Source organism: Argopecten irradians, chromosome 15 (genome assembly GCF_041381155.1).
Source record: "Argopecten irradians isolate NY chromosome 15, Ai_NY, whole genome shotgun sequence".
NCBI lineage: Eukaryota > Metazoa > Mollusca > Bivalvia > Pectinida > Pectinidae > Argopecten > Argopecten irradians.
Window position 1 is genome coordinate 11,343,401 of NC_091148.1, and position 144,179 is coordinate 11,487,579.

Sequence of the window (144,179 nt, forward strand, 5' to 3'; positions counted from 1 at the left end):
GTGATTTTTTTACTACGTTTTTACTACAAAAAATAGATGCAGATATATATCCCGAGTTTGGAGCTAAAACCGCGTCCCGGGAAGATTTTTAGCCCAAAGATTGAATCTGGCCATTAAGACCGTAACAAAAATTCGTTGTGTCTTTATATAAGTATATCGAGGGATGTAAATATTTATGTATATATATGGACAGGGCAAGCTAACATTTCCAAATGGGTATTGTGTAGCTGTACTGTGACCTTTATGGCTTTTAAATTACGGAACTGGTAGTTTTCGTGATTCGCAAGAAAATGAAATCTTGAAAAAAATCATTGTAATATAGTATAGTACGGTATGTACCACATGGTCTTGGTACGAATCCTAATCCACAAAGCACACACACAGCTTTTAAACGAATTTTCAACCCACGATTATATATATTAATAAATGATTATGGCCAAGAGGATGGAAATTCGTTGTACAAAACAGAGTCCTTTTTGCACTCTAACTTCCTCAGCTCGGACTGACAGCTACATTGTACATGTACAATGTGTACGTACACGCAGGCTACAGCTGCATGGCCGGGATGTGCAGAATCCCAATTTTTAATTTTGAAATCAAATAGATAAAAACTTTTCTGAATTAACAAAATCAACGTCGAACTCTGCTGTATGGTGCCTTGCTGCATATACATAGTGCCCTATGAAAGGGTGGCCTTTGATTTCCACTTTCAAGACCAGATGTCGACATCTTTTAGTTTAGATGTCAACATCAATAACTGACAAGTCGGTGTCACACCCGAGCATAAACACGATTAATCGCCGAGTTACCAACTTTCTACATAATTATCTTGGAATTATTATGTGGGCAGGTTCATGTGGTAAGTCGACATATTCTTCTGTTTATGTCGACATCTTCCGATATGATGTCGAATTAATGCCTTAATTATGTCGACATTATTAAGTCGTAAGTCGGCAAATCGATGGCAGAAATATGCCACCATACTATGGATATCTTTTCCGCTACAACAGTATATGCAGGACGTCCCTATTGTGCTCTATGCAGCTGCATCTCACCAGGCCCACAGACAAAACATCTCCTCCTGGCTCCCGTTGGATGAAAAGTGTCCTCAGAAATGTCTCGTTGACAGGCGCTGAAGGTTGTCTCCCTTCTTCCTGCATTTAGATTCTGATCTGTCATATCAGCCCACAGGTTTACGACGCGCGCGCGCGCAAAAAAAAAAAAAAAAAAAAAAAAATATTAGTATTTTTTTTTTGCGCTCGTCGTAAACCTGTGATCAGCCTCCATTAAAAGATGGCAGATAATTTCTATTCTGAAATTGTAAAATTAATAGATTATGACAGAAACATATATATACATATATGTATATATGTTTCTGATTATGAGAATGTTAATTTTCATGATTTTACACAAAAAACTTTCAAAAGTCGGCAGAAATATGCCACCATATTATTATTTTCCAACTATCTTCTGTGTGTGTTTTTTTTAAACAGATGATCATGCTCGGCTAATGTGTTTCTTGGCTCACAATATAAAATCCGGATACGCGTGTTTCCGTCGTTCCGTTATAATGTTAGATGACGACATAGCACTTCCGCTAAGAAAAAAAATCGATGATCTGACAGGTATTTAGCAGACGATCAGACCATTATCTTGTTTTTATGTGTCAGTTGGTCGCTTGGAACTTCAATACAGGTGCCAAATTTTATTTACTTTCAACATTATCATGAAAAATATATTTTTGTAACATTATTCCCGTCCTTTCCGTATGAAATCCCCATACTGCATTGTTCAAGTTAAATTTCTTGTCTGTCAACCATTTGTATTCAACTGTTCAAGCTTTTCTGTTCATGACATAAGCCCCTTTATGACAATCCCCTTGGATTTTTGGTATAGATGGCAGTGTATCTCTACTCTGGGTTCTATATATATCGTTCATGTGTCGTTATGATTGGAGAAAAGTTAAAAAAAACAACAACAAAAAAACCAACGATAACCGAAAAGCTTAATGCATTCGCCATATGGCTTATCAAACTTTGCATTGAGGTTTATGCGTATACTGTACTGTAAACCTAGATGATTATATTTTGCATATGAATAAATTTCTACTCTGGTGCATTTGAACAAAACTAACTTGATATATTGTTAGTATGCGGCATATAAATTATATATCTTCATTGTACCCAAATTGATACCAATACACATACATTTCTCTTATATGACATTTGTTGCTGGGTGTGCTTCACTTTTTTTGTCTGTTTTGTTTTCAAAAAGAGCATACAAACTTTATTTTGATGCTTTGTTTTTGTTATTAAAGTGCTTATTTTTACTGTTAGAACAATTAATATCATGTGTCCAAATTTCTAGTTTTGTCACATGATGTGTACCCAAATTGATACCCAGCAAGAAAAAATGTATAAAATTAAGAAAAATCAATATACATAGATTTTTTGTGATTTTGCTTTATAAAGGAGATGTAGTTGCATTTATTATACTGAGTTATACTGAATACAGGTATACATTTTACTGTAAAAATTGTACAAGTGTTTTCACAACAGTACCTGCGCTAATTCAGTACCCTGTTACACCACGTAATGATTTGTGTGATATTTCAATGATTATATATTAAGTTTTCTGTGGCATTCACCTAAGCCTATATATTTCAAAATTAATGTTGTGTATATGTCAAAAGAACACTATGAATTATTTTCAATGATTGTAAAAAAATCAATATAAAAAAACTACAAACATAATTATGAATCAATCAAGTTACAAGATACTTGAATCTAGTAACAGTTTTAGTAAAAATCAAGATGGAGAAATAACCCTATACAAAAAGCAATTTGCAGGTGATTAAATAAGAAAAATGATATGTGGAAACTATATTTTTTCTATTTCTGTTATGTGTTTATATCTTAAAGGGACAATTCACTCACGCTAATTCTTTTACATAACCGAGAAGCAAAATATGGCATAAATGTATTGTTCTATATTTCTTATGAAACAAATAACGTTAAACATTGAAAAATTCCACGTCATTGTTTAGTATTTTAATTGATACCGTTGTAATTACAAATCGTTGATCAATACGATTAAGCAGGTACAATATGTACGCTGTACCAATATCTGAGCCAAAGTCACGCACGTTAAACAAATGAACTACATAACCACTGTGGAGGTGATATAATGATTTTTTAGGCAAGACAATTCACCTAATAAGGTAAACACACTACTGTCAGGGCGATTTGAGCTGTTCTAGACAAAAGTAGCATTACTCTACGAGCAAGGGACTGGGTTCCGCATACAAGATATTCGACCACAATGTGTAATGGCGGACAGCGAGTGAGTTTGAACATTTCACACGCATTTCACCACCATGGGATTTTCTGACATATCACAGTAAAACCGACTGATCTAATTTCCATTAGAACTGGGGGTTTTCCGATATATATACAAATTTTAATGTTCTCATAGAATGAATTGTCCCTTTAAATTTCATTATTTAATAAAATTTTCTTTGATGAGGCCTTACTCTTTGAAAAAAACATAATTATAGTACAAGTAGTAATTGTGGCACGGCCACATTTCTAGGGATTAACACGTTTCAGACATAGTTATCAATTTCAAAGTTATCTTTCAGAGAAAATAACAGAAATAGGTACATAAAACTGAGAAATGAGGTAAACTATCAATAAACGATGCATCTTTGGTATCACCACTGAGAAATGAGGTAAACTTTAACAAAACAAATGTTTTTAGTATTATTTTCAATTAGGGTATCAACTTACAATTGGGTAAGAATATCAACTTACAATTGGGTACAGTATCACTTTGGGTACAATGACGTTACCTTATAATTATTATTATCATACGATGAAATTTACTGACTTCATCACAACTTGCAATGTTGCATATCAAACTACTTAAATTGAGCTTACTAAATTTTGTAAAATATATCAATACGAAAAATAAAAGAATTTAACTTTAATTAGTCCAGAGTTGACATATAATTGTACGTTTAAGTTGAAGAATTGATAAACAGTTCACAATGGGATGGACTGACAGGAAGCACTTGACAATGAAGTGTCTGAGGGTGTTGTATACACTGGATTTATTGACAAGCACTTCAATTTAAGGATGGTCATTTTTGTAGCATTTATTGTAGCTATCAATTTGAAAGATTGGGGTTTACATTGAAAATTTGATATGATAATATAGCAGGGTCTGCATTTATGCTAATCCCCATATATCCTATTTCAGTATATAAATTGAAAAAAGACCCCACATTTTCTCTGAAATTATACTTCTAAATTACATATTATATAAGGAGACCACATTATATCTGAAGAGAGCCCCACTTGTGGAGCACCCAGTGCAAAACCTGTATTATATATATGTAGTTATGAGGCAGTACACCCTTATGTATTTTCAGCATGCTTTTTTAACAAATGAATAATACTTCTTTTAAAAAAATCATTTTTGATATAATCGTAGAGGGAAAAAAAACAACAACAAAAAATGCTCTATAGATTGTATGTAAATAATGTATTTGTGTAAAAAAAGAAAAGGAAAGGAAAACATTGTCTTGAATAGACATGTACATGTATACAGTATTACAGTAAATATATCAGAAAACAAATACATCATATAGTTTATAATATATATAATTATAGAAAAATAATAGATTGTTAAATTGCTGATGACTCAGGTAATTCAAAATTAATTCTCAAGCCTTAATTGTGTGTTATTTAAAATTGTTAGATTTCGATCCCTGTGTCTCACCCTCATGGAATTAAAGATTCAAGATTCAAGAAATTTTATTTTACATCGCATATTTGAAACAAATACAACATTAGCACTGTAGTGCTATTCTTGCGACATGGGAGTGAAAGATTTCCATTACTGGAAGGCTTTAATTTGTGGATACTTTGTTTTAATTTTCATAGTATGCTAATTACTTAATATTTCTTATCCTCTTCTGTTTCAGACCTTAAAGAAAATAGATATATAACAGCAGATATGACACTAAGGATTTTCAGCGCTACCTGTTCCTTGTTGTGAAAGTTTGCCACAGATTTGGTAGAGTTCTGTAATCTGATTCAATACAGGTAAGAATAGAATCTGAAATCTAATGTATTCAAACCAATAAATGGCCAGGATGGGTAAAAAATGAAAAAGAGGAAAGGGCATTTAATAGGAAAAAATTTCAGGGATAATGTTTCACAAAATGATTGCACCGACTGTAAGCCATTTATCAATTTACAAAAGAAATCAAAAAAGAGAAATCTCACTGTTTTTATAGTTTCAGTCTACATTTATGTGAAATTGAGGCCTTACTTATTGGGTTGAATACAGGGGGGGGGGGGGGATGGGGGGTGGGGTGGGGTTGGGGGGGGGGGGGGGTAATGGTAGCAATTATCCAGACCAGTGCAGATCATAATCTTTATCGGAACAAGATGCCTCAATCACCTTACATCTCTGGGTGATCACAAATCGAAGATGGCTGATGACTACAATGGCACTTTATCCAATTAATTTCCTATACGATTATTGCAAAGGTAGTCAGATTACTGTTAATTATAAGGCCCTTGGGCCTCTTGTTGGACATAGTGGCTCAGTGGTGAAGGTGTTTGACATTTGATCACCTCTAGATCACAGTTGTGAAATGGATCGAGGAGTCTGATTTACTATAGTGTCTAATAGTGCTGCAAAGATATGCTTCGATCCATACTTGTCTCACGATACGATACGTATCACAATATTTATTACATAATTAATCAGTCAAAAAGTACAAAAAATTCACTCTTTTACTGTCGATTTTTTTTTTAAATAATACAGAATACAAAATGCTTCCATATGTGTGACTTGAAAATTGAAGGAGGTTCTTTTAATTCTGTAGTGTCACCGGGTGTAAGCACTACCATACATGTGTGTTTGTTGGAAGATACTCATAACCGCTCAAAAATTCCAGATTTCGCACGATCCCGAAATTGGTGGGGCGTACCGTGATATAAGAAAAAAAAATACTGTGCAACGAACTGTGTAGTTAATATACCGTTGATATATCGTCCCAGGGTGTATTGTTGCAGCACTAGTCTCTGCTATCTCTTATCTTATCTGGGTCCTAAGATTAAAAGTTTTCATGTGATGCAGTTGAAAATAGTGGTACAGAGCTAAAAAATAAACGATCGATTGTGAAATTAGAAAAAATGATTTCCAGATTTACTTGTCTGGTTTTCAATTTTTATTTTGTCTTTCTAATAGTCCAAAATGGAGGTAGCAGAATTCCTATGGCCATTCAGAGCAGGGGCATTGAAATTCACAATTTGTCCCTTCTTTGTGATTTTTCTCCTTATATTATTGGGGTTGGTAAACGACCCCATTCCCAATGCCAACCCCCCTTATTTTTTCTCAATTACAAAGAAAAATTCCCAAATCAAATTGCTGAATAACAAATAAAACTCGGAAATCTCTCCCCTCGTTGTTTAATATAAAAAAACAAACTACTCTGAAACTGTTGTGATGGTCGTCACCTTTTGATAAATTGACACGCTTTACTGTTTTACAATATCTAATCACCAATAATACCATGTTCAGTTATGGGTTACTTTTTGCGATTAAAAATTGCCAATTTGTAAAAAAACTTTTTTTCCCAAAATGGCATTGAAATTCACAATTTGTCCCTTCTTTATGGTTATTAATTTAATAATCCTAAATGAAGTCCAACAATTAAGAAAAATATTTAACTTGACCAAAATTATTTGAAGATTGTTGTACCAGTTACCCAACAGGTACCCGTACGTAAAATGACATTGGGTATAGAATGGTTATAGCTAGATCTATATATCATTGGGAGTGATTGTTTATAATTAGCTTTTGAGATTAGAGATCAATGATATGGTTAATTAATTCTAATTTGAAAAAAAAAAAAAAATGGATATAGATATGTTTAGTAAGTGTACACACATTCAATTTTATAATTTCATCAAATGTAATATTTCCTTATTTGCTTCCCATTTAGTAAGAAACAGGAAAATATACTTAAATCAATTGGCAATAGGTTTAATTATCAAATGTTTAAGTATGTTTAGTGAATGCAATACTGATGTGTACTAATCAAATTTCCGTATTACTTACAAAATGATATAATTTTGTAGTACACATCTATCACTGAAGTGAAATTCTATGAAGCAGATCCATATAGTTTTAATCATTTTTGGAATATTGCTGGTAGATTTCATATATCTTGGGTATTTTTAATATTCGTGAATTGTGAGATTTTTGACCTCATATCTACAGTATTTTTAATATACCTGAATTGTGATCATGAGATTAATGATTAGAAAGAGCCAGTACTTTAGCTCAATTGAGAAGTTAATCTTGGGATATTTAACTTCTCAGCGGTGATCAGCTGATCTACATTTGTTGATAATTTGGATGAAATCCCATATTTATTGCGGAGTGACTTATATGGTTCATTGACAAAGTTAAATGAATACTTAATATCCGGGTATATTGTGTAAAGCAGAAGGCAATGACTTGTCACTTGCCTCGGTACATCGGATAAATCGGATGAAAAGGAGACATAGGTGATGTACAGAAGGAAAAGTCTTTAATGAAAAGCGTCTGGAAGACACTATCTGGCAGTGATTTATGGGACTCGTTTAGACGAGTCCTGGACTCATGATTTTTCTGTGGGACTCATCAAAATTTTGAGAACCTGGAATCATGGACTCACGCATGATTTTCCTTTTGGGACTCACCAAGTTTTGGAAACCTTAAATCCTAAACTCATGATTTTCTTGTGTGACTTGCCAAAATTTTAAGAACATTTGATATATTTCTTTGAATTGGGACTGACATCAAAATTTTAAGCTTAGTATTCTGGACTCGCCTTAGATTACATTGAAGACACGGAGATATATTGAATGACATATATTAGGTTCAGATTCATTTAAATTCAAAAGTGGATGTGGGATGACATTTCAGAAAATTGGATTTTGACCATATACTTAAAGTGGTGGTACATGTATTCATTTGCATATATATTGTAGGTGATTTTAGAATGTTTGATTATTTTGGCATTCTCTGCCTCTGAGCTAACATATTGATGAGGATAGGGAATTTTGTAAGCCAGTTTGAGATATATACATTACCTTTTGTAATTTGAATGATTTTATGGCAAGCATGTACCCGGTACAATTGACAAGATCAATATAGTGATGTGCATTTGAAGTGTCAGATCTTGTTAAAAATTCTCTGAAAGGAAAGCGATTTTAAAAAACTTGTTAGTTCAACATTTGAACTCTTTAGCAGCGAAATTGAAGATTCATTTTGTAATATACCTACAGGACAACTTTCTTCTGTATAATTATTGGAGGAATATATAACACTGTTTGATATCCTTGAATACATATATTCTGTTCACTTTGATATTAGGAAGCTATCAAAGGTGAATTTGAAGTTGAAGTTCATGTTTTTATGTACATGTATGTGAATGAATATCGACAGTTTTAGCAGATGTACATGTATGTGAATGAATATCGACAGTTTTAGCAGATTTAATTGGATGTATAAATGTTTACTGCAGTTAAATGTCAGATTTAATTTTGAGGTAAACATACTGTTACCTGTTTGTACCACATACATATAATTAGTGTGAGATCATATCTGCAAAAATCGTGAGCTAAACAAATTCTGGATTAAATATTATACAGTCGATTGATTTATACACAATTTGCTTTCGGAGACTAACACTGATACAGAAGTTGATTTTGATGATTACCCTGTAAAATGGACCAGATATATTGAACAATCATCGTCAGTATATAATGAGCTTGGGATATAATCAGCTGCAGTTGGCAATCCACAATGGGAGATTCCATCAACTCATACACCCCTGAAGACATGTTTGAACTCTACCAATTCTAAAGCTGGAAGAACACATTATAGAATTTCAGGGATGAATAAACCAGGATTAAAGAAAAATTCTGAATTGGAATTAAGTAAGATGTCAGAAAGGATACAGGAGACTGTTTCTGTGACAGAATAAAGCGTCACAAGTACGGAAAGACTTACCAAATTGGACTTAAGATTTTGAGGTGATTTGTGATTTTAAAATCATGTTTCCGCTGTTTGGGAGTAATTTAAAGAGGTCTGCTTCAGAGAACCTCATTAACAATAATAACGACAAGGTCCCAGGACTTAGTACGGACCACAGGAACATGCCCAATATCACGCAGAACATGCAGAAAATGGTCCTCAATACCAAAATTCTGGGGGCTTGTATTTTGATGGGGGATAAAAAGGTGAGTACTATCATGCTTGTCACTAACAATAGTAATACAATTGAATGTTATGTTAAATGCCCAGGATTTCATTCTCAGGCAGACATGATTGCATTGATGGGATACCATAATGTACCCAATTACCATTTGATGCTAGGATGAAGGGACTAAAAGTTTGTGCAAATGAATGACCTTGACCTTCATTTATGATCACAGGGATCAGATAGTCCTAAACCTTTTAATGACTGCTTGTCATTGATTAGTGAATGCAAATTGAAATAATGGAATATTAAAAATGTACCTGATCACAATTTGATGCCAGCTGTAGGATGACAGGATAAGCAGTTTATTCAAATGAATGACCTTGACCTTCATTCAGGATCAGAGGGGTCAAATAGACTTTGAATGAGTTCTTGTTGTTATAAATAATACACCCAACATGTTAAGTTTAAAGCATGTTCAGGAAGATTTACCGTTTTGTAAATGTTAAAATGAATGATGCTGACTTTTTTTCAAGTTCAAACTGGCGTCAAATTCCATTTTTGCATATGAGTTATCTGCCCTTTCAGGTATGTATTGATTCTGATGATATGTGTTTGTGAGTGTAATGTCATACGTAGTGAAAGCAACAAGAATTTCACTCATAAAATTATGATGTCATAACCGATACCTTCCTGCAAGGGAGATAACTCGATCAGTAATATGCAAATACGGAAAAGGCTAAAATCCAAAATGGACTCATTATTGTTCTGAATCAGTAAGAGACTCAAATATCCCTCCCCAATCACATGTCATTCACAAATATTTTTTTGCCAAAGTTTATAATATGAAACAATTTAATATGATATACATGTATAACATTTTTTTCTGGTATATTATGGCACTACGGTAGATGAACTTTATTCTTGAATAATTGACATTTAACAAAATTAGGTCACTGTGACCTATTTTTTGACACTAAGTTGTATTTTCTAAAATGTTTTATTTTAACATATAAATGCATTATAATTCATAAAAAAAATTTCAAAAATATAATTTGGTTCCAACAAAACTGGGCAAAACAGAAAATTGCCACTCCTGTTTAACCCCCCATAACTCACAAGGGACTCTGGCCTGACCTGAATCATATGTCATATCATGATGTCCTAACCCCCGGGTATCTGTAAAAAAAATTAATGCTTATCGGTTATGGCCACCAGAGGGCCCAAATTGGCACTCCTCCTTTACAAATAGATGCTCACATTAATGGAAAATTCATCTTTCAGGTAAATCAGCAAAATGTGTGCTTTTCCTAGAAATTTTCTGCTTTACATTGCTTATGTCAGATATTTATATAGGTATACTGAAACTGATTTTTACCGATTTCAACTCGGATAGTTCGAACGCACATTTTTTCTGAAGCTTATTTTTGGGGAAATGGGCATGGTTATAGAAATGCATCGACACATAAAAACAAGCCCTGCATTCCCAGAATAAATTAACCGCACTCGTTTGTATAGATGCACAGGTAACTAGTCCATCCACATTTAGAGGAAGTAATGCAGCTGTGCCTTTTGAAGTAATCCCACATCGACAGGAAATGACCCTGGATGTTAATAGGATGTAAAATAAAACAAACCAAACTTAGGGCTGCATTACAGTGGAATCAACTTAATTTGAAATTAGTTATTATTGAAATATGGAATTAATTATAATCCCCTTTCACAGATATCCATAGTTTTTGGTGATATTGAAATATGGATACCGTATTCGACCCAATAAGCGTCCAGGGCGTTTAAAAATTGAAAAGTGATATCAAGAAATTAATATTGCAAACGATTTATACAGTTTTTGGTCTTTATTTATTCATGCCTGGACAATTAAAATCAAGACCTAAAAAATGGGGAGGGGCGCTAATATAAGGGATATGGGCACCTATTCAATATTATGAATGATTTCTCTTTCCCAAAAGACTTCAATCTAAGAAAAAAATAAAAAACTTTTCTCTTCATCCTAGGCTTCATTGCAGTGAAAAACTGAAATAGACTTTATTCAATCTTTTATAAACCACGGATTTGATTCCCAGGAGATTAATTGGTGTCTTAAATTTACAGAATTTGTACCAAAAATCCAGATTTTGTGCAAAACCAAACAAAGTATAGGTTGTTATTAAATTAAGTTTTTGAGTAGGCATTGATTTTATAGGGTCGGTCATGATCAGGTTACTGGAAACATAAATATTTATTTGTATGGCCTAACTGGATTTCACTGTATATGTAACACTATTTAGCTAGAACATAATTTTCCAAATTTTTAGAGGTCTGCTAAAATAGGATCTAGAGTAAAATCTTCTTTATGTACAATGTAGTGAAGAATTACCGTTACAAACAAAGACACAAAGTCTACACAATAATGATACATGGCAGTAGTTGAACCTTAACCTTCGGTATTGAAGATTTTAAAGTTCTAAACAGTTTGGTACAGACATGTAAAGTTTTCTTTGTTAGCAATTTTGTTTAGCAGTACGTACGTACAGTTAATTGTCTAATAAGGAAGTTATAGTGTGTTAAAATGGCTACTGGTTATTTGTACACTATTCAGTGTGTATTAATTACTCACAACGTTACTCTGGTCTTATACAAAACTTAGGATCAAAGTGTGAATATGAAAATTGTGAGCTAAATGATATACATGTATATGCTCTGCAAAATTTTTCTGTTGAGAATTTATACACATTTTACATCGTGATGTGGTTTTGATAAGTGACCAGAATTGAATACTCAGTCTAAACAAAGATGGAATTCAATTTGGTGGTTTATATATATAGCCAGATTCTTGGATTACCTCTCCAAGGGAATATTGAATCATAATGTTCATCAAAGAGAACGGCATTGATTATAAGCTTAGAAATATTGATGATGGAGCAGAATTCATGAAAGGTGGCATGATTATATATAAACCTGGAGCTAGCTTTAAGTTAGTGATTTAATTTCTTACAGCATCAGTGAAACGGCTATATAGTGATTAAGATCTTACAGCATCAGTGAAACGGCTATATAGTGATAAAGATCTATCAGCATAATAAGATCTTTCAGCACCAGTGATATATGATATGAAGTGATTAAGATCTTACAGAATATTAAGATCTTTCAGCACCAGTGTTATGATATGAAGTGATTAAAATCTTACAGAATATTAAGATCTTACAAACGTCAGTGATATGATTTGAAGTGTAAACATGACTTATTTACCTCTGGTGCAGGTACATTTTGTTATCAAGAACTAATTGTGTTAATTAAAACTTCTCTCAGTGATATGTTATGAGGATACAGGAGAGCTTTTGTTGGCTGTGGTTGTATGTTGAAAGTCAAGATTGATAGTGTATAACCTCTATCAAGACTTGTTATATAATTAGTAACCATATACATGCACATATATAGTTGTTGAATTTTAATACGTCAAGATTCGGTTTCTTCCTCTGCTGGAGACTTGTTTTGCCCTTGTTCCTTTGATTTCTCATCACGGACTTGGGACCGGCTATATAGCTACCACAAAGTGAATGAGAAGAGCATTGTAGCTCGTCATTGATAAAGGGACATAACTCTTAATTAATTGATGACATCTCCATCTGTGTTGATTATTTGATGTTGTGAGGAAGTGGCTGTTATTTTGAAATATGAAATTCAAGTTGACCTATGTTATAATTCGTCAATGAGACTTGAATGATGCTAAAATAGATTTGGACTGGTGTAGTATCTGCCTATATATGACTGTCACTGATGATGGATGAAAATAAGGTCAGTACAGTACTTAAGTGCATATCAATATTACGATTTTTAATACCACATTTGTCGTATTTACTACACAGGGGTGCTCAAAAATTAAAACAATTATTATTCTGGGAATCAAAATATAAGTTGTGAAGGAAAAAAAAATCAAAAAAATCCCATAATCTATATTTAAACTATTTCTGAACTTGTGGCACATAAATTTGTCACGATAAGCATACATAAATATGCCTTCTTACATATTATTGCATTGTGATTCACTTGTGAGACTCACAAATTATGTAATATAGGCTACATAACTGCATGATATTATGATATAAATATAACACAGTTAAATCCATGCGTTGGTAGCGTTTATTTAACATGTTGACTCTTTTTTCTGAAGGGGGGAGGGGGGGGGGGGGGGGGTGCTTAGGGGGGAAGAGCACTAATTACTTTGAATGCGATATTATAAATGATCTTGTCACACAGTGGTTAAGTATATTGTTAAATCCATGAGATGGGGGTGTAACCATGTTTTGGTTGCATTCCCGATATTCAGGGGAAAAAGTTGCAACTTATACTCCAGAAAATACAGTATATAATTTTAACTCATTTACCCGTAGAGGGAAGGGGCGTAATTATATGGGGAGGTACGCTAAATTACAGGAAATACGGTATAACAGATTGTTATATGATTTGTAGACATTTTTTATGAATCATTAAAGTAGATTTATATTGTTATTGATATCATGAAAAAGCAATTGAAATCACTCAATGGTATTAATTATTTGTGTCAAAGTTTGATTTGATGGCATTGAACCTATCAATAATCTTTAATATCACTGTGACTTTAATTATAAACATACTCGGGCGGGGATGGGGGGTGGGGGGGTGGGGGGGGTGGGGGGGGGGTGGAATATACACATCATTCACAGGACTAGAATGTGGGGGTTTGGGGTGGGGAAGGAGGGCACTAGTACAGGGGGATCCTGGGGGGAGGGAGGTCATAGGATGATCTACACTATGGGAATTAATTTTTATTTTATCTCATATTTATACTGGTAATTAAAGTTATGGTGATAATTTAAGTATATGATTAACATTAAGCTACTAATTAACCTTTTTGAATCTACAAAACTATCAAACTTGTTCAAAACAATCGTTGAACTAATGGTGTTGTTCAATTTACAGTTGGACTGGCGTCATGCTATTAGGCTAAGATTAACTTCAATATTGACTCTTAATGATTACTTACCCTTATATAAAGACTATAAAAGGCCGTAAATAGGTCGTATTAAGGCGTTCTTCACATCATTTTTGACTAAAATATTCACACTGCCATTATAACATAATAAAAATTATCTCGATCATATTATTAATGGTTAAGATTTTTAATGTAATATTCAGAAATCCATGCAAGTATGGTACGTACTTTTCAGACATTAGTCTGTGTATCTGATAAAGCTAAATATACAATTCTGTAAAAGTCATTTTAAAATATATATTATATATACTAAATTTGACCTAAAAGGCGCCCACGACGTTAAAAAAAAAGTTGACATTATTGGAAACCCATACAGTTTTGGTCTTATGCCTTGGCATTAAAACAAGGCCTCAAAAGGGGTAGGGGCGCTTATAGGGACATGCATGCTAATTGGATAGAATACGATATACTGTTTACTGCAGTTGGACTGAGTTGTACTTGGGTTTTATTTCAGAATTTACGTTCAATGTATAATATCACATGGACTTATTACAAACATGTACTTGTTAACCGTGTTAATTGGTAAACAGCTACATATGTATAAAATTTTGAAATAGATTCTGTACATTGAATATCTATAAGTTCGGATTAAATAGTTATTTGAAGGTCGCTGGCAAGTCCTGTTACAGTACACAATGTATCAGTCTTGTTCTTGGGAATTCATTTTACAAAACTTAAAACAACTAGAGCCACTGTGTTTCTGAAAATGTATCCGCAATATTCCAGGGGTTACTATTGCTGACGTTCTGTCAGAATGATAAATACCAGCAAAGTATTTCTACTGTGATTTATTCATCAATAAGTTAACTGATTCACCCCTCAAAATTCATAATGAGCTAATCCATTATTTGAAATGGAATAGAGTGTAAATGCTTCTTCAGGGGTGAAAAAAATCAGTCATATTTTAACTTTGTCACAGTAAAAAACATGCATATAATTTATTGGCCTCCCTTCTATTAAAGTTGTATTTCTACTAATGTTCATCATCACAAACTCTCATAAAACATACAATGTGTGAATATGGATGGTTATATATGATTGTTCAGATCCACGAAAGCACCAATATGATATTGACAATGTCAATTAGCGGTAAATGTCACATGAAATATCACACGTTTTGAAAGAACTGCCACAGTCAACGCCGTGTTTCAAACTTTTGGATAATATTGGAAAACCGAGTTGCATCAAGTGATCGGCATAGGCGATAGCCGTATAGATCAGAACCTCCCGAGCCGTATCACGTGGTCATTTATTATCGGCAATACCTGTACAGATGACGGAATAGATCGGACCAGTTCGGATACTTCCGAGCTATTTTAAACGTGTATACTTTAAAAATCAATATTTTTATTTAATTGCATGTTCATAATTTTGTGAATACGAACTTTACAAAAGTCGGTAAATATCGAAAGTTTCAAACTTAGAGAAATATGAAGAACTCTTTAAATACCTTTTCTATGCCAAAAATACAACAGGTCACAGACCATACAACTTTAACCTGCTTATGTGAAAGATGTTATATCATGGATTTCCTCTAATATAAAATCCATTTTTATAATGCTGATGTAAAAAGCATCCCACAGTTGTAAAACATTGTTTAATCCATGGGATGGGAGACATTTACATTAAGTTTGTCTCATGACCAGAGAAGTGGGTGAGACGCTTATAGGGGGAGGGGTGCTTATAGGGGAGGAATGCTTATAGGGGGAGGGGCGCTTAAAGGAGAGGAATGCTTATAGCGGAGGAGAGGAGCACTCATATGTGAGGGACGCTTATGGGGGAGGGGTGAATATATGGAGGGGAGGGGCACTCATAGGGGAGGGACGCTTATGGGGGAGGGGTGCATATAGGGGGAGGAATGCTTATATAGGGAACTTGACACTTATAGGGGGAGGGGATCTGATATGGGGAGAGGCACTTATAGGGGGAGGGGCACTTGTAGGGTGAGGGACCTTTATTTTGGGAGGACTAGATTATAGGTGGAGGGGCTCTTACAGGGGGAGGCACTTAAAGGGTAAGGGGCACTCATTACAGCAAATATGGTAGTCATAGTTTGGTTGTGATCTTACATTAATATATGTCCACTGACATACATACATTTACATGTTGAGATTATTAATGCATTGAACATTCATTTGATTATTCAATGGAAATCTACGTTCGCAGGAATTTTAGGAAAGCTAAAACTTAACATATGACATCTATTGTGAGATGACAATATAATTTGACTCTGTACTGTATTAAAAAAATTAACTGTGGCTGTTCAATCTAAAGCTGGTAAGATTATTCAATGGAAATCTACATTCGCAGGAAAACTAAACTTAACATATGGCATCCATTGTGAGATGACAGTCTGTAATGTATTAGAAAATTGAACTTTGGCTGTTCAAGATAAGCTGGTAAGCCTTTTAAATTTAAGTCACTGAAGAATGAAAATTCTTTATTCTTATTGACAAAAGAAATTTGATTGACTTATTATCTACCTTGGGGCAATGTCAAGGTACAGGTATATGATTGGGTTACACCTGTTTTACCTGTATAGTGTTGTTTGTTGGCCAGTTACATCTATAATATATTTTACACCTGGACCTGATATTCATCTGGCCAGCCAAGTCTGAGGGGAATCCCACCTCAGGCTAAAAATAGGTCAAGAAATCAACGTCTACGCAGCTAAGGTAAGCGTAAACACTCCTTCAGGTACATAGAAGAAATGTTACGATAATGTATATCTGTGAAATGACATAACTCTTAGGACAAGCTTAAGCTTACACTGGTGACACACAGGTAAATATATCAAAGGTGTGGTGCTTTTTAAATGAAGATTATTGGTGGTGTAGGTTTTTAAAATGTTTGCCAGATTGACTTTCAAAATTTCTCTTTAAAGTGTAAGTGTGAAATTGAAAACTTTCTTTTGGCATTTTGGTATTCATACAAGGTATGTACAGCTGTGAGTAATTAATAGAGTTTTAAGGTTGACATTTGAAATATATAGGTGCATATATACATTGTCATGATGATAAATATACAGATCTATATATGTATGTACCATATTCCACATTATAAGCGCTCCTGTCCCTTTACGTGCTCCTCAATCCCCATTTTTGAGACTTCAATTTCACTTATGTTATCTTAAATACAGACTAAAACTACAGTATGAAAACAGTGTAGAAGGTTGGATTAAAATCTTAATTATTTAAGATATTTAAATATCTTAATTAATTAAGATACTGATTATGGCTTATTGTGTGCAATAATTTTGTTAAAAAGATTAGCCTATTTGGTTCTTATACGGTACTTTTGAATTTGATTGGCAGTGTAATAAGATCCATTGGTCACATTGAATACTTAAATATGTGTGTATAAGCACAATTATATTAAACATATTTCACTCCATGTTAATTGTATAAATTAATATTAGTAATTTACATTATAAATTAATCTTTGACTGCTAGCAAAATTTGCAAAACTTTTCAATCTTGTGACTGTCAGTCATGATACATATTATATTTGTAAATTTTCTTGGTATGACAGTTGTGTCCCCTTGACTCCCCTCAAGTTATGATAAATTACATGTACCAGGTATTTATCAGATTGGTTTGGTTACCAGCAGTGCAGTTAGTGTGGGTCTATACTGAACTCATATATCTCACAAATGGAAGGCTAATATGGTGATAAATTTAGGACCTTAGCTGTGTCATCTACTGCTTAAAAATGAGAATGCATGACAGATGCTAGTGGTAGAATATCAATCACGTTAAAGATGCTCCATCGCCGACAGACCTTAAATGATATTCATCATTTGAACAATAATTGGTGTGTAATTGTGTACATATCTGTCTAATTAACACAAAAACTAATACGAAATAATTTATTTTGCCTTTGGTGCATGCGCAACCAGTACTTCATTCCATATAGGATAAAGTGCCACGGAATTTTTTCGGGATGCAATTAATTATTTTTCATATTTTTCCTTGAAGTAAAATTAGAAGCTCAAACTTTTTAATGGTGGTAATGGTGTAAAGTAAGTAAGTTTTGTAGCTGAAGAAAAATACTAAATTGTCTTCTCCTGTTTTTGATAGTGAAAAAATATCATTTGTCAACGGTGGAGCATCTTTAAGGTATATACCAAGAATATATAGTGATTTGTTACTAAAGTACAGGTACAGCCCCGTACAGCAGTTGTTGAAATGGCTTGCTTGAAACATAAAATTTAACTTTAAACTAGACACAATTGAAGTTACAATAATTGTTATGTGCTGGTATACAGAATGGAAGTCGGAATCTAAAGATCATGAATGTTTTTATGAGAGTTCTGAAAGACGAGACTTAGTCATTCATGGTATTCTCATCAGCAACCTTGGGTAGAATCATTAACCTGAGAGTGAGATTACATTTTAACATTATGTTCAAATTGGTCCTCAAGGCTGACCGCCTGGGGTCGGAGGGGTGAGCTAGGCCAAAAGGAGTCAAAATTTCAAAAACCTTCAAGGTTTGTGAAAAATTGTGACTAGTACAATTTCTGATTATCGATGACCATGCAACCTCTGATGACTCGGATATCCTGTATTTCCTAAAACTGTATTGACCAGTGGTCAAGTTCAAGTTGCAGTTCAAGTAAAAGAGGTTTCACTTCACTGTAGCACCTTTAATTTAAACTTCCAGATCTTGAGTGTTCTGTGTATCTAAATACGGAATCGGTGTGTAGAATACAGAACTCTGATGAACTGGTGTAATAAGTATATAAAACCTTTATGTTGGAAATGGAACAACTGATCTGCATTGGTTTGCAAAGTTCTTTTGATTCAAAGTATATAATTATATATAACTGGTGATTGTGCAGGCCACATATAATGGTTAAATTTTAATTGATTGTTTTGCATTTATGTACTGATGATACAAATTTGATCAATTTATATTCAGTTTTTTTTTTTTTATTTACTTCTGCAGGATAATTTTTTGATGCTGTGAAACAGCATTCTTAGGTACACTCGGCGAGTTTGTACACATCAAAACAATGAAACTACTTCGCGATGAAAATTAAAAGTTGTTTTGTTCATTTCACGTAATACTTGATGGTTTGAAAAAATGAAACCCAAATATTCAAAACCACAGACATTGAATTTGTACACATACATGTATATACACCATCGATGGAGTGTTTTAAGTGTTAAATTTGGGACTTTGTGATTATATATGTATTACTCCGAGATCAGTAGTTTCCTGAAAATCATGAACAACGCCTTCTTCGCTGTCTTCCTCTGCGGCAGACTTTTGGTGGATTGTTAAGTTTATTTTAATTTTACGTAATTCTACTGATTGATCATTATAATCAAATGTTAGGAAGGTAACTGCAAAAGAAAGTTCTTATAACGCTTATAAATTTAAGTTTTTTGTGTTGGTTGTATTGACGAACTATATCTGATGATATTATTGCGCCGTAAAAGATAATAGCTTTGAGTATGTACTGTTTCCTCTCTTGTTCTGTCACTGGGAGTTGTGTCTTTTGTTTATTGACAACTGCGTTATATTGAAAGGGAAAAAGTACAAAATTTATCAACATAAACTTACAAAATATAATGATACGGTAGCCTAATGAAGACTTGCTAAAGTCTGTTGTATTGCATGAAGTTTTCTTGATGTTAGCGTTCTTATGAATTCAAAAAAAATTTGAGTGTTATACTTAACAAAATAATGTACCTTTTACTTGACAAAATATATGGCTATGTTTTATTATAAGTCAAAAGTCGGCAAAGCAAAACTCACGATAAAATGTTCTGCACGATAATATCTCGTCAACCAGTTACTGATAGGCTTCAAAGACTTGTTAAAGACCGATACATTACATGAAGTTTTCTTGATGTTAACGGCTAGCGTTCTTGTGAATTTAAAAGAAATCTGAGTAATATACGTAATGAAAGAGACATTGATGAAATTGATAATTTAGTAATTAATAAAGAATTATAAATATGCATATGATACTCAGATTCTGAACAGTTTCATTGGTGTTGAAATCATTATTTTAGAAATAATTTACGTAGATATAAAATTAATTAGTTATTTCAGGAAAATTATTAAAGTTATACAACTTATTGTTCTTGAAAAACTTTAAATATCATAAAATAAATACGGTATACCGTTTATATATTTTGTTAAACTCCGAAATTCAACATTGCACACTTACCGTAGTATACTAAATTCAATATTTAATGAAAAACCAATTTCTTTATTCCTTTGTATGAGTCCTTCATTCACAGCATCTATGAGTGGCCTTGGCACTTTGATTTTTTAGAATTCCTCTGAATCATGAGGCAAATTTAGTTTAACTTCTGCAGGATTTTTGATTTTTTTTTCTCCAAAATTCTTCTTAATCATATTAGAGCTTTAATGACCGAATCAAATGAATATTTTTCCTCTGCTTGCATTAAAGTAATGGGATGACTTGGGTTCACCTGTTGTCAAATAATGTGATCGGGTGGGGTGTGTTGCTTGGTGTCTTTGGCGGCATGCTTTTGTGATATAGCACTATTAAAAGGGCAAGAGTTCCACTATACAAGAAGACACAACAAAATTACAATACATTTTGTATACCACAGTCTCCTAACACACCTCATACTTCACACATGTAAGACACCATACACAAGAGAGGCCTTAAAATTGATCCTAGGCTGTTAACAAATGATTATAAATGAAGTGTAGATATGGCTCTTATAGTTTACATCAGTTTCTGTATTGTAAGTTGTAAACAATTACTGTACAGTCAAACCTTGATGTATCAAAGTTCAAGGGACCGTCAGAAAAACTTCAAAACATTGAGACTTCGAATTATTCGTGGTTGAAATTAGTTGTGTACATGTCGTCTCCGTTCCGTAAACTTTATAATCATTGTATTTACCACAAGCAAAACAAAATAAAAACGAAGTATGCAATTAATCACATGTATTGCTATCGTTAGCAATGAAAAAAGTTCGATACATCGAGAACTTCATAAAACTTCGATTCATACATGGGTTAATTAGTAATGAAGAAAATCGGGACCAGACAATAAATTCGATACAGCAAGAAATTCGAATCATCGAGGTTCGACTGTATTTTTACAATATTTTCCCTTGATGTTTATGGTAATGAAGCTGTGATTTCTTTAAATGAATTGTTTTTTCTGTCAACAGGAACAAATGGCGGCAGGCAGGAGTGATGTGTGTGATGGTATTGATTTGAAATGGATGTACGACTCGGATGATTCTGATGACAACGAATGGTAAGGATCATTTTCCTCTGATGCATTTATTCTATGAGTGTGATTAATTATGCTTTTCTGAGGATTGATCTTACAACACATTCCACCAATTAATTCAGAAAAGTGCAGCAAAAATTTATACATTGGTTGTAATTCCGAATTTGCATATTACAGATTTATCTACACATGCGGATAGGTATTGATTGTGACGTCATGTGTTTGCAAGCGTAACATCATACGTCTCAGAGAAAACGATGTGAACTCCGCTCACAAAATAATGACATAACAATCGATACCTACCCGCAAGGGAGCTAACTCTGTAATATGCAAAGACAGAATAGATATATATAAAAAAGATGATTATAACAAATCTCAAAGGACCAACGAAATCAATTCTTTATAAGCATAGTTTGTTATACAAATTTGGGATACATATTTTATAGGAACCTTGGGAGAATGAAAATTACATGTAAAAATGAATTCATTCTAAGCATGTTGGATGTAAACACGTTTAACTGTATGTACCGTATTCAACCCAATAAGCGCCCACTGCAGTTATAAAATACATAATGAAGGACCACTTATATAAGGAGCATATTTAGACTAACATTTCACAAAATTAATGCACAGAATAAGCCATTCATTAATTTACAAAAGAAAGCAAATAAAAAAACTATTCATAGATTCAGTCTGTATTCAAGTCAAAATTAAAATGAGACCAACCAAATAGGGTAATTATCTAAATATTGAATTTAGTACCTGGTATTTTATTAATCCAAAGAATTCTCAGATACTGTAATAAAAAAGAATAAAAGGATGATGTTAATTAATCTTAAAATAATTGATAATCATGGCCTGCTCCTTCAAAAATATTGGTGCAATGTGTATAATGGTTTCAAATTTCAAAATCAGTTGACCTTCAAAGAATCTCATCTACTTTTCTTCTTTAATTTGATAACAGAAACTTTCTGTCTATTGTGCTGCTTCTATCTGTAAAGCATGAGACTCACTTTCAGGAACCTAAAACGAAGAAACCGTCGAGTTCTCCGAACAGGCTCGATTGCTGTTGATTCTCCTGTTCATGGGTAAACATTAGCGTTTCTACCATTCTGTGTGATCTATAGTTTTAACTCTCGATTCTTGTACTAATTGACTAATTAGTGTGTCTCAAAATCTTTTTATCTATACTTTGTTGAAAATGTATATATTGATATCCAAGTGTAAATTAATTCCACCCCCAAAAATATTACTTTTGGGTCATGAAATTCCAACATTGTTGCATGTGATTTGTAAAAGTCATTAGTATGATTTTAATCCCAGTAAGATAATATAGATTTATAGGCAATGCAAGAATATTAATTATTATATAACAAGTTTAATTCTTCAACATAATTATGCTAGTCAGCAGGGTCACCTGCAGATCACATGGATTTTCTCTGGTGGACACTCTAGATTTCTCCCTCTTTTAAATTAGACCCCTCATGCTCTTTCATCCAACTCATTTAACTCAAGCTAGTATGAGTTATGACAGAAAATTAATTTCTGACTTGAATAAAACATTTTTCTGATGCAAATCAGATGTAAAATAGTCAATTTTTTTGGAAACCACAGATTGGAATGTACTTGTATTAACTTGTTTTGATTTTACGTAACAGTTTGGTTGAAGTATACTAACAACTGTACATATCCATATGATATATCCCAGATAATACATGTATATAAATTATGCATCCTATATTTTAAATTATGGCAATCCCACCAGCTAGGTCACAGTTGTGAAACATTCTTTAATCCATGCGATAGGGGATTTTTCATAACTTGACATCCTTCTCCAGAAGATATTCCGAATTTGCATATTATAGAGTTATCTGCACTTGCGGGTAGGTTTTGATTGTGACGTCATGCGTTTGGGAGCGTAACATCATACGTTTCGGAGAAAATGACGTGAATTATGCTCACAAAATAATAACGTAACAATCGAAACCTATCCGCAAGGGAGCTAACTCTGTAATATGCAAAGACAGAATAGGGGGAGGGGATGTGCTGATTACTGCAAATACACGGAATGTGTATATATCCTTAATGGTTGTTGTATGTTGCAAAGCTCTCCACATTAGGCAAATTTTGACTAAATTTGCTTTTTCAAGCCTAATGAACTCCTCCTGGCTGCTTTGCGGTCCATGGAGTTAAAAACAATTTATTTATATATATCACAAGAAAAGTTCTGTTATCGAGAAAGGTTGCTCTTTTATCTATAATATTTCTTTATTTTTTTTCTGTATTCTTCAGTAGATAATTATATTACTTTTCATTAGTAATAGTAACATACACATATTTCTTTGCACAACTTTTAATTCATAACTTTTGCTGTGCCTTTAAAAAGTTGAATCTTCAAGTGATGTCAACAGGGAAATAAAATAATTAAAAAAATAAGATAACAATTATAAATAAAAAAGTTTCTCTTGATGATAATTCCTGAAAAGAAGTTGTTTTAAAAGTAATAAATCAGACTTGTAGTACTGAATTACATAGAAAAATCCAAATACGGTCATGAACATGTTTTATTTTAGCAATAAATTATAGATATTTTCTTCAGTTGGAAAGTGAAATATTAATGCAGAATTTTCCTGTAATTCTTTATTTCATTCTTTTTTTTATTTTCTAGTCATATCCCATTATGTTAATAGTAGTTTTGTAATTTGTTTACAGATTAATTTTCATTTTTGAATTGCAGGTAGTTATGTCTCATCTTATTCTATTTACAAACTCAAAAAGAAAGTTTAGACTGTATTTCAGTACTTTCAGTACTTTGATATTTCTCTCTCATCTTTGCAGGTAGCTTTATATTTTCCTGTCTTTAGTCTAGTTAAAACATTTTACAAATACAAATGCTACGTTATATAAATGTTTCCTTTTTGACCCAATGAGCTCATTGCTCATGGTGCATATTTTTTTTTTTTATATATTAAGGGGACACTTAATAGAACTAAATTTGGATTTATCCATGTAGTCTCTAAAAATTATTGCACAAATTAAGCCATCAGTTTATCCCCTTTTTTGAAAAATCGTAAACATCAGAAAAGTATCATCTGTATAATAACTCATGTTTCATAATTTTCATTTTCAAAAAAAAAAAATCTTTAATGGGCCATATATGTAATACCTTATTGATTTTCCTGTAAAATTCATTTAAATTATGCAAATTTATTGTTCATGTAAATGAAGAACTTTTACAGTACTGTACTTTAATTTGGTTATTTCATTTTCAACCAATTTTATTGAATAAATCAATAGGATTGGGCAACAGGCTAGGCCTTTATTAGCCCTCTCCTAGCCAGAGATAATACAAATTAGATTATATACATGTATACAGAATGTAAATTTAATAACATATTAATCAAACAAACAAGGTAAGGATAAAAAAAGAATATTATTAATATGCTATGTATTATAAATGATGCTTCTATAGATATATAAATCTAAGAATAAATTTCGTATTGATATTTTTCTTTAAATAATTGTATAAGGGAGATAATTCATTACTTTACTTATGTCATTTTTATGTAAATTACAATAATATTAGACCAAAGAAAATATATGTCTGTTTAGGGTTACCCGAATGCGACTGACCCTAATTTTTTACCCCCAACCCTATTTTTTTCCTTCTTTTCTACAAAAAAAAATTTAAAAGTCAGGATTTCGATCTCAGACTCCGGTCTGGCCATTATTTTAGAGTGAAAGACACTAAAAAAAAAAAATCCTCCCTAATTTTTTAACCAATATAACCCTAAACAGACATATTTTTATGGCCTTAGTATTTATACACATGGAATGCTGTTTATGATAACACAGCCATTTGCAATAAAAAAACAAAAAAATATGTTCATGCATGTAGGTCTATCAAAATGTCATTAGATGAAGCTGAATGAAGCTATTGCAATGGAATGCTGTAAATATAAATTACATTGCTATTTGAAAAATTATTTAAAAAAAAGGATCTGTTGGTGCATGTGTTTGTCAAATATCAGTAGATGATTTAGAAGCTTATTGTAATTTTAAAGACATAATTTGAATGCTGTAAATGTAATTACATTGCCTTTTGAAAAATTAAAGAAATATATGTTCATGCATGAATAATGTTTATCAAATGTCAATAGATGAAGTTTAATGCATTAAGCCATACTTTGTACAAATTCAAATTGAACTGGGCCATTTAAACATTTTAAAAAATTACCATGCTATTCCATGCATCGTTAGGGGACATCAGTAGGTAAAATGTTTGCTAAACCATAAATAATTTTTTTTTCTGTTCAATATATTCAATTTTTAAATAAGTGTTTGTTTTCCAACTTTAAATCTTTAATAAAAGATAATAAATAAAAAGTTTAATACCTAATATTACAAAAAATAAGAGAAAAAATTCAATAACATAAATTGCACAAAAAATCTTCAATTAAGATGTTTCAAGCGTGTAATTAATTTGGTGTCTTGTCGTTAGTAGCATCATGATGTTAATTTAAAATTCTATTTTTGGAATTATATAAGTGGATTTAGAGAGTTTGTTCATTCGTGTGTGCGTGGCTTGAGGTGAAGGTTATGTTAGATAGAGACTGTTATTTAGAATACCGACACTGACGGTTGGATTCTACGGTGCTTGTTTTGACTTGTACAGTATAGAATATGAGGATGTTGGATAAACTGAAGACTAGCGTTAGATTCTAGTGGGTATTTTTGGAGAATATAAGTATGAATAATTTGGATTAATTTAGTCTGTGTGTGGTGGTAGATATATTGTTTTTGGCCCTGAGTCATGAACATTCTTTAACATAAAATTCTCCATAGGAAAGCATATATATTAAGTAACAGATTTTAAGAAAGGCTTCTTATTAACATAAAATAAATTTTATCAGTTTGATAATGGCTGACAGTTTGTATTTTCCCTGTATATTATACCCTTTGGATAAGGTTTGTGAGTTGCCACAGTAATGTTTTATATACTGTCATTATTGTCAAAACCTTATCTTTAATAAACATTCCTTGTTTGATGTTGTGTTTTAATTTTTGTGAAATCTATAATTAATGTATTTTAGCTCACCTGGCCCAAAGGGCCGTTGAGCTTATGTCATGGCGCGGCGTCCGTCGTCCGTCGTCCGTCCGTCCGTCGTCCGTCGTCCGTCGTCCGTCCGTCCGTCAACATTTCCTTTAAATCGCTACTAGTCATAGAGTTCTGCATGGATTGTAACCAAATTTGGCCACAAACATCCTTGGGGGAAGGGGAACAGAACTTGTATAAATTTTGGCTCTGACCCCCCCGGGGCAGGAGGGACGGGGCCCAATAGGGGAAATAGAGGTAAATCCTTTAAATCGCTACTAGTCATAGAGTTCTGAATGGAATGTAACCAAATTTGGCCACAAACATCCGTGGGGGAAGGGGAACAGAACTTGTATAAATTTTGGCTTTGACCCCCCCAGGGGGCAGGAGGGGTGGAGCCCAATAGGGGAAATAGAGGTAAATCCTATAAATTGCTACTTGTCCTAGAGTTCTGCATGGATTGTAACCAAAATTAGCCACAAACATCCTTGGGGGAAGGGGAATAGAACTTGTATAAATTTTGGCTCTGATCCCCCAGGGGGCAGGAGGGACGGTGCCCAATAGGGGTATTAGAGGTAAATCTTTTAAATCGCTACTAGTCATAGAGTTCTGAATGGAATGTAACCAAATTTGGCCACAAACATCCGTGGGGGAAGGGGAACAGAACTTGTATAAATTTTGGCTCTGATCCCCCAGGGGGCAGGAGGGACGGTGCCCAATAGGGGTATTAGAGGTAAATCTTTTAAATCGCTACTAGTCATAGAGTTCTGAATGGAATGTAACCAAATTTGGCCACAAACATCCTTGGGGGAAGGGGAACAGAACTTGTATAAATTTTGGCTCAGGTCCCCCACGGGCAGGAGGGGCGGGGCCCAATAGGGGAAATAGAGGTAAATCCTTTAAATCGCTACTAGTCAGAGTTCTGCCTGGAATGTAACCAAATTTGGCCACAAACATCCTTTGGAGAAGGGGAACAGAACTTGTATAAATTTTGGCTCTGACCCCCTGGGGGCGGGAGGGGCGGGGCCCAATAGGGGAAATAGAGGTAAATCCTTTAAATCGCTACTAGTCATAGAGTTCTACATGGATTGTAACCAAATTTGGCCACAAACATCCGTGGGGGAAGAGGAACAGAACTTGTATAAATTTTGGCTTTGACCCCCCAGGGGGCAGCAGGGGCGGGGCCCAATAGGGGAAATAGAGGTAAATCCTATAAATTGCTACTTGTCCTAGAGTTCTGCATGGATTGTAACCAAAATTAGCCACAAACATCCTTGGGGGAAGGGGAATAGAACTTGTATAAATTTTGGCTCTGATCCCCCAGGGGCAGGAGGGACGGTGCCCAATAGGGTATTAGAGGTAAATCTTTTAAATCGCTACTAGTCATAGAGTTCTGAATGGAATGTAACCAAATTTGGCCACAAACATCCTTGGGGGAAGGGGAACAGAACTTGTATAAATTTTGGCTAGGTCCCCCACGGGCAGGAGGGCGGGGCCCAATAGGGGAAATAGAGGTAAATCCTTTAAATCGCTACTAGTCAGAGTTCTGCCTGGAATGTAACCAAATTTGGCCACAAACATCCTTTGGAGAAGGGGAACAGAACTTGTATAAATTTTGGCTCTGACCCCCCGGGGGCGGGAGGGGCGGGGCCCAATAGGGGAAATAGAGGTAAATCCTTTAAATCGCTACTAGTCATAGAGTTCTACATGGATTGTAACCAAATTTGGCCACAAACATCCGTGGGGGAAGAGGAACAGAACTTGTATAAATTTTGGCTTTGACCCCCCAGGGGGCAGCAGGGGCGGGGCCCAATAGGGGAAATAGAGGTAAATCCTATAAATTGCTACTTGTCCTAGAGTTCTGCATGGATTGTAACCAAAATTAGCCACAAACATCCTTGGGGGAAGGGGAATAGAACTTGTATAAATTTTGGCTCTGATCCCCCAGGGGGCAGGAGGGACGGTGCCCAATAGGGGTATTAGAGGTAAATCTTTTAAATCGCTACTAGTCATAGAGTTCTGAATGGAATGTAACCAAATTTGGCCACAAACATCCTTGGGGGAAGGGGAACAGAACTTGTATAAATTTTGGCTCAGGTCCCCCACGGGCAGGAGGGGCGGGGCCCAATAGGGGAAATAGAGGTAAATCCTTTAAATCGCTACTAGTCAGAGTTCTACCTGGAATGTAACCAAATTTGGCCACAAACATCCTTTGGAGAAGGGGAACAGAACTTGTATAAATTTTGGCTCTGATCCCCCAGGGGGCAGGAGGGACGGTGCCCAATAGGGGTATTAGAGGTAAATCTTTTAAATCGCTACTAGTCATAGAGTTCTGAATGGAATGTAACCAAATTTGGCCACAAACATCCTTGGGGGAAGGGGAACAGAACTTGTATAAAGTTTGGCTCTGGCCCCCCAGGGGCAGCAGGGGCGGGGCCCAATAGGGGAAATAGAGGTAAATCCTATAAATCGCTACTTGTCATAGAGTTCTGCCTGAAATGTAACCAAAATTGGCCACAAACATCCTTGGGGGAAGGAGAACAGAACTTATTATAAATTTTGGCTCTGAACCCCTTGGGGCAGGAGGGTTGGGGCCCAATAGGGAATTTAGAGGTTAATATTAAAATTCCTTCAGAAAAGAAATTAAACAATGAACCTGTATTCAGAACATTACTTGGCATTACAAACCAGGTGAGCGATACAGGCCCTCTGGGCCTCTTGTTTTATTTAAAGTTTTTATTGAGTTTCAGTATGATAGCATTTATACCTTAATTTCACACAATTGTGTATTGTTGTTTTGAAGTGATTCATGGATTTCTTACCTTCTTATTCAGGTCATCAGCTTTTTCAGCAAGAATTTGTACCTTGTGCTTGTAATTTGATGAAAAAAATGCATTAAAAGTTTCTGTATTTCATGATTTTCAGCTCTGCTCCAGTCAAGGATCTCAGTCATGAAGCGTCTTTCCGAGGACGGTTACGAAAGCTCATCGTTCGGAATTCCAAGGCCAGTGAGTATCCAAATATCCAAATATAAATCTGAGAAAAACTTGATATTCCTCCGACACCCTGACATCTCCCAAAAATACTTTATCTATATTCCCTAGTGTAACCTATGTTTCACGTACAGATATGATAAAAAAATATATATTGTTATCAAACCTGTCTATAACAACCGCTAATGGGAAAACAGAAAAATGGTCATTATAGACATGCAGGTTGCCTTTATAGACAGATTGAGGCTAATTTGTGCTAGTCACCCATTAAATAAATGTAACAGAAATATTAATCCATGATGTATTCATTGATATATAATTGAATACTGTATTGTTATATTTATACATGCCCTTTTGTTTTGTAATTTTAATGACCAACCAATGTTAGTTAACAATGTCACACATATTATTAAAAACTTCTTGACTAATAATCAAAATTTTAAATAAATTGGTTTAGTTTTATTAGTTTATATTAATAAAGTCATATTAACAGCAAGGACCATTTAAGGATGTGCCAGGTTTGTTGATGGAGGAAAGCCAGAGTACCTAGAAAAAAAAACCACTGACCAGTGGTTAGTACCTGGGATCGAACCTGCAGAGGTAGAGGGCTTGTGGTAATATGTTAAGACAATCCTTGACCACTGAGACAGCCCATTGGTTATATATCACCATTTACTCATTTTGTTACATGATTTTGTATTTTAAATTTTGTTCCTATTTTCCTTACAGGGTTGATTGGAACTTTATTTGACATCACCACCAAGAGTGTCATGTGTATCTTATATATCCTCCGGGTCTACATGGACGACCACACAACATATCATTGGTATAATTAATATTCTTAATTAGTTACCCATTCACCCCTGAAGACACATTTAGACTCTTCTAAATCAGAGACTGGTCCAGTTCATTATGAAATGACAGGGGTGAATGTGTTATCATTCACCCCTGAAGACACATTTAGACTCTGCTAAATCTAAGACTAGACCAGTCCATTATGAAATGACAGGGGTGAATGTGTTATCATTCACCCTGAAGACACATTTAGACTCTGCTAAATCAAAGACTAGACCAGTCCATTATGAAATGACAGGGGTGAATGTGTTATCATTCACCCCTGAAGACACATTTAGACTCTGCTAAATCTAAGACTGGACCAGTCCATTATGAAATGACAGGGGTGAATGTGTTATCATTTACCCCTGAAGACACATTTAGACTCTGCTAAATCAAAGACTAGACCAGTCCATTATGAAATGACAGGGGTGAATGTGTTATCATTTACCCCTGAAGACACATTTAGACTCTGCTAAATCTAAGACTGGTCCAGTCCATTATGAAATGACAGGGGTGAATGTGTTATCATTCACCCCTGAAGACACATTTAGACTCTGCTAAATCAAAGACTTGACCAGTCCATTATGAAATGACAGGGGTGAATGTGTTATCATTTACCCCTGAAGACACATTTAGACTCTGCTAAATCAAAGACTAGACCAGTCCATTATGAAATGACAGGGGTGAATGTGTTATCATTCACCCCTGAAGACACATTTAGACTCTGCTAAATCAAAGACTAGACCAGTCCATTATGAAATGACAGGGGTGAATGTGTTATCATTAACCCCTGAAGACACATTAAATTTTAGACTCTGCTAAATCAAAGACTTGGCCAGTCCATTATGAAATGACAGGGGTGAATGTGTTATTCATTTACCCCTGAAGACACATTTAGACTCTGCTAAATCTAAGACTTGACCAGTCCATTATGAAATGACAGGGGTGAATGTGTTATCATTAACCCCTGAAGATACATTTAGACTCTGCTAAATCAAAGACTTGACCAGTCCATTATGAAATGACAGGGGTGAATGAGTTAAAGATTAGATCAATGGTCTGATAATCGGTAAGATACATAAAAAGAGGGATTTCAAGATACCAAAACGATGTGGGTAAAGTACGATTTACCATCAATTATTCCCACCTTCCTGGGATTGTCACAAAAACCAAGCTAAATATGCATGGCGTCACAAGCACCGGAAGACGGGACTAATCAACAGAAAATCGTAAATTTGTTTCGGTATCTTGAAATCGCATATTCCTCAAATAATTTTTTCAAAAGTAGACACTGTAAACAGAAGTTTAGATGTGAAGAAAGTTAGGAAACTAGGCAGTTTGGTCCTTAGAAATAAAAATATCAGACTTCATTCAGAGGACTTTATTTATGACTCAAATAATTTCAGTAAATATAAATCAAAGGAATGTTTTGTGTTGACAGTGGAGGAGAGGCCTGTGCGAACAATACTCTGCCCGAAGTTAATCCGACAAATGATGATGACGGAATGGTCCACTCCTCAGCTGCGATCAACTGGTATTGTATCGTAATTGTTCATTATAATCTGTAATTTGCTGGAAAATGAATTTACATGGCATTGTGTAATTAAAGTCAATGTAATGGAAATAATTCATGTACCACGTGATACCCGATAACGTTTGTGCAGGACTATTGTTTCTATACATGGGATGGAATGACTTCATAAGATGATATCCCACATACGCTAACGTCATTTCAGCGGGAAGATTACAAACTTTATCGGGTATCACATTGGTACATGAAATATTCCCATTAGCTGTCCCATTACTGTTAACCAACATTCTTTCATTGCTACTAAATTTTGCGATCTTCATTTCAAAACAAGTTCACGAAGACAAACGTTCCTTGAATAACTATCAATATAGATAATGAAGATGTTAATTTGCAGGGAAAAACTTTTATGAATCACGAATTGGATCACAAGATTCGCAAAAGTTAAGATTACACGCGAAAGAAAGTTAATAGCAGTTCTGCATGTCCTTTACTTATTTTGTGGATTTGAATTCTTTATGTAGTCTATGAATCATTATTTATATTTTTCTTGCTTTGAATTCATACTTATACAATTTTATTGCAACCATGAAAATAATAACATGTTGAGAAATGTTTGTTAAAATATTAACATTTAGTAACTCCATAGACCATTAGTTAATGATATCCTGACCCAGTCAGCATGGAAGTTGTAGTGTTTGCATGGAATAGTTTACTCTCTTTTCAAATATTATTTGATATTATTTGAAAAGTGATTTATAAGTGAAGCAATGCAGGCCTCTTTGGCCTCTTTATTTATTTGATATTGTGACTTTTGACAGAATTAGAGTTTTATGAGTGGAACAATATAGGCTATTTCGACCTCATTAATATTTAATTTTGTTTATGTTGTTTTATATTGACATCTATGTTTAAGTGTGTGGGGTGATGCAGGCCTTCTGTGCCTCTTTATTATTTTTCTATGATAATTTAGATATTGACAGTCATGTTTAAGCATTTGTTTTGGGTTATGCAGGCCTTTTGTGCCTTATTATTTATTTATTTGAATATTGACAGCCATGTTTGAGCATGTGTGGTGATGCAGGCCTTTTTGGCCTCTTTATTATTTTTTTGATGTTGTTTTAATATTGACAGCTATGTTTAAGCATTTGTGTAGAGTAATGCAGGCCTCTTGGGCCTCTTTCATGACCTTTTGTTGTAACCCTTACGTTAACAGGCATGTGTTACTGTGGGTGTATCGTCCGTTACCTCTGTGGATCGTACAAGTCGTACTATCTGCGGCCAGCTTCACCAAGGCTTTGTTATATATTGCTATTGCAAAGGTGAGACTTTACTCTGTCTTATTCTGTTTTCATATATTACAGAGTTATCTGCCCTTGTGGATAGGTACATGTATTGATTGTGACGTCATGTGTTTGCTAGGGTATCCTCATACTTTTTGGAGAAAATGATGTGAATTGCGCTAACAAAATAATGACGTAACAATTGATACCTTCACACAAGGGAGCTAAATCTGTAATATGCAAAGACAGAATACTGTAATTTTGTTTAATTTTCAGAGCAATTTTATTTTACATGTTTTAGGCTTGGTTTCTTTTTCAAACCAAATTGTGGTGCTGTAAACGAACTTTCCTTCTCAACTATTATATTTGCGATCTCCTTTAAATTTGAAAACAAGTTCACAAAGATTTAATTTTGCAGATTTAAGATACTGAATGGAAATATCTATCAATATAAACAAGATTTATTTATATTCGTAAAGATGACAATTGTGAATTTACTCTGATCGGGAAAATGAATTGTATGCATAAAAAAGTTTAATTGTACATTGAATTCCTGTTTTACATGTAATCACAAATGTAATCTGATGAAGCTGCAGTTATTGAATTTTTTTTTGCTGCAATAAATTTTTGAGTTTATCAAAATACCTAAAATTGTACTCGGAAATTACTGGTTAACAGTAACATTTTACTGAATTGTTAAGATAAATTATATATAGTTTTGGTATGATTGTGAGAGGTTTGTAGTACCTCAGTATATAGTATAGATATTTTATTTATTGTTTTATTTGATTTTAATCTTCTTTTTATACTTAAATCTCATTTTTAATTTGCTTGAGCATGGATGGTATCATGATCATTCTTAAAAATTACTAAAATTACAATTTTATAAAATGATAACAAATGTATTTAATTTACAATCTGATTAAAATACAGATCCTTATTATCACTATGTTGGATAAGAGGATCTGAGAACATCCCATTAGTGGTCACGTCAAGATGGCCTTTTGAAATGGCCAATCAAATTGACACTGCCAGAATCTTGACTGGGGACAAAATAGTTTGAAAAAGCAGTCAAAATTATTTTCGTGTATGTAGCCATCTCGCCAGAAGTGTACAACAAAGCTAATTGTATATGTATACTGGGGCGAAAAGACATTTTCAATTGATGTTGTTAGGTGTAGAAACTGCATTTGCTCTGAAGTACCAGTACACGTGGTATAAAGGTCATCTGGACGTGACCCCTTATGGGATATTGTCAGATCCTCTATTGAACGGAGTGGTTATAAGGATCTGTGTTTTAATCAGATTGTTTAATTTATGGTAAACTACAATGGCTGTGATCATATGATCATAGTAACAGAGTTAGCTACATGAAGGTGTGATTATTCCACTGGCAACAAAGTGAAAGCTAGGGCTATAAATCATATTCCGTCTTTGCATATTGAAAAGTTATCTTCCCTTATACATGTAAATGTAGGTATACTATTGATCATGTGGGCATAACATCATACTTTAAAAAAATGACGTAAATTCTGCTCACAAAATAGCCATGGTAATGATGGCACAATGGACCTACCTACAAGGGAGGTAACTCTGTAATATATGCAAAGACTGAATACTTCTAGATTCAGGTTGGCCATCTGTCTGTCTTCCTGCCTGGGGAGGGTTTGTGGCATTTGGGCAACAGTTTCGATTAGTTTTACATGTGTATGTCTATAAACTAACATTTCACTGTTACAGGGAAACCAGTCCAGATTTGACACGATGCTGCAGTCCTGGTTTATCCTAGAATTTTTCTGTTCAGCTCCCCTTATCTTCACGGTAAGTCAACAGCCTGGAGCATTCACAATATGATTATATACTACTAATAACTACATACTGTACTGAAAGCACTGACACCAATCATTGTCCAACAATTATCTAAGATATGTCTTGCCCAATGCCAAATCCTTTTGCTTCATTTGCAATTGTCTAACAATAACAATTAATATTGAGAGATTACAGATGTATGACATTGGGTTTAAAAGTTTTCAACTGATAATGTGTTTTTATCTGTTAATATTTCATTCTCAAACTGTTTCCTACAAATAAAGTATTGTAAGATGTTACTTAATGGATAATTATGTTAATTTGTTTGTTTTAAATGCTTACTTATGGACTATATAACTCAGGTTGTGATGTAAGTACTTGTTAAAGTAAATTTAGCACTAATTTGTTGATTCAATTTGATATTCACTGTAATTGGCGGATTACAATTTGCAAATCAATTAAGATTTAGAACTTTAATTCTTTTGAGATGGTTTTAGTTCGTCTTTGCATATTACAGAGTTATTTTCCTTCTAGGTAGATATCTGTTGTGATGTTATTATATTCTGACCAATTTAACTCTATTATATGCAAATACAGAATAGCAATTGATAGGAATTATATTGAATACCTAATAGATACTAAATCCTAGATGTCTAGAATGATAAACCTGAAATTATTAAAATAAGTGATATCAAATTTAAATAAAATTTTATTTTAATAGGAGTAAAAGGCTTTTTATGGAAACATTTTAATTTATTTTTTAAAACGGCAAAATGAATCTTCACTGTTAACATAGTTTACGCAGGAAATCTTGTATTTCTTTTGTGTTGTAGCCTCATCATACTGATCAGCGATATATATTTTCTTGCGCTATTAATGTTGTTAGAAAAATATTTAATTTTAGGAAAAAAAATTAATTTTTGTTTTGGGAATGATAGTAGGCCTTTAAAGATTAATTAATGATATTTCATATTGACAGGTGTTTTACCCTATGCTGTTCAGGAATATGTATGCTCCATCCTTCCTCAACTGTTGGCTGGCCAGATATGCCCTGGAAAAACTGTTTGTATGTTTGAACGGATTAGATGAAAAAGGAAGTGGGGGAGGGGATTAAATAATACACACAAAAAAAAAAGAAACAAAAAAACCCCAAAACAGTTGAATACTATATTCGACCCAGCATGCGCTGAAGGCACTAAACATAATTAAGCAAATAAGGAGTGCTTAATTGAAACAAATTCGAACTGGTCCAAGGGAAGTAACTGCTATTTTGAATGGCCAAATTTTCTTGTGTCTATTTTCTGACTTGCTGACTAGCAAGTAGGTCTAAGAAAATCAAAAGGATACAAATAAAAAAAAAAAAAAAACCACAACTGCGGACTTAACATTATAATTGAAAAATAATTTAGATAATATATAATGAAACTCATTCATCCCTGAAATTTCATAATGGACGGGCCTAGTCTTTGATTCAGAAGAGCCTTAATGTGTCTTCAGGGGTGGATGAGTTAAAACAAATTAAATATTATCTGAATGGTATGACGTTTTATTTCAGAACGATCTTCACATCACGAAACAAAGGTTCCAGGAGATTTCTGTCACATTGTCACAGCAACTATTCATCCTCGTTGTAACTCTCTTCTGCCTCATCTTCACCACGTAAGTAATCTTATCTCATTCACCACTGAAGACACCCCTGAAAACACATTTAGACTCTTCTTAATCAAAGACTAGACTAGTCCATTATGAAATTTCAGGGGTGAATGAGTTCAGGGATCAGATGTAACAACTATCAACTTTACATCCACTGCCTTGGACTAGCAGAAAATGAAATGCACGTTTTACTTGTGGTTCACAATCTTATTCCGTCTCGACACGTTATAGAGTTACCTCCCATGAGTGTAGGCATTCATTGTGACATCATTATTGTGTGAGCAGAATTCACGCCTTCTTCTCTGAAAAAAATATACAATTTTACACGTGTAATCACGTGATCTATCTACAGAGGAATCTGATAACTCAATAATAACTTATCATTATTACAGTTATCTGCCCTTGCAGATATGCAAAGGGGGTACTAATGGAATCATCCTGATCCTTGTTTTAGAGTTTGTGGAGTATAACACATTCAGATAAAAATACATGTTACGCTCGAAAACACATGATGTCACAATAAATATACGTACCTACCAGCTGCAAGGGCAGATAACTCTGTTATATACAAAGAAGGAATAAATTCATCCCGATAATTGTTGTGGAGGTTATGGAGTACAACACATATATTATAGAGAAAAAATATATGTTACGCGCGCAAACACATGATGTCATAATAGATATACCTACCAGCTGCAAGGGCAGATAACTCTGTCATATACAAAGAAGGAATAAATTCATCCTGATCCTTGTTGTAGAGTTTGTGGAGTACAACACATACAGAGAGCCAGTCTAGAGTCGCCTCTCACCATGTTTGAGTCGTTCTACTTTACGATCGTCACCTTTTCTACGGTTGGTTATGGCGACATCTCCCCCGATATCTGGCTTGGTCAAGTCTTTATGGTCCTCATGATATGTGTGGCCTTCGCGTTCATTCCTCGACAGGTAAGACTAATAGAATCTTAAATGGATCTCTAATATAAATAGGTATATGTCAACCAAGTTAAAAGATTTTGGCATGTCAACATGAGCCTTGCTGTGGGTCGACTGCCAAATCTTTCTCGATTCTTTTTGAGCCTCTTTTTCTTACATGCATTAACAGAAAAGGATGAAAATCCCGTTGTTAATTAAGAAACATTTCACTCGTTGTCACAATATGGACGTTGCAATACGTCAAAAATAATGACGTCATTGATCCAACTGTTCAGAAGGTGATGATAAGTGCAGCTAATAACTTTTGCGACTTTACAAATTTATCACTCTCGTATCAATGATGTAGATGTTTATTTGTGGAGATATATTTCATGAATTTATTTGGATCGTGAAATACTCATAGTTAAATTGCAAGCTAAAAAAAAAAAAAGATTTGCAGTAATGTTTTTGTCACAATTTAATATTCCTATTTAGGTGGAGGTGATCGGCTCAATATGGATGGAGAGGCAGAGAGCGGGAGGGGTATACAGTCGACGTGAGGCCGCTGGAAATAAACACGTCGTTGTTTGCTGTCAGCAGTTCTCATCTGAAGCCGTCATGGATTTCCTCACGGAATTTTACGCTCATCCTAAACTTGAAGTTAGTAAAATATGATTACATACTGTGAACCAACTGATTTTTGTGGTAATTGATTTCGCGTTTCCATGCGCAATGACCTTTTCATGGCAATTTCATGAATTTCGCAATTTAAAGTTAAAGCGCTCTATTGAACTTGTAGATGCATGAATCTAGCAATGTTTTATACTCCACAATTATTGATAAAATGTAATTATTCATACTGAGGGTTTTAAATCTAAGCTAAAATTAATTAGATATACACATATGCATACTGCTTGCCTTGTATTATTTCAGGACCACACGGTCATACTGCTGGGATCAAATGAACTTGGCAGTAGTATGCAGGTTATTATACGGGACCCTAAATGGGCCAACAGAGTCATCTATATTAGGGGATCTGCTCTTAAGGACATCGACCTTAAACGATGCAGGTAAAAATAGTACAGATATATAGGATCTTACATGAGTGGCTATGTGAAATGAATTTATCAAACGAGTTCAATAATTTTATATGCCACGAGCCTTTAGGACATTGGACGTAAACAATGGAGATAAAAATAGTACACAGATAAAACTATTAGATGATGTTCTCTTTCTGTATTTAATTTAGTAAGAATATAAACTTGGAGAATATTTTTATTTACAGTATACCGTTTAGCTTGGTTATTTTGGCGTATATATTTTTGTGTCATTCCTATGATCGCGAAAATTTGATCCGAGAAATATTTCAGAAAAATGGTTGAATCATATATTCCCATAAAGCTGTATCGCAAAAAAATTATAACAGTAAAAATTAGATTTTCTCGTCACGTGACCTACCTGCAAGGGCAGATAACTCTGTAATATGCAATACAGAATACTGTGATTGATATGTTGTTGTTGTAGAGTCAACAATGCAGAGGCCTGTTTTGTGTTACCTCCTGGTAATTGTACTAACAAAGATCAAGCTGTGAGTATACAGTCTTAATTAATTACTTAATTAACATTTCGTTAGCAGGTTATGTATTAGGCAGCTAATTTGAACTCTCCCAATTTATACATAATTCATCTCGAGAATTTTAAATGAAGAAATTCCTTGAAGTTCATGAATGTCAGTGAAACTGGACCCAGGTACTATTATATGCTGTCAAAAGTCAAAAATGATTGTTTTTACAACAGTTGTGTGTTACAATTTTTTTCACATTCTCTTTTTTCTCAATCTTTTTTAGGATAAACATACAATTCTACGTTCCTGGGCCGTGAAGGATTTTGCTCCCAAATGTCAACAGTACATACAGCTGTTTAGGGTGGAAAATAAGATGCATGTGAGGTTTGCTGGTAAGAAACTATATTTCATGAAGGGCATAATATTATGCACTGAACTTATACACCCCTGAAGTTTCATAATGGACTGGACTAGTCTTTGATCTTGAAGAGTCTAATATATCTTAAGGGGTGAAGATGTTACATGATAGGAATCTTATGTATGCAGTTGTACAAAATCATATTCAAAAACAATTCTATTCTATATATAAGAATGCTAACTTTCCATTAGCTAGGGTAGGATCGACATGTATTTTGCATGACTGTGCCGATCGATTCAGAAGATTATATTGACAGTAACTGCATGTACCAGTTATCTATAAACTGTAAAACAGTGAATTATTGAAATAATAACCTTTTTGTAAAAAAAAAAAAAAAAAAAAAAAAAAAAGAGAGAAAACAAAAAAAAACAAAAATGGAGTAACTTTTTTTTTTTTTTTTTTTTCTTTTTTTGGGTTTTTTCCTGTCTTTTTTTCGCTCTTTTTTCTTACAATAATATTTGCCTTTATATTACAGACTTTCCCTTATATATCTTTTTAAATGAGTTACTATTTATTTGACAGAACACGTTGTATGTGAAGATGAGTTTAAGTATGCCCTATTGGCCAACAACTGTCTGTACCCAGGGCTGTCTACACTGGTCTCACTACTGATGCACACCTCCACGGGATAGTAAGTCAAACAATTAATTGTAATGATTAATTAATTAATGATAGTCAAAAGATTAAGTCAAACAATTAATTGTAATGATTAATTAATTAATGATAGTCAAAAGATTTATCAAATGTTCATGATCATTACAGGAAAAACATTAGCCATAGGATGCCACCCTGAAGAATTCAATGTTTGGGCAATTAAATTCACAAAGGAATATTGACTCTGTGTTTTTAAAAATGGAAACATTTAGCGAAATTAAAAACCCTGAGAATATTAGCATATATAAACAGTACTAAGATTTATAAAATACAGTATATACAATTAGAGATCACTGTTGTCAGAAATGTAACATGAAAGTTTTCCATAACAGTGAGGGTTCGCTAGCATCAGAAACCTGGCAACAAATCTATGGACAACACTCAGGAAATGAGATCTACCACATCCAGCTGTGTAAAAGTATCTTCTTCAGTCAGTACGAGGGCAAGAAATTTACAGAGGCATCGGCTGACGCTCATAAAAGGTGAAAACATGAAGATTTTAGATTAATACAAATTAATTCATTTCCTATTTATAATGTGACTATACCCGATACTAAGTTTTGTTTGGAAAACAAGTTCGTGAGGATTAACTTGAAAAAGTAATTAAAATAAACATGTCTATCAATATAAATAATATTCATAAACATTTACAGAAATAAACTTTTACTAAATTAATTTACTGTTATCATGAAATTCACAAATTCAAAGCAAATCGTATCTTAAAGAATTCACCTAGTTTATAGAACTAGCATACACTGGGTACTTTGGTATTGTGTGGTCGTTGTTGCCCCGGTGTCCTTGAGAAATCGTTATATCGCTTACAGATATGGTGTGACCTTGCTTGGCATCCTTGATGTGGAGAGCGTTGCTGGGGAACCTCGTCTACAACTAAACCCAGGCATGCACTGCTGTCTAAAGAAATCAGACTTCTGTTTCTACATGAGCATTACGAAAGAAGAATATTCTAAAATCAAAACTCAGAATAATCAGAAAGAAAAAACTACCAGGGAAAAAAGTTATGGTACGTGGCTATATTAAGCATCATTCTCGAATGTTAATTAAATTCAAAAAAGGTCTTATGAGTGATCCATGCTTTCTTCATTGCTTTTACCTCATTCACCCCTGGAAATTCATATTGAACAATTCCAGTCATTGAATTGGAAGAGTCCAAATGTATCTTTAGGGGAGAAGGATATAGTTAATGGATGGGCCTGAGCAAGTAGGCTACAAAATATGTGAACTAAATAATCAAATTAAATTATCTTCATTTCATCTAAAGTGTATTGGAATCCAACCTTTTCGATAAATGAATGTCTTAAAATAATGTTTGGTATTTAAAAAAGTGATTCGGTTTGTCCGATTAAAAGTGAAATATTAATTCATTGACATTGAAACAGATTTTGAATAGAAATATATTTTAATTTTTAGCGTTGAAGGCTTCAGAGCTACAGAGGTTTATAGAGACCCACCACGAGGATGAGGAGTCAGATGGTGAGGAGAGCGTCTTTAACACCCTGAACTCCCAGGCCGGGATGGAGTTTAAAAAACAGCTGCTTCTAGATGTACCAGGCGAGCCAGCTCCAGAAATGCTCCTTGATCATAACGCTGACGTGACAGATGCGGCCGCCAATGCAAAACTCCAACAGATCATGGAGGAAATTGGACAAAATGAGTGAGATACAGAATTTTTTTTTTATGAAGATTTTAATATTTAACCTCCCCCTAATGGGGGGAGGGGTGTACTGGAATCAGCTTAAACTTATCTGTCTGTCTGTCCTTGGAAAAGTTTGTCTACTTAATTCCTCCTTAACTACTGGATCAATTTCTATGAAACTTGGCACTAATGTTTGGACCATGTGTAAATGTACTACCGTATTCGACCCAATAAGCGCCATGGGCGTTTAAAAAATTGAAAAACTGAAAAGGTGCTTAATAAGACGAATTGATTGCGAAATCTATACAGTTATGTGTAGTTTTGGTCTTTATTTATGCCCAGGCAATTGAAATTGAAGCCACAAAAAGATAGAGGTGCTTTTAGGGTCAAATACGGTAAATGTATCTTAGAGTTCCAGTACTGAATAGCTTTCAAACTTTTTTCGGCATCTTTAATTTGTTGATATAGATGCTGAAACTTTGCAGAAAAATATCATATTGCAATAACTTAAATGATTTTCTGTAAAACTATGACATCTATTCAGTATTCATATAAAAGACAAGATATAATGTAAAGATATGTTTGCATACTTTTCTGAGACAAATTCCTTTTGAATATCTTTGTTGATTGTGAAGCTAAACCTGCCCACAAAATTTAATATTTTGATTCCGTAGATACAATCTGTATTTTACCACTATACTAATCTCTACAGGTCTCTTGCTTACCTCCCTTTGTACCAATGTGAAGTAGTAACCTTTGTTTATCGTACTGACATTCTAGTTTCTGGAAATTTTTCAGTCTTGCTAATTTTATTGTTTTCACATCATTGTGACTTTATTTTGTAGGGTAATCACAGGTACCCCGCCCATAACGCTGTATGCTGGAACAAAAAACACACGGTGTTATCTCACCAAAACCGATCGGCCCACTCTGTTGTCTCCGCTGGGGAGAGGTATGTCTTAAGTATTATGTGATGATATATCGTAAATGTAGAAAAAAAAATTACGCAAGGGGGACATTCATGCTAATCACACAAATGTCACTAGATCACAAAAATACATTTTCTATTTTGTATATATTGCCCGACAAATACACTTTAAGTATTTTTCCATGCATATATAGCAAAATTAATCACTCGAGAAAACGATGTGAATTTTGCTCCCGAAATGATGATGTCTCAATGGATACTTACTCCCAAGGGAGATAAGTCTGTGATATAAAAAGCCGGAATATAACAAATTCTTTTTCTATTATAGGATTGTGAGCACTGTAGTTTTAAGAACTCTAACCAGCAGCGATGGCAGGGTCGTCTGATCATCCTGTCCACAGAGCGGCCACATTCCGGTATCTTCAACTTCATCATACCCCTCAGGTCGCAGTTCATCAAGACGGTCTCTTTGAGTCCTATCATCCTTCTACTGGAGGTCGAGTGAGTATTAATCAAACAAACTTGGCTAATGCATTAACTTTTAAGTAGGTTGGATTACGGTAAACTTTGTTCCTGTTTGGTGCTGTTGAATATATCACAACCAACAAATCACTCATCACTTCAAATGAAAAAAAAAAAAAAAAAAAAAATCAACAATTTTTTTTAAACATTAATTTGGCAGGATCTTTAAGTTTACTGTTACAAATCAACTTATATTCACAGCAACTGTTAGTTAAACTTTTTCTTGCCTACAATGGCTCTCTCAGAATGATTTAACAACTTAAAGGCCCATTACCTTTCCGGAGCAAAATATAAAGGTTTCTTAAAAAACATTAATAACACCAGAAAATGCATACCGATGATCTAAAATATAAAAAATAAGGTTACGACACCAAACATATGCAAGATTGCCTGCGTAATATATAACAGTGGAGAGTCAATTCGCTGTTTTGTCGTCTGGCGCAGTGATAGTCAACTACCGCGCGGTATTTAGGACGACGGCGGGAAACATAATACAACCCGCATTATGAAAATAAACATTTTATTTATTTTAATCAAATCGTTCAGAAGGTGATGATAAATGTAGTATTAACGGTAAGTTTATAATTTTTAGGACTCTACAAAATTATCGATCTTGTTTTACATTCCCATTTTAAAAAATAAAGCCGTTTCGGAAAGGTAGTGGGCCTTTAATCATGATTGTTTGAAGGGATATGTATTATTAGTTATAATTATTTGTATAGTCATTTTAAGATGTTTCACTGTTATTTTACAGGCCAGATAGCTTGTTCTTGGAGACTGTTGCCAAATTCCCCATGGTCTACTGGATGAAAGGCTCCTTAAAGTAAGGATCAATCACGGACTGTTGCTAATTTAATTCCATATAACTATTCGACCAATAAGCGCCCATGTCCCTATAGCGCCCCTCCCCTTTTTGAGGTCTCAGTTTCAATTGCCCATGCATAAATAAGGACCAAAATTACATAAAACGGTATAGATTTGCAATAATTTCGACTTATTAGCACCTTTTCATTTTTATCAATTTTTTAACTGCCCTGGGCACTTATTGGGTTGAATACGGTATACAGTATTCGACCAAATGAGTTCCCCATCCCTATAAGTGTTGGGCCCCTTCCCTTTTTTAGGCTTCTATTTCACTTACTTTGAATTTAATGCAGAATGAAAATATGAAAACTTTGTTGTTTTTTTTTGCTTTGTTCTTTTGATCTTTTGCAAATTGATTTAAGGCTTACTTTGTAGAATAATTTTATGAAAGGCAAGTCCAAATTTGTTTCTATTAATGGCCTCATGATTTGTTTCAATTTTCTAAGCACCCTGGGCGCTTGCTGAATACGGTTATTATGGACATATTTATACACAGATCAAATTGCTGAATCGTGACACCCAAAGAAAGTGATCTTAAGATAAAAATGAAATGATGAGAAAAACAAAGTTCTATGAGAATGATAAACAAATTGCTCACATTAGTTTAATTATTTTCTCTTATTATTATATAAATATCTTCATCAAAAAAAGAAATTATTAATAATTAAAAAGGAAAAAGAAAATTTAATTAGACTCAGTGTTTTTATATAGGAGTGAATTGTCACTATAATTAGAGTGAGTGTTTATGATGTTTCTGAATGAAAAGTCAATAAACTGATCAGAAAATGATAAATTGTGTCATCATTGGTCATTTTAGTGTTGATGACCTCTTGGTGGCCGGAATACAGAAGTCCAGTCACCTTGTGGTCACTAATCGGGAGAGTAAGGATTCCGTGGAAACTGAGAATGTCCTGGTCGACTCGGAGACCATCGTCGCTGTACAGACCGTCTCCAAGTAAGTGTTTCACTCAAAATTACAGAAATTTTAAGACTGTCTCCAAGTAAGTGTTTCACAGAAAAATACAGAAATTGTTCAAATCTCTCACTGAAAATCTTCAATTGGACGAATCCACGTACCGTGTGATACTGGATTTGGCTTGTGAGAGACTATTGTTTCTATTGGTGATGCAGTGACGATAAAAGATGATATCCGAGCTAACATCATTTTAGCAGGAAAATTATAAAGAGTTACATTCCATCACCTCTGGAGATACTAGTCCCGCACAAACGTTATCGGGTATCACATAGTACATGAATTAATCCTATTGTCAGATGGTATACAGGCAAACCTGTCTATAAAGACCAAGCAAGGGACAAGAAAAAAGTAGTATCCACAGTCAAGTGGTCTTTATACACAGGTCAAATTGTGTAAAAAAAAAAAAAAAATCACCATTTGGGACCTACCTAAGAAAATGGTCTTCATAAGCTAGTGGTCTTTATACAAAGGTGGTCGCTAAGGCAGGTTTCCCTGCATAAAGATTTTCTATTATTTAACTGGAAAATTATTTCATATTTTTATCTTTGTAAATTAATTTATATTAAATCTATATACATTTTGCACTAGGTAAATCAGCACCCAGTTGTTCAAAAGGTGGTTAGACTAATCACAGTTTAACATTGATTTTCAAATCAAGATTTCTTTTGAAACTATAACTTGACAAAATATTATTGATTTCTAAAGTTTTCCATTCTTTATCTACTCGCCAACTTTAGAGAAGATATATATAATCAGATATTTTGCAGCAAACAACAAATGAAAATTTCACTTATCATATGATTCAGCTAAGAACTGTTTGAACAACTGGGCCCTGGTTGCAAATTTGTAGCAATGCTTAATTTGCAAGTAGATTTAATTATCTGTCTAGTGATAACTTAGAATTTAAGTTTGTTCCCAATGAAATGTTTAAGGTTTGACCATATAACTTTGTGATGAGGACAAACCAACCTAATTATCTGTTTGTTGTAGACTTTTTCCGAATGCCAACATTATCACAGAACTTGACAAGGCGTCCAACATGAGGTTCATGCAGTTTCAGGCCCATGATCACTATGCACAGAAAATCTCAAAACTGGAGAAGGTAAATTAATATACCAATCCAATCAAATGAGACTTGTAATTCCGCTCTACTACAATGCTCTACGTTACGCTCCAATACAAGATCTAACAATGCCCCATTCTTGGTCACCTAAGCGAGTCAGCATGACCCGGGAAGCGCTCTGCCATAGAATTGGAAGCAAAATTATAAGTTTGATTTTAATTAGATTGATTAATATACCTAGGTATGACCTGGGTATGTTGATGTGTGATAAATTGAATTAAAAAAATTTTACTTGAATGCTTGACTTATAAAAAATAATATCATGTAACTAATTTTTTTGACTAGATGATTGGTTGAGATTTTAAACTTTGACCCAAACTTTTTTTCTTTATACTCTGATTGCTATTTGCAGTCAAATTAAAACGAAATGCTTAATGTTTGAAATATTTAAGAAACTCAAAGAACACATGAGGACAACACTGACCCATATTTTCCGTCTGCCGTTCGCCGCTGGTCGAGTCTTCAGTGGAAGTATGCTGGACACGCTTCTATATCAGGTATACATGTTACTATTATTATATATCAAAGAGACACAATTTAACAAAGAATGACAATTTATTGACTTGTGCCCTATCTGGGCCTCGAACTCACGACCTACGGCACCCAATTGCCTAACCAAACATATCTGCGCCTTCTACCACTGCGCCACATCCACATCCCCAATATAATAGTAACGCAAGGGAGGCAACTCTGAGAAAAACCAAAACCAAAAACTCTAGATTATATTCAAGATTATGGACATTTTGAGGCCGGAAACAGATTAAATTTTCTCTTTCATGGTCGTGAATTACTGTAATAGATATGGACATCATTTTAAGGAAGATAATGATGAATTTTTAGAATTTCAAGAGGACCAATGGGCCAAAATCACCAGATTAAGGTTTAGGTGTGGAAATGCTGTTATCTGTCACAACTGACCTTGATTTCTTCATTCATGTTATAAAAGGGTTACCGTATTCGACCCAATAAGCGTCCATGTCCCTATAACCTCCCCTCCCCCTTTTTGAGGCCTCAATTTCAATTGTTCACGCATAAATAAGGACCAAAATTACATAAAATGGTATAAATTTGTAATAATTTTGACTTATTAACACCTTTTCATTTTTATAAATCTTTTAAGCACCTTGGGCGCTTATTGGGTCAAATACGGTATATTAATGTTGTGATGCTGTTTGAACAATTTGATTTCAAAATTGATAATTATGATATTTTGTTTTTCAGACATTTGTCAAAGGATACTTGATCAAGTTTGTGCGACTCTTACTAGGAATTGATGCAGAACTGAACTCTGGCCATCTCTCTAGTGTAAGATAATAATTAATACATAAATCTGGAATAATGTCTCATTGCAGAATTCTGTTCATCTTTGAAAGTATCAATCATTTGATTCATTACTTATGATTATTAAATAATAAATTTATATTTGATTTAGTCAAATCTCATTAATTAAAAGTCTGCTGTATCTTTACTTTCACAAAGTTATTTATAACTAGCTTCAAATTAAAACGACATCGAGCGATAACCAACTACAAACATGAAATTTATGGAAGATGGAAATTTTTTACTAAGTACATAAAGGCCTTTTCACAATGAAAATTTCCACTCTGTATAAAGTTTTGTGGCTATGAAAAACTGTATTATCAAAATCCTAAAGTTTTATCTAACGGAAAAATAATTAACACTGTCACGCAAGATTTATACCTGCATATATATATTATGAAATTATTAAAAAGCACTTTCGAAATTATCCATGTTTACAGTAAACTTACTAGAGCCGTTTTTATGACTTTGCAATCTTGTTTATGATGCAGATTAAAATCAAGCGTCCCACCCTTGCCAAGTACAGGACTTACGGAGACTTGTATCAAGGTCTCTGTTCCATGACTGGGGAGGTTCCCATCGCTATTTATAGAACAGAGAAGAGAAAACCCACGGATGACCAAGTGGTATGAGATTTTTTACGTGTTAAGAATTCTCAGGATACCAATTGCAATTTTGTCATAGAATTTTTTTCGTTTTAATAATTAAAAGAACTGCCCTCTTTTTTCTTGAATTCATCTCAGATTTGGTGTAGTGCTTAGTTCTATAATGCAATCAGGAAATCAGGAGTGAACTAATTTTGTTCATTAACCAGCTCACCTACATCTATCTAAGAATGATTATCCAGTTTGAAGAGAATAACACTATATATTTACAATTTGCACTGACATGGACTCAATAACCATGCTTTCTAGTATTATCATTATCAGTGTATAATGTTAGCACAACATGCGCGGCGATTCTATTGTTACGTGAATAGTCGATGGCGTTGCAACGTGAGGTGATGACCCCACTTTTGACGGGAACACATGAATGACTCGATTCCAATCAGCTGTTCAATCGAATTCGTTGACGATGGCGAGAGAGAAAAAAAATATGGGTATTTTAATAAAAAATATGTAACTGCCGCAGGAAAAAATAATATTCATTTACTTAAAAAACTGTAAATATAAGGAATAGATATTTATTTTAATGAGGTTATGAGGGTATAATGATAATGAAGCCTGTGTAAATTTTATGTAACCCTGGTGAATTTACACGTGCTCCATTATCATTATACCCTCATAACCTCAACAAAATAAACATCTATTCCTTAAATAACTTATAGTATTCTCATATATTTTGCTAAAGATGCAACATGCCAGGTGAAGTGGTACAAGCCTTCTGGGCCTCTTCTTTCATGATCATCTGATGTAATAATGGGTCATTGTGTGGCCTTAACTATCCCTTAGAACAAACAAACTGAAAGTTCAATTGTTTCATTAAAGGATGATGCAATGGTTTCATTACAGGACGGCCCAGACAATAACAACAAGTCTGCTGATGAAGAGGGCCTCTCACGGAGATCTTCCACCAAAAAAATCTCCCTCAACATCAAACAGTTCTACGAGAAGTCAGAAAAAGACGACATCACAGATCTCATCAGAAATAGGATGAAATCTTTGGAGATGGATACTCTCAGTTATTGTATGATTTTTATCCACTTAATGTCATATTGGTTAATGTCACATTCCTCTTAATATCATATTTTTGTCTGACAGATCTCATCAGGAATAGGATGAAGTCTTTAGAGATTAATACACTTAGTTATTGTATGTTTAATGAAAGCCACTGGATGTCATGTTGGGTAATGTCATATCCCTTTTAATATCACATTTCGCCTGACAAATGGAACATGAGGGATATATATATGTATATATATATTATCTAGTTAATCCAGACACCTCTGCTTGTAGCATTAAGTGGCTGGATAAACAAAACAGTCAATTTATTTAAGCAGAATATCTCCCCTTGTAAATATTCTGAAAATTGATTGTTAAGTGGTTGTGTCACATTAGGGAGTTATCTGCCCTTGTGGGTGGGTATTAATTATTTCGTCATGTATTTTGTGTTCCTAACATCATACGTTTTGGAGAAAATGACATGAGTCTCAAAGTCGCTCAAAAAATAGAATGAGTTCAGAATGGACACATAACCACAAGGGAAGTAACTCTGTTATATGCAAAGATAAACTATATCAGGGGCCCCTCCATATAACTAATACATAACAGACAAATGATGTTTGAGATTAATTTTTCATAATTAAATGTTGTCAACAGGTGAGCATGACGACATGGGGACACCAGTATCGTATATAATACTAAACCCGCACCCACAGAGAAAGCTGAGGAAAGGCGACTTGGTGTAAGTGAAAAGCATTGCCAATATGTTCTACTCGCTGATCAATATTCAATATTTAATGAAACCCATTGCTTAATGTTAATTAATAGTTACTTTTATTTCCATGGTGAAGCAGATATTGGATCGGAAAATATCTACATAAAGTCATTTTTGCTTTGATAATCTTGTCAAAATTCTTTTAATTTAATTGTAGCAGCTAGGTTTTATTTGACAATGTAAATCGTATATATATAATTGTCAGTATAATAATTAATGATATATATTGTCGCCTTCTAGCTTGGCACCTAGGGTGAATTTCCCTTTAGCTCAGTCAGTAGAGAGGCAGATCTAGAGCAGTAAGTCTGAGGCTGCTTGAAGAACACTAATCTTGCCCTATTTCATTATTTAATTCAATGGACCAATAAGTCCGGTGTCAAGGTTCCCGCTAGTACCTGGTGATCATATCACTATGTACAGTATTTACAACTTACTTAAACCTGCTACAAAAGTTGTGAAATAATTAAGCCTAGATATTAGGTTGATCTCTAGTAATTTATGTTGAGATGTACATAGTATACTTGAATGTAATTTATAATGTTTTGATCTTTTTTCTGATAGATATGTGATACAACCAAGCTCCATGTTTGCTGTTCCCACCAAAATAAACAAGGGACGCAGGAGAGCTTGGTCTCACAAGATGCGAAGCAATGATGAATTTTCAAAGCATGCACGTTATCGACCACGCAGCCATTCTGTCGATGATGGACTCAATTGTGCTTCAGCCCTGGGATCAGAGTTAGTGGGCGGACTACGTAATAGTTTGGATGATCCGCTTATACTTAGGTCGGCGCCGATGTCATCCCCAGAGTCAGAAAATAAAACTGTCAGTCCTGTACCACAGATTGTTGTAACCAAAGCCAAAACTGGGAAAGTTTTCACAATGGAACGAACGTCAGAATTAGAACTACTCTAATTGGAGAAACTCTGTCATCTAAATCTTTGATATTGGAAATATTTATAGGTCAGAATTAATTTCCTGAACCCAGACGAATTGTATGTAGACTGATCATGAATTGCCATGGTTCTCATGGTACTGGGACAGCCCATATTCTGTATTTTTATATGGCTTTATAAAACACACATCAACCTGGGTTTGTTGCATAAGGCTGTATTACCGTATTTGACCCATTAAATGGCCAGGGTGTTTAAAAAATTGAAGCAAAAGAGGGGTTGTTTAATAGAAACAAATTTGGACTAGCCTTTCATAAAATTATTCTACAAAGTAAGCCATAAATCAATTTGCAAAAGAAATCAGTAAGGAAACCAACACAATTTTCATATTTTCAGTCTGCATTTTATTTGAAGTAAATAAAATTTAGCCTAAAAAAGGGGGAGGGGCACTTATATGAATGGGGGTACTTATTGCGTCGAATACAGTAGGTATAATTATTTGATGCATATACCTGGTAATGCAAAAATATGGGCAACAGGTTGAATTGTACAAAAAATATGTATGGAATATTAAATATGGACAGGTTGAATTACCGTTTTTGACCCAATAAGCATCCAGTGTGCTTTAAAAAATTGAGAGAGCACTTATTAGTTGGACCAAATTTGAACTGAACTGTCACATAATTTTTGCAAAGTAAGTCATTAATTTTCAAAAGAAATCAAATAGAAAAACAAAAGGTTGAAATAATAAGGTTGAATTATATTCAAAAGATGGACAATTACGGTTGAGATTTTCTGATATTTCCTGCAATATTTGATATTTGCTGTCACCCTTGATATGTAATTTATGTAATAATTCTAATAACTAAAGGTTGTTATTTAAATACCTCCATCAGGACACAAAACTAATTAAGATTCCTCCCATAAATCAATAATCATTCCAATTAAAACAGAATACATGTTTTGGGGAATATTGCTGTGATGTAAGAATTGAATTAGATTCAATTTCTGTATATTGATCTTAACTCATTCTCCCCTGAAGATACATTTAGACTCTTCTAAATCAAAGACTAGATCAGTCCATTATGGAATGTCAGGGGTGAATGAGTTAATATTGGATGTTGTGTGTGCCCTTGGTTATATAATTAATACCTGTTTGTGCTAAGAATACTCCTTTGTCTTATGTACTAGGAAAAGAGATTCCTAATACATGTTGATACAAATATTGCATTTATTTTGGTAAATCAATCAATTAGAATTTTGTTATGAATATTATGGAATACAAATGTATCATTTTTGCTATGAACAAAAATCCCATGATTTTCTATGTGTGAATAACATTGACATTTCAGGGATTGGGTTTCAACTTTTGTTTTATTTGCTGAAAGTGAGCAGAATGTTATGGATTTTCATATATATGTTTGATATGAATACAATTCCTATGGTCGCCAATATGGGAATAATACTATGGCAGGTATTGGATTAGACAACTTTTGTCTTGTGTGCTCAACATGAGCTGAAAATCATTGCTTTATATGTGATAAAAAAAATTGTTGGTATTTGATAATAATCATCAATGAAATATGCCAATCTGATATTAATCATGCTTGGTTGAACAAAATTTCCATATTGATTTTATGAATTTCCATACTGATGTATGTATTTGGTTGTTAACTATTCCAACAGACTTATAATAATTTACTAGCATTGGACATGAGACTAGCATAATCACTAAATATTATCATTATATAAATGCATTTCATGTAGTTAAAAAGTTTACCAAATTATGCAAATTTAAATTTAATTAGCTGGGTTTTTTTCTCCAGCAATTATCACACCCTGAATCTCTCCTCAATAGATCTTCCCATTGTTCCGAATTATTTTAGGTAATTTTGTCTTGCCAATTAACGAATCTCTATGTCTGTGATCAATTTGAAAATACAGTTGTATTAATTTCGAAAGTGCTTTAAAATAAATATTTATTGTTATTTTTGAATTAGTGATACCACGAAAAATACTCATTATTGTTTAAACTTTTAATAGAACATGGAGCAATTATAAACTGTCTTCCCAATATAAAATTGATTTTTGGTTGATAGGGTACTGCAAACCAACTTTCGTAGATAATATTCTTGCGGGAATATCGCTAACAGAATAAATTTCATGAAAGTTTATCTCTGTCTGCGAATGTATGTATATATCTTGCTTATATAGATAGATATTAGATATTTTCATTTAATTTTTTAATAATTAAATGCAGCGTTTGACACAACTTAAATACTCTGACAATACTTATGCTGCAGAATTTGGTATTATATTTACAACGTATGTATAAGATTATGGTAATGTAAACCTCATTTTGATTTCCAAAGTGTTAAAGTCATATATTCCAAGGTTGTCATTCCAAGTTGAAGTTACTTGTTAAATATTTTGGATGAAAATTTTCACGATTTTCTGTTCAGAACTTATTTATGAGGGTTTATTTTTGTGAATTATCTCTAGTTAGTTGTCTATTCATACGACAGGCTACATAATATGTTAAATCATGATTTTGATCAATTTAGCGAGTTATGAAATTTCATGGATTTAGCTAAATCAAAAAACGTGAATATTAGGAATTACAAAATGTATACAATTAGTTAATGCAGTGCTCCAGATAATTTTTTGAGGGACGGGTGATTGCACTCACACACATATGAAAGAGAGGGGTACAACTCTTACTTCTGTGCAAACCAAAAACATAATTTTGATATTTTGAAAAAAGTTACGAGAGTATAGTGTATTAATGTAATCAATGATATGCTAGCAATTGTGAATATATCTATCTGAATCAAGGGCACAGTTGATGCAGACTCTTAAAAATGACTGGAATTATAAATACGATTTTGCTAATTTCTTCTGATTTTATTTCTGGATGTAAGCGCTGGGTTGTTACCTGGGTTGAGTAATTGAATGATAATCCTTTTTAATAAGGAAAATAAAAATTAGGTTGCCGCTCACTCCTTCACCCCTGAAGATGCATTTGGAACCTTCTAAATCAAACACTAGACCAGTCCATTATGAAACTTCAGGGGTCCATGAGTTAATTTAAAATCTGTGGTTACAGATGTCAGGTTTGAACCTTCTAAATCAAACACTAGACCAGTCCATTATGAAACTTTAGGGGTCCATGAGTTAATTTAAAATCTGTGGTTAGAGATGTCAGGTTACAACCTAAAGAATCAGATTGTACAATGTAATTTGCTGTAACTGTTAGCAGCAGCCTTTTTATGAGATTATCATTGTCATTTCTTGTGTGATCATTAACTTGTTTATATACCGTTGGCTGTAGATCTGAATAATATAAGACATATATACTTGTATATTTTGATACATATGTATTATGAGATTTTAAATATTAAAACAATAAATTGAAGTATGCAAAAAATACTAAGTCATGACTTTATAAAGGGTCTAAAAAATGTCAACTGATTCATAGGTAAATATGTTTAAAATGCTTTCATTATGTTTAATTCATTTTGTTAATACATTTGTAAAATATTAGTACTTTCGCTATAATTTTCAGAAAGAAATAAAAAGAATATGCCATTTTTTAGTCTAAATCCGTTATTTATAAAAAAAATTTTTTTAGTTACGAAATTATTGAATTTCCGATACAGGATATATCTTTGATGCAATACTTATACAAGTATATACATGATTGTGTATATATGTATCATTGCAGCTGCAGTTGCTATGGTATCCATCCTAAACATGCATTTATTATGAAAATGTGGAAAATTTTGGCCATGGTGTATTATCTAGTACGAAACTTTAGAGCGCATCCTTGAACAAACTTTGATTTAAATTTAAAAGATGAATCTTAAGTACCTTTATATTCTCAGTAAATATTATAGTTCAAGATTGCAGTCTGTTGTTTTTATTAGGCAAAAACAATTAAAAAGATATTGGCAAAAATGACAAAATATTTTAAATTCACCTTTCAAATTTAAGCATAATTCTGGTGGTTACCAAGGATCTACTAATATTTCAAATACATGTACAACAACTTAGTTTAGATATAGATGGATTTGGGGCTCAAACCATTCATAGTCTTTTAAAAATCTTGAATTTCATGCATTTATGAATTGATACCATTTAATAGTTTGCATTCTAGCTCTTAATTATCCATTTTTTTTATATATATCGAAACTTATTTCATATAAAGAGCTTGACATGCGTACAATTCCCCATTTGACATTCCAAAAATGTTTACTGCATAATAGAGATTCTTTTATCATTTATTAAGATATTTAATTATAAAATATCTTTTTCCAATTTTATCTTATGCTAAAAGAATTTTGAGACAATTATTTTCCAATACAAAATATACTATTTTACATACATGGAGTATTAACTCCATTATAATTAAAAGCTTAGATTGTTACCCATCTTAATCAATACATGAATCGAAGCAAATGTTATTAAAATCATATCATTATCCTGTCTTTGCCTATTACAGAGTTATCTGCCCTTGCAGGTAAGTATTGATCGTGAGGTCTTGCATTTGCGAGCGTAAGGTCATACTTTCCATTGAAAACAATCACGTTACAATGGATAACGACCCGGAAGGGAGTTAACTCTGTAATATGCAAAGACAGAATGTACTGTACATGCATATAGCACAAGTTAAATTTGCAGGGTCAATATTTCAAGGTTTCCTATCAGGGACTTATATGCAGATCAAAAATTTTGCGGTTTGCAGATCCCTACAAATTTGTGAATATACAATAATATTTTCTTATTATTTCCTTAATATTTCATTGATGAAAAGGTGAATATTTGGGGAAATTCTTATCCACTCGCAAATCTTAATCTCAATACAGATGATTATGAAAGATAGTAATCAATTGTTGGAAGGGAGATAACTTATTTATTGTATACTAGTGTACGGAATCTCCATCATGTCAAATTACAGAGTCCTATTTATTTTGAATTTCGAAGCTTTATGTTTCCAAAACCTCTGACACCCATATACGGTAATTAATTTTTCACAGGAAAAAAAAGAAGCATATACCTGGTAGTGCTATGGTTCGTTTATCAAAACAGATTATTAGTATAAAAAGTTTTTCGTTGGCAGCCTATTTATTTCTTTTCATTCTTATATCATCAATTTGTTTAAAAGGTAACAAGGTCATGTTCGTGTATTAATGTAGCATTTAATCAAAACACACTTTTAACATTTAATAATAATTTTGATCAATCATACAAATCTATGCAACCATGAAGCATTTACTTGTAAAGATATTTTGTTGTATAATTGTCTTTCATATTTCCATAATATACTTGTAGATACATTGTATCTGTTTATTTACTGATTACATGAAATGTATCGTCTATAGAATCTTGCTTTGTTTGTATACGATTCCTGTATATTGAACAACAAAATCATTAAAACAACATTTTTTTTCATACTTTTTGTTTGTATACGATTCCTGTATATTGAACAACAAAATCATTAAAACAACATTTTTTTTTCATACATTGTCATTGTTGTGATCTAGTGATTCATATATGGTACGTAAACCACTAAATCAGCGTTCAGGGCAGTTAAAAAATGGATGAAAAATAAAGAGACACTGAAGAGGACAAAAATTTGGGCTGCCCAGCATTTCACAAGCCATTTATCAATTTACTTCATTTTTTTCATTGTTTCAGTCTATTTAAGTCAATATTCCGTCTTTGTATATTCCAGAGTTAGCTCTTATGCGGGTACAGAGTTATATAGCTCCCTCGCGGGTAGGTATCAATTGTTATGTCATTATTTTGTGAGCACAATTCAGGCCGTTTTCTCCGAAAAGTATGACGTCCCACTCGGAAAAACAACATAACATCACAATCAATACCTACTCCCAAGGGCAGATAACCCTGTAATATGCAAATACAGAATAAGTGAAATTGAGACCTCAAAAAGAAAACGGGGCGCTTATTGGGTTGAATGTGGTATATAGATCTACCACAAACAGAATATTCTAGGTATAATCCTGTGGAATGCTTCCGTGGATTACATACTGAAGAGGTATTCTTTGTTATTCTCTAAATTATACATTTATGTAGGCCATTTGATTATTGAGGAGAATAATGTCGTTTGAATAAAAAGTTTACCTATCTTTATTATATTTTCATCACATATTATATCGTGTAAACACTTTTACAGTGATTTTTTCGATGTATAACTTTATTAAACCGCAATCGTGTTGTGATTGTAAACACACACGTTTCAGTCGGCGGATTTTCCTTGAATTAAACAATTTTACGAATGAACATGCATCTGATACATAATTATTTTCAACTTTAATAAATTTTCATTGCAAATTTTATCTTTTAAACACTTAACAGTGATTTGTTTGATGTATAATTTAACAAAACTGGTGAGTAAAACTTTTTCACATATGAATCACAACGTAATAATGCAAAAACATTGTCGTATTTTGGTTTTCGTCCACGGATAAGCTGCACTGGTGTATAAGCCGCACTCCCGATTTTCAGGGCTTATACTCCGGAAAATACGGTATGCATGACAGACGGAAGACGGACGAAGCATGATGAATACATGTCACATGACCTAATATAAGTTGAGAAAATAATTCAAGAACAATAATATGCAACATTCAAATGTTTATTGAAAAGTGTTTACCCATATATTAAATAAAAGCACAAGGCATTTTTTGCATTCGTTTCAACAATAAGTTAAACCTACTCTTACTACATTGTATAATATAACAGTACCCGGTAAATTGTATCATCACATTAATCTTAACAGTGACATGTAAAAAAATACATTTATTGCAATTGATAATCATGTGGTTTTACAAAATACTACATGTAAAAAGGTAAAAATTTTAAATAAGATAATGGAAAAAATATGAATAAATTAATAGCATTATGGTATTATTATTACCTGATATATAAAAAATATTATAATGATATACAAAATGTAAATGGTATATTAAGAAAAAAAAACACTTTTCATATTGATCTTTAAAAAAATAACAGTAGTCATTCATCTACAAAACATTTGTTCATAATTTCAACCTCAAATAACATTTCATTAATATTATTATTATCACAGACAATTCTTTTTCAAGAAAATAACAAACAATTTTAACAAAACATAAGTTAGGCCTACATCACTGAGAAACAAGATGTACCAAGCAGTGATTGAAAGAATTGTGACCATAAATGATAAAGGGAGACAACTTGGATATGATATACTTGCTATTGTATATTTGTGGAGGTTTTAATTTCGCTAAATAAGGATTCATCCAAATTCCCAAAATTCATCGAAATCCTAGTTTGATATATTGCAACCTAGCATATGAATGATGCTTTTAAAGGCTACAAATTCAAATAATTCACAAATATAAACGTGCCGCGAATAAAATCCAAATAATAAATCTCGAAATTTTATGCTTCTGAAATTTAAGAAAAATTAACAATTACAGTGTTTTTGATAAAGTTAAAGATGCTCCACTGCTGACAAAATGGTAAATAGTATTTTTTCACTATCAAAAACAGGAGCAGATGATTTAGTATTTTTTTCTTGTTACAAAAGTTACTTACTTCACTCCATTACGCCATTGAAAAGTTTGAGCTTTTAGTTTTACTTCAAGATAAAAGTATTGAGAATAATTAAATTGCATCCCTAAAAAAATCCCATGGCACTATGTCCTATATGGAATGCAGTACTGATGTGCGCATGCACCGAAAGCAAATTAAATTATTTTATGAATTTTTTTTGTCTTAATTAGACATATAATATACATGATTAAACACCAATTATTGTTCAAATGATGGGTATTATTTATGCTCTGTCGGCGGTGGAGCTGAGCATCTTTAACAATAATACAGAAGGTTTAAAAATAATTTGTTTGGTGCTACTTATCCTAAATTAAAATGAATATTAAAATTCTAGGCTGATTTATTAACTCTACGAATAAAAGATCAAAGCTACCATTTATTATATCCTAATATCCTATCAACCTTTGCATTGTTTCATCACTTATCATACAGATTGCACATAACTAATTCAATAACTGAAATGTATTACTTTTGCTATAACATTCAGATGACCTTCTACAATTAACTGGAAATGTGAATAATTATTTTAAGATTAAATGAACATGGGTGAATGAATTAATATGTCCAAGGTGTTCTAAATGTTTTCTATGTACAAATAATATATATTTCTTTCGCGGCTATTAAATTTTGTGATTTCAGTTTCAAAACAGGTAAGGGGAAAATAAATTTCACTGAATAAGCTAATAAAATATATTTAATTATTTACATTTAACATATATTTCTTAATTATTAATTTGGGGAGATAAACTTTCATGAAATCATTAGGATTGCGAAATTCGCCAAAGTAAATTGCATGCAAAAGAAAGTTGGTTTACAGTATATAGTAACCAATTCAGAATTTTGATATCATTAGACGTTAATCAATTCACCCCTGAAATGTTATAATGGACTGTCCTACACCTTAAAGTAGAAGAGTCCAACTATGTCTTCAGGGGTGAATGAATTAATACAAACATACATTCAATCAGAGATAATTTACAACATAATCATTGTTTGTCAGCCGACTGTGAAAGGTCTTTTTTCTGAAAAGCGTTTGCCAAGCCTTGGTCTCTGATTTTTGATTGCATAGCTTCCACCTCCTCTTCAAAAGTGAACGATTCCGCGGACAGGGTTCCAAATAGTTTGTCCAGCTTTGTCAGATCTGGCTGGCTTCGGTGGAATTTCACCTGTAGCGGGTTGTACCCCATGGATTTCAACTCTCGCACCATTTGTCCCTCATCGTGCTGGTTATAAAGAAAGGACACGAACACTAGACGCATTGGGTATACCTCATCGCAGTATTTCTTGTATAGTTCGGCGAATCTGCAAGATAATAAATTATGTAGTTATTATCATTGTCTGCTTCTTCATAGAACAAAAAAGAAATCTATTCGAAAGTGTTACTTTTAATCACTTTTAATATTACTAAAAAATCCTCTTATTTTCAAATGAAATTCCATTTTGTGTATTCTATGGATGATTAGCACTCTTAAAATAATGAACCAATACAAAAAAAAAAAATCATCTACAGATCAAATAAGACGTGTAGAAATGTGTGAACCTGACACTCAAACAATGCGGTGATATTTAATATTTGAAATTCCGGTGACCAATTTAAGTTTCAAACAAGGGAATATAATCAAGAATTAAATTTTGGCTGAGAAATGCTGAGAAATTCTACTGAATTTCTAGTGATCAATCCAAGTTTTAAACAAGGAATTCTCACTGGGAATATCAAAATACATGTATGAAAATAGGGTCTGACAAGGGGAGACAATCCAGTATCAGATGTTGGCCGAGGAAATTAGGAAAATCTAAACCAGTATTAGATTTGGTCGAGGAATTCTTAATATCAAAATCTTTAAATAGGATCTGATTGCCAGTCAACTGAATCACATCATTAAGCTGAGAGTCTGCCAGTCTATTCCGTCTTTGCATATTACAGAGTTAGCTCCCTTGCGGGTAGGTATTGATGGTTACGTCATTATTTTGTGAGCGCAATTCACATCGTTTTCTCCGAAACATATGACATTACGCTTGCAAACATATGATGTAACAATCAATACCTACCCGCAAGGGCAGATAATTCTGTAATATGCAAATTCGAAATAGCAACACAATAGTACCTGTGGCCTTTAAATCCACTGTTTTCTTCCTCATCTGTCACCATAATGAATGTTTTGATAACCTCCTTCTTTTCATAATATGGCCATAGACTTGCTGCAGGACTTGTCCCTCCTCCAGCTTTGGTTTCAAGGGCCAGTTCTAAGACCTGTAGAAATAATGTAAAACCTGTCTTAGCGACCACCTCTGTATAAAGACAACCTTTATATAAAGACCACCTCTGTATATAGAGACCACCTCTGTATAAAGACAACCTCTATATAAAGACCACCTCTATGTATAAAGATCTATTCTGTATAAAGACCACCTCTGTATAAAGACAACCTTTATATACAGACCACCTCTATATATAGACCATCTCTGTATATAGAGACCACCTCTGTATAAAGATCACCTCTGTATAAAAACCATCTCTGTATGAAGACCACTTTCTTAGGGTCCTAAACGGTCTTTTTCAACACCATATGACCTGTGTATAACGACCACTTGGCTATATCAATATTTCCTCTTGTATGGTCTGTATAGACAGGTTTCACATCGCTTATCAAATACCATAAGATTCAGAATTTAAATAGGAACTTTGACCTTGCATTGACCTTGATGTTCATAATCGATGCTATTTATAGTGACTTAATTAAACAAATTTTACACCACAAATGTAAATCTTCACATATTTGTTTTGAAATGGAAATTGAGTTATTAAGTAGCCACGAAGGCATTGTTAACTAAGCAATAGATATAATATGCTTTTCGACTCAAGATATATATATTGTCTCTATATAGCTTTAACATCTACAGCCTAGAAATCTAGCCTATCGTATCCTTTCCAATAAGCTCATCACCATCACCATCCTACAAGTGATAAAGATCAAATCCAGCCTAATTATTTATTTAATGCTTTTACCTCTTCAATATTGGTGGGTAGGGAATCCGGGTAGCGGAAGTTGTTATTGAAGAAGATGAGCTTCGCAGAACAGATAGCTGTCAGGATACCCGAGATGATGACACTTGTCCTGATGGCAATCTCCATGGAACCCGAGGCGTCGCCACTGACAACGATAGGGGCCTCCAGAGACAAACTTAACAAAAATAAATCATATCATATCATCAGATAATGCTCTGTATATCAAGTAAATTCTCCAGTGTATTTTTTGCATCTATAGCATTTATACCAATCACATGCATGTTGAGACTTCCTTTCCAGTCTACAAGGAGAGCGACACCCAACTTCAAAATAAACCACAGTGCACTATTATTCAATTCTTTTCATTTACATCAGATTCTAAGAACCAAATTATCTGCTGATCGGCAGGCCTGTGATTGGTCAGTTTGTTCCTCCTGAACTACCTTCAGTTAAACCATGAGATAGATGAGATAGTTCAGGGGTGGATTATCTGGATTTAACAAGTGATAGTAACCCTTGGAGTATCAAGGATGCGAGTAATTACAAATTTATATTTAAGAATGTATAAATGAACAGAAAATGAGAGAGAAAATCTTAATCATGATATATTAAACATACCTAATTTCCTTAAGTCTTTTATTTCCGAATTCAACGAGCTGTCCGATGAATGGAGCTTTACTCTCGTCTAACTTGCGTTCAATTTTCTGTCCATAATATGTTGTGTTTGGAATGTTTTCTCTATACATCTTTAGCATCAGTAATCTGTCCATCATTTTTCCTAACTGGAGTTTACATTCAGCGCCAGTATTCATACGATCCTTGATGATCTTATCGACTTCCTCGCAGCCATGCCCTATATCTTCATAGTACCTATCGTAAGGGGAAAAAAGCAAGATCACATGTCTGACAACTTTCTTCAGTTTTACAAAATTTCGTTCTTTTCCGTCTTTGCGTATTACAGAGTAACCTCCCTTGCGGTTAGGTATCCATTGCGACTTCATTATTTCGTGAGCGAAACTCGTATTGTTTTCTCTAAGAAGTATGACGTTACAATCACAAACACCTCTGGGCTGCAAATGTGAACGCCATTTGAGGCAGTTGTCTGGTATTACATGTCACTGCTAGTCAGTTGTTTTTCTCCGGGTACTCTGACTTGTTTCCTCCATCATCATACCTGGCGCATTTTAAAATGACGCTGGCTGTTACTAAGTTGTTAAACTAATAAAACCATTAAAACTTTCAGGAATAAAATCATATTATTATTATTGTGTTAGGACTTACCAAAGAATAGTGTCCAGTTTAGGTTCGTATGATGCGATTCGAGCCTTGGACTCCGGAGTAAGTTTGTCCTTGTGCTGTTTGGCCAAGCTATATGGAATAGGATACTCCTTCAGTAGGTCGTTTATGGTGTCAGCTGACAGGTGCTGACACCTGTAGGTCATGGTGTCGTCTGGCGCGTCTTTCCCGTAACAATAGGGCAGAAACCAAGGCAGAGCTGGGAAATCCTGTAACAGTACAAGTAAGGAAAAACTTAATTCATTCACCCCTGAAAACACATTTGAACTCTTCCATTTCATAGACTGGGAGAACTTATCATGAATTTTTAGGGGTCTTTATGATCACTTAAGCAAATTTTGAAAGCGGTATATAATACATAAAGTAGCATTACATTAATATATTTTTCCTTCACAGGAAATATTTCGCAATTTTTATATTTTCAATAGAATTTAAGTTAATTAGCAAAGATTAAAATTTGCGGATTTAGACATTTAGTGAAAATCTGTATGATATAATAGACATTTACTTTAATTAGCCGAGATACACAGTAACAAATTCACTTTTTGATTCAGATGTGTAATATTCTGTATTGGCATATCAAAGGGTTATCTGCCCTTGTAAGTAGGTATTGATTGTGACCTCATGTGTTTGCGAGCGTAATGTGATACTTTTTGGAGAAAACAATGAGAATTGTGCTCACAAAATAATGGCAAAATGACAATCGATATCTCCCGGCAAGGGAGCTAACTCTGTAATATGCAAAGACAGAATAGTTTAAATAGCAAAATTTAAAGAGTATTCTTTATACAATCTTCTTCCTAGCTATCACACATACCTTTTCTGGATGGAAATGACAAAGATCTGCTAATTTCTGCCAAGGCTGCTTGGGGAAATATAGTGAATAAAATTCCAGCTCCTCCTTAGTGAAAGTCCGCACCCATCTACGAATGTGTTTACAAACAGCCCCACTCGCCGTCCCATACTGAAATTAATGGCAATCATGTATTTTTGTCCTTTCCATTTTTTGGTGATTACTGGTAATCCAGAAGCTTATGTATGCAAAATACTATTTGGTGGGTAAATTTCTCAGTTAGCTTATCTTCATTTTATTTGCATTTTCACTGAAAACTGCATATTCTAAACCCTAGCAAAATATTCATAAATTCATTTACATACCTATGAATATAGTTCAATTATAGGAACTAGTGAACCAAAAAATTGAAATTCCACGAATATGTTTTGTATATATGAAAACGCAAAAAAATTAACAAAAAGTAATGTAATGATTATTTCTAGTTCAGTTCATCGTATAATGTCATTCTATAGTGAGTTACTTTCCCTGGCCCACTAAAAACTCCAGTTTTGGAAGTAGATAATTTCTTTGTAATGTAGATAATTTACAGACAAATTATTTGCAATTTTATTTCTTTATAGTTTTGCCGAAAAACATGACATTTTGCTGCATTAAAAATAATTATTGTCTCTACATTATATCAATTTTAATGGTGTTTTAGATTAAAATATTTTGCTAAAACAATTTATTCCTCAAACAAACTGTGCACACACATATACAAAATTCAAATATTGAACTTACTGGTGACTTCATCACATTCAGGTTGTCAATATCAGATTTAATCTTTCCTAATGTTTTCGGTAACACCTTGGTGGTTGAGAGTTGAAGTCTACGTAAATGTTTTTCTTTAACCCGTACTTGTCTCCCTGAATCTAACAATTGTAGAGCCTTCAACACTTCAACAAGTCCGAAATTGTCCCGATCCTGCAGGAATGCGTCCGACAGGGTAAAATCGTTCCTTGCCCATGCAGCAGCCAGTGATCGAATTCTTGCATCTGAAAAATTTAAATTTTAAATCTTTGTAAGTGTTACAACGTGTGGGTATAATACAACTTATCATTGATCAGTCTCATTTTTCAGTGATTGTGACACCACATTTTGACGTGTTTTTGTAATGTCACAACTGCCAGAAGGTGGCAATAATCGAACATCAATCATACTTTATGTCGTTAAGGTATCTTGAAACCTCTATAATAACAAGGCTTAACTGCATGGTACATTGTATCTTTGATTTTACCCTTTATTACATGAAACTTAATCCCTGAAACAAAGGTTATTTAATGTTTTGTTTGAAGACTTTATCGAGGATAAGTTTATTTTTGAACTAATAATCATTTTTCTTAATTAGGAGACCCACTTACTCTGTGCTATCTCAACACCATTCTTCTGTAGCACTGCCATCCCTGCTGCGTACCTCTCAGTATTCTGGTTCTGGGCAACATAATGCTGTGCAACAGATGCATTTCCCACAAAGAATGCTTGTAGGTCTGTATCAACACTCAGTTCTTTAACCTCTACCTTATTCTCGGACGATGCTCCGTCTGTTGACGACCCAGAGGCACTAGGCCTACTCACTCCTCGCCGCGATCCTCTACCCACGGCTCGGCCACGTCCACCGCGTCCCCTACCTCTTCCGCCACGGCCCCTCATTTTACGAATTTATTTTAAAGGTATATTCAAATAAAATTAAACACCGATTAAAAAGACCCAGTTCAATGAATCAGATTGTCTTGTCCGTTTAAGAAAAATAATTTACTGACAATAGTAGCGTAAACTCATAAACAAGTAGGCGTAACAGGTGCACTATCCAAAATTATTTTAACAATATTTACAATGTTTTCAAAGCTTTTTCAGCAATTTTGAAGCGATGTAGAACTGTTCTGCAGTGGCCTAGCGTGAACACTAGGTGTCTTGAATAAATTGCAGAGATGCGTTCTTGGTGTCAGTAAATCTAATCCGTGCTTACAGTGTACACGTGAGGGCACTTAAATATATTTTTCTTGCACAACCAGGTAGCAACAAAATACACTTCCGGTAGCCTAACAACACCTTAACCAGAACTACCTACGCGACATACGATACATAGTTCGCATACTTTATTCAAGTTAAATGTTTACTTTCCGATGAAATCGTAATATTTTATGAATTTTCAAAAATGTGTAGAGAAAAGAAAACCACAAAAACTATAATTATATTTTTATATGAATATTTCTTTCTTTCTGAAATTAGTATATTACTACGCAGCAATGTCTTGCAGCAAGTTTCATCATGCGAATTTTTCCTGACGATGCAAATATAAAAATAAAACGTCATCTTCATAATTAGAGTTTTCATGAATGTTCTAGATTTCCTCAGATAGTTTCAAATGCGGCAGTAAATAATGTATAGATCTAATAAGTGTGGTAAGTTTATACTATTAAGCTGATCATGGAATACATATACAATGTATATGATAGGGACCCAGAAAAGACTTGTTAGCTTGATGAGATTTTTATGAGTAGCGTGCATTACAGGCCGACTATGTATATTACCGAAACTGCTTTTATTTTTTGAAAAGGGAATTTAAAACGTGATCGATCATTTTGTAGAGTCGCAAAAGTTATTAACTTAACACTCATCATCATTTTTTGAAAATAATAATAATAATAAAAGATGTCAATTTTCATAACGCGGGTCGTCTTATAATGTTTCTCGCAGTCATCCTAAATAGCTTCAAAGAAAGCAGACCATTTCTGGTAGCCATATATTCTTCGGTGAATCAAAGCCAAATTCTGTTAATGAATGGTCTTTTACTTAATTTTTAAAGATGCTCCACCGCCGACAGAGCATATATGTATGTAATTGATGTTCATCATTTGAACAATAACTAGTGTTTAATCATGTACATATGTCTAAATAACACAAAAAATAACGAAAAAAATATTTCTTTTGCCTTTGGTGCATGGGCAATCAGTACTTCATTCCATATAGGATATAGTGCCACGGATTTTTTTTCGGGATGTAATTATAATTTTTTTTTTTTATATTTTTAACTTAAAATAAAATGAGAATCTCAAACTTTTCAATGGTGGTTATGGTATAAAATACATGTAAGTAACTTTTGTAACTGAAGAAAAATACTAAATCGTCTGATCCTGTTTTAGATAGTTAAAAAATACCACTTGTCGGCGGTGGAGCATCTTTACCTGAATTTTCTATAATAACTGTTTAATTCGTGTCAGTGTAAAGTATTTTGTGTGTGACGCACCTGCTAGAGCATTATTGAAGCGCATAAAAAATCATACAGGATATTATGCCTGTGAGCGATGCACTATCAAATGCACGTGGGGAAACAATAGAATTACGATGTATATTTTGTAACAGGAGAGGAGAAAATGTAGCCGCTAGACCGGGATTCGAACCCGGAACCCTTCGAACACTAGCCGAGTGCTCTACCGACTGATCAGAGCTACCTGGTCACCGATGATCGATCCAGTCCAGATTGTGCTCTTAGAACTGAAGAACTTGCTAGAAACAGTTATCCATACAGAACACCAACATGTACAAACTGTTGGATTGAACGTTGTGTGAATAGATTCATTTTGGACTCCATGCATTCGGTTTGGCTTGAAGTTGTAAAAATATTTTTAACTTTCCTAAAGCAAAGACAAAGCTACGATTGTAAATTGTCCTACAGACAAATCAGTGAAATTTCAACACAACTCTTATCATTTTCGGGAAAACTACCTTCAGAGTTTGAGCGACAACCCAGGACACTCTTGGAACAGGAGAGATGGAAAGAAACCGAGTGTCAACAATTTCTTCTGTACGCTGGTCCGGTTGTTTTGAAGAAAATTCTACTCAATAACGTGCCTGACCATTGGAGTTTCCATTCTGCTAAAAGCCATTGCAGGGAAAACAACATTACTTGAACTATGCACGACAACTGTTGACACGATTTTTGGACAGAAGCAATCATTTTTACTCGGATCACTTTCTTGTTTACAATGTCCGTAATTTAAAACAACTGTGTAATGATGTAGAATATTTTCAGTGTTCACTGAAGGAAATTTTGGCTTTTCAGTTTGAAAATCACCTTCAAATTGTAAAACGCCTGGTACGAAATTCTAAAATTCCTGTAGGGCAGGTTGGATTAGAGGATCTCATACCCAAAACAAAACCTCAAACCCACCTCACACAGTATTTCAACAAATAGGAGAAATGGTTGACTTCTGCTGAAGAATGAAGATTTTTCATTTGTTAAGGAAAAAAGAGCTGACGGGAACCTTATTTGTGATGCTATTCGTCAGCGCAATTTGGAGAATTTCTTTACACACCATGTGATTCTAAATTGATTAACATTGCATTTATGAAAAGATCCACTCAGCATCAAAGGCGTTTAATTGATTCTGAAGAAATTGAAAGAAAGGTTGTCTGCTTGCCATGCGATGGAGGCTATGTTCTACTTCCATTATTTTGGAGAGAAAAAAAAACAACAAATGGTAAATATGCATGTACCTACAGTCTTTTGTTGTTTTAAATTTGCACCGTGAATAACTATTAGTTTAATGTCAGTTAATCTTATGTACTATTGTTTTGTCCGTAGCAAATTAAATTTTTGTAGTACTGTTAGATTGGGATATCAATTACCATATGATAAGTTCAATCTATATTGGTTCCTTTAATTACTACATATATATTATAGTTGCATAATTGCTTATTTGAAATTTACTGAATTCAATATTTTTTTCCAATTTAGATAATTTATGCCTAATGTAACTATGAATATCCTCCATACTCTAGGGATTCCGATCTCTTACGATCTCTACAAGGTACGTCATAAGTAAAATTTTAATTTATGTAAATCTAACGGTAAACCATCTTTTGACAGGACAATCTAGAGAAATAGATACGTCAACTGTTGACTGGCAGCAATCTTCAGGTCATTCAGATAAGTCTTTTCTTTAAAGTCAACAATCAATCATTCGTCCTCATATTTATATACATAAATAATGTTTGTTACTTAAGGAGATATTTTATAGAATAATGTTTGTTACTTAAGGAGATATTTTATAGAATAATGTTTGTTACTTAAGGAGATATTTTATATATTTTGCAGATCTCCTGCAAGCATAAATCACATAGGAAATAAGTATATAAAATAATGAGCTTCAATATTGGACAGCTTCATTTGTTTTATGACTTGACCATGTTTCCGGTTGAATGAAGTATGGTCATCATTAAAGGGACCTGTGTATATGTTAAGATGCTCCACCGCCGACAGAGCATAAATGATATTAATCATTTGAACTATAATTGGTGTTTAATCGTGTATATATATGTCTTATTAAAAAAAAAAGTATAAATAATTGATTTTGCCTTTGGTGCATGCGCAATCAGTACTTAATTCCATATAGGACATAGTGGCACGGATGCAATTCATTATTTTTTCTTTAATTTTTAACTTGAAGTATAATTAGAAGCTCAAACTTTCCAATGGTGTTATTGGTGTAAAGTAGGTAACTTTTGTAACTGAAGAAAATTACTTAATTGTCTGCTGCTGTTTTTGAAAGTGAAAAATACTACATTTGTATTTGCCAGCATCTTTAATAAACTGTTACTGGTTGTCAATTCTTAGAAGAAGTTGAAGATCAGCTGCCTCCAACACACAAGAAGGTAAAACCGTCCAGGCCAGTGACGAGAGAAAGTTCTCCTTCAGGCTGGTCAAGGAGAGTGGAAAAGCCAGGTCGACTTCCAGTTTGAAGTTTTTGAAGTTTGTTACCGCTATTTCTCAGAAATTACTGAAGGGATCGTTCTCAAATTTTATGTGCAGGTTGCCTTAGGTCTCTAGTTATGCATATTTTGGGACTGATCGGTCAACAAGATGGCCGACAGGCCACCGTCTTGGATTTTGATAATTGAAGTGTATTACCACTATTTCTTGGAATGAACTGAAGGGATCTGTCTCAAATTTCATGTGCAGCTTTCTCTAGGGGTCTTGTGCATTTTGCATTTTGGGACCAAACAGTCAACAAGATGATCGACATGCCACCATCTTGGATTTTGATAATTGAAGTTTGTTACCGCTATTTCTCAGAAAGTACCCAAGCGATCTGTTTCAAATTTTATATGTAGGTTCCCCAAGGACGTTAGTTGTGCCTATTGAATTTTCGGATCGATCGGTCAACAAAATGGCTGACATAATAGAAGTTTTTTTATGTATCTCGGAAAGTACTGAAAGGATCTTTCTAAAATTTCATATGTAGTAATATGTACTAAAGGTTTGAAAAGCAGAGAAAAGATCCCTTTTTCCATTGTCAAATCTAGATCATTCTTTGGTGAGCGCTGGGATCTCTTGTACAAAAAAATATTTATTTGGTTGGGCGAAACCTACCTTTAAAATTCATCTTATGCTGGGCGCCAAGAACTGTATTTGGTATCTTCTTTTTTTGTTAGGACACTTACGTCGAAATTGAGAAGCTTACTAGGTTTCTGGATATCAAATGCACCAAAACTTTGTTGGAACGCATCGTGAAAGAAGTTGCGTTTGATAAAATGAAAGCGGAACACAACACGGAGTCTGGTGTTACAAAGAAATGGGCTCATTATAATAAAATGATTTTTGAAACTTGTTGGTATATAGATGTCCGGGTTGTTTCTGGTGATGCTGGCGTTGTTACTGTAATTGGCCGGTATGGTGTTGTGGTTCAATAATGATGGAGACGAATATTGTGTCGACGTTTTATTTTCTTGGTGCATATTACAATATGCATGCAATATACATTGTACATTATATCGGGAGGCCAAAATGGGACCACACACAAGGTGTGTGCTCCAGGATAGCTCCCTCTCTCTCTAGCCCTGTCTAGCTGTCTCCGTAGTATATCACTGGTCAGCTCTATTTATAATAGTTAGTACATGTAACAGGATCTAGAGAGCAGGTGGGTTTACACATTAGTATTTGGCCATGATATCTAATACCTGATATCTTCTACCGCAACAGCCCACACAATGTATCCATTCCGTGTTATACAAGACTAATCAGGGATTATGATATGACCAACATGTGAACAGATAACTGACCGTATACATTTACATACAATGTACACGAGTAGCTTTAGTCTGACACTAGCTGTATCCATTCCGTGTTATACAAGACTAATCAGGGATTATGATATGACCAACATGTGAACAGATAACTGACCGTATACATTTACATACAATGTACACGAGTAGCTTTAGTCTGACACTAGCCGAATAGCTTATTTTATGAATTCAAATGAAACTTTTTATATTATATTCATATCTGTAAAGATGGCAGGCTTCCAATCTTTCGAACAGGTATGCAAAAGTGCAAAAATATTGTGGGAGAGACACATTACGTTATGTCTATGGACGGAATCATTTTTATACGAAATTAAATTGAACATATAAATACATTCTGGTAAAACATTTATTATTTTCTAATGTTGTAAGTTTAGTGAAATGAGGCTAAATTGACTAAAACATTCAAATTGGACACAATGTTATGTTAATGCGTCTAATTGCCTGTGGTTTGTTTGTAATTATATATCACTGCGGTATACCGTATCAGTGAGTGATGAAGAGATCAGTCTCATATTTCATATGAAGACTCATTTTTGGGAACAAGTTATGGATACTATACAGCATTCAAGACCGACCATTTAACAAGATGGTCGAAAGGCGTTCTGATTTTACAGTTACTTCCCTTGGATTCATTCCGTCAGTAACTCGGAAGTAACTCGTGTAGACCAGAATGGTCGCCAGAAAGTCATCTGGGATTTTGTTGAAAATATAAAAGATCTGTTTCATATAAAAGTTCCCGTTATGCCTTCGTATGCATATTCTAGTCAAGTTTCACGAAGATGCCTTAGCTTATGCCTTAACTTTAAGGAATCCCTTAACATCAAAATCCCCAAAGAAAAAGCATTGCAAAAGTTAAAGGAAAAATTTTAAGATAAAGAATTTTCCTTAAAATCTGTAATGCTTTCCTAAGGAGAATTTTAAGTTAAGGGATTCCTTAAATTGAACCTGATTAGTAAACACTTGACTTGTTTTAAGTATTCCTCACGTAATATGTGACATTCTTAACGAAAATGAAAATATTTATTCAAGTAATTATACATACGACACATGTTTCAACGTAATATTGGAAACGGCTGACGCGTTGGTATCACGTGACCGGCTGGCTCATTAAAGTTTTCTTAGCCGCAGCAATTTACCCTTACTGCCCTTAAAGTAGATAAACAGCTTTGCGGAGTACTGTGAAACACGTGTCAGCCAATATTAATAGAGTCAAACTATCAGAAAATCTATAAAAAAAGGTGTTTGTGCCACAAAACCTTTAATGTACTGTATATAATACATAATTTTACATAAGCCATAATTATAACTAATAGTTTACCTGCATTGGTAGCAAAAATTACTTTAATATTACTTTTTGTTTAATAATCCAATTTATGTACCTGTAATGGATTACAATATGAAAAAAAAATACATCAATTAGATTTTGACATTAAGGAATTAATTAATAGTTGCTTCCTCTTTTTTGCTTGTTTGAATGTTTGTATTAATGTGTACTTTTATCTACTAATGTATTTCTTGCCACTGGTTGTAACTTAAAGGAGAAGACTTAGATAGCCATTGACTGCTGTTTAACTCTTTTTACTGTATATTGAAATATTTATAACTATGGCCATTAAGTTAAGATAATGTAAATTTAAATATTTATCGAAGATGCATGCAGGAATATCCTCGATATTCCAGGGGTTACAATCACTGTTGCTATGTCCTCGATAGTCATTACGTTACTATCACTGTCGTGGTATCGCACCCCTGGAATATTTCATAGCAAAATTAAAAGCTTTAGACCACAGATGAGAGAAAATTTAGTCCTCTGATGTTCATAAAACATCATAACAGCATTTGACTATATGGCTCTAAATTTAGCGCCGTTGTATCTGTAATCTACGGTGGCTGATTTGTGCCATTTCGTCTTTTCGTCTTTTCGTCTTTTCGGGGCGAAAAGACGAGAATTAAGAAACCTTAATTTTCGTCTTTTCGTCTTTTCGCGGCGAAAAGACGAAATTTAACAACTTTAAATTTCGTCTTTTCGCCGCGAAAAGACGAAAAGACGAAAAGTCAAACACGAAAAGACGAAAGTGATACACGCTAATTAGCGACTTTGATTCTCGTCTTTTCGCCTTCAAAATTCTCGTCTTTTCGTCTTTTCGTCTTTTCGCCCCGAAAAGACGAAATTTAACTAACCTTAATTTTCGTCTTTTCGTCTTTTCGCCCCGAAAAGACGAAAATTAACAAACCTTAATTTTCGTCTTTTCGTCTTTTCGCCCCGAAAAGACGAAATTTAACAAACCTTAATCTTCGTCTTTTCGTCTTTTCGCCCCGAAAAGACGAAAATTAACAAACCTTAAATTTCGTCTTTTCGTCTTTTCGCTCCGAAAAGACGAAAATTAACAAACCTTAATTTTCGTCTTTTCGTCTTTTCGCCCCGAAAAGACGAAAATTAACAAACCTTAATTTTCGTCTTTTCGTCTTTTCGCCCCGAAAAGACGAAAATTAACAAACCTTAATTTTCGTCTTTTCGTCTTTTCGCCCCGAAAAGACGAAAATTAACAAACCTTAATTTTCGTCTTTTCGTCTTTTCGCCTTCCGGTCTGGTGTGGAAGTCATTTTGAAATCTTTTTATCTTAATATTGACTTAATTGTTCAATATAGAAGCATCAAAGTAGTTTATGATAACAATCGATTTATTAAATTGATAGTATTACAAGTATCTTCATCAATAACTAAGATTAGAAGTTTTAAAACAGAAGTCAACATGCTTGTTTACAGCAGTTACGTAGATTTCTCACACGTGGCATATGCCACGTACCACTAACAGATTCATTTCCGCAAATCCTTTAGCGTGATTGATACATTTTTTGAAAATTCATTAATATCTTATTTTTTTGTATTCTAATCGCCCTCTTTAGCAATTACGCTTATCAAAACATTGCCGTATATATGTAAGGACCATAATGAACTTAAGATGCTAAACATAGCACTTACAGGAGTTGCCTCCCCTACACAACTTGAAAAAAAAAGTTGTCGGCGGGTATTATTCGAAAGCGTTTGAACCATGGATAAACTTGTTAACAAAATAATTTATGAAAGACAACTCGTGAAGACTTTGAGTTTAAAGGAAGGACTTGTACCAAGAAATTGCTCAAATACAGTTAATTATAACAGTCAATCAGTAGGTACAATGTACTGTGTATTATTTGAAAAGACATTTTGACTACATACATGACATGGTCTTCATCATAATTGTACATTAGAAATTACATTATAATCTCCGTCGTATATGATAGATGACAAAGTATATCTGTAATTTGTATTTTTTCGGGGCGAAAAGGCGAAAAGACGAAAAGACGAAAAGACGAAAATTAAGGTTTGTTAATTTTCGTCTTTTCGCCCCGAAAAGACGAAAAGACGAAATTTAAGGTTTGTTAATTTTCGTCTTTTCGGGGCGAAAAGACGAAAAGACGAAATTTAAGGTTTGTTAATTTTCGTCTTTTCGGGGCGAAAAGACGAAAAGACGAAAATTAAGGTTTGTTAATTTTCGTCTTTTCGGGGCGAAAAGACGAAAAGACGAAATTTAAGGTTTGTAATTTTCGTCTTTTCGGGGCGAAAAGACGAAAAGACGAAAAGACGAGATTTTTCGCGAAAAGACGAAATTTAAATTTGTTAATTTTCGTCTTTTCGGGGCGAAAAGACGAAAAGACGAGAATTAAGATATTTAATTTTCGTCTTTTCGGGGCGAAAAGACGAAATGGCATAAATCAGCCACCGTAGTAATCTTCATAAGAAAGTGCCGACAGGCCTCTAATTGTTCAGGTTTGTTCTCTCCTGAACTGCCTCCAGTTTTGCTACGAAATATTCCAGGAATGAATAAAGTGAAAGTGATAGTAATGCCTGGTGTATCGAGGATGACGGAGAATATGCCGTTCTGAAATGGCAATAGGTGTTATAAATAGTTTCCAAAAGTGCAAACAGAAACTGCAAACAAAATTTCAAAATTTGCGTGCAATAGGTGTTTAAATAGTTTCCAAAAGGCAAACAGAAACTGCAAACCAAATTTCATTTGCGTGCGATTTATTTCGGCGAATTTCGCGATAAAGGTAAATTCGCGAAAGTTTATATCCGTAAGTCGTTATCTTTCACAAATTTTTGTACAAATAAATTGAAAGGTATTTACATTTCATTTTTAATTCCGCGAAACGTAATCTTCGCGAACATGTAATGGAAATCGCGAAATTTTGTAGCCGCGAAAGAATGTTTGTTTACAGTAATACATAGTTGGTAATATTCGCAGGGGTTCTAATTATGCGAAATTTGCGGATCCACCCAAATTTGCGAAGTCGAATACCGAGAGAAATTTATCAAAATCATGGATTTACGTATTATTCTTCTAAAGAATGTATTTAAAGGCTACAAAGATAATTCGTAAAAATAAACCCCGCGTTTCAAACAGTAAATGACGAAGTAGTGTCCATCCGCAAAATTTAACAACAATAGAATGATGCATCAACTTAAGCTTTAAAATTAAAACAACTATGACTTATTCTGTACATCCACAGGAATCGCCGGAGACTGGAAAACTCACTTTACCGTGAAACAAAATGAAATGTTTGATGCGGTGATCACAGAGAAGTTGTCAGGACGAAACATCGAACTGATATACCAATAATATAACTGTGATGACAGATTATGACAATATTAAAGGTACCTATATTAAGTGAAACAGTTTTTAGTTTTTAAAACGAGTAGTCTCCCTTTTACTTATTTTTATAAACGAGTCTCCCCTTACAAATTAGATGGAAATTAACAATTCCATCTTCGCATATCACAGAGTTACCTCCCTTGCGGGTAGGTATCCATTGTGACGTCATTATTTTGTGAGTTAAACTCACGTTGTTTTCTCTGAAAAGTATGACATTATGACGTTACGCTCGCAAACAGATGACGTCACAATCAATACCTAATCGCAAGGGTAGATAACTCTGTAATATGCAAACACGGAATACACTATTTAAATTAATTATATACAAATATCAATTAATTTTGACTGAATATGAATGATTGAGAGGTAAATGATGAATATGTCTGCAACTAATGTGAAAGTAGTGAAAGTTGTGTTCGAAATTAGAATAATCAATTTTAATATGGGAAATGGTGTTAGAGTCCTTCTGTGAAAGGTAAATTATTTCATTTAGAAAAGTTCGATAATTTTGAAGATTAGCAAAAGTTATTAGTTTACCAATAATACTTCTCTTATTATCACTGTTTATTTACGTTGTGTTACACTGTTAAACGTAATCATATATTAGTTTATATTAGTTTAGGGTACAATTGCTCAGAAAAAAATCGGTCATCAGGTCGGGTTTTTTCATATAGTGTCTTTCACTCTAAATTAATGGCCGAAACCGGAAACTGAGATCGAAATCCCGACTTTTAATTTTTTCGTAGAAAAGTGGAATGAAAACTACGGTCGGGGGTAAAAAATTAGGGTCGGTCGAGTAACCCTAAACAGACATACATTTGTTTTGGCCTAATCTTCATAGAGCTCATCGTCTTATGCTTCCTGCCGTCGTCTTTATTATTATAAAATCAGCACTTTGTGCGTGTACTTTATTAATGTATAACAAAATGCTTTCTAATACTTTTTGGATATATATTTTGTCATAACATCGGTAACAAGATCATTTTTCATGGGAAACTGAGGGCAAGTGAAATAGCAATCATAATTTGAGTTATACACATACATAGTTAATAAATAGTATAAAACCAAAATGATTTTTATTAAAAAAATGGTTTAAGTTCGTTTCTCGGAGAGGAGGAGGGCATGTGAAATCATCCGATTACGGTTTTTAGCTCGCATCTTGCATAGAGGGGGCTTATGGAATCACTGGCGTCGGCGTTGAAAGTGTTAAAAAAACTGTTATCTGTAGCAACAGACATTGATTTCTTCTTTAATTTAGAATTATAAGTGTGTGATGGGTATGAACTGTTATTTTAAGGAAGGAAATGCTGAATTCTGATAATTTCAAGAGGTCCAAAGGGCCAAAATCACCAGGTTAAGGTTTTGGTGTAAGTGTTAAAAAACTTTTTTTTTCTAATCCGTATCAACTGACATTGGTTTCTTCATTAATTTAGAATTATAGGTGTGTGATGGGTATGAACTGTCATTTTAAGGAAGAAAATGCTAGATTTTGAGAATTTTAAGAGGCCGAAAGCGCCTATGCACCAGATTAAGGTTTTGTGTAAGTATTGAAAAACTGCTATCTGTAGTAACTGACATCGATTTCTTTATTTGTTTAAGTGTTGTGATTGGTATGAATTATATTTTAAGGAAGAAAACACTGGATTTTGAGCATTCCAAGAGGCCTAAAGGGCCGAAATAATCAGATTAACGTGTTGAAAAACTGTTGTCCAGAACAGCTAATATTGATTTCTTCATTACAACAAATAAATATTTGTTGTTGGGAAACAATTTTGCTGCGTCAAGCCAAATATGAAAAAAATGCTGAAAAATTACCATTTTTGAGCTTAAAATAAGATTTTTTCATTTCCTGCGTAGAAATCACTATATATATTGTATGTTTTGGTCCTGATATGTATTTGTTGTTCTATTGTGGTCATTTGGATACCTCATTTGTCTACTCCGGTTGAAAAATGTCAATGTTATGACTATTTTTCAATTTTTAGTGAAATTCGAGATGGCGGCCATTTTGATTACGTCATAACCGGAAGTCTTCCCAACTTATGCAATGTTAACATTTTGATTTGTGATCAGTGGGTCATAAGGGTTCAGAAAAATATTGGTTCGGAGGTTTTTTTTTTTTTTTTTGGGGGGGGGGTGCATGTGGGACCCTCCTAGCCCATGGCCTAATTATATATGTAAGGGATACAACATTCATTTTAGGGGTTAAAAACAGAATGTTGAGAAATTCAAGTGGCCCAATAGGTAAACTTATTCTTGGGTCTTTAATGGTTGCCAGAGGCGAGCTTTGCTGTTCCCAAACAGCTCTTGTTAGTTCAATACCGTTATCTATAACAACTGACATTTATTTCTACAGTATTTGGATTATAAGTGTTTCTGATGGGTATGGGAATCATTTTAAGGAAGAAAGTTTTGGATTTTGTAATTTACCGATGTACCCGAAATGAGCAGGTTAATGTTTTGGTGCAAGTGTTGAAAAACTGTTATCTGTCACAACTGACTTTGTTTTCTCTATATTTATGAATTAGTTGTCAACAATGTTGTTTGAAGAAAGCTAATCTCGTGAAAATGAAGTGAACTGCGCAACCAAGAAATAAAGTGATCGGAGTTTACTAGTTTCACATCCTCGATACCCGTACTTTTAGTTTATCTGCAGTTCTTTTTCAACATAAAATCATTGTTCACTGATATTGCTAAACTGAAGTAGTGTGTATGCATACTACAGAAATTGGTTTGTGTATTTGTCAATTGTTATTGAGTAATATTGTCCATATAAACTATTATGCTTTACAACTATTCGTTTATTTTAGACAAATACTAATTTACTTGAATAATAATAGAAATAACTGTACATATATTATGAAATTGATTGCTGTATATCCCTGATAACAGTTAAAACATATTTTCTTTGCACTTATCTGTGGCAGTATTAAAAACATAAAGAACATATTAACTGTCAGCAAATCCGTTGTTATATACACGTATTGATCTATGGACTATACCGTCGCCATAAGAATTTGCATTATCAAATATTGAATAATAATAAAATATTATTATTTGGATTTCATATTTTTTTTTCGTATTTTCTCCTCATTTCAGATATCCGTATATTTTTCATCATTATAGTTTTCGCATTTTGCCGTCACCACATGTTTTCCATATTTTCCCCGCTTGTATATTCCTTATTTCATTTTTCACATTTTTTGTGGAATTTTTGTGAAAATTTACTCTTATTACTCCCATCCGCATTACTTTTTAGGAGAAAATGTGGAAATTTGAGGTGCGGGAACTTCAGGGTTACGGACGTTATAACCTCCCCTGGACTATCTTATAGTAAAACTGGAGAAAACCCTGGACTATCTTATAGTAAAACTGGAGAAAACAGAACAGAACAGGCGATCTTGTCCTTTGGTGTACATCAATAGAGCCTATAATGGTAACCGTGGTTGACTGTGTGACTTTGAGTTTGGGCGTGGCTCTCTCTGTAGTCTTCAAAGGAAATCTTTGCTGGTCAGTGATTGGTTCAGAGTTTTTCGTCTGAGCTGCTTTCACTTTTACTATGGGATAGTCCTGGGTTGGATGTAACGTCACTGAGGCGGAGCGAATTGGAAATGTAAATATTAATATATGAACACGCTTTCAACAAATTCATAGTTACATTGAATACGTCTGAATCCCATTGCGTTCACACTACCTTTAACGCAATCAAAACTCTGTTCAATCTCTATGTAGAAACAATTTTGTTGGCCCTAGATGTTCGTTATAATAGTGTTTGACGAAAACACTTACCTTACAAAGTCTTACATCATCTCAGATTATATAGTTCAATGAAAAGAACCGAATATTCAGATGCACTCATACAATGTATTTTCATATTACAACAATAAAAATAGCATTCACAAACCACAAATGTGCATTTATTTTCAGACATTAATCCTGATGGTGGTGAGTCTGAAAAAAAAAATTAAGAGTTATCTTCAAATATATCTATATCATAATTCAATATCATTATTAATAAGAAATCCGTTAGAAATATACTGAGCGCCGATGAAAACGGTGAACACTTTTTCAGTGAATATTTTTTTAAACATAATTTAAGTTCATATCGACAAGATAAGTAAAATACAACATTAAGCGCCTAATCCAAGTAGACAATAATGATTAGCTTAACTGAAATCGCCTCCGTGCTGTGAAGCAGCCAATTGTGGAAAACGTACCTATTCGCACGCGCAACACTGTTTTCAACGAAATTTTGAAAAAAACACCAATTAGTTTGGAAAACGATGCCACGACTTACGGACAACCAGCATCACACAGTAAGGGTATAATATGTATTTGCAGGTGGACTTTCACGACGTGAAATCGTACGGAGAACGGTTGTTCGTCTTCCTCTTTCATTAGAATTCAACAGCATTTCGAACAAACTGGTTGGTTCCTTTAACAATAGACAGCGTGCTGGAAGGTAACAAGGGACGTCGGCTCGGAAAAAAACCCGCTATATACGGGTAATCAATCTTCTTGACAGCTGCTCAAACGACAAGAACAGCTATTTGCATCAAAGGAAGAGGATTTTCGTTTCTACAGTCCGCCACTGTTTACGTAATCCTGGTTTAAACGCGCGCAGACCTTTCATTGAAACATGCTGAAACCACGTCGACGTCAAAATCGTCTGACGTGATCCAGGCGTCATTGTCGATGGTTTCTGTGGCAATGGCGACGTGTCTTGTTCCTAGTGACGACATAATTCGTGTTTGGAGACGACGGGAAGAACGCTACGTCGTGTGTCGATTCGTGTGTCAAAAAATAGGATAGGCGGAGTGGTGGTAGCGTGATGGTTTTGGGAGGAATTACACTCGACCGCAAAACGCCTCTTTTGGTCGTGGATAGAAACTTGACGACGCGACGTTATATCGACGAAGTCCTACAAACTGCCGTCGTATGGTTCTTTCGAATCATCCAGTTGTCAACATTCTGATAATGACAAGGTTGACGACAGACTTCCTCAATATTCAAAATATTCAAACACTGTCCTGGCCTGCCTTCTCCTCTAACCTCAGTTCGATTGAACGCTTGGGAGACAAGTTAGGTCAAGCTGTGAAACGACGTCAACCACAGCCTCAGACTCAGACTCAACGCCACCTTGAAATTGCCCTTCAAGAAGAGCGGAGAAACATTCAGCGAGTCAGAATCTAGCGTCTGGTGTCGAGTTGTCAACATTCTGATAAAACTGTCGGAATGTGTAACTTTCTGATGAAATAATCAGTTTGTCTATACATTGTAACCATTAAAATTTAGCTATTATTGCAGTGTTGCGTTTTCATTGGCGCTCAGTGTATATCTGACTGTACAAGAAACTGATATAAACATTGAAAATGCTGGCATAGTGTACAAAGCAATGTGTATATACGTTTTACATCCATTTACATCTGTGAAACATGCCTTATATGTAAACGTATGTTAAACGTATGGCAAACGTATGTTGAACGCATCTTTTTTCATACGTACGTAAATCAGATGTTGACTTTAATATCCGTTTACTGTAAATCAAGTTTCTTTCGCGGCTATTAAATTTCGCGATTACTGTTTCAAAACTGGTTCGCGAAGATTAATATTCGCAGATTTAACAATTGAAAGTAATAGTCTCATCCTAACCACCACCCCTAACCCCACTCCACCCCCCACACACACACCTCCACTACCACCAATCGGCCTATTGTTAAATATTTGTATATCAAATATTTTTTATCGAAATTGTATAATAAGGATTTATTTATCAACCAAAACTCACGGCCATTTAAATGCTTGAGGATACTAGGGCGTCCTGCATGATAATTCTAGCGTTTGCATAAACAAATAATTGTCTCTCCTTACACATGTATATAATATAAGACTCTTTCATTGCCAAGATCAAAGAACATAGAAAGCATGATAGATTTTAAGGAATGCTCTTTAACTAATAGTTTGTTCCTCAACTGCTATAATACCTTCCCGTGGAGAAATTTAACTAATGAATTCCTTAAAAATTTAGGAATGTTCATGAAACTGGGCGCAGGACTTCTGCTCAATGCATTATTGAAATGCTGATTTACCGAAAATGATCCAGGTTAACATATAACAGTACTCCCCACCTTAGTAACAAATATTATTTTAAGCCCGTTTGACCTACCGAATAGCATGCAAATGTAAAGTCGTAAGAATGCTCCTCGCCGGAATAACACATTTGTTACTTCAAACCCATTTTCACCTTAAACCCATTTTTACCTCAAATTCATTTCATATCTACCGAATAGCATGCACATGTAAAGTCATAAAAATGCTCCCCGCCGGAATAGTACATTAAAGAGAAACGAATATTCAAAGAAAGCCTAGAGTGACCAGGAGAAAGACAAACCGAAGACAGGATGATATGAACATTGAGAAGTCGAAAGTTAAGAAAACTGGTTTAGAACTTCTGTCGTCTTTATCGGAGGGGTAGATTTTAGATTTTAAAATAATAGTATATTACGAGTTGAAACTAACACCTTGAGGAGCATACTGGTTATAAAATAGCTCTCGCCCTCCTCCACCTCTCTCTTTCTCGCTCTTCTCTCACTCTCCCCCTCTCTCTCTGTCTCAATAACAACTTTATATATTATGTATATCTTTTCTTGGAAATGCCATCTTGTTGAATGTTTTATTATTTTTTGGAACGGGCTTTATATAAGTTGTATAACTTATGCCCAATCCCATTGCACATTTTGCAATAAAATTTGTTTAAAGATGCTCCACCGCCGACAGAACATATATGATACTCATCATTTGAACAACAATTGGTGTTTAATAGTGTATATATATGTCTAATTAACACAAAAAATAACATAAAATTATTCATTTTGCTTTGGTTTATGCGCATTCAGAACTTCATTCTATATCTTGAAGTTACATTAGAAGCTCAAACTTTCCAATGGTGGTAATGGTGTAAAGTAAGTAACTTTTGTAACTGAAGAAAAATACCAAATCGTCTGATCCTGTTTTTGATAGTGAAAAAATACCATTTGTCAGCGGTGGAGCATCTTTAAATAAATAACTTAAATCCATTTTACTTACCGAATAGCAAGCGCATCTTCCGTCATAGCAGTGGTGCCTGTCGGAAGAGCAACCATGCAGGTTATCACAATCGTCCCGTACCGTGCAGGCTGTAATACAAGGGTGTAACGTATCTATCAGTTAAGTTCGCTTACTTGTGTAAAGTACTACTAGCACTACTTACTGTATAACTGATATGCTTGTGTTGAGTAAGATGATGAATAAAACATGGCTGTTCGTTATACATGGTTGTTGTCTAGCTGCCGCATTGTGTGTGTTATAGAAGCCATTGACCCAAGTAACAAAGGGTGCAGATACTACAATTACACTGTTCTAATCTGACGGAGTATAATTGGTCTATATATTTAGGTGTTAACACGAGACTGTTAGAAATGATTTGGTTAAAAAGATTGGGAAAAAAATAACAATAAAAACAATCACAAAAGTAAATAGATAATGACGATAAAAAAAATCAAAGTACTCATGGTACTAAAAGGTGGTGACTTCACAAAATGTTTTTTGGTGAAATTAAAGAAATGTGGATCAAAGATGTTTAAAACGAAAATCGAAGAGATTTCGATTAAACTGGACAAACAATGTAGAATGAATTGAGACTCTGGTTATAAGCAATACATTCTATGGTATTCCAAAGGAACATGAATACATTTTGTAGCATAAAATATTTTTTTATAAACATATATGCAGATTATTCCTAGTTGAATTGGATAAGAAATGTCTTTGGTCAGCATCATTAGAGGAGGCAAAATTGTGGAGATGATTTGATTTATCTTATTATATATTCTGTTAGCAATCTACGTATGTTTCTTATTGACTTAAACAGTATATATCTGATGTCCATCCAAGCTGCCTTAAGTCCAAAGTTTTCACATAGATACATAACTTTTGACTTAAAGGCCCACTACTTTTACGGAACGGCTTTTAATTTTTTAAATGGGATTGTAAAATGAGATTGACAATTTTGTACAGTCGTAAAAATTCTTTCTCAAACGAAGTGATAATACGGATCTGTATTTGAATCAGATTGGTAGAACTTATCAAGGTAAAGTTTACCACTGCCCGAGTCACGCAGTCACACTTCAGAGCCACGAGAATTCCAATCTCACGGTTACTTTTATTGTTTAGAGTGACCACACTTCTTGCTGAAGCACGGTCGTTTTTTTTTTATCTTGGACAGGTTATAGTATTAAAGAAACTCTTGAGTTATCCCTCTTTTTGTTTTGAAATGACCAAAATGGTTGTTTTTTGCACAAAACTGTTTGCTAGTGAATTGTACAATGCTCTTTGGTCAGCAATAATCATTTACTTGCATCTATATTTCGGAAATCCTACCGTTTTGTACAGATTTTTTTTTTCAAATTCCAGTGTCAAATTCCTAACTTTTAAAAGAGTATTTGGTGAAGTATCTTTTAATTGGTTGTATGTTCCGAGGGTGCCCTTGGGCGAATATTTAAACCATTGAGTTATCTAATTACATTTTAATGGTACATTTTACCTTATGGAATAACAGTCTTTAATGCATTTCGGTGTTCTGTGTAGTTGTATTGATACTCACGTGTTCCTTTATATGGACGGTTGTCAGTTGCTGGTGCACTTGTGGTTCCGCCATGTGAATGGCATTCACACTGCCCGCGGATACAAGACCAGTGATGCGTAGAGTCTTCGCATGAGCCTGAGCAGTCAGCGTAAGTCACGCAGCTTGTAGCACGCCTCACAGCGGCCTGGCATACAGCTACAAAATTAAGTTTGACGCGTGATTTGCATGCATTTGCATTTGTTTGTATGTGTGTTTGTATGTGTGTTGTATGGATGCTTATTGATTGTGACGTCACGTGTTAGAGACTACTGTTGAAGAAAGTTCTTTATTTGTACGAAATTAATTTTCTTCATCAGTCAATGTAAATTACAAAATTGCCAATCAATCCTTAATGACGTAACAAGCGATACCTTCCCGCAAGGGCGGATGTAGAGAGTAAACAAAGGCGGCATTGTTGACAATCAAAACTTGTTTATTATTACATATTGAAGTGGCAATTTGTATTCATAACTAAGATGCAAAGTATAATCACTGTCAGAATATCACATTTGGATAAGTGTTAGAATATCAAATTTGTGGTATCAGATCTTTCACGAGAAAAGCAATCACAGAAAATATTTTTTTCAATTAACATAAACAAATCCAGCCGAACTTTCACTTTTGCACCGGTTCACGTAGAATGTTGCCCATACACTTATCAGATACAAGAAAAATATCATTAATTTCGGTACGTATACGTACTTTCCGTTGAATTGGTCGACATTTCGAGATCCAAGCTATTCCAAAGTCACGTCCGTTAAACAAATGCAATACATAACCACTGAGGATTTGATAAATTAGATTTTAGGCATCTAATAAGGTAAACAAACTACTGTAAGACCGATTTGAGTAGTTCTAGACAAAATAATCTTTATTACACTGGCAAGGGACAGGGTTCGGCATACAAGACATCCGACCACTATGTGTAATGGCGGACAGTAACCGAGTTTGAATATTTCAAAACAGTGGTCTTTTCTGGCATATCACAGTAAAACCAAATTATCTAATTTCTATTAGAACTGGTTTGCTTCCTATATATTTGCAAATTTTAATGTAACCTTAGACTGAATTGTTCCTTTAGGTAACCGCGAAAGAAAGTTACAGTTACAGTATATTTAGATAATATCTCATTCGACTGCATTTATGCTGGTGCAAACGCCAATCATGAAGATCGTCAGATGATGAAAAGGCCAATGATTGGATAGAAACCGTACATATTTACTTAAGGATTAACTTGAATACACTTTATATGTTATGGAGATATAACACAAAAAATCTGAGTGTGCTCTAAATAAATCTTGTAATCATTTTTTTTTCTTAAGAGTAAAGTAAAGTAAGTTAGTAATTCCACTTCTGTTGATGGAAAAGTATTACACTGGCTTATCTAAATAAATCTTGTAATGTGACATTGCAAACGGCGACGTCTTTTTTTACGTTATGGGCCGATAAACATATTTTTAAATTAATGAAAATGTTTAACTCGATTTGAACATGTAAATAACTTGTGCTGGAACATATTTAAACACACCTCTGACAAAAAAAAAAAAAAAAATGAAATTATTGCTCAAATTTTTTTTATGGGATTTTTCCCACTGAGTGGGAACAATTATTACATCAAATCAATATCTACCTTTAATATCTTGTACTTACCCAATGTAACACAAACGAGGAGAAGAACCAGTAAAGCTCGCATGTTGTCGATTAGGCTAGCCTTGCAATTTCTGCCAAATAGCGCAATTTAACTGATACACCAAGTATGGGGATAGTTTTGGTCATGACGGAAACACATGGTCGTTTCTCATTCTTATCTAAGCCATGAATACAATACTGGTTTGTGATGTTATATCACGTAACATAGTTCTAATTTTAGTGTTCAATGTATTGACTTCTGTTCCGATTGTTGATAATGTTTTTATGTTGGGTTTTTGTTGGTCTTTGGCAGCTTCAGTGATATAGCACTATAAAAAGGACAATAGTTCCACTATACAAGAATATACAACAAGAACATACTGATGTGTCCAAAAGCACACAGCTCGCACTACACACACGCTTCACACCGCATACATTGGAGGCCGTCCTTACTTGACCCTGACTGTTAATAGGACGTTGATTTATTTTAATTTAAACATACAAACAAATGGTGGTTCACAGTTGGTTTTGTATTGTTCATTGTTCGTACTGTATATTTATTTTCGTTGTTTCGGGATCTATGGTCTCTTAACCAGATGCCAGAGCTCTGCAGAAAATCTTTTTAGATGAGCAGATATGATTGTTTGCAAAGGTCTGGCATCTATATAAGGCCAAAAATATCGTAAGAAGATAGTTTAATGTTTATAAAATTGCTGCATTGGTTTCATTTGCTACTATACATTATAATTATGCATGTGCAATGATGGAGACTATTTCGTTTTTATATAAATGATATCAGGTATACCAAAACATGTTTTCATCGAGTTTCGGTCAACTTATATTATGTTGAACTCTCGTACGGACTTTCGGTTCTCTAGTTCAAAATAACACATTTTTACCTCAAACTAAATGAACAAAGACATATTATTGACCTTTAATCTCTTATTTTAAAACATGACTTTCGCTTTAGTGGAACTATTAAAATCTAGATCGAAAATATATGGAATGCCCATTTTAATTTGATACAAGCATGATTATTTGTTTCTATATTTCTAACATATAACCATTCAATATAAATTAGGTTGTACTTTGTTCTCAGATGGGTAGGGATAACTATTGTTTAAAGTTAAAAGTGCCAAAATCGAGCAAAAATTTTGGCATGTTAAATGTTCTTCATTAATCTATTTGAAACCATAAGGTTTGATGAATTAAGCTGTGAAAATCATTAAAATGGTTTCAGATGCCTTATAACCGTTAGTTACAACACAGAAATTATGTACTGTAAAATTGTTGTTTTTATGCCTTATGTATGTTTAGTTGGAAACTTTCCTGCAGAAATCACTTTACAATTACAAACAACACTGTACAAATGTAAAATGAAATTGTAGACCACAATTAGGCTTCATGGTCTGACTGTAGTTACTCATTTCGCTTCACTTTAGATGTACATTTAATGCTTTTGGCAATACTGCTAAAAAACATTTTTTTGCTGTTATTTGTATTTGTAAAATTAAAATCAATGCATTGTAATTTTCAAAATGTTAATAACTTTTGATGATATTATTACATATTACATATCAAAAGCTCATCTTGATTCGTGAGCATGAAAAATACGATAGATTCACATCCCTAACCCTCTTTGGAGATTTGTCTGTTCGACAAGAGCAGCGTGAATAGATTCACATCCCTAACCCTCTTCATAGATAGGTCAAACCGAGTAAAATCATTATCAGATAAGCTGAACTAGACTAGCGTTATATAAGGCCAGTTCAGTTCTGTTATACAGTTTAATTCCTTTGGTGCAATCGGTACTCAATTGTGTGAAGAGACAAACCAATAAACGAACCAGCGAGTATTTTATATTCACTGACTATCAATAAAAAATAAAATGTCCATCAAATCTAATCTATTATCATGTACCAGACGACAATATCCATATAAATTGCTGCCACATCACTATAAAAGGAAATGTGATATATAATTGAATGTACACTACAGCTCTCGTGGAACATAAAATACCCACGAGCCCGTCACGGGCGTGGGCATCGTGGTCCCAACACGTCCACCGGAAATGATGATCCGCGACGATCCGTAGGAATATCGTGTCACGTCTGGTCCCATAATGATAGCTTCGATAGAATATGAAAATCTATACACGTTTCAGGGTGAAAAAAATGTACGCTATAACATAACATGTTGATATGTTGGTTTAAATGATGTTTATGTATGAATTTGCATGCAATTTATATGAGTACCTTTTGATGTTTTGGGATGTTGATGGAATAAATAAGCATTTTACATCTGCACGCACGGTCATCCATTTTATATAGATTAGATTGCCTGCCGTCATTTTCCTACTCCATGCTAGGCTAAGTATTTACGACCGCAACCTACCGGAGATAATTGGTACTAAGGCAGGTAATCCAGTCTGCCATTTTATGTGGATTGTGTTCTTTAGCGAAGACTCGGCACCATTTTTCTCTGAAAAGGCATGAAACAGCTGTACACTGTAGTATAAATTGAAGGTTCTGTCTGCGACAATGAACGAACAGTTCATTTGGTACTTTCATGCAGATAAAAAAAAATCAAATAACTTCAAAGAAAGACTCTACTGGCCTGCACTTGGTCAGTGTTTTTTCAGAGTTACGATGATGGAATGTTACCAGAATAGTTGAAGATGATTTTATTTTATCAATTTCTTTACTTAACTGGTTCAGTGAACGTCGATGTCAATTGTCAAGTGCGCATTAACATAGTGGCAGTAAACAGCTGTCAATCAAATCATTAACATAGTGGCAGTAAACAGCTGTCAATCAAATCACACGTGACCTTACATTTTGTATTGTGTATGCTACGATGTTTGCTCCGACATTGAATAGAAACACGTGCGTTTGTGAGCACGAGGCGTGGCTATATTACACCTGGCGATCGGTCAATTACTACACTATGTTCATTTTTTGTAGTGGGAGTCTAGCAAAATGTTAATATTTAAACAATGATTCACATTGATCGTTTGATTTACTTCGTCTTTCTAGACACTTCAGTCTGGTAGTTATTTAATCTTTTTTTACATTTAGTTACACTTTGTCACATTAAACTCTGCTGTTTTAGTCACACTTTGTCATATTTATTCACATTTAATCACACTTCTCACATTTAGTCACAATTTCTGACATTTAACTAAACGAATTTAGTCAAACATTCTCATATTTAATCACACTTCTCACATTTATTTCACATTCTCACATTTAGTCACACTTGTCGCATTTAGTCACACTTCTTACATTAAGTCACAATATCTCACAAAAACCTGTATTATTTTTTATCACTCTTGTCACATTTAGTTACAATTTCTGACATTTAATCACACTTGTCACACTTAGTCACAATCTCCCACATTTAACTATACTGTTTTAGTCACACTTTGTCATTTTAGTCACATTAAGTTACACTTTGGCACATTGTGATATGTGTTATACTAGTGTTACCCTAGACATAAATAAAGCCTGTAATTGTCAGTAAATGGTAGCAGAACGAGTGCAGCTTCATTCTACAAAATCAACGCTCTAATCTAATACAAAACTTGTAATGTAAATTGAGTGGGACGATTGGTTTGCTTGATATATATGTGACCAGCGTTGGTGTGTTGCTTCGTGTCTTCGATTGCATACTTCAGTGATATAGCACTATAAAAAGGGCAAGAGTTCCACTATACAAGAAGACACAACTCGAACATAGCGCTGTCTGCCAAAACACGCACCTCGCACAACATACACACAACACACCGCATACATGGGAGGCCGTCCTTACATTTTCCTGGCTGTTAACATGATGTAAATCAATTAAAGAAACAAACGAATAACGGTGGCACACGTTTCATTGCAAATAAAATAGGTTTTAATAGATTAATAAATCACCAGTTTCGTTTATATAAATTGAACAGGTAGCGAACTCTCTGCTTTGCGACATTTAAATCTAGGTTTTAATGACGAATGTTTTATAGACTGATGACAGTAATTGAGTGGATGACATAGAAACCAATGTTTTAACGCATTGGAGGGAAAACAAGACTGATTGAAATTGAAAAAAAATATGACAGATGGGGTTGACTGGCTAGCAGCTGCTTTTTAATTATACATAAGTTATTGTATAAAAAATAGGAAATTTGTGACGTATTGCGTAGGAAAATGAAATTTCATACACAACAAAAGGTTTAAGGCGTTTTGTCATTGCAGCCTTAAATAACAACATATGACAATCTAGTACGATTATGTAATTGCTATTTGATTACAAGGATGAAGAAATACAAAATGAAAGAGAGAAAAAGGAAGAAAGAAAGAAAGTAAGAATGAAAGAAAAAACATTTGATCTACATGTATTTAGGGAAAACACATAAATATTTAATGAATGAATGTATGGATAAAAGACTGAATGCATGAATAAATGGGAAAAGAAAGAAAGAAAAAAAGAAAACCCTTTGATACTTTCAGTTTCAACAAAATTTTATTTCAAACAAACAAGTTGAAATAGGATCGAACAACAGGCTGTGCCTATGTAAGTTCTCTCCCCGATCTTTGATCTACTTGGGAAAAAACTAAAAATATATATGAATGAATGATGAAGAAGAAAGAAAGAAAGAAAGAAAGAAAAAGAAAGAAAGAAAGAAAGAAAGAAAAGCATGAAGAAAGAAAGAAAGAAAGAAAGAAAGAAAGAAAAAAGGAAAGAAAGAAAGAACGAAAGCATGATCCAAAAATGAAGATCAGAAAGATCGTGACATGTGTTGGAACAAATGAAATCCCTCATAGACATTGTTAGGTCTAAGGAATTTCCTAGTTATACCATATATCATATTCTACTTTCTTGAATAATAACAGATAACAGTCTAGTATGAGTAAGAATGTGTTATTGTATGAACGAAAGAAGTGAAAGACTTCAAAAACAGAAAGAAAAATAATGTAAGAAAGAAAAAGAAAGAAAGATAGAAAGCAAGAAAAAAGAAATGGATGAGATACATGAAAGAGAAAGAAAGAAAGAAATATAAAGAAAGAAAACAGTGATCGTCATGCATTAAGAAAAGACAATATAGAAATGAAGAATGAAAGAATTCATCTACTTAAAAAAGATGAAAGAAATAAAGAAATACCGCGAAAGAAATAACACAAAAAGGAAGAAAGAAAAATGAGTAATCCCCTTGAAAAAAAATCATTATGAAAGATAGAACGAAAGAGACATAAATAAAGAAAGACAAAACAAATAAAGAAAGAAAGGATTTTTTTTCTCACTTGAAACACATTTTTATTGGCTTTTTTCACAGAATACGAAGACAAATACAAAAGAAACATCTCTTTCACTCTCATTTTCTCACTTATGATATTTCTTATATCTTAAATGCCTTGGTTTCAGTCCCCAGTAGACATTATTTTTTTTTTCTTTTAAATATTTCATTTTTGTTATGAAACTTCACACGTTAAATTACATTTATACTGCATCTACAATGCATGTGTATAACATTTCTCTTTGCGAATAGTAGTATTTGTATTCACATATCATTAATCTTTAGCCAGATTTTATAGTAAACCCAACTTCAGATTAAATACATTTAGTTTGCCATTGCCCAAGGAGAAATACCTTCCAGAATTATAACAATTTTAATATCTTTCTAACACTTTCAACATACAACATAGTTCCTATTACACGCAGTCTATGTATTTATATATACTTCTTAACGATCAACATTGTGTACAGTGTTTTGCACTAGGTATTGCTTACCGCGCTTGCGGTAACTGATATACACAAAAGTTTTCGAGAAAATCCAGCTTTCAATTTTGCTCCTTAATGTATCGACATGCTGACTTTCATAGAATATGTGTAATACAGATTCCTCCCTCTGCTTACAGAAAACCATAAAGGGTTGTCTAAAATATTAATTCTTGTTAAAAAAACCATTAGTGTTGCCAATATTCAATGGTTTATTCCATACTGGAACCACCTTAGAGTAACATCCTTTTTTATTGTACTCAGAGTAACATTAGAAAGGTCAAACTATATATAGCTATATATAGCTACTGGATGATGTTATTGCATAACCGACATGATGGGTAGCCTGACTGTAGCTGTCAATGCATATAGATAAAAATAAATATTTTGTTATCTGATCATGATGTTATTGCATACAAAACAAAATCCAAACCAATTCAAATTCGAAGTGTGATAGTCCCTCGTCAATTGGATTCCCTCGGAGAAATACATGAAAAATGCAGAAAGAAAGAAAAAGAAAGAAAACGCTTATCTTAATATAAAGAAAGGAAGCAGTGATGAAAAAGAAAGAAATAGAGAATAAAGAACGAGAGAGAAAGAACAAAAAATTCCAATCAAAATATCAGAAAGATCATGGTATGTTGCGTAGGAATAAATAAGATCTACCAAGGACATCAGTTGATGAAAAAGAAAGAAATAAAGAAAAAAGAACGAGAGAGAAAGAACAAAAAAATCCAATCTAAATATCAGAAAGATCATGGTATGTTGCGTAGGAATAAATAAGATCTACCAAGGACATCAGTTGATGAAAAAGAAAGAAATAAAGAAAAAAGAACGAGAGAGAAAGAACAAAAAATTCCAATCTAAATGTCAGAAAGATCATGGTATGTTGCGTAGGAAAAAATAAGATCTACCAAGGACATCAGTAGATTTAAGGTGTTTACTGGCTACATCATATTCTGCAGCCTAAAATAACAACATACGGAAGTCTAGCACATTCCACAATATCCGCTGCTTAGAGCATTTCTAATCCGAAAGAATTAATGTACAATATACTGCTCGCTATATATAACAGGGAAGCGATTAGAGTCAACCTCAATAAGAAAGATATTTATTTATATATGTACAGTACTGATGTTTATCTTATTATCCTTAGGTTTGGTATATAAGTTTAACGACTTATTTATCTTATTTAACAGTCAAGGTCATGTACGCACGTGCCAGCTTTGTTGGTGAAGGAAAACCGGAGTACCAGGAGAAAAACCACCGACAAAGCGGTCAGTACCTAGCACCATAGAAATAATAGAAATAAACTGGCAATTCTTACTAAACTATATATATATATAGCTACTAGATCAATGAAACTTTGTTCACCGAATGATGGGTAGCTTGACTGTAGCTATCCATGCATATAAATAAAAATAAACATTTTGTTATCTGACCATGATGTTATTGCATAAATAAACAAAATATAAACCAATACAAATCCGAAGTGCCATAGTCCCTCGTCAATTTGATTCCCTCGGAGAAATTTCCGGTAATCTTCGGAAATATAACACCATGTCGCCATTGAGTCCCTCGTGCCATTGTTTGCCGTATTCCACAATTCGCTATTCGTAGGCTATATGCTTCCAATAAAAAAAAACTAGGGTAAACAGACCACATTATTAATCATTAAAAATGAATCTTATAAAATAATGCCAGACAAAAGTTATACATTTATTTATCTCTCTTGAACACCAAATCCCTGCACGTAATTACTGTGAATGTGAAAATTTACGCGAGTGGGAAATTGTCGCTAAATACGAGAAGGTCACTTGATCCTATAAATTTTCCCACCGCAAAATATTATGTACATTTTGTAAACCTTGTTCGTAAAAGTATGATCAATTATAATTGTTAGTAAATCAATGACGGGTATAGATAATAAAAGAGGCAACAGGTTTTTATCCTTCTGTATGAACGAGCAAAGATTTAGAATAAAAAAAAAATTGTGTGAATGTGTTTGCGATACTTTATGTTATGTCTAAATAACATGCATGTTTTGAACGTCTTTGAAAAACTAAAGGTAAAAATTAAAGATGCTCCACCGCTGACAAAGGTATTTTTTCACTATCAAAAACAGGAGCAGACGATTTAGTATTTTTCTTCAGTTACAAAAGATACTTTCTTTACACCATAACTTTATAACATTATCACCATAGAAAAGTTTGAGCTTCTGATTTTACTTAAAAATTAAAAATATGAAAAATAAAAATTATATCCCGAAATAAATCCGTGTCACTATATCCTATATGGAATGAAGTACTGATTGCGCATGCACCAAAGGGGATATAAATTATTTTATATCCTTTTTTTTTGTTAATTAGACATACATTATACACGATTAAACACCAATTATTGTTCAAATGATGAATATCATTTATGCTCTGTCGGCGGCGGAGCATCTTTAAATGGATCAGATGATGCGATTAGTTTATTCTAAGCAGAGAAAAAAAACCCAATGCTTATTAAAATGCTAAATATTCCGCAACGTGATTTCTGATCACGTTTGAATATTAAAGGAAATACCGCGGGAGGAAATGAACGCATCACATTACAAGAACTGTGTAGTAGGATCGATAATAGTCGGGGGTATCATTAAACGAATTGTTGTGTCAACATCAGACAGCATATTGCTGTTTGAGCTAGTCTAGTCTATGGGAGTGGGCTTTAAGCCAATGGTACTGTTACACATTATACTCTGGCTGCAATCAGCACAGTTAATCAGTGGTGTTAGACATACTACATTAGTCGCCCCAGGCTAGATCTCTTAACGCTGTCGTACCATAGAAAACATCCACCAATCCCCCTGATAGACAAGAGCTGTTGGAGAACAGCAAAGCTCGCCTATTCAGAAGAAGTTGATTTTCAAATATTTACTATTTAAACATGGAAATATGACAAATTAACAGACTCAAAAACCCCCTACAGGGCCCCAAATTGGTTGTATTATCACGTTCAGCATCCATACACATTGGGAAAATAAAATCATAAACATTTGTGATGACTTAAGCTTAAACAATTGACGAAACAGAAACTTGCTCAAAACCTTTAACGTGAAATGGGACGCCAACGCTGACGCCGACGCCGGGGTGACAACATTAGCTCCCCCTATTCTTCGAATAGGCGAGCTAAAAATGCGCAACATTGCCATGGCAGGTTGGCATTCTTGGTATTAAAACTTGTATGGGCAGCTGAAGGTAGAGAATAGATTTCAGAAACAGTCACAAAAAGATAATTTCTTGTATTTCTCTGGTGCACGGACTTCCTCGGTGACAGCTCCAGCGTATTTCATCAAGACGAAAGTTCTTGCTGGAGGTGTCTCCACTTTTGCCGAGCGTTATGCAAGTTAACCATCAGCAATGGCCTCGATTTTTCTACCTAAAATAGAGTTTTCATTATCAGAATCATTTGTCACGTGATCCTTGAAAACACAATCACAGTGGGATATAATCCATCGTAGACAAAGTGAAAGAAAGAGTAATGCCGTCCTCTTTGATCTCACCATCCTCGATACTCCATGGGTTACTATCACTGACGTTATACCCAACCCTTAAGTATCTAATAGTAAAACTGAAGGCAGCCCAGGAGGAAAAATTTGAACCAATCACAAGCCTGAAAAGATTTCCTTTTATGACTACAGAGAGAGCGACGCCCAACTTCAAAGCAACACTGTCAACCACAGTGTACCGTTGTGTACAGTGTACTTTTTTAAGTGCATCAAAGGACGAAATTACCAGTTCTGTCCTTGTGCCTCCAGTTTTACTATGATATAGTCCAGGGGTTAATATAACGCACTCACATCGTAATCTTCGCCTAATTTAATGATCAGGAACATAGTTAAGAGGTGTTGGTGACAGAAGGCTAATTCAAATTACAAGTGCACATCGATTATACGACAAGAAAACCGTTAATCACGTGCTTCGCGCGCGAAAAAAAAGTTAAACGAATACAAATCGAGGAGTGACATTACCAGACTGGAAGCAAGTAACATAAAAATTGTATCACTAGTAAAATAGGAAGTTTTCATGACAAATTTATCGTTTCCTGTATACTATAAACGTGGATATTTTTGCGAGTGCTTATTTTCGCGATTTTCATTCATACTTTCACTATTCACTTTCGGGATACATTTTTAGATATTTAACGACTATATTCATACATTTTGAAATATTCCGCCTTGGGAAAGTTTTCGCGATCAAGCGACCTTCGAGTAATTAGCGTAAATTTACACCTCGCGTAATTTTCCATATTTACCGTATATGAACAATTTATGTCCCCAGTGGTAGATCTAGAATGCAGTAAAGGCTTTTTTATCCAAAGGTCAGGTAATTATTTACGCTGTTCGTGACCGGGTTGGGTGTGTTGCTAGGTGTCTTCGGCGGCATGCTTCAGTGATATAGCACTATAAAAACGGCAAGAGTTCCACTATACAAGAAGACACAACACGAACATACCGCAGGCTCCCAAAACATGCACCTCGCTCTTCACAAACACTACACACTGCATACATGAGAGGCCGTCCTTACATGACCCTGGATGTTTAAAGGACGCTATAGTAATCAAACAAATAAACAAACAAACTGTTCGTGACGGAACTATACTATATTTCGAGACCGTATATATACCTACTCATGGCAATTTTGACATCTGATGCACGTGTATAAGTTTTCTTCTTATGTATGTCTGCTGTTTAAGGCGTTGACAAAATAAAACAACGATTAAATAAATAAACCCTGTAAATTTGAATAAAATATTTACGGAATAGATTTTTATTTTGTTGAGGTTATGAGGGTATAATGATAATGGTGCACGTGTAAATTATGTAACCACGGCGAAGCTCCGTTTCTTGTATTTTTTAATGGTTATCCTGTCAAAAAAACATTCATTTTTAACAAAATATTTACCAAAAATCTGTGAAATGTTTTAACAATCTTTTAATGTTTTCAGCAACATTCCTTTTTGTTTCATGAACTGATTTTCTGATATTTTTTATATCGAGGTACCTCACTTGATTGATTGTCTTCCGAACAGAATCGCCGCACGTGTTCTACACTATCATTATACAATGATATTGATAATACTAGAGAGCATGTTTATTGAGTCCATGTCAGTGCAAAGTGTAAATATACACGTATAACGTGTCAGATCCCTTACTATGCCATGCATATTCTGTAAACAATCTTTCTTTCGCGGGTACGAAATTTCGCGTATTCCGTTTCAAAACATTTCACGAGGATTAATTTTCACGGATTTTATTTAGATCAGGAAATTCCCCAAAATTAATCGCACGAGAAAGAAAGTTTACAGCACAGATCAAGTATGGTGCAAATATGTGAAATAATATTATTAAAAATTTATCCCATAGCTATGCATGTTTCACAATGGAAAACCCATGTGATAAATTCCATAGTAGTTGGTCAACTCCAAGATCTCTTGATTCCGATTGGCCCTCAAATTCGGGTTACTTTTCATAGCGCATTTTCTTTTAAATAGTATTGTATTTACTCGTTAACAGGTAGTTACTTATTCAAAATATTAAACAATATATCATTGGCTCTCTATTAAGGCACTATATTTTATGGCGGGAAGATATCACTGCACATTGTATTGTGGTAAGTTTCCCTGAATGAAGACGAGAAAATGGTCACCACGGTATAAATATAGAGTTAAAATTATGGGATAAATAAGTTCCCCAACGCGTGACTGTTGTTTATCATGTTTATCAAAACTCTCGTTAGTTTATTTTCAATTTTTAAAAGACGCTCGCTAAAGCTCGTGTCTTTTCAAAATTTGAAAATTAACTAACTCGAGTTTGATAAACATGTTAAACAACATTCACTTGTTTTGGAACCTCTATATGTATTTATATCCACTTGCCACTTCTACTATATAATTCAATTTTGCTTGTTACGAGCACTTTCATTGGCTTAAAAATTTACTTTATCAGCCCATAAAGGAAAAAATGGCGTCGTCGTTTATAACGTTGCTTCTGATTGGCTGTGATGACGGCGTAATGATTTCATAGACAAAAGAGTCCCAAAATGAATTTTGAATATTGAAGAGATTATTTTTTTAGTAAATTGAATTAAAAGGATTAATTTGAATAGATTTTTTCGCGGTTTATGATGAGAGTACACTAAGATTTTTGTGTTATATCTCCATAACATAAAAAATCTATTCAAGTTAATCCTTAAATAAATTAACCGAGGCAAAGTCAAGGCGAAGTGCCACCCAAAACGTGATCATTATGACGTCATTAATATTGACATGGTAACGTCAACTGATCACCGGCAAAATGGCTGTTCCATCTTATGGATTAAATCGTTGTTGATATACTGTTTTCCTAAGGTCTAACTTAACAAAGATAACCTTTTGGGTGCCACAAGAATCCTCTTAGAATGCTTCATGGAGTTTTAACGGTGCAAAAATAATGACATTTTGAAAAGGATACATCGAAAGACTTTGGGGCCGCGGTGGCCGAGTGGTTTAGATGTCCCAACATATTACCACAAGCCCTCCAAATCTGGGATGCGGGTTCGAATCCCATGTGGGGCAGTTGCCAGGTACTGACCGCTGGTCGGTGGTTTTTCTCCGGGTACTCCGGCTTTCCTCCACCAACAAACCTGGCACGTCCTTACATGACCCTGGCTGTTAATAGGACGTAAAAATAAACAAACCAAAAAAGACTCAGCAAATGGAATGAATTGAGAGAGCAGACAATTTCGTATTGTTACATTGTATACCAAAATATGGTAAAAATCAGCCGATAAATAAAGCCATTGTTCACAATAAAAAAAAAATGTCAAAAATATGGAACAAACAATCACGTCGCCTTTATTCCGTCGAGCCGATCTTCTGAAGCGCGAAAATGACGTTGCAGAACAGTTAGATGACGTCATCGCTATTGTTAAACTATCGAAGTTCAGAGAGCCTACTTTGGCACTCAACGGTAGTATCATAGAGCCTATATATAGGCTCTGTGGCACTCTAGGGGTTAAGTTTCAATTTTAATGACCAATAAAATTTTTAAATATATTTCAATGATATTTAAATGCTCGTTAGATTATATAACATGTTTTCATTTTAATCAAAATATTAAAAATGATAATAAAACTGCAATTTGAGACAAGACGAGACAACGTAATGATCAAGTTTCAATTTTAATGACCAATAAAATTTTTAAATATATTTCAATGATATTTAAATGCTCGTTAGATTATATAACATGTTTTCATTTTTATCAAAATATTAAAAAATCCGTCGATAAATAAAGCCATTGTTTACAGTAGAAAAAAGCCGAAACCATGGAGCAAATAATCACGTAGCCATTATTCCGTCGAGCCGAACTTATTGAGCGCGAAAAAGACGTTGCAGAATAGTTAGATGACGTCATCGCTAATGTTAAACTGTCAAATTTCAGAGAGCCTATAAAAAGGCCCTTTGGCACTCAACGGTAGTATCACAGAGCCTATATATAGGCTCTGTGGCACTCTAGGGGTTAAATTTGTTTTGATGTTGAAGAATTTAACATGAATTAAGGAACACAGCGCATGCTGAGTGCTAAACTGAAAACATTTTTTAAGAAAAAATATATTATGATGAATTTCGAGTGCCATCTATTGCAACGCATTGTTTAGGCGGCAACGATACTTTTTTTGTTTGTATAACGCGATACATGGTAGGGGCAGTCCAACTGCAAAGTCCATCAGCTAGCTTTTATGTCTGTGCTGATGCTGTCCATCTCTGTGTATGGTAGTCCTAAACGGCAATCGGAAACCTTTGTCACTTTCAGTAAACGTATTCTCTCGTTTACGGAAAGTGCCGAGGGTTTCCATTTACCTGGATAGGTGACTGCTCCGTTGGTTCAAACACAGGTTTACGACGCGTAAAAAAAAATAATTACTAAAATTTAGCTTTTTTTTTTTTTTTATTGCGCGCGTCGTAAACCTGTGGTTCAAACGCCGGCCGTGGCACATTACGATAACGTCCGATTGTCCTTTCGTCATTTTCCGTATTTCTTCGTATACCGAAGGTTCTCGGTTGGTTAAAAATCACGTAAGCCTAATTGCTTCATCCATTGGAGAAATCTCGGTCAATGTCATTGTTATGTAGTCTGCCTTGTTGGCATTGATTTGTATTTCATGTATCCCGTGAAGTTTCGGTCGCCACTGGCGCCTTAATTTGGCACAAAAACCGGATGATTATAGGAACACTTTCTAGACTTTGACACATACAAAAACACATTAAAACTGCAATTACGTGTCATGTAAAGACATGAGACACAAACAAACTCTGTATAACAAGACGTCATTTGAATGATTGTCACACTTACCGATGAAACGTTCTCAGTTAAAACCATTAGGCTTCGAACCCAGTACCATCAAATCATCGTTTGAGGAACAGGAACAGTGCGTTTCCGCCGTGGTGCAATTCGGTGTAATCGAATACTTGAGGGTTAAAAAGCAGTACAGTGAAATGCGTTCAAGCGTCCGGAATTGCCTTTCGGATCGGTAGTTTATTAGCTAGTACAGGTAGTATTGGGTAGTATTGGGTGGTATTGGGTAGTATTGGGTGGTATTCGGTAGTATTGGGTATTTAGCCGCGCCGTCGGATCGTTCAAACCACAAATCACATGAATAGTTTCAACCAGTCCTATGCGCGTTTATCGGCTCGGAATAGCGTCAGTCAAACTGTGGGCGGAGTTTAGTAACAACGATAGTCAAACTGTGGGCGGAGTTTAGTAACAGCGATAGTCTAACTGTGGGCGGAGTTTAGTAACAGCGATAGTCTAACTGTGGGCGGAGTTTAGTAACAGCGATAGTCTAACTGTGGGCGGAGTTTAGTAACAGCGATAGTCTAACTGAGGGCGGAGTTTAGTAACAGCGATAGTCTAACTGTGGGCGGAGTTTAGTAACAGCGATAGTCTAACTGTGGGCGGAGTTTAGTAACAGCGATAGTCTAACTGTGGGCGGAGTTTAGTAACAGCGATAGTCTAACTGTGGGCGGAGTTTAGTAACAGCGATAGTCTAACTGAGGGCGGAGTTTAGTAACAGCGATAGTCTAACTGTGGGCGGAGTTTAGTAACAGCGATAGTCTAACTGTGGGCGGAGTTTAGTAACAGCGATAGTCTAACTGAGGGCGGAGTTTAGTAACAGCGATAGTCTAACTGGGCGGAGTTTAGTAACAGCGATAGTCTAACTGTGGGCGGAGTTTAGTAACAGCGATAGTCTAACTGTGGGCGGAGTTTAGTAACAGCGATAGTCTAACTGTGGGCGGAGTTTTAGTAACAGCGATAGTCTAACTGTGGGCGGAGTTTAGTAACAGCGATAGTCTAACTGTGGGCGGAGTTTAGTAACAGCGATAGTCTAACTGTGGCGGAGTTTAGTAACAGCGATAGTCTAACTGTGGGCGGAGTTTAGTAACAGCGATAGTCTAACTGAGGGCGGAGTTTAGTAACAGCGATAGTCTAACTGTGGGCGGAGTTTAGTAACAGCGATAGTCTAACTGAGGCGGAGTTTTAGTAACAGCGATAGTCTAACTGTGGGCGGAGTTTAGTAACAGCGATAGTCTAACTGTGGGCGGAGTTTAGTAACAGCGATAAAGCGATAGTCTAACTGTGGGCGGAGTTTAGTAACAGCGATAGTCTAACTGTGGGCGGAGTTTAGTAACAGCGATAGTCTAACTGTGGGACGGGAGTTTAAGTACCAGCGATAGTCTAACTGTGCGGGCGGAGATTTAGTACTGCGATAGTCTAACTTGTGGGCGGAGTTTAGGTAACAGTTCGATACATTCTAACTGAACGGAGTTTTACCTGGTTATTACTGTTACCACATTCTAAAAACTTACGCAATTTCCAATCATTAATAACCGGAAACATTTGGTATGACAAAATCGTAAAATAAAAACTCAGAAGTACATGCATGTATATAATCATGACCTACATGTACATAGCCATAGTCACAGCTAGGTTAAAGTGAGTAGATATTTGGTATTTGGTATCTTATCTTTACATTACTAAATGTATTTGAAATCACAGGAGCCAGAGAGTCTTTACTTTATACATGAACATATTTATATATATATATATATGCATGCATAACGTCAAATTATGCTTTCTTGAACTACAATAAGAGTGTTTTAAGGATATATTCTTCTGAGGTTTTAGTCCCGTTGAAGTCTCGTTTCGTCAAAGATCAAAGAAGTTATGAGATTTTCAAATATAGTTTATCAATATCTGTAGTAAGTTTCCAGATGCAAATTTTGTCAAAAAATTACATTTCTATTTTCAGTAGATTTTTTTTATACAGGGATTTTAAGAAATGGCCCATTTGGCGGCCATTTTGAAACTGTGCCTTTTTCCTCTTTGAGTAGAGCCATAGTTTAACCATTTTTTACTGATTTTTTTTTTTTTACTTAAATCATCACTGCACGAGCATTCTAGCGGTTTCGAGCTAATTTTTGCTGTTGATGTTTACTAGGTTCGCGGTTATTAAAATATTGAGCATTATTGCGTGAAGTGATACGCCTTTTCACTTTATTTTTACATTTAATGGTAATTTGAGCACTTTTATTTTTCACTCTAAAATACTGAAAAAATAACACATATTCAAATGAGACAAAAAAGTAAGCAAACTGACCCCCCCATTATTCTGCCTAATTTATAAAGAACAACCCATTCCCTATTGATATGCAAAATATTAACAAAAGTTTAATACCACAACTGTTTCTATAAAGGGTTAAATTTGGCAAAAATCGCTGAAAATGGTGTATTTTGCAGCTCAAAATTAAGGGGAAGGGGTAGCATATGTTGTTATTCTGAGAAAAAATATGAGTCTTATTAATCAAAACTTGTATATTTTTAAAGAAGACTACAGGAAAATAAATTCTTCAAACTTCCATACATATCAAACATCTCATTAGGAAATTATGGCTTTAAACTCTTGTGTATATGGTCAAAACAGCAAAAATCCCAAAAAATCTAAGATTTTGTCAACTTGGTATCTTTGAGTGACAATAGCTCAAAAACAAGCATACCGACATATGTTTTTTCTTCCATTTTCTTGTATGGTATGAACTCCTATTTCCAAAAATCTATATGAGAAAAAAAGTTTAATACAAGAAAATTTTGACTTCTTAGAGGTGAACATCCTTAACACAACTTAACATAGGTTTGAATACATATTTACAAGCACACTTTTAAACATTACTATTACAATTCATACAACTAACAATGCATAATTAGAGGTGAGATGTCTGCTTCCGGATGAAACATCTTCATTAAGCCAAAAAATGTCTGTTTAGGGTTACCCGACCGACCCTATTCTTTTTGTACCTAAAAGGACACTCCTATTAATAGTTTAACTCTATGCCAATCTTACTCCTACACGTGTATGAGGTCTTATTCCACCTGATTACATTGGGTGGATATGCGACCTCATACGAGGTCCGTATGTCCGCCATGTTGCTGGCAGCGCCCGTTTTTTTTTGTCGCTGGGTTTAAAAATATCAAAGACAATTTAAATGGCAAGATATATAAACGATTACTGATTGACTTACTTGTTGTTTATATATAAATCCATTCCTGCAAATAGTTTTGTATGACACCACCCATATATTGTTAAATCCATGTTAAATCATATGCAAGTCGATGTGCTCAATTCGATTATGGCTGCTATGGTTAATACAAAACGCAAAATTTAAATTTAGCGAAACGCATAAAGGAAATGAGGCTAACTTAGCTCCGCTTGTTTTGCGTACACATTTAGACAACTCCCAAATTTCATAAAACCTCAATATAATATTCCTATTAAAATTAAGAATGGCAACCAATTCAAGTGAAAATACGATGAAAGTTATAAAAAAAATGCATGCATTATCCACAGGAGTTTGACGTTCTGTCAATAATATATACATTTGTAGTATACATATATATAAAAAATACTCCTTTATACTATATAAAAACACCAGGAATGAAATGCATCGCTGGCCAAAATTTTCACCACCTTCGGTAAAAGGTCTGTATATTGTTCTGAGAATTGTCTGCATTATCAAATCTCGTGTTGTTGTGTTGTCGCCTTGTCGTGTTGTCGCCCTTGTCGAGTTGTCGCTCAAAAACGCACAAGTACATTTTACTGTTAAATCTCGGGTTGTCCGTAGTTTGAGACCGCGACAACTCGACAAGGCGACAACACGACAAGGCGACAACACAACACACGAGATGTAATCAGCCACCACCGGGCCAATAATACAATAAGATGTTATTCTTCCCATATATCAACACTAACCTGTTCACAACCCCATCACAATAAGTTTAATCCCGAGTCATTTTGAAAGTTTGCAGATTTTCAAGGCCACTTTGTTTTGTTCCCGAATCAATGCGCTGACGTCACAAGATGGAATGGAACATCCTTTATCAAACAGACAAAGACAAACGTATTTGAAAATCAAACAAACAAACAAACAAACAAACAAATAAATAAACAAACAAACAAACGCTTACATCTGAGCCATCGAGAGTGATTTACGTAAATTGTATAACTTGTTCCTCAATCGATGTAAAATAAATAAGGTAATATTTAACAAACAAACAAGCAAGCAAACAAACAAACAAGCAAACAAACAAAACATGTATTTGCCATTGAATTGTGACTATTAACTTTAATATCTCCTGAAAGTGGGACAAAAATTTGGACACGCTATTGTTTGTGCGGCAATCTTTTAAAAACCAGAGTATTTAACGAATTAAGCTATGAAAATAATTGACAGGCAAACATGTACGATTTCAACACAGAATTTATGTACTGTAAAATTCTTATTTTTAAATCATTGTCAGCCCTAATGTGTACTTGTAACAATGAAGCCTATGGAATGCCATTATTGCAATTCTCTCACTTTTGGCGATAACTAATATATTAAAAGCTTTTCTTCAGCAAGAAAAATACGACACACGTGACTTTAATTAAGATTGAAAGATATTTCAAGAAAACACGAAGTTATGTTACTTAATATTTCAAGATATTAATTTAGTTGCTGTTATACACATAACGTACTTTTAGGGCTAAATAGTAATGTCTTTAAAAACAAGCATACATTAAGTGTTGCAAGCATGTGTAAGCAATTTTAATGATGTCCTGCTTGGTATCGGTAAAATAGTAAACGGTTTTTGCTATCCTGGGGTAAAGCTGAAGTACTAAAATGATAAATTTAATCAAATTCAGAAACATTTATCTGACCAAGGTCGTAAGGTCGTAGCCATGTTTGCACTTTTTTAGACTATTGACTATTTGATCAGAGTAAACAACATTTTAGAGGCTTATATTTATTGATGGTCTAAGATTAGTTTACAACACCAAATAAATGCAATATCCCCTCCGTAATCTATGGTAACTGGGAAGATTCATTTCGCTCTTTTGCCGTCTGGCGCAGTGATAGTCAACTTACACACAGTAATTAGGACGACGGCGGGAAACATAAGACGCCCCGCGTTATGAAAGTTACTATTATTTTATCACAGTGAACAGAAGGTAACGATGAATGTAGTATTGACGGTAAACAAATATTTTTTGTGACTCTATACAATTATCAATCTCATTTTACAATTCCATTCTAAAAATTAAAAACCGTTTCGTGAAGGTAGTGGGCCTTAAATTCACAGGTACAATATAATTAACGGTTTTTTTTTCATACGGCGCATATCAGCGGAGGTTAATTTTTGCGGTTCACTGATTCCCAATGGTTCCTAGACACATCCATGGGTTTTTAATATTCGATGTTATTTAGAATTCGCAGATTTCATTGACTACGCGATTGTAGCGAAAATAAACAATCCGCGGAATTAAATCGCTCTACAGTACACTAACTTCCAACATACAATCATACAATAGAACCTTCTACCCGTAGCAGCAGTGCAAAACACATACAGCACTCGAAGACTACAATGCACATATCCAATATTCAGTCGTTGAAGCTTTCACAGTAAACTAAATTCTATATTTTTTATCCAATTTCCTCTTAAAACTGCACAAAAGCACATGCTTCATTTCAGACACTGTATATCACATTTTACACGCCACTGCGTCAATTCCCATAGACCCCAAATCGTCATCATAGAGGGTCTGTTCTTCAATGAAGAAGAAGAAGAAGAAGAATGCCCAAGAAGAAGAAGGAAGAAGAATGCCGTGTTTACTACGCCACTTGAGGCTTTGGACCTAACTTTCAGATTCATAATCAAATCACGCCATCTTGCCTTTGCGTACAGGAGAGTCATGTAGTAAGAACGCTTGAATCAGACGCTTGATCAGTGTGATACATATATTGCCAGTCAAATAACGTTAAAACGAATTACGGAATCAAGACATGAATCTGTCCGGATTTGGACGCCATTTTCCTGACATATAGTCACACCGCACTTGCTTTAGTTTGTATTCTTTAAGTGCAAGACCAAGCATTCATGGTAAAACTATTCTGAAAAAAATTAATCGATTGATGGTAATAGGCTAGCAGATCTGAAAAAAAGTATAATTTCTATGATTATATTTGTAAGAAATAACTATCATAATTATATATTTTGACTGCGTATATGGTAGTATGAACGCAGTTGTCAACGAACACATTCGGAGCATGTTCTTTGCTAACTGATTTCATATTATATCCGTTGTCAGAAGGAAGATCAATCCCTATTATTACATCACTGCTTTGATGAAGAATACGGATGGTATCTACGGTCGCCATGCATGGTTGCCATGCTTACTTACACACAATCAAATTTTACAAAAACCGAAGAAGAAAAAATTATATAACTACAGCTGTATAAGGCTTTGGCAATAAAACATGATATTGCTATTTTTGAAATAAATCCGGTCTGTTTTTAGCGAAACTTTGCCTGAAAATGTCCATGTGTATTTTTTTTTTTTTTTTTTTTTTTTTTTTTGCAAATGTAATCTGAAGATTTTTGCTGAAGTTCTAATATAACAATCGTTCATATTTATAACAAATAAAGTCTCTAAAACGTAAAGTTGATCAATAACATTATTTATTTTCTGATATGCGTTGTTCAGATTGTGTTATCCTTGTATTATTTCAAAATTAAATATTAATATCTCATAATAAGTGTATAAATGCTTTGATGCCGCTCTATCCGTATGATTTTAAAGAAAAGAAAAGTACGGTATTGAATAATGGCTCCAATTCGTATATCCCTAATATCTACTTTGCCGGAAGTTCGCCCGCCACGTCGTACTGATGGTAGTTTCCGGTCAGACGCCATAATTACCGGCTATCATTTGTTGTTCGCGTCATGATAGCTTCAAAGTCACAGTTCTCAAGACAAAACATAGTCTCATTAAGTAATTTCAAATGATGAATTCATGAGTGGATCTTTTAGTGGTGGAAACATTTAGTTATACCCCAGCGACAAAACTGGAAGGTGTATGTGCCGGAGGGGGTGGTTAGAGTGGAATTACCATATGTCATGATGTCTGTCCGTCTTCATGGAGCCGTTCATCCTCGATACTCCAGGGATTACGATCGCCTACGAGCTCTTCACCCATCGGCTCATAGTAAAATTGGAGGTAACAACACAGGATAGGTAAATTGATCATTTGATATACACCAAAGAGTCGTAACGGTACACTGTGGTTGACTGTGTGGCTTTGAACTTCGGCGTCGCTCTCTGTAGTCTTCAAAGGAATTTTTAGCTCGCCTGTGATTGGTTCAGTCCCCCCCCCCCTTGAGCTGCCTTCAGTTTTACTACGAGATATTCTAGAGGTGAAGAGAGCGTAAGTAATCGGAACAGTTGGAGTATCGAGATTGCACATTTACGTATTTATTTTAAAAATGATAAATATGTTTCAAAGTATTTTTATATTTTACTATTTTACTTCAATTGATGGTCGATTGGGGATAATTTATTATCTAGTTTCATTTAAAAAATATTTAGCCAATTAATCTTTCAAAGGGAATTTTTACAGGCCTATGATTGGTTCAGACTTTTTCCTCTGAGCGGCCGACAGTTTTACTATGATAAACATGTAGTCCAGGAATGTGGATATCGTAAGTGATCGGAACCCCTGTAGTATCGAGGATGGAGACCCTTACGATCGGGTGGTGAAGATGTGTCATCGTGTTACCGCAGGCTCTCCACCTCTGGGTTGCAAGTGCTACTGCAATGTGGGACATTTGCAAGATACTCAACGCTGCATGGACAGTGTTTTAATCAAACAAAACCAAATCCGTCCACCAATCTGTTAAACTACCGTATTACCGGTTATTTTCGCGGAAATGATATTTCGCGATTTTGCGGAATATTGTTAGGATCACGAAAATCTGTTCCGCGAAATAATGAAAAAATGATTAAATGATCTAACACTGCTTACAATTTAATATAACCAACATATGATATTCTCGTTTTTATAATCAAATCGCGGAAATTTTGATCCGCGAAAAAAATGATACAGGTACTGTCAAACTTGTCTATAAAGACCACCAAAGGGACCAAGAATGCATGGCGTGTATAGTCAAGTATGTACATTCGGTCTAATTAAGCAGGTGGTCTTTATACATAGCTGGTCGCAAAGGCAGGATTTCTGTACTTAGGAAACGTCATGTCCGGATGCTTCTGATTTACCAAAATATTTACTGTAAACGTGAATATTTTTGCGAGTGCTTAATTTCGCGATTTTCGTGCATAAAACCTTCGTGGTGTTGTTTTTTCCGCTGTTGATGCAGACTTAGACATTTTACAACTAATGTGGACAAATTTCGGAAGAACGAATTGGTACATCCGCAAATCTTAAAACTACACAGTTCCTGTAATGTTCATTTCGGCTACACAAGATCCCTTCTAATAATGTATTTATACTTTAAGTCAGCTTATTGGCGGGACACTGAGTGTCAACAACACGATCGATACCTGTAAACAGGGAAATTTACGCGCGTAAAGTTTTGTGAATTATTCAATTATATGGTCAAAAGCCCGAGGTTAGATATATCGCGAACTTAACACCGACGCAAACTGTTTATTTTTACAAATCGCGAAATAAGCATTCGTGAAAATAAGCACTCGTGAAAGCGTGTGATAATAGCCCTAGTCTAGGGACAATAAGCACATCATAACGTGATAATCTACACGTGCGATCATGAAAATATGCTGTCCGAAATATTAGTTTACAATTCTATGTGTGGTGATTCTTACTAAATGATTAATGAGGATCCATATCAGTCAGATTGCATCATGTGATAACAATAGAGCAATTCTCAAATATAAACAAATTATGCACCCATCGGAAAATAGAGCACGGACTCGATATAAATCAAAGTTTATCTAGGTGCTATGGGTACAGATCGAGTGTATATTATAAATTTATTGATTGAGATACGGTTCAGTACAGCATTTACATCAAGATAAACATAACGTCTGTACGTGGTTCTTGGTCACTGAGTGTTCCCGAATCATACTGTTAAGTATTGACTTTATTTACGTTATTATTTCTTCTATTTAGATATGGGCCGGCCCTGATATCGGAAATCAAAATCGCGGAAGTAATGGGTATGTATGGGTAATGGGTGTTTTCCATTGTTTGCATCCTCGATCTACTCCTAGGTGTTAATATCACTTGCGTTATACCCACCCCTATATTATTTTCATAGTAAAACTGAAGGTGAGAGATGACCCAGATTCCATTATGATGTACAACATAAAAAAAAAAATAATGGTACAGATTTTGCGCCGACAGTTGCACTGTGTTTCCTTTCGAACAAATACTTTTGTGTTTCGTGTATATATATCTCTCTACTTTATATGTAAATAATTTAATCTTTGTTGCTAAGGAAGTCTCCGCAGGTCATTTTTCAGGTGATATTAATTTTGTATTTTTAACATAGATTAGAAGCCTCATATTTTTTGCGTATTATGGTGTAAATGCTGCAGAGTCCTGAACTATATCGTCTGCTCCAAGATTTATACTATGAGAATATCAGGGTGGAGCAACTTAAATTTGGGTGGATACTCTATGACGTCAGTCTCGATAAATCTGTGATTGGATCCCTGCATTGTTTGCTGCTGAAAGAAATATAGATTGAGTGCTGGATAGAATGCTGACTCGGTCACTGATTGGCTGGTTAATTATGAATTTCAAAAAGGAATTAAAAACTACTGTAATTACACCCAGGTAGTCATTATATGAATTTAGAAATTCAGATTGAAATTAAGATTCAAAATATCAATTTCAAGAATTAATCGGTATATAAAATAGCATTCCAGAAGAATTATCTTTGTGGGAAATTCACCTAATTTCATAAATGGCTACCTGGGTTAGAATTTGAGCTGAATGACCTCACTATTTCCTACATAACATTCAGATTGGGATATTCAGAATTCAGAAGGGCTTGTGGTAAATATGTCCGAGACATCTTAACCACTTACATAATATAAGCTTATAATAATATTAAAAATACTGATAGAGGTATATTCATAATTCCAACTGTTTCCGAAATCATAATGATTTTTTAAGTGTACCAGCATAATGAATATTATTTTAACTTACTTACTTTTGGAAAAAAAAACAGTTTTTTGTGTTCCCTGTTGCCCGGGACAACCGTTTTGACGCTCTTCGAATTTGGTATTAAACTCAACAAAAGTAGCGTAGTAAAATATCAATTAACAAGGCATTAGCGGCACTTATATCGATAATTAGTCAGGCATAGAACTCGATAAAAGACAATACGAATTTTCTGTAATAGTTGCAATAGTAAAAGTTTAATTTCTTTATTTTGATTCACTAATTTTCTACATTGATGATTTGATCTCGAACATTCCAGTGACGTCATTTTTTTAGTCCTCCATGAGCCCGGATGATTCGACTTTGCAAGCTGACGTTTTGAAGGAATATTATAAGTATTCATTTGTGGTATTAATGGTGGCAATTTGCACTCATGCACAACAGAACATAGTTTAAAATAATTGTGTAAGTTTATCTAGAAACATTATATAATTGCGGCGTCACTTTGACAAAAAGAAAAAGAAACAGTAAACAATTTTTAACAGTGTTATCTTCTTTTTATAAAAAAAAAAATCACAATATATATATTAATAGCAATCTGGCTTTGTGGTGACATACAGGTCTTCTGATCAAGCGGCCGGTGCGGCAAAGTTTAATTTTTAAATATATCATGCAAACATGCCTCAAACTATTCACAAAATATGGTGAGGGCTGCATGTACATGTAGCTATTACTACAAAATGTATAGTTCTATATCATAGGATTTAAATCGGATACACGGTCAGTATCTTATAATTCAAGTTTTATTTTGGTGTCGGCACGGAAAAACGAGATGACTCGGCAAAACCTCGTCATCTCCTCTCATCGCACAAACGATTCCAGCATCGATATTGATTATAGCAAAATAAAAATGTCTAACGTTGGAAATATGGGTTTGTATGTTAATCATTTACATAAACCAGTCATTAAAACAAATCTTGTATTTCATCTAGATAAATCATTATTTGCAAATTCCATGCACCAACTTAAAGGAGACGTTACTAGGCCTATCGCAACCCACGATGCACTCGATAGTGGTCTTATATCATGTAACTTTTCATCAATTATTTGATCAAGATATAACTGTCTTCGACAGTTATATTTCTATGAATATGTGGAAGGAACGTGTGAACAAAATAAAAAGAAATCAATCTCAACTGCTATTCCCGGACCGTAAAATGTAATATTGTTCACCTCAGCCCCAGCACGGGCGCACGCCTTTACTTCTATGTAAAATAGTTGCTATTTACGTCATGTCTATAAAATCGAAAAATGAATTATATGTTATATAGATATTGGTAAGCTTGTAACTAACTATTATTCACGTGTTTTTACTAACATATTACAACATTTAAAAGCATTTATTTTGATCTCTTTATGCACGTATAAAAGGCAACAATACTCAAAAACAGATTTACTATGTCTCTATAGTAAGCTAATGCAAGACAAAACACACAGTTGGTACGCCTTGCACTGTCGCCCGATCTTCAAAACGTGTCAGCGATTCACGTGTAATACAAAAACGCCAAGTTCAAAGGTAGCCGTTGCCCACGTTAGGGCATGGCAGTGACGATGAGCATCATTATAAGACCGATTTAAAGAGAACAGCTTTCACTTGCTGAATGGAATAAGCCGCTAACTGCTGTTGATTCAGCATATGTCAATATATATATACTTTGATATTTTACAGTAAAACATGGGAGCATTATTAATTGAAGAATATATTGCCAATAGTAAAGGATAATCGGTGTTATATCAATCATGATTGAAGTATGTAATGGAACGGTTTTAGAGATTTTATGGCAAGCGGACTCGGACTGCGTTGTGATACAGGATTACGTTTACATTTGCCTGGCGTTATTCATGTTCGCCATATTCATAATAGGACTTTTATTCAACGGCAGTTTCCTGTATATTCTATTATTCCATAATAAACTCCGTGCGAGAACTAACATATATATTGGAGCGTTGTGCGTGACAAACATTCTAATTGGCGTATTAGCAATACCATTTGTTGGTGCTTCGGCTATTTCCCATCATTGGCTTTTTGGGAAAAATGGCTGCATTTTTCATGGATTTATAGTCACCTGGCTGGGATTGATACAGATATGCATTTTGAGTGCCATATCCATTGAGAAATATTTGAGAATTGTTCGACGAATTCGCGATGATTTCCTCACGTATCCGGCTACCCTGACATTAGTATGTGCATGCGTTGTGTACAGCGGGATGTTAGCGGCCTATCCATTATTTGGATGGAATGAATATTCCTTCGGAGCTCTAGATATTTCATGTGAAATCAATTTAATGGAGACTTCTGCGAATTACCACTCTTATGTCATCTGTTTGCTCATCCTTGGATTGGCCGTGCCGCTCACTATCATCCTGTTTTGCTACATCAAGATCTTAGTATTGGTAAGTTATCTTTAATTTATTGTATTTTGGATCGAATCTCCCATAATATCTATGTTCTGTAGTATGTCTAATTAGCACAAATAATAATATAGAAAAACCTTCTTCTTTTGTTTTTACGATATTAATGACATTTTTACATTATAATGATTGGGAATATTTGGATGACCATAGAGTAAAATGCTAACATCATTGTCATGAGGCAGGTTCCTAAAACATAACATTTTTGTTTGTTTTTAATTTGGACAATGGAAAAGTAAATATTCTGAAGTCTCGTCAGATTAGATACATGAACAGAGATGACTAACCTATTCTATGAATTACAATAACGATGTGTTCTGGTGATATCCGTTTCTCATTACGAATGTTGCTTTTTTTGTATTTCCTACGTATCATTAGTTTATAATTCAAATGCCCTTGTTACGAGGATTTTCAACGGCTTAAATATTTACTTTATCAGCTCATAAAGGGTAAAAATGAATAACTAAATTATTGAATTAATTATTATTTAGAATACACTCGGATGTTTGTGTTATATTTCCAGAATGTATTTTAACTCTTTAATGACCGTAAACAAAATAGTAGAAAGCGGTGACAGCGTGAAGTGCCAAAGTGAAGATTATTCTGAAGGGGGAAAAACACGAAAAAGCTTCTAAATACAACGTCGTTGTATACAAAGTAGATATCGATATATGCAATCTATATTTTTTATAGGCATGTTATGATATAGAGAGAAGAAAAGGTATATACACATTTTAAGATCAAGTAATACTATTACTAAATATTTTCTACCGCCAACAGAGCATAAACGATACCCATCATTTGAACAATTACTGATGTTAAATCGTGTAAATATGCGTCTGATTAAAACAAAAATACATGAATAATTTACAATGTTTATATTTGCTTTTGGTCCATGCGCAGTAAGCAACTTATTCCATAAAGGGCATTAAAGTGCCGTGGATTGTTTCGGGACGCAATTAGTTACTTTTTAATATCTTTATCTTGAAAAATAAGAAGTTCAATCTTTTCAACGACGATAATGGTATAAATCTCGAAACAATTTTAGACATTCGTAGGTTGTAAAATGAGACGATATTAGCTGTTTGTAAGTCGTAAAATTAGACTATTTGTAAATGTCCATAGTAAGTAAAATTAGACGATTTTGAAATGTTTGTAGGTCGCTACATTAGACTATTTGTAGATGTTCTTAGGTAGTAAAATTAGACGATTTAAGCTCTCCGTAGGTCGTAAAATTAGACGATTTGTAGCTATCCGTGTGTCGTAAAATTAGACGATTTGTAGCTGTTCGTATGTTGTAAAATAAGGTGATTTGAAGCTGTTCGTATGTCGTAAAATTTGACGATTTGTAGCTGTCCGTATGTCGTAAAATTAGACGATTTGTAGCTATCCGTATGTCGTAAAATTAGATGATTTGTAGCTGTTAGTATGTCGTAAAATTAGACGATTTGTAACTGTTCGTATGTCGTAAAATTAGACGATTTGTTGCTGTCCGTATTGTCGTAAAATTAGACGATTTGTAGACGTTCGTATTTCCTAAAATCGAACTATTTTAGCTATTAGTATGTCATAAAATTAGTGTCGTAAAATTATTTCCTAAAATCTATCTATTTAAGCTGTTCGTCTGTCTTAAAATGACCCATTTTAGCTGTTCGTAGGTCGTAAAATTAGACGATTTGTAGCTATTTGTTTGTCGTAAAATCGAACTATTTTAGCTGCTCGCATGTCGTAAAACTAGACTATTTGAGTCGTAAGTAACATTTGTGTGTCGTAAAATTAGACGATTCAAACTGATTGTAAGATATTTTTCTTTCATTTCAAAATAGTTTATTTAATCAAATCAAGTAGATTTCACATAGATTGGGGAAGGTGGGGGGGGGGGGGGGGGGGGGCGGTGGGAGGGCGTATGCACATTCTCTCCAAATGATTACATACATGTATTTCTATTTATTACCTGTAATTATCGGAAAATCAAATGTTTTGAGCTGTTCATATTTTTTATTATAGGTTAGACGTCAAAGAAAAAATATGTTTGAAAAGTCTTGTTATGGTAAACGGAAGGCAAAGGAATTGAAGGTCATTAAAACGGTGTTTCTCTTCATTGGTAAGTGTATTTTTGTCTTGGACCACTCCCCTGCTCAGCATAACAAGAGCACTTAAATCGAGATGAGGATGGCACATAGACCTACGGACATATAAGCCATTTATCAGTAATGAGATCAAGTCATTTTGGCCCATTACAATGCTATAGTATACTTGTTTTCTCAGCAGTGCCGATATCGACACTTAACATTGACCTTTTTGTACTTATGCTGCTTAATCATTTGTCTGACAAATGTGACAGGGTATATCGTCGTACGGTATATCACTGCACATTTCAGTTTTAATTTTATTCCTTAAAATAATATTTTCATAAATCCTAGAGAAGTTTCTAAAGAAGCATGGCTTCTTCAAACTTTTAATAAGCGTCTTACTATTTAGTACCTAATACTCTTATATCCGTGAATTCATCCAAAATTCGCGAAATTCAATACCATGCGAAACTTACTAAAACAATAGTTTATTTTATTCTGTCTGTCGTCTGATTTACAGTACTGCTAAAAATCACTATATTTACAAATGAAGTAAAGTAAAATTGTGGCACAAAAATCATTTAATATTTCAATGGTGTTTTGAATAATTGTAAAGTGATTTCTGCAAGTATGTTTCCATATAAACATACATACGGCTTAAAAACAATTTTACAGTACATAATTCATGTATTGTAACTAAAGTTTATAAGGCATCTGAAGCGATTTGAATGATTTCTAAAGCTTATTTAATCAAACCTGATGGTTTTCAATAGATTATTGAAGAATAAATAACATGTTAAGATTTTCGCCCAGTTACGGCACATATATACCCTTTTGATCATTACGTCATTATTTTGTGAGCGCAATTCACGTCGTTTTCTCCGAAACTTATGACGTTACGCTTGCAAACACATGACGTCACAATCAGTACCTACCCGCAAGGGCAGATAACTCTGTAATATGCAAATTCGGAATAGTATCTATATTGAGAGCTAACGTAAAAGTTGTATAATATTTGGAATAAGCAACTTCCTGTTATGCAGGGAATGCTTTGATATTGAAAAGAAAATGTGTTATGAAAAGAAGCCCAAAGTTGAATGCCAATCGAAATGTAGGTGTTCACGCACTCGGGTGTGTAAACATATAATAAGCAATAATAAACTGTTATGAAGTTTATCACACTGATTTTCCATTGTGAAACATGCATAGTTATGGAGTATATTCCTTGTTCTTGATGAATATAAGCGATTTTTTTTCATCGAGTGAGGTGGAAACTTTGATACTTTTCATGAGTGCGAAGCATTTGTATTTTACATATTCATTTGCCCTTGCGATTATTACGTGGTATTGTTGTGAGCATAACGTCATATTTCTACACAAACATATGACGTCATTTTCACACACAAACTAGTGAGGTAAAAATCAAAATTATATTTTCACTGTCAATGCTGCATTGCGATCGGTCATAAACTCTCTGGAGTGAAGTATATTGCTTTTATATTCACCGTAAAAACTTATATTTCACTGCGAAAATGTAATAAATGGGATACATAATGTCTTCAATTGGTATTTTTTATTTTATGTTTACAGTTGTATTCATGCTCTCATGGATCCCCTACTCGTGTCTGATCTTCGCCGCCATGTTTTATCCATATCAATCCATCAACCCAGTTCTAGCCACAGTCCCTGCTCTTTTTGCGAAATCGTCTATTATATGGAACCCGATCATATACCTGATGACTAACGCGATATTCAAGAAAGCCTTTGTGCAGTCGATACCGTGTCTAGGGTTTATGTGTAAAACAGAAGCAAAGACCATGGTCATTCGTAATAAAAGCAAAGATTTTGACGGTAGGGGTTGCAACAACGCGACTATTGTGACGACTTTTGTGTAAATAAGCGAAGAAAAACGTAAAAATGCTGACACAACATGTGGGTTATACTGTAAAGAGGAATAATATAACGTACGATTTACTGAAGTACTTTTAATGTTTATCAGTGAAAAATTCGCCCTATTGGTAGAAAACAATACTACTACAACGAATGCGCCACTACTTTTGAAATTTTAAAGTTCGGAGGAATAATTTTGAAAGGAGTGCGGAGGACTGCTTTTGGAAGGAGTGCGGAGGACTATTTTTGAAAGGAGTGCGGAGGACTATTTTTGAAAGGAGTGCGGAGGACTATTTTTGGAAGGAGTGCGGAGGACTATTTTTGGAATGAGTGCGGACGACGTTTTGGAAAGAGTGCAGAGGACTTCTTTTGAAAGGAGGTCGGAGGATATTTTTTAAAAGAGTACAGGAGAATTTTTTTTCAAAGTTGATCAGAGTAACCAGGTACATTTTTACGCCCGTTAACCTTTCTGGCTGGATGAAATATATGTACGTTATTGTCTCCCGCTTTCTCCGAAACGGGGGATATTAATTTGGGTTTGCCCGTCTGTCTGTCCGTCTGTCTGTCCGTCTGTCTGTAACACTTAGTTTCCGTGTAATAACTGTAACAAATGTAAACCGATTTTCTTCAAACTTGGTGACAAGGTTTAATGCCTTAAGGGCTTGGCCAGGATTGATCGCAGCTCTCGATGGATCTTATTTGGCGGCTTTATGGCCCTTTGCATTACATAAAACGTCATTTTCTGCCATTTCCGTTCAATAAGTAACAAATGTAAACCGTGTAACAAATGTAAACCGATTTTCTTCGAACTTGGTAACAAGGTTAAATGCCTTTAGTGCCTGGCCAGGTTCGATCAACTCTTTCAGCGGATGTTATTCATCAGAGTTACTACAAATATCACTTTTCTGCACTTTCCGTATAATAACTAACAAATATTTAAACTAATATTGTTGACACTTGGAAACAAATTTAAATGCCTTATGGGCTTAGCCAAGTTCGATCGCCACCTTTGGCAGATCAAGAGTCATTTTCTGCCACTTCCGTACAATAACTGTAATAAATATTAACCGATTTTCTTCAAACTTGCCAACAAGGTCAAATGCCTTAAGGGCTTAGCCAAGTTCGATTGCCACGGCATGTTTCAACCAAGGTTAAACCTAACCTCAATAATGTTTACCTACAATATTTCCTGAAAGTGGGGATTGAAATTCCACGAATTTGCTTGTAAGCATACGTTCGTGATAGGAACATAACAGCATAACCCGGTACCTTTTTACGCCCATTTACAGAAAAATACCTTTCCGGGTGGATAGAAGGTATTTTAGTTATTTGCATACTACCGAGAGAGAACATAAAAAAATAATATGCTTGTTAAATGTGAAATCTGTACAAAGTTCAGATGAAATATTTACTTTTTAATTCATAACATGTATATTAACAGCGATAAGTTTCTGGTCATCGAATGACATAATCAGTTCATATTTAAACCTTTTAATGCTATTTGTGTTTGTTGTCTACAGCCAGTGACATTTTTTCTCGTTAAAAGCCAGCAGTTATTAATTATTGATATTATTGGTATTATAACAGTGTGGATTGATATCATCCTTAACAACACATGAACTATGTCAATTATTTTCATGAAATCTGTACAGTAAACATGGAAATTTGACGGATATCCGCTAAATACGTGAAGGTCAATTGATCGCGAAAATTCCCCCCCACGCGTAATATTTTGTACATTAATTGAATTTTTTTGCTAAAAGTCTGAAAAACTTTTTGCTAAAAGTTTGAAACTGTACCTATCGCGAAAATAATAACACCGTGAAAGTTTTACGTATGCAAATTGCGAAATTAAGCACTCGCAAAAATGTCCACGTGTACAGTATATTATTAAAACATTATTATTATGTAATAGGTTTTGTATATGGCATTATTACTGTTAACCTACCTTCTTTGCGGCTACTACTTTTCACGGTTTCCATTCCAAAATAAAAATATTTAAAAATTGAATGGAAAGCGGTATTATAAGTACAATTTTGATTAGATTGATATGGTGTAAATATTGATTAAAAAAAAATTCGCGAATTCGCGCTAATCACGAAATTTGGGAACGTAAATCGCACTTAAAAGAATGTTGGTCTATGGTATTATTTTTTCATTAATTGTTCACTGTAAATGGTCTGACAAAGAAATATTACCTAATGGTAATTTAGTAAAATGTGATGTCACTATTGATATAATTGATAATGTTTTCACCTCGCTTCCACATGAGTTATCATTTAAAATGTTCTGTTTTTGCTAAACAAAATGTGATTTTACGTGTCCTCAATTCAATAAATGGTTGAAAGGAATAAGACTTAATGAATTACAAACATAAACCTGTGAAGTGTCCTTAATAAACCTTACAACTGATCATTCTCCAACGACAATATGTCTCAACAGACAACGATTTAATCTATTTAATAGAGACATCGAATCGAAACTACAAAATATGTATTATATGTTTATGTTATGTCAGTTTCAATGACGTTAAAAGTCTTCTAGCATTAGAAGCTGCGCAACTGCATCGAATTTTAATATTTCTCAATGCATTTTCATCCTGTGACCTGTAAGCTACTCATTTATAATCAAGTATCTGAGCGTATACATGCAAATTCAACGATTCTAAGTCATATGTATAATATTTGTATATTTTATAATGTATTACTTTTGGTTATATTTTGTACGGTCATCTACAAGTGACACAAATGTTGATTTAGCCTTGCAGCCTTCTATTTGTACTCATTACGTGCAATGACGAAATACGAGGGGGGCATATTCTGTGTTTGCATATTAACGAGCTATCTGCCTTTACGAGTAGATATTGATGTTATGACGTCATGTGTTTGCAAGTACAACGTCACACATTTCAGGGAAAACACAATACCAGGACGTCACAATGGATACCAACGCTCAAGGGACGTAACTCTGTAATAAGCAAAGACGGAATAATGTTGCACATGTGACTTGCTTCCGGCCGCCTCCTTATTTTAAATGCTTTAATTTAAAGCGACCACCAGAAATATGATAATATTGTGTAATTACAATAAATCATAGAGTGTCAATACTTAAGTTTGGTTTTTTAACTTAGTACAGGAGTACCCGGAGAAAAACATCGATCAGCGGTTAGCACCAGTTAACTGCCCTACATTGGATTCGAACTTGTGATCCAAAGGTGTGTAGGAGTTCTTTTGGGACATTTTAACCACTCGGCCACTGTGTCCTCGAGTGTCAAAAGGGTCGATACCAAAGATTTAAGAATTTAAGATATTGTACTTTGTATGATTTAATGTTGTTGATACACAAACATAAGTTTGTATTATTGAATACAACTTCTCGATGTTAAAAAATTGTAAAATAATTAGAGAGAATAGTAAAGCACCTCAAAGCTGATGACGCCAAAAAGTCTTCTTTAATCTCCGAATGTAGTACTGTCTACTTTTCTCAAATATTATGTAACAATGTATATCTATATATAATTGACAATCAACGTCAATACATCTTGAAACAACGAATCCCAGAATGTCTATACGACAAAACTACATGATAAATTAAGACATAGATGATTTATTATTTTAATGTCATATCTATTTCTATTTTGGGAATATTTGTTTATCTCTAGTACAACGACAGAGTATTTTAGTCAACTACAAGCATGTTTTGTTATTTCCAACAACCATTAACTTGTACAGGCTTAACAATACTGTTTACGAAAGATCATGCGTTGTTTTGTGGTTTCTGATACGGTTTATGTTCACGTTGTATTACCCACCGTCATTGTTATATACTGTATAGTTGAACAAAGGATGACAATTTATTGATTATTACTCCTGCCGTATCCTGTCTCGAACTTACGATCGACGGCACCCAATCACCTAGCCACACATACCTACACCTTTTACCACCGCGCAACATCTACGTCGCCAAAAAAGGACTTTTCAATGACGAAGTGATAGTCGGATCGATATGCTGGCATGATCACCGTGGAAATTATCAATTAGATTATTTGAATTTCTGGATCGCATTGTATATATATACATAAATACGAATTGTTAACATATCTTATATACTCATCAACGAAGTACAATTTCTAAAGAAAATTCAATTAATTAAACCTTTGGATTAAAAAGATACCTTGTGTTTAAGTAATTAGACATATGAATGAAACACAATTTAACAAAGGGTGACAATTTATTGATTATTATAATCTAATTGACAATTTCCACAGTAATCATGTATCTATCCGACTATCGCTTCGTTATTTGTGGCGCGCAGGCATTTTTAGCTAGGCGGTTGGGTGCCGTAGACCGTGAGTTCGAGGCCAGAATCCGAGTAATAATCAATAAATTGGCATCCTTTTGTCACACTCAGATCAAACAATATGTCTGTTCTGGGTAACATAGGCTAAAAAACAAAACAAAAACGTCTGTAGGTTGGGATTTTTTTAGTGTCTGTCACTAAAAAGTAGTGTCCGGAACCGGAGTCTGAGATCTAATTCCCGACTTTTGATTTTTTCATAGAAAAGTGGAGAAAAAATTAAAGTCGATGGTACGAAATTAGGATCGGTCGGGTAACCCTAAACAGACTTTTGTTTTCCTCATGAATAATAGCAAAGTTTCCACTCTCATTCGATGATTCGACTGGTATTCATCAAGAAACTAGGTCTATCCTCTATATACTTTTGTTGATAGAGCATGCATGTTAACGATTTATGTGATAAGTGTGAATAACATTGCTACTAAAGTGTATTGTAAATACTATAATTATCATATGAGTTTATATTATATACTGTTAAACTGAGGCAATAAACAACTATTTGCTGATTACTTGTCTTGTGAACTTCTTGGTTATATCGTGAAAAACGCATCCATTCTAACTAACTTACTTCATATGGATTTCTTCTATGGAATGTGTGCAGTGCGAAGAATCAAGAAAAAATCGTAATGATTATTCTAGTATTGTGAACGATTTTGATTGATATTGCTAAAACGTTAATCGTATAGATACAATTTGTACGTTATGCCCAAAGCTTGAAACAGATTCCCGTAAGGTATACAAAAACACCTGGGAGCCTCTCTTTTAGGAGAAAGACACTTTTCAGATAATATTATATAATTTTGCATCTAAAACGTGTGCTATGAGTGAAAAACCTCAAAAAATGTTCCCAGAAATAAACATCCATTCATGGTCTTATTTTGACATACATAGGTGTGTAATATACATTAGGTGTTCTAGCATACACAATGAAGGGCATTAGCGCACCCCGATAGATATGATAGAACACTCAGCAATATATCGAAGATACTCATGAATTTTAACTTCGTCCTTCTATTAATATCATATATTTTCCTATCTGTTTTATTCCTAACATCTTTCAGGTTTTGTATTTACACGTAAATTGGATTTGTAAAATCCTCCGATACTGACGACAAAAGAAAAACGAATATTCAAAGAAAGCCTAGATAAATCGGATGAAAGCCAGGCGGAGGAAGGGATGAGATGAACATTGATTTGTTGAAAGTTATGAAAAGTGGTTTAGAACTTCTAATGTCCTTATCGGAGGGATATATTTTAAATTAAAAGTATATTAGAAGGTGAATATTAAATAGATCTCTCCCGTAACCTTCCCCCTTTCTTTCTCTATCTTCCCTCTCTGGCAATAAAATATGTTTAAATCCAATAGATCACCCAGTGTATTTAATACACCAATGCATGTCATTAAGTATGACAGTTAAATGAACTGTACATATTTATATTTAACGAGTCATTTCCGTTATAAAAGTGAGAAAAGGGATAAAAATGTATGTAAATAAAACGTTCATATCTGCATAGAGAAATATATCACTTGATTATTTGACTGGAACTGGTTCGTTTTAGTTGTTTCCTGTGTGTGATATAGGTTATACGATATAATACACAGTTTTCAAGATAATTAAGCATTGGTGTTACTATTTGTTATCTTCATCGAGGTATGATAGAAATTTTGTTTCCAAACTGTGTGAACCAATGTAGAGAATTCTCAAAAAAGTTAATTTTTTTTCATTTTATAACCCGATGAAATTAAATAATAGTTACATCAATGCTTATAATAAATTTTTCAGACTCCCTGAGAAATACAAAATACGTGTAAACGTACGATTCCATTGATTTCCCAAAGGATTATTTTTACTTTATAAATACACAACATCGACGTCTCTATTGTGACGTCATGATAACGTCGGGTTTTCGCGCCATTCTCGGATTTTTTTCTTTATAATGTATGAAGAAAAAGAATCTATCAATCAAAAAGTCGGAATAAGTATGAAAACAAATAAAAACTAATTATAATAATAAGTGTAAATGATGATGATATAACTTTATTCTATGAAGTGAAATTGCTCATTGTCATATGTAAACACATATATTTTTTGTGGTTTGCAGTATCAAACTAACAGATCATATCATCGTTGTATTATATATAACTACACTGGAACTTGTCTTATATAAGGTTGGGGTGTTATTACGTCCTATTAATAGCTAGGGCTGTGACAGGTTTGTTGGTAGAGGAAAGACGGAATATCCTGATAAAATTCACCGCCCAGTGGTCCGTACTGAACAGCTGACCCACAGGGGATTCCAACTTGAGTCCCAGAGATGGAGGTCTTGAGGTAATATGTCGGAGCATCTTAACCACTTGGCCAACGCGGCCCTGATTGAAATGAACTTTGATATGAAAAGGACGTTTAGCCAAATGTTAGAATGAATTACTATTGTCTCCGTTCTATTGTTATCCCACTTGAACATAATATGTGGAATACTTCAACCAGGACAACTACAAGTTTTTGTCACGGTCCCTTCGAGTTCGAATTAACCAAGTTCCACTGTACTTTTTTACATACTCTATTCCCCAGACATAAGCTTATGACTGCAAGGGTTGGGACCCTGGATTCAGCATCCGTACATAATTGTCCTCTTGCAAGAGGTCTTTCATTCAACATTCATTTCCCTATGTTCTCTCTAACCTTCCAATTATTCACTTATTCTTTCTCATTCTTGGTATTATTCATTAATACATTCAGTCTGTGAATCTTTCATACTCATTTATTACATTTCTTTCATTCTTAATTCATCCTCGCATTCTGTAGCTACATGAAATTTCTTAATTTTTCAATTGATCTAAAATATTTTAACATAATTTATTGATACCATTTTCTTATTCTTTGATTTTTATAAACGTTTCTATATAGTTGTTACATATTTCGTAATCCTCTTTAAATTTGTTTCTGCGTTCATTCCATAAATCTTGTATTGTAAAAATATTGCTTTTGAGAAATGAAGGAAAATATATGTTTGTTTTATTATATTGGATGAAATAATTTCCAAAAATTGGCTGTTCTAGTATTTTGTTTTTGTTGAGAGTTGAGTGGCTAGATTTTTGGAAATTTGCCCATGCTTCAATAAGATTTATGTAGAAAAGTGGAACTTTTATTTTGTCAATATTGCATATGTCGGATAATTTACATAGAAAATAAGTAACTCTTAATTTTTCATCCATATAGCTTAACCAGTATTTACCTATTGCATTCCATGTATCAATATCACTTTGCATAATTTTATACATTGGTTTTTTTGCCCCTACTGAAAATGAATTCTCGAGTTCCACTGTACTTTTATCATCCTTGATACTCCAGGGGTTACGATCACTTATGATCTCTACACCCCTGTACTATCTCATAGTAAAACTGAAGGCAACTTAGAGGAAACAAATCTGAACCAATCACAGGTCAGCAAAAAATTCCTTTAAAGACTACATAGAGAACGACGCCCAACTTTAAAACCACGCATTCAATCACAGTGTACCGTTATACGGCTCTTCCGATGTACATAAAAGTACTAAATTACCTGTACTATTCTGTTACCTCTAGCTTTACTATGAGATAATCCAGGGCTGTAGAGATCGTAAGTGATCGGAACCCCCTCGAGTATCGATGGGATTTTTTTTATATGAAATGGTATGTCTTCTCTAATACGTCATTCGTGCGTAGAGAAATATCGCTGTTGAAATAATCTCTACTATTCTTAGAAAATAAAATATTTAACATTTAATTAATTTAAGTAGATTAAAACGCTTTTGAAAGAAACCAATTGTTATATCGAATTACATTTCAAATATGATTGGTAAGCACATAATAGCAGTCAAAACCGCAAAATTCGATGAAACAAAAATCTAATCGGCTATTTACTTTCGATTTGTCTTCAGGGATGTTAATTTCATCATGTATTCTAGAAGCAAATCACAGCCACGATCTAGCATTACTTGCCATATATAGAATAGACTGCCTCTAGGGTTTTAGTATTACTGACAGTAAACTAGGAGTCGTATTTATTTTTTTAGAAAATCACAATTAAAAAATTGAATAGAATCTTACTGCCCACTACCTTTCGCAAACAAACGATGAACATTTCTTAACAACAATGATAACCGATACCTATGACCAAAGATGAGGTTACAACATCAAACAAAATTAGTTTCCCTGCGTAATTTGTTTATGTTAACAGTGGATATTTCGAAGTGATAGTCAACTAACGCCCAGTAATTACACCCGCGTTATGAAAATGAACATTTAATGTATAGATGCTATAACATTAGCGAGGGCTTTAATTTCGCTAAATTGCGAATCCATTCAAATTCGCGAAAATTGATACCTCACGAAATACATCAAAATCTTGGTTTAACTATCATAGTCTGCCATATGAATGACGGTTTCGAAGACTACAAAATTACTTTGCGAAAATAATCTCCCGCGAAAAAGGTTCACACAGTGAATTGCGAAATTTTACACCCGCGAAATTTAACAACGATACAGTATGTTATTTTCATTAAATTGTTCTGAAGGCGATAGTAAATTAAGTATTAACATGTAACATACAGGAGGACCCAATTATGGAAATGAACATTAATATTTATTTTAATTAGATTGTTTAGAAGGTAATGATAAGTGTAGCATTAACGTTAAGCTGATCACTTTTGCAGCTCTACAAAAATTATAAATCTTATCTTATATTCCCATTTTATAAAATCAAAATCCATATCGGAATGGAAAATAGACCATTAATATTCATACATACAAGTAAGATATTTTTTTTTTTTTTTTTAAACTTTTTTTTTTTTTTTTTTTTTTTTTTTTGCAATCTGAATAAAACAGTAGCCATAATATTTCTCCATCACATACAGGAGTGCAGTGGGCGAAAAGGTCACCAAAGCATCAATGAAATCAGATCTTTAATGAAAACGAGGTTAGAATATGAAACTCTAATCAGATTTGTGTTTCACAGGCGACACCCATCATTCATGATGTAGATCTTATCCGTGTCGTAACTGAAAATTGATAATTTAGTGATACGCTTAATATACTTTTTGTTTTTCGTGGGTGTAAAATTTTGCGATTAACTGTATGAAACTTATTCTGAGGGAATGATGTTAAATTTGAAAGGGACATTCACAGGATAGGCTGTAAAAAAAAAAAAAAAAAAAAGCGCGAACAATAATGCCTTATTAGTACCCTACTCAAATTAGATTATAAGCATTATTCTCAATAAATTTTGGGTTTATGAAACCATAGACAAAAGAAAAATAATGAAAAAAAGCCCGAACGGACGTTTTTTCATACACGCGAAGCGGTTTAAAAACAAAAAAAATATTGAGAATAATGCTTAATTTCATTTTTAACAATATTGCTTAAATAAACCAAAGCCTGTGTATATATGATAGAACACTGACTTTGGTAGAAATAGGTAGAGTCAGGTAGGCGATAACTCACGATTCTGATTTTTACCATTATTTAGAATGCTCAAGCCTTTTTTTATAAAGATTTTATTTTAAAGATAACAATTTAGAGAAATATTTTAAATACTGTATCCTGCCATGCGTTTCATCTTAGTGTTATGGTGGCATATGCGTGGTGGACGCCATTTACAAAAGAACACAAAAAAAAAACCATTTCATTGCTATGGACACTGCTAAAATGTTCTGTCATCTTGTATTACAGATGGCCGAATATAGCTTCTCTACGCGATGTGTGGATGAAAAATTTAAGAAATCCAACCGCTTCGATTTACTGTGTAGCAGGCATTTTGTTTGTGCATGACTTCTAATCACGTCATTTACCGATTAAATTGTCAATATTTTTGCGGTATGACGTCTTTAACAGGTAATAAATTATGGGAGATATTTTAATTCTACACTAATTGATTGTAAGCTTGTTAATTGATAGGGGTAACATCCTTTAAAGGCTAGCGTTGTGTAAAGGTTATCTTAAAGATGTTCTACCAAGAAATATATCAAGAAAGACGTTATTTATTTTTCCTCAAGTTTTATTTCGCATATTTCTAAGAGCATAATTAAGGTGTTAAAAATGCTCCATCGCCGACAGGGCATAAACGATACTTATCATTTGAACATCAATCAGGTATATGTATATTTTATAAACACAAAAATAAATATAAGTAAAATTAATTGTTGTACATAGGCAATCAGTAAATCAATCAATATAGGCCATAGTGTCATGGATATTTGGGAACTTTCCATGATGGTATGGTGTAAAGTAAGAAATTTTTGTAACTGAAGAACATCTCGCATTCGTCTGCTCCTGTTTTTGATACGAAAAAAAAATCTGAGTGGTGGAGCATTTATAAATAAAATACATTGATGTTACTGTTCCGCCAGCAAACCGCGGGGGAATAATCGGTGTGTTTACATCCAATTTCTATCGTCGTTGGCATTAATATACAGAATATATATCTAGAATTGTCTACCTGGAAGGAGATATTTCTCAAGGGCAATAAAATATACATAACTTTGTTATATTCAACAACATCACGCTATTGAAATCTCTGATTAATGAACACAAAGATTTTTTATCAACAACATTGCTAAATTCGTCGCACTGCAAAATATAAGCAAAAACGTTTCAATTGTTAGTTGAAGTTGCAGACGACGTCCACTTACGGTCACGTACGGAGCTTCCAAGGAGTTATTTCCATGTGGATGTTTCCCTGAGGAATTATTTCCCACGTCTCACAATTCCGGTGAGATACCTAACATATTCAATGTCATGTGACCACGTTAAAGCGACATTATACATAAATATCTACAATAATAATGGAGTTAAACTTAAGTATTGATACCATTTGTTTATAATGCTAAAATTAAGCTAAATCTAAAATGTCTATTAATTATTTCTATTGGTATTCTATATTTGCATATTACAGAGTTATCTGCCCTTGGGTAGGTATTAATTATGACGTCATCTGTTTGCGAGCGTAACGTCATACCTTTCGGAGAAAGCGACGTGAATTGCGCTCACAAAATAATGACGTAACAATCGATACCTACCCGCAAGGGAGCTAACTCTTTAATATGCAAAGAGCTGTCCTGTGTATATATAAACTAAACATATTAACTAAATAGTATAAAACTGTCATATTATGTGAAAACAAATAGAAGATCTAACACGAGTGACTATGTAGTATTAAATTTATCAAACGAGTTAAATAATTTCATATGGCACGTGCCTTTAGGCGAGTGGCATATCAAATTATTTAAAGAGTTTGAGATTATACGATAATCGGGAAAGACCGTTATTGATTAATTGAAAGGATATCTTTCCGACATATTGCCTCCCGAAAACCTGGACACAGTGTACACCCAAAATCCTTATTTATAGATAACATCATCTTGCGCTAAATAAAAAAAAATGCTAAGTAGAAAAAACCGCTAGAATTAAAAAAAAATGTGCCCGTTAACATTACACAAATAGTAAAGCCTTATATTCCATTTCTTTTATAACACACGGAGTCATAGTCATTATTTTCGATGCATTTCATTCCTGAAAATGCCATTTTGGTATTTCTGAAGCAATTCTAACTGTAGTACCGTGCCAAACACCACACAAGTGTCTCGTCTAACGATTTTAATCAAACTTAGTATTTGATGCTATGATTCTATACTCCCAGCGAGTGTTCTTCTCACCATGTATTTGTCTCCGTACACCAATAATAGTTAAACTATAATTTTACCTCAGAGGAAACGGAACAGTTGAAGACCTTTTCATATCCTCAGACGCTATTCGAGGTATGTCTACCAAATACCTCAACTTAGTATTATCGATAGACAAAGACCAGTATCATGAAACATTAATTTTCTAAATATCTAGGTTGGAAACATTTAAAGTCCTTTGTCAGCATTGGAGATTGGCAAAGTTTAGTCAAAAACAACCTTCTGCTGGCCCGATCACTTTACACTGAGAAAAGTCCTACTGTTAGTCCGATCACTTTACTCTGAGTTAAGACCTTCTGTTAGTTCGATCACTTTACACTGAGTAAAGACCTTCTGTTAGCCCGATCACTTTACACTGAGTAAAGACCTTCTGTTAGTCCGATCACTTTACACTGAGTAAAGACCTTCTGTTAGTCCGATCACTTTACACTGAGTAAAAAGACCATCTACTAGTCCGATCACTTTACACTGAGTAAAAAGACCTTCTGTTAGTCCGATCACTTTACACTGAGTAAAGACCTTCTGCTAGCCCGATCAATTTACACTTAGTAAAGACCTTCAACTAGTCCGATCACTTTACACTGAGTAAAAAGACCATCAACTAGTCCGATCACTTTACACTGAGTAAAGACCTTCTGCTAGTCCGATCACTTTACACTGAGTAAAGACCTTCTACTAGCCCGATCACTTTACACTGAGTAAAGACCTTCTGTTAGTCCAATCACTTTACACTGAGTAAAGACCTTCTGTTAGTCCGATCACTTTTACACTGAGTAAAGACCTTCTGCTAGTCCGATCACTTTACACTGAGTAAAGACCTTCTACTAGTCCGATCACTTTACACTGAGTAAAGACCTTCTGTTAGTCCGATCACTTTACACTGAGTAAAGACCTTCTGTTAGTCCGATCACTTTACACTGAGTAAAGACCTTCTGTTAGCCCGATCACTTTACACTGAGTTAAAGACCTTCTGTTAGTCCGATCACTTTACACTGAGTAAAGACCTTCTGTTAGTCCGATCACTTTACACTGAGTAAAGACCTTCTGTTAGCCATCACTTACTCTGAGTATTCTGTTAGTCCGATCACTTACACTGAGTAAAACCTTCTGTATCCATCACTTTACACTGAGTAAAGACCTCTGTAGTCCGATCACTTTACACGAGTAAACCTTCTGCTAGCCCGATCACTTTACACTGAGTAAAGATCTTCTGTTACCTTCCGATCACTTTACACTGAGTAAAAACCTTCTGCTAGCCGATCAACTTTACACTGAGTAAAGACCTTCTTTAGTCCGATCACTTTACACTGAGTAAAGACCTTCTGTTAGTCCGATCACTTTACACTGAGTAAAACCTTCTGAAGTCCGATCACTTCTCTGAGTAAAGACCTTCTGTTAGTCCGATCACTTTACACTGAGTAAAGACCTTCTGTTAGTCCGATCACTTTACACTGAGTAAAGACCTTCTGTTAGTCCGATCACTTTACACTTAAAGACCTTCTGTTAGTCCGATCACTTTACACTGAGTAAAGACCTTCTGTTAGTCCGATCACTTTACACTGAGTAAAGACCTTCTGTTAGTCCGATCACTTTACACTGAGTAAATACCTTCTGTTAGTCCGATCACTTTACACTGAGTAAAGACCTTCTGTTAGTCCGATCACTTTACACTGAGTAAAGACCTTCTGTTAGATCACTTTACACTGATAAAGACCTTCTGTTAGTCCGATCACTTTACACTGAGTAAAATACCTTCTGTTAGCCCATCACTTTACACACTTGTAAAGACCTTCTGTTAGCCCGATCACTTTACACTGAGTAAAGACCTTCTGTTAGTCCGATCACTTTACACTGAGTTAAGACCTTCTGTAAGTATGATCAATTCACACTGAGTAAAGATCTTCTGTTAGTCCGATCACTTTACACTAAGTAAATACCTTCTGTTAGCCCAATCACTTTACACTAAGTAAAGATATTCTGTTTATCCGATCACTTTACACTTAGTAAATACCTTCTCTTAGCCCAATCACTTTACACTGCAAAAAGATCTTCTGATAGTCTAATCACCTTACACGAAGTGAAGAACTTTTGCGAGTCCAATCTCTCTAATCTGAGTAAAAACCCTCTGCTAGCCCGATCAATTTACTTTAAATAAAGACCTTCTGCTAGCCCGATCAATTTGCACTTAGTAAAGACATTCTGCTAGCCTGATCAATTTACTTTAAATAAAGACCTTCTGCTAGCCCGATCAATTTGCACTTAGTAAAGACATTCTGCTAGCCTGATCACTTAACCGCATAAGATTTTTATAAGACTAATGCCTGATTGTAAGTTAGTTGATTAATATGCTTCCTGGACTGTCTTTTCGAAAAGTGAATTATGATGAATTGATTGTCATTTAACTTGTCTGCACAAAGCATATAACGTTTGCCTCAGGTTGAGCTTCGATAAATCAACTGATCCTCATATTATGAAAGCTTTATAATCAAATTTAACTACGCATTTGGAGAAATTCTCGTAAATAGAGGATTGCCGATTACTGAATTAAACAAATTAATTGCTTACTTTGCATTTCATCATATCTAACAATGTTTGAGAAAATTTTAGGCGCAAATATTATATGGTATTTCGTTTCTCGTATTGGAGAGTTAGGTAATAAAAATGACCACGTGTGCGTTGTAGAAGTAGGAACTCCTATTATCACATAATCCGTCTAATATCAAATGACTTCAATCGTGTAATGTATCTCTGTATATATACACAACTAATGTAATAAAAGCTGGGGCGTTTTTCCATTGGTTGGAAATTCACTGTAAAGTCATGATTTGACGTCAGTAAGTGTAATGCCAAAGTTCGCTTCATAAAAGCTGATTTAATAACTTATACATACAATGTACGTTTCCGTTTTACAAATAGATGCCTTAATTGGTTTAACCTCAAAATTGTTGCAACAGAAATAATATGTTCAAATATCTCGATTTTTGAATTCTGTAGGCCAGCTTTCTTTCGCGTGCGACTTCTTTTCGCGAATTTCGCGAGCCTTATAACTTCGAGAAATTTTATCTTTGTAAAAAAATAATTTCGAAAATCTTTCTATTCAATTTAAAATCCGCAAAATTTAATCTTTGCGAAAATGATTAGAAATGGAGATCGCGAAATTTAGTAGTCGCGAAAAAAGTTGGTTTACAGCATACATTCTATAAATAACAAAGAACGATAACTCTGTACAACAGAAATACAGAGGACAGTATTTAATTACTTTATACATGTTTGTGAGCGAGAACGTGACCCGATTCAGTGCGTATGAATACAAGTTGGCGGACTTTTTTTGACATTCCACAAAATCATGTGTCAATGTTTACAAATAACACATGTACGAAACAATCGGAAAAATATAATAAAACGGATTTATTTTTGAGATGTGTTATTGCTATTTGTAAGAATAAAATAAGTGAAATAAAGGAACCATTTTTTGTGACGTCATGGAGAAAAGGGCAGAATTTTGCTTTAGTCAACGGGGCGCTTTTTATGAATTGGTATTATGCATGGATAAACGTGACGCAGTATCTGTTTGATGGCGAATAACATACGGTAAATATTTTTCATTCTGGTTGATTTTATTGTTAAAAATGTAAATATAGGGATTAAACTGTTACTTTGATTAGTTTATGAAATGATAAACCCAATGGAGCATGAGGTAAACTGCGTAAACGCGAATCCTTAATTAGTACTAAAAAAGACAAAATCGAGCTTGCGTCTGCAACAAAACTGATTTTTTAGAATCTCGAAAGCACTGCTAATTTGTTAATGGAATTATTTAAATGTTCAATACTCCAACAGTTAATATCATTGTAAGGGAAATATCCATATCGTAATATAATTATATAAAACAATTCTTATCTTCGCTCCGTTTTATAGCATTCATCTTGGTTAACCTGGGTTTGCCCGAGAAAGGATTTTATGTAGGCCTTCTGCTAGCCCGATCACTTTACACCTAGTAAAGACATCTGCTAGCCCGTGAGTGTTTTCGGACGACGTTGTTTCCCGGATTTTTTTCATAATTTCAATATTTTCATGTTGAAATAGAGATAATAAGCAAAAGGTAAGAACATGACACAGTTATTAAGGCTTATTAATGATACTTATTGTCTGTTTAGATTGTAACCTGAAATTCTACTTCATATATATTAAAAGTGTACCAATTTGGGTAGCGTCACATTACATGTTATATATCTGCTATCAGCCAAATGGAGCGTGACGTTATTGACCTAGAGGCCCAATGTTTAGTCCGATGCTCAAAAACAGCTGTACACGGTTATATAGTGACATGAACCAGAACTACGTATATCTTACGACTATTTCATATTCTAATAAAAACAGCAGAAAAAAAGTAAATTGCTGGAAACCACTTTGTGTGTATGGATAGCGATACAAATCGAGCCAGAAGGTATACAAAAATATAAGGATAATTCTTTAGAGCCATATGAGACAGGAAACGTACATTAATGTATTTTAATTTATTACCATTCAAATCAAATTTGTCATCTATGAGCTGGTAAACTGATAAAAAAAATTAACATAGGACGCAACATCTCATCAAATCGTGAAGTAGAAGTGGTCCAGTCTCGTTTGTAGTCATACGACATTGCGATTACGCTAATTTGAACGCAACTTCTTTTCAGTTGACTATATAGGGACATACCGTATAGTCGGTTACTTTAACGGATCAAACTTCTCGCAGTTTGATCTAAAAACCATAAAATCAAAGTTTACCGATTATAAATTTTCACGATATGAATTTCAAAGGTAGATATTATTCAACCATTTCTCATTATTTCACGATCAAATTTCGCGATCCTAGCAATGTGCCGCGAAATCGCGAAAATATCATCCCCGAGAAAATAACCGGATATACAGTATTTAAATATATAGCTTTACATTTCATTGCCCAAAGGTCAATAATTCATAAGTATACCATGCTTAGTTTCAAAGAATAAGTCGTTAATATGGAAATAGTCAAATTGGCACTTTTGGCCCCTGCCCTTGATGTCCCCGAGGGGTCAACCCCATCATTTATACAATTTTAAATAATAGTCAAACACTGTTTAACAACGATCCTTTAAATAATATACTTCGGCTCGCCCATTTTTCATGGACTCAACATTTTTCTGTATTGCCCAGTAAAGATCTTATACATTGTAAATGATATACTTCGCCTTTCCAATGGAACCTCTTTCATGGACCCAATATATAATGTCCGTATCATCTCTTTAGACCAAGACGTAACCTATACTATCCCCTATGTACTAGTAAAACCGTCCGTAAGGAAGATACACATCTGAACATTTAAATATTTGCCTCAATAAAAATCGCATTAATATTGCTACGTATTTGTATTAACGTACCATCGGATTTTTGATTTGGTTTTTAATTAGAGTGAGCTAGAGGTACTCACAGCAGGATCAGACGGCTATTCACAGGTACGAGATTTTCTTTACGTTCTCCATCTCCATGTTATAATCATGACGTCAACATGCTGATTTATACAGGTTTGAAGTCATTATCAATATGTGGATACATAACTGTAGTTTTTTTGTTCACCATCACTGGTAGTTATGAAAACGAGCATCTGTCTCGTTTAGTAATTTTCCCTAAAGGAGGAGTGTCAATTTGGGCCCTCTGATGGCCATGACCGATAAGCTTGATTTTGAGCTACATCTGTATCATGAATCAAAGACAGCCTCTCAAGTGTGAAGTTTTACATCAAGTATTAGTATAGCCTTGCAAAGAATTGAACTAGGTTTGTCAAAAATGACCCCTGTAACCTGGAAACTCTTCGATCTCGAAGCACAGAATTACAGAATTCTTTTTAATCTTCTCTGAATTCTCTCAATTTTCTCTCTTCACTATAAACGCGTTCTATAATTACAAAATAAATTATTTATTAGAACATGACATGCTAGTGAAGCTATTTCAAATGCAAAACAGTTTATAATGGTCTTAAAATACCCAAATGTTTTGTAACTTTAATTGTGTAAAACTTATTTTTTCTACAAAATATCACTAGATAAATCAATTTGAAAGCACATCTTTACAAAGGAGTATTGCATTAGATATTAATGTTGACACCGTTATAGTCGTGATTGATTATCTAAAATAAGCATATCCATATCCTTATGTAACGTTACTAAAATAGACCTTGCCATATTAAGACGTTTAAACGATGAATTTACCGGTTCATGATTTTTCTTAAATTTCACAATAATTACTTCAGGTAATGAGCCAATTTTTTAGAACATATTTTAGTGCACTCGAATTGGAATCACATTTGTCAATAATAAACATGGCCGAAAATTGCACCCAAAATTTCGAAATTTTCTGTCTTTAAAATGAAGCCACAATTTGATTTGTTACATTTTGCCAAGATATTTGTGATCATGATCTTAAATTATTTATGCTCTTCCGAAAAGGATACAGTTTCACGATACAAAAGTGACTTTGGTACCGTTCTGGATCAAAAAGGGAACCCTGTTGTACACGCCTACTGGACGATTTGCTTTTGGGTCCTTTTGATTTTTTAAACGTATTTCAAGGGTTTGCACTGATGTTGCTACATATAACATTTAGTTTTAATACAATTAATTCGCGGGCAAATTTATACTTTTCGTGAAAGATGTCCTTTTGACGTCGGGTTCCCACGGAGGAATTTCATCAGCAATCGTTTTCACTATCACATCCAAAACAAATATACCGCTGCCTCCAAACACACAATTCAAACTGTACTTCGTTTCGGCGACATATGGAGCTGTTTATGAATGACTGTACTAAAAGACAGACTGACACTATCAAATATATGATGTAGAATCTTAAATACCCCGGGGGTGATTAGGACTGTACCGCCAATCGGCGATAGACTTGATTATTATAGAAGTGTTGACAAAACCATTGTACTGCAAATATAATCTAAATGCGGAGACTGAACCACTTCTATTTAAATTTCCTGTTTAACAACGAACCTCCATACTGTTGTTAAAGTAATCCCCGTTTAATCATTCTCATTCCGGAAAAGTGGGATAACATGCAGATTCAGCTAAAACCTCTAATAGTCGTATTTATATTAGTTTATTTCAAGAAAAAGAAATATAACGCTTGCTTGGGAAATGAAAGTAGCTACGTTTATGTAAATGCTACTTTCGATTTCTAACTCTGCCTTTAAAAGGTTTAAGTGAATGCACTCAGCTGTTGTCGAAATCAACGCAATCCTACCAACAAACTTCTTTTGTTTATGCAATGAATTTTGATTTTACTGTCGGGATGCAGTTCACACAACCCTGTTCTTTAAAGTAATATGTGTCGTAATTTTCATACTCATGAATCAAGACGAGCTTTAGATATATTATTCAACACCAAACGTTAGAAACACATTGGAAATACAATGCATAGGTTGTAATTTTACAAGTACAAATTGCAACTGAAAATGAATTTAGCAGTACTGCCAAAATTCATTATATGTACGACTACAGTGCAGTGAAATGAATACATAAGGCGTGACTATGAAGCCAAATTGTGGTCTGCAGTTTCCTTTTTTATTGTTACAGTGGTATAAGCAGTTGCAAACTGATTTTTTCAGGTTTCCATCTAAATATACATAAGACATTAAAAACGATCTTTACAGTGCATAAATTATGTGTTGTAATGAACGTTTATAAGGCACCATACATGTTTTTCTGTCTATGTGAATGATTTTCACTGCTTAATGCATCAAACCTTATGATTTTCAATGGATTACTGTAAAAAAGAACCATGTCGCCCAGTTACGGCACATATAACTTTAATCGCCGTACAGCTTTTATCAAAATGAACGATGCATGCAATTAGGGGGATTTTAAATGCAATCATTTAGTGCAAAACTAAATGAATGAGCACATTTAATGGTTAAACGTCAAGCATGCACTATAATAATCATTTATGGTATAATAATATAATTATTTGATTTTTTTTTAATCACGAGTTGTCACAACCTAAAGTGAATATGCATTCTCTATAAAAGATGAATGAACGCGAAATACACTTGCAAAACAATCCAACTTCTAAAACAAGTGTTGAGACTTAATGTGATGACAACCCATATATAATCAAGAACACGTTTCATGAACATTTATTAACTTTTAGGAATTCCTAATTTAAAATTTTCCATAGGAAAGCATTACAGATTTTAAGGAAGGCTCCTTAACTAAGGGGTTTTCCTAAACTTCCGTAATCCTTTCCTATGAATAATTTTAAGTTAAGGAATTCCTTAAAGTTAAGGAATGTTAATGAAACTGGGACAAGGTTAAAGTTCTTAGTGCTAGTTGCTTGTTGCGACATGTTATGTTTTCTCCAGTAATCTATTAAAAACCATCAGGTTTGTAAAAATCAAATTGGACAGGCAAATATGTATAATATATAAACATGAGTTACAACGTAAAGAATCTACATTTAAAGATGTTCCACCGCCGACAAACAGTATTTTTTCACTATCAAAAACAGGAGCAGACGTTTTAGTATTTTCCTTCTGTTACAAAAGTTACTTACTTTACACCATTACCACCATTGAAAAGTTTGAGCTTCTAATTTTACTTCAAATTAAAAATATGAAAAATAATTAATTGCATCCCGAAAAAATTCCGTGACACTATATCCTATATGGAATTAAGTACTGATTGCGCATAAACTAAAGACAAAATAAATTATTTTATATTATTTTTTGTGTTAATTAGGCATATATGTACACGATTAAACACCAATTATTGTTCAAATGATTAATATCATTTATGCTCTGTCGGCGGTGGAGCATCTTTAAAATAAATTCTTATTTTTATGTATGCGTAGATGGAAACATGCCTCCAGAAATCGCTTAACAATTACTAATAACACTAAAATGTGAAATGAAATTGTAGAACACAAATTGAATTGATTGTCTGACCGTATGTACTCATCTCACTACAGTATAGATGTAAACGTAACGATTTTTGGTAGTTCTGCCAAAAACATTTAAACCTATGCAATGAAAATAATTCACCAAATGTTGGTAACTTTTGGTGGTGGATATAATATTAAAATAAAAGCTCTTCATGATTCGTGAGTTTGATATATTGGCACTTATAATTTGAAACTATAAATTTAAAACATTTATCGGAAAATGAAAATTCATGATTTTCCTATAGTGCAATAATAATATATTTAACTTACATAAACATACTGAAAATAAACTTTTATTCGCGTGCGATTTACTTTCGCGAATTTCGCGATACAAGTAAATTCACAAAAGTTTAAAGTTGCCTCCGCAAATATATATCTACAACATTTATTTTGATAGAAATTCTTAAATCCGCGAACAATATTCTTCGCAAACTTGTTTTGAAGTAAAAATCACGAAATTTAATAGCCACGAAAGACATATGGTCTACAGTACATCAACGATGAGGGCTGTAGTTTTCCTCCTGTATGCATCAGGGGTATATCTCTCAGGAATAAGAAATAAAATTATTTATTGAGTTTTTCATTTATTTTCACTTTAGGCATGATTATTGAACTTATTGAACTTATGATTGAAGATGTGATTTATTACCACTATAACAAGAAATAGGCCATATTACTTTGAATGAAAATCGTCTGTCAATCAGTTAAAACTTAGGAACGATTCCAATAAAGATATCCTAATTGTGGTTTAAATGACGCACTAAAGACATTTCTGTAACTCGTTGTGATGTCGCTAGCCTTTAAGGAGGTCAGGGGAGTATCTAGATATATCTGTTGATGTTACTTCCCCGTAGTTTTGGCTTAAACTACATTACCATATCTAAACTGAATATGTAATGCACTTGGCGTTTCGACATTTTGACATCTCAATTGTAAATGCTATGCGTAGTTTTAAAAGATGAATATAGATTAAGATCAAAGAAACACCTTCCCCACTATAACCATAGTGAAGTTTTTAGCTGGTTTTAAGGTAAACATGCTGTTACTAAAAACGCCTCATGCCGTGACATGCGCATAAGAAAACGATGCTTTATAAGTTAATATCCGCGCTATTAAATTATAACCGACAGTTCTTCGTATTTGTAAAGAAAAATTGAGGTAAGTACTTTTACACAGTTGAAAAATTTTGTTTATTTAATGATTCATCATTACATAGATTAATACACACTTTTCATTTGTTTTTTATTTTATGTAGATTTTAAACAGGTAATTAAAACTTTAATGTAAATTATTTAATTGGTTTAGCTAGCTATCACTGTTGTATAGTCAAACTGTTACGTTTAAATGCTTTCAGTTAATCATGGTGAAGAGCATCGCCTTGATGTTGTTGCTGAGCTCTTTCTTCACGCACTATGACGTCATTCGGAGCCTGCCAATAAAAGAGGCTAAACAATTGAAAGCACGTGAGTAAAAATATCACATTCCATATATTTTCAGGATTTTTATATCAAGTTTTAAAGACAAATTGGGTTTTATGAACATTTGGATTTCATATGTTGATACTGTTTTGTCTTGAAATAACTGGATATATTTTACGACGTCAAAAATGAAACTTTATTCAGCTGAGGATATGAATAACGCTTTTCATCATACAATAAGTCTCTTAGTTTATGTGTTACAGTTAAAGATTGTTTAGGTTATCTGAGACGAAGTCTCAAGTGACCTATTCAAAGCGCCTTTTGTCCGTCGTCGTGCGTTGTGCGTCGTGCGTCGTGTGTCTGTAAAGAATCTATGTTTCGACTTCTTCTCTAAAACCACTGAAGCAATTTCGATGAAATTTTGAACAAACCTTCTAGGGATAAGCTAATCAAAATTGTGAATTATATAACTCTTAACCCTCAGGGGGCTGTGGGAGTGGGCAAAAGGGGGTAAAATTGACTAAAATTAAAACAAATCTTCATCTCCACTCACATATGTGGTAGAATAAAATATTCTTCATAGATAGAAAGGTCTCAAAGACCTCTATAAAACAAATGTGAATTAGATGACCATGGGATCTCCGGTTTCCCCTCGGAGACCTTAAGTTAACTATAGTTTAATTAGAGAAACACATTTTTGAGCAATATTTGGTCATTTGTAATTAAAAACTAGTTAAATGATGTCAGAATTATCCCTATGAAATCCATTGAATCCTATTAACAAATTCTCCATGACTGACCCGTAGGGGCCTTAGGGGCGAGGCCAAAAGGGGTCAAATAGGCGAAAACTTAAAAAAATCTTCTTCTGAAATTCTGGAACTGGTAGAATCAAATAATTTTCATAGATGGAAAGGTCTTAAGGTCCTTTACTAAAATGTGAATTCTATGATCCTGGGGTCTCATGTTTCCCCCTGGGGAAGGGGTAAAGTTTATTATAGTTTATATAGGAAAACCACATGTGAATAAAATTAAATTAGTTTTAATAGAAAATAAGTCAAACTGGGTTAAAATTATTAGCCTGGAATAGCATTTTAACATCATATCCATATTGGTCCTGGCCGACCCAAAGGGGCCATAGGGGCGGGGCGAAAACGGGTTAAAATGGCTAAAATTTCAAAAATCTTTCTTCTGAATTCACAGATGTGATTGAACCAAATCATCTTCATATATTAAGAAGTCAAATTTATAAAATCACTGAGTGACTTCAAGGGCCTGATAGGCCAATATATAGTGTCTATGGTTAAGGCCTATTGGTCTCTTGTTTTCGTTTGAAAGGCTAGCGCCAGTAAATATATAACCTTTACCAATTATTAAAGATGCTCCACCTCTGACAAATGTTATTATTTCTCTATCAAAAAAAGGAACAGACGAATTAGTATTTTCTTCAGTTACAAAAGTTACTTATTTAACACCATTAATTACCACCATTGGAAAGGTCGAGCGTCTCATTTTACTTCAAGATGAGAAAATATTCGCCAAAAGAAAATAAATTATCTTATATTATTTTTGTGTTAATTAGACATATACATAATTATTGTTCAAATGAGAATCGATTTTGATCTGTCGGCGGTAGAGCATCTATGGTTATTTCTCAGATGTTTCGCTAGAGGGAAAATGACGTGCAATCATTGATAGCGCTTACTCTACCTAAGTCAAGTATGGCTAGACATTGTCCTCTGATGGAAACTAGCTAACGGACAATGATCTCGTAACCAATTTAATTTTTGCTGTCGGTGATTTGCTACATAACCACAGCTACTGTTTTAGCAAGAGTTATATCATCGCCAGACATGATAATATCCTTTCCCGTTAAACTTTTGCAATAAGACTTTCTGCTGCCCCGAAACAACACTTCAGTAATTGCCACAGAAAATATTCGGGGACAGACATTTATCAAAATAAAAGCAGCATGGCCTTCTTTCTGTATGGTTTAATAACTAACCTTTAGATAGCGAGATTTAAACTTAGAAGACTATCACTAGTGAATACACTGTACTATTCTCATTTTAGCTCGAGACCCGATGAAACCTCCACCTAAAACATATTATCCCAGGGGAGGGTTATAATCGATTGGTATCAAAAGTAGTGAAAGATATTTTATATGCAATTGGATCGCACTGGGTTGATCATCGGTTACCATGTAGCTCAGCTAGTGTTCGGAGGTTCCAGGCTAAATGCCCGGCCTGGCGCTACATTTTTCCCTCTCCTGTTACATTTATATTAGACATTATCTGATTTTCGGCTTTTTTGTATGGTTAATAAACGTGAATACATGGTCACGTGGTGTTCGATATATAACATTATAATATTAATGAAACAGTATTCCGTCTTGAAATTCATTGCGTAATTGCTGGTTTCTTCAGGGTGACGTCATACGGTCATCATTGTTCTATCTTGTAATTGACATGCCGTCATATTTGTCAAAAAATACCTATCTAGAAATATGAAAAATAAGGATATTTGATTTGAAGCTAATAGAGGTTATACCGCTTAGGTATATTATGATTTAAAATAATTAGTTGATAGTATTTATTAATAATTTTACCAGGGCGATATAGCACCATATTGACCTGAAAAACGATAATTGATAAATAGCCCATTCTAATAACAGTGGCGAATGCATGAAGGCTGTGATGTATAACAAAAATCCAGTTAAGAATATCTTTGGTAGTTTTTGAGCTATGTCACAACTTTACAGGAAATATGAATGCTATAAAGATGGATAGTCCGCTTTAAATCGAAATACAATGGAACTAAATGCTGATAGATGCACTTACATGCTAAAAATAGAAAAATAAAAAAGATAGACGGATATTGTTTCACCGAGTTCCGTTTCTTTGTTATAGCGGGTTGATATATGGTCGTCACGTTTATATTTAGGGGATATACTTTAAATATATTTCACTGGATAGAACAGAATAAAAATGCTTTCATTCATCTGATGGATAGTTGATATTGCAGCATGTACATTAATTACAAACAATTAGTGCTCTCGCACTGGCTGATTGGCAAATGATAACATCGTATTCGTGAATCCAACGTGAATAATGGTTATTGTTTTTATGTCCCAATTAACCATTTGCCTTTCTACTGATTCGAGTACTCCACTTCAGTATTTATGTTTTTCTGACGATATATCCTCTTTTTAAAAGCGCAATTTACGCCGCCCGAAGTGAATGCTACATATTGCACAGAAGTTATAACCCAAACGAGAATTCATTTCACTCTATTCGGAGAAAGCAATTTGTTGTGATCTATAAAAATCGAGAAACCGAAATCTGTCTGTCTGTGTCTGTTTGTCTATCTGTTTGTTTATGTCTATCTGTCAGTCTGTCTTTGTCTGTCTGTTTATCTGTCTGTATTTATATCTATATGTCTGTCTGTCGGTTTGTCTGTCTGTATTTTTGTCTATTTGTCTGATGTGTCTGTCTATCAGTCTATCTGCCTGTATTGATCTGTCTGTCTGTTTGTCAGTCTGTAATTATGTCTAACTGTCTGTCTGTGTCTGTCTATCTGTCTGTCAGTCTATGTGCCTGTATTTATGCTTATCTCTGTGTGTCTGTCAGTCTGTGTCTGTGTGTCTGTCAGTCTGTGTCTGTGTATCTGTTTGTATTTCTGTCTATATATCTGTCTCTGTCAGTCTATCTGCCTGTTTTTATGTCAATCTGTCTGTGTCTGTCTATCTGTCTGTATTTATGTCTTTCTGTCTGTCTTTGTCTGTCTATCTGTCTGTATTAATGTCTTTCTGCTTGTCTTTGTCTGTATCTGTCTGTATTGATGTCTTTATCTGTCTGTCTTTGTCTGTCTATCTGTCTGTATTAATGTCTTTATGTCTGTCTTCTGTCTGTCTCTTGTCTGTATTGATCTGTATGCCTGTCTTTGTGTCTGTCTATCTGTCTGTATTGATGTCTTTATGTCTGTCTTTGTCTGTCTCTATCTGTCTGTATTAATGTCTTTCTGCCTGTCTTTGTGTATCTGTCTGTATTATGTCTTTATGTCTGTCTTTGTCTGTCTCTCTGTCTGTATTAATGTCTTTCTGTCTGTCTTTTCTGTGTATCTGTCTGTATTGATGTCTTTATGTCTGTCTTTGTCTGTCTATCTGTCTGTATTATGTCTTTATGCCTGTCTTTGTCTGTCTCTCTGTCTGTATTAATGTCTTTATGTCTGTCTTTGTCTGTCTCTCTTCTGTCTGTATTATGTCTTTCTGCTGTCTTTATCTGTGTATCTGTCTGTCTGTCTGTTCTTTGTCTCTGTCTATTTGTCTTGTCTTGTCTTGTATCTGTCTGTATTGATGTCTTTATGTCTGTCTTTGTCTGTTTGTTTTCTGTCTTTGTCTGTCTCTCTGTCTGTATTATGTCTTTATGTCTGTCTTTGTCTGTATCTGTCTGTATTGATGTCTTTATGTCTGTCTTTGTCTGTCTATCTGTCTGTATTATGTCTTTATGTCTGTCTTTGTCTGTCTCTCCTGTATTTATGTCTTTCTGTCTGTCTTGTCTGTCTATCTGTCTGTATTGATGTCTTTATGTCTGTCTTTGTGTATCTGTCTGTATTGATGTCTTTCTGCTGTCTTTGTGTGTATCTGTCTGTATTGATGTCTTTATGTCTGTCTTTGTCTGTCTATCTGTCTGTATTGATGTCTTTCTGTCTGTCTTTGTGTATCTGTCTGTATTGATGTCTTTATGTCTGTCTTTGTCTGTCTATCTGTCTGTATTTTATGTCTTTCTGCTTGTCTTTGTCTGTCTCTCTGTCTGTATTATTGATGTCTTTATGTCTGTCTTTGTCTGTCTCTCTGTCTGTATTGATGTCTTTCTGTCTGTCTTTGTCTGTCTATCTGTCTGTATTTATGTCTTTCTGTCTGTCTTTGTCTGTCTTCTGTCTGTTGATGTCTTTATGTCTGTCTTTGTCTGTCTATCTGTCTGTATTTATGTCTTTATGCTGTCTTTGTCTGTTCTCTGTCTGTATTACTGTTTTTATGTCTTCTGTCTGTGTCTGTCTCTTCTGTCTGTCTTTAGATGTCTTTATTCTGTCTTTGTCTGTCTCTCTGTCTGTATTAATGTCTTTCTGTGTCTTGTTGTCTCTCTGTCTGTATTGATGTCTTTATGTCTGTCT

The 144,179-nt window shown here is 34.1% G+C and overlaps 3 protein-coding genes across 3 annotated transcripts; 1 reads left to right on the top strand and 2 right to left on the bottom strand.

Annotated features, from left to right (window-relative positions):
• Positions 1-8,536: 8,536 nt before the first annotated feature.
• Positions 8,537-56,452, top strand: LOC138309645 (potassium channel subfamily T member 2-like). The gene is given in 31 exon segments (XM_069250862.1): positions 8,537-9,308; positions 21,467-21,555; positions 22,551-22,619; positions 29,552-29,634; positions 30,349-30,445; positions 31,898-31,990; positions 33,201-33,306; positions 35,008-35,088; positions 36,056-36,142; positions 36,632-36,735; positions 37,488-37,674; positions 38,137-38,301; positions 38,575-38,711; positions 39,166-39,229; positions 39,489-39,597; positions 40,146-40,254; positions 40,610-40,759; positions 41,102-41,298; positions 41,706-41,949; positions 42,777-42,855; positions 42,857-42,883; positions 43,188-43,360; positions 44,136-44,204; positions 45,063-45,200; positions 46,212-46,323; positions 46,737-46,841; positions 47,566-47,649; positions 48,156-48,290; positions 49,176-49,350; positions 49,983-50,067; positions 50,662-56,452. Coding segments are annotated over 31 exon segments (3,894 nt in total). The 5' UTR covers positions 8,537-9,122; the 3' UTR covers positions 51,017-56,452.
• Positions 56,453-58,597: 2,145 nt separating this feature from the next.
• Positions 58,598-65,778, bottom strand: LOC138309102 (uncharacterized). Its single transcript, XM_069250243.1, has 8 exons — positions 65,114-65,778; positions 64,494-64,747; positions 63,735-63,881; positions 62,903-63,126; positions 62,240-62,491; positions 61,622-61,796; positions 60,720-60,865; positions 58,598-59,916 (listed from the first exon to the last, which is right to left on the bottom strand). Exons 1-8 carry the CDS (start codon positions 65,400-65,402, stop codon positions 59,601-59,603), a joined length of 1,803 nt encoding a protein of 600 aa, XP_069106344.1. The 5' UTR covers positions 65,403-65,778; the 3' UTR covers positions 58,598-59,600.
• Positions 65,779-79,384: 13,606 nt separating this feature from the next.
• Positions 79,385-85,999, bottom strand: LOC138309367 (uncharacterized). Its single transcript, XM_069250547.1, has 4 exons — positions 85,844-85,999; positions 84,173-84,349; positions 82,621-82,709; positions 79,385-79,485 (listed from the first exon to the last, which is right to left on the bottom strand). The coding sequence occupies exons 1-4, from the start codon at positions 85,884-85,886 to the stop codon at positions 79,465-79,467; spliced, it is 330 nt and encodes a 109-aa protein (XP_069106648.1). The 5' UTR covers positions 85,887-85,999; the 3' UTR covers positions 79,385-79,464.
• Positions 86,000-144,179: the final 58,180 nt, after the last annotated feature.

Excerpts from the sequence above, each read along its gene's own strand:
- LOC138309102 (XM_069250243.1), bottom strand. The coding sequence starts at position 65,402 with ATGAGGGGCCGTGGCGGAAGAGGTAGGGGACGCGGTGGACGTGGCCGA. Across the intron at positions 63,882-64,493 it reads TGAATGTGATGAAGTCACCA|TATGGGACGGCGAGTGGGGC; the intron begins GTAAGTTCAATA and ends CATTAATTTCAG. Across the intron at positions 59,917-60,719 it reads AGTGGATTTAAAGGCCACAG|ATTCGCCGAACTATACAAGA; the intron begins GTACTATTGTGT and ends ATTATCTTGCAG.
- LOC138309367 (XM_069250547.1), bottom strand. The coding sequence starts at position 85,886 with ATGCGAGCTTTACTGGTTCTTCTCCTCGTTTGTGTTACATTGG. Across the intron at positions 84,350-85,843 it reads CCTCGTTTGTGTTACATTGG|CTGTATGCCAGGCCGCTGTG; the intron begins GTAAGTACAAGA and ends TTAATTTTGTAG. Across the intron at positions 79,486-82,620 it reads GAAGATGCGCTTGCTATTCG|ACTCACCACCATCAGGATTA; the intron begins GTAAGTAAAATG and ends TTTTTTTTTCAG.